Consider the following 141978-nt stretch of genomic DNA (forward strand, 5'->3'; position numbering starts at 1 on the left):
AACACTGGTTTCATTTTAAATTCTGTTCGGATCCATATGGTTAATAGTTAACTCAAAGCTATTTTACACCTCAATTGAATTGCCACACGTTGCGCTGGATTAATTTTAATCAAATGCTTCGTCATAGACTGGGATAATATAATGGTAATTCCCTACGTTTGTATATCTGACATCAAGAGCTTTTGTTGGGTTTCCATGTTCTCATTCATGACCGTCCCTAAACGTAATGATTGCCGTTGGTATAAATAGTCTGCATTAAAATTAAATTCTCTCGTCTTGTCTTTCAGCCATGGAGAGCCTAGTGCATTACAGCAATCCCTCCCATGCCCTCTCCGCATTAGGGCTTCTGAATGAGCAGCGCCTGCGGGGCCAGATGTGTGACGTGGTCCTGGTTGTGGCGGACCAGAGGTACCAGGCCCATAAGAGTGTGCTGGCCGCCACCAGTGAGTATTTCCAGACCATGTTCACTCAAACGGATGCTGAGTCGCTGAAAGTTGTGAACCTGGACTTCTGTGAGCCGGACGCCTTCGAGATAGTTCTGAATTACATTTACTCCTCCTCACTTTTTGTGGACAAGGGCAGTCTAGCAGCTATTCAAGAGCTGGGTTACAGCCTTGGAATCCCTTTTCTCACCAACATAGTGTCAACAAGGCCCCATGCCTCCTACTGTGTGTCTAGAAAAAGGCTTTCGTTCTCGGAGGGCGAGGACAACGACTTGCAGACAAGGAGTGTCATTGTGCGTCGGGTCCGGAATGACACAACCCATCCCTCCCTCTCAAATTATCAGAGAAAATCATCAGAGAGATCGTCTTCTTCGTACACGGCTCGAGAGCCCGCTGTGCCTCAATCGGGACCCAACTCGTATGAAGCTCTCAGAAACTCTGAATCCATCAGCCCGAAATTGCCGGAGCAGAGTGAAGCTGCTGAGAGGAAGCCCATCTATCCCTACACATCCATATTAAAAGGGAACTTGTCGCACATCGCATCCGTTCGGCCCCAGCTGACGTCATCGGTGTCTTTCAGTGATGCAGAAGTGCAGCACACCAGGCTGCAGTCTGGCACTGAACAGGACACTAAGGAGGAAGAGGAGGAGGAGCAGCAGCCCCACTATCACACCAAAGTGCCCTTCCGGGGTCATGCCACTGAACCGAGGCAAACCATTGACAGGAGCGGGCCGCTCATTAAAAGCCTACTCCGGAGATCGCTGTCCATGGACAGCCCGGTTCCGGTCTTCTCGCCCACGCTGGAGCTCAAGGGGCTGCACAACCGCGAACAATCGGTCGTCAAAATGGCGTCAAAAGCATCTGGGCCAGAAACACCAATTCACAATGGCGATTCAAAAAGAACATCTCCCCTGGTTCTCAGGTCAAAGTTCCCCAGCAGGTATGATGAAACTACTCAGGTAAAAAGAGAGTACAGTGTGAAAGCCGAGCCCAGCAGTCCACTCCCTGACCCCATGGACATTGTTCGTATTACAGTTGGAGATCCGTTGCCAGTCAATCTTAGAGACTTGCAAACAAATTACGAGCAAGACACTACGCGGGACTTCAATCCCTTTGGGAAAAGGAAGGATAGAGCGGACAACAGAAGATACCCATTCAAAAAGAACAAAATCTTTAAGGAGCAAACCCTCGCACTTGATGTGAACTTGTCAGAAACGGGATCGCAGAAGAGCGCAGGCAGCCATTCCAATGAAAACAGAGGGGAGATGCCCCAAAACAAGATTTTCAAATGCTGGAATTGTTTGAAGGTTTTCAGGTCCAGCGCTGGACTACACCGTCACGTAAATATGTATCACAATCCCGAAAAGCCGTATGCTTGCGACATCTGCCACAAGCGCTTCCATACCAACTTCAAAGTGTGGACTCACTGCCAAACTCAGCATGGCGTGGTGCAAAACCCAGCATCGTCCTCCAGCTCCTCTGTGCTGGATGAGAAATTTCAGAAGAAGCTGATAGATATCGTTCGAGAGCGGGAAATCAAGAAAGCATTGCTTTGGAAGCTGAAGAGGAATAAGCAGGGTCTGCAATCTCCTGCTCTCGCCAAGAAGAGATCAAGGCCCAGCTTCATATGTCCTTACTGTGGGAAGGTATTTGTGTTCCAGTCTCAGTACCGACAGCATTTAAGGACACACCTTGCTGATAAGCCTGACGAGGACGCGGAGAGCGAGAGCATCCTTTACCAGGAGCGGGAGAACGCGGATGCCGGCGTCTACTCCTGTAGACTCTGCAACATGAAGCTGTCCTCACTCTTCGAGCAGGGAGACCACGAGAGGGGCTGTCGACACGCAACTGTGTGCCCCTACTGCGGCCTGCGCTTCTCCAGTCCGACCGTCAAGACGGACCACGAGGCCCATTGTAAGTACAAGAAACTGACGTGCCTGGAGTGCATGCGGACCTTCAAGTCCTCCTTCAGCATATGGCGCCACCAGGTGGAGGTCCACAACCACAACATGATGACAGTCAAAGACCAGCTCCAGCTCAGGCAGCAGGAGAACAACGTAGAGGCGACCGAAATGCTCGATGAGGAGCATTACAGTGATGAGCTTCTGGTGCCCGGGAGCTCCAGGGAGGCCATCGCTTACAGCGACTCCTCGGGTCCCCCCATGTACGATTCGGAAGACTCGTCATCTTATGTGCCTGAGGATCTGAGCATGGTCCACCATGGAAAGCTGGTGGTGAAAGAGGAGCCGTTGGAGGAGGCCGTGAGTGAGATGGAGAACTCTCAGTCTGCCAGATCGGGGCCCGAGGAGCCCGGCGTGTGGCCGTGCGAGAAGTGTGGAAACCTCTTCAGCTCTCGTAAGGACCTGGAGCGGCACCAGGAGCTGCTGTGCCACATCAAGCCCTTCATCTGTCACATCTGCAACAAAGCCTTCAGGACCAACTTCCGCCTTTGGAGCCACTTCCAGTCACACATGTCGACCGCTAGCGAGCCTGGAGCCAAAGAGGCCGACAGGGACCCGTCGTCTCTGTCTCCGTCGCCGCCCCCGACCCCTCTGAGCGCAGAGCGGCCTTCCACTCAGGCCTCCACCACCAAGTCTGCCCCGGCAGGCCCAGTGGCTGCCGTAATGGCCGAGGAGTCCAGCAGCCCAGAGCCCTGCGGCGCGTCGGCCGGAACGTCAAAAATGCCCGAGCTGGAGCGCCAATACGGCGGCCACAGCCCTCTGTCCAGGTCAAACAGCGTGGAGAACCCAGGCGGCCCTCAGGAATCCGACACGCTCTTCTACCACGCTCCATCCCTCTCGGCCCTGGCGTTCAAGAGGCAGTACATGTGTAAACTCTGTCACAGGACCTTCAAGACCGCCTTCAGTCTTTGGAGCCACGAGCAGAGTCACGGCCACGTGTAAGCACGTTATGGCGGTGCACCTCCCTCCAGACAATACTTCATGTTATTAGAAAGAACACACCTCAGCCTACAAAAGGAAGACTCTGAATGTATAGCTTGTTTGCTTGCCTCCAATGTCATGGATATATAATATATATATATATATATATTGAAGTGGCCGTGTTCATTAGAGGTGTAAATGTGAATGTGCAATCAAGTGCTAGATTTCTCTATGGGACGAGATGATTCTGTTTTTAGTTGTTTCTTCACAATGCGCTACGAGCTTTTATCTATTTTAAATCTCCTTTTAGTTGTTTACTTGTATTTATCTATATAGGTGTTTTAGAGTAAACAGAGTTGCACCAGCTCTGTGCACTGTTTTCTCAGTGTGGAAAAAGTGCTTCAAATTTTATGGAGGTTCCTGGTGAATTAGGAAGTTGTGCTTTTTGATCCCTCTATCAGATCTATATCTTTGCGTGAGTGACATCCCTCAAGATAACATCGGTGGCCTCAACAATGACTTTCAAGTTGCACTTTGTTTGACAGCATTGTCCCAAATGTTCCCTCGGCTCCTTTTCACCGACTGATGGCTCTTAGGCTGAATGGCCTTAATGTTAAATAGGCTCAGTAGTTTTGTCTCTACAAGCTTAGCATTCCTCTGCATTAGCGCTCCTGCATTTGAGTTTCCCATTGCATTCGCGTAATTTTGTATAACGGCCGGCACTGAATAAGTAACATAACATCTGTATAATGAAAAGTCACTATGTGAAACACACCTCAGACACCTGTTGTTTTGGGCCGAGCATTTCAAGATGATGCCTTGATTAATTGCGCACAGTCTATGTGCTGTTATTTTTCGTTGGTATTCCTCATTCTAGACTAATATTTTTCTACGTACACAAATGAATGAGTTAAGTGCAATCACAAGTTTTAACTTGAGTAGTTTTTTTTCCAACAGGTTAATGACTATGAATCCTTTTAAAACTTGCGGGAAAAACTCATTTGTAAAAGGTGCTTTGACCATCTTAGTAATAAAAAGGGATATTTTCAGGGAAGATGCATTTTATTTGATAGTGTCCTAAATACCACACATCATTTGGACTCTTAACAGAATCTTTTTTGAAAGCATACTAAAGTATTGTTATACTCATGTAATAGAAAATTAATTATCATAATTTGGTAATATATTTGACAATTTCTGAATCAGTCCACCCCTCCCTTCCAGTGCAAGCCAGTGTGGTAATTAACCAAGCTTCACAACGTTTAATGGCCTTATGCAATTTTGGAATTATTATGTCAATATAATTTTACACGAAAGCACAACAGAGTTTGAAATTATTTATGACTTGGGCTTTTCAAGGAGAGGGAAGCACTCTTTTATTCTAGGAATGGTGAGAAAGTGGTCCTGCTCCCTAAAGATGTGTTGTGTTGATTGTATTCCAGTTGTTTCACAAATGTATTCTTGTACAAGTATATAGTTATGCTTTGGCTTGATGGATTAGACTTTTGTCATAAATTATTACAATTTCTTCAATTTGGGAGAGGTTGCATTCAAAGAGTGCTCCACACAGTGATGTAAAATTCTTTGGAGAACTTTATTGATAATAGTGCTCTTCATTTCTTGTGATAAAAGACTTTCTAAAAGTTTCACAAAAGTTATTAGAATTGTGTACATGGAAGTGTTTGTATCCTCAATTTTGTACCAATTTTGTTAGTAAACAAAAGTTTTATCTTTTTAGTATTCCTGTGCTCACTGCAATAATTAATATTTGTATTAGCATTGGTTGCATTATTGTTGCTTTTGGAAACTTGCAGCTGTTTTGTGTTAAATTTTTTCTACAGTTTTTGTGCTTCATTCCTGTAATAAAGAGTAAAAATGGTGTGTGTATATATATATATATATACACAACCATTTGTAGTATTCAAATAAACAAAGACATCTAACTATTGCAGGACATTCCATAGCCCTTATTGAGCTTGTTTGATGCCGCTGAAAGGGGACAAGTTGTTAAAAACTTGTGCACAAACACATGGGTTTCCAGAGTGCCGACTAATCATATTTAGAAATAAGAACCCAATTCATGTTTGACTTCAGTACATTTTGTAAAGGTGCACTGTATTTGCACAATATTGTGCAATATATCATTTTTTTCAGGAATGGGATGCTAAAGCGACACTCTTAAACGGTCCAATAAAACCATCATCAGACAGACAGTATGAGGGTTTTTTTAATTGATCCAGAAGAAACTCAAAATACATATCTGAACCTGAAATTTGAGAATGACAAGTTCCTTTTTACCGAAGCTTCTTTGTCACCTAAACTTGGATCTAATAATGTACAAAAAATAACATTGCCATGTATGGTATAAATATCAATAAGTACAGATATCAACAGCCCACTGATGGGACAGCGTGTGAAGGATGATACAGCTTGTCTACCTGTGTAACTAAAGTATGTGAAACCAGCACATGTTATCCAGCTGACAGACAAACCTCAGCAAGGGGGATGTTTTTCAAGCTTGGGGCCACGATGACGTGGATTTCTGGCTGGAAAACTCGAGAGTGAACTAAGGAGGTGTTCTCTTTAATTTGGAAAAATGGCAAGCTGGAAATCCTGTCCTACCCATGTGTATGGTCACACTCTGCATGCAACTGTGTGCAGAGAGGAAGTGTTCACATGGATGAGGAAATCTGTTCGCAAACTCAGCTATATCTCTCAGAAAAAGAAAAAAAAAATCTCTTTCCCAGGAGTTGTCATCTGAAAAGTTTGGGAGGTTTGAGAGAATGAATGGTTACTTTGAAAGAGCTGTGACTGTAAGTACCAGCAGTTACAACAGACATTTATTGTCAAGAATATCAATGATTTACAGATATGACTATCAGTACACAATTTATGAAAGTATTGAATATACTGATAAATGGTGTTATTTGCAACTGGGTTAAAGTTACATTCCCAGAAAATGCAGACAAAAAAGTGAATTTAAATAAAACAATTAAGATTTTTAAAAAAAGGTACAAGCAATACCGACACCAGAGCAGAGACATCAAACTGATTTACTGATTACTTAAGTACTAAATGCATCACTACAGATACGGTTTTTGATGAAATCGTCCAGATCTTTCGCTTTTGTCTTGGAGCAAATCCTCACAGTGCCAGGGTGTCTTTGATCAGCCTTCTCATTGTTGTGCTTACAGAAGTGCCCAAAGAGTCTGTGATCTGGTATGCGATTTTGTAAAGGTAGGGCTGGACATCTTTCAGACTTGTGTCGAAAACATTGTCCACTTCGGACTGGGTGGGCATCTTTGGCAGATACTCATGGCGGTTTATGACCTCAACCACATTGATCACCTTCTCGCCCAGCTTCTCACCCACTTTCTCCCTGCAGATCTGTCTCTCCTGCTCATTGGCCAGGTTGACAACGTTGACTTTGATGCTCCACACTTCCCAAGGAATGCACTCGTCAGAAAAGGGCCAGCGAGACTTCTTCTTCTGGTAAAACTCAAGGGAGATTTGCCCCATGCCATCGCTGCCAGAGTTGCTCAACGCATCCTGTAACCAAAACATTGAATGAAACCGTCAAATTATGGGCCTGCCGCAGAATTACACAACAATTACATGTCGAAACCACCAGTTACCTTGAATTCAGACACAGCCTTCCTGATCACTCTGTCCAGCTCCTCCGAGGACACCCTGACGAACGTGAAATCGATGAAGTCGCAGTCGATGTCAAGTGTACCCACAGTACCTATGGAGTAGGTGCCCTCTTTTTTGTAGTGAAATTTCCCGGAGCTGCGATGCAGTAAAATGGTGTGCAGCAAAGCCAGCATAGCTTCTTCAACCTGCCTCGCCTCCACCGTTACTTCAAGAACCTCTGAGCGACAATTCATGGCGAAATGACTTGTATTTCCATTTACAGGCGACAACTAAGAGTCTGGTGTTGATGGCGACTGTAAAATAGCTCGATCACGTTCGGTGACGGAGATATACTTTGTTTACCTCTTCGGATGGGCGGGGCCTATACCACACATCGTGCCACACAATATTAAAACAACACTACAGTATTTTTCATAAAACCTTACCAACCTATAAATGTAAAGTATGCGAACCGAGCCCACTAATGTTGCGCAAAAGCTAGCTAGCTAGCAAGCGCTAAGTGTTTGCCTCAAACGGGACAAGGAATATGTGGTAATGATCAGAGAGGGGGAAACTACGGAAAGCCGCGAGGTTCAGTAGATTCGGAGTCCTTTTCCTTTTTCTAATCTGCCATTTTTGTAATTGGCCAAATCGAATCAACCATCTAATAACATTGCTGCTTTAAAGCAGACAACATACTTTATATAAACCCAAACTTAGCGTCAGTTGGGTCGTACGTTCGGTTTCGCGAGACCACGACACTCAAACTCTCGAAAAGTGTCGCAGTGCATTCTGGGACTTACAGTTTGTGCCACATATCCGTTTAGAAACGGCAACTTTGTACAGTCAGCCTGAGCCGCCGAGCGATCCGCCGCGGAGACGAATGCACCCTTCTCTTCCAGGATGTTTCCCCGGGACACTTTGTCTGGTTATCGTTCGGCGGAACTAAACTACTAGACTAGACTTTGGAAATAGTTCATATTCGTAGAACTTTGGCGGCTTCATAGCTGGTGAAGAATAGCAAGTTGAGCGAACCGTGGCGAAGATTAGCTAACTAAGCTAACAACCATATTCAGTGAGATGCGGAGAGTGCGCGTATCTGCAGTCCATTTGAATCCAGAGACTACCTTTTGGCTCTTAACAATGCTCTAGGTCTATACGAGCAGCTCGCATAGTTTGTGACATCTACATTCGCTTGTTAAAGCTGCTTTAGAGTACTGCACCATGGATCACAATAAGCATTATTTGTTTTGGGCGTTGAGATCTGTGTTGCTTTCTGTGGGCGAACGGTTTCATTGATCTTTGATTCCAATACAGACTATGAGGTTGCCAGGACATTTGTCTTAGGAAGTGTCTTAATCTGCGATCAACGTTCTCACCGGCAAAGAATGTCCGACCCAGAAAGTTCCCGTTCATATTTCGCTTTCGAGGATCCGCAGTGGCTATGCATGGTCACACTTTTCTTCGCATCGCTCGTCACTCTAATAGTGTATTTCGTGCAGTACTTCCAACAACGAGGTGTCGGAAAGAAGCGCACCGCTGCCGAGGACGATGCGGCGAAGGAAGAAGCGGCGGCTCTGCTGGGATGGGCGCTGTCACTGAAGAGCTGGAGGAGTCAGTGGACAGGAGCTTGGTGCAGGGCTTTGAATGAGCGATCCAAGAGGAGTGGGGTAAGTGTCAGCACGAACCACGAGCCCTCCGTCAATGCCTATGTCATGTAATGCGAAAATCATTTCATTTCCATTCTCTGACATTAGACCAAACGCTGTCACTCTACTCGTTTTCATTTGCGCCATCTTGGTCGTTGTCTTTCTGGTGCTTGGTGGTATCAAGTCGCAACACATGAACTGAGGTTTGAGTTGCGGAATTTAATCTTGCCATTACCTTCCTCAACAGAGTCCGGTTCTGTTGACATTTGAAGAGAATGATCTTGAGGCGACGGACCTCCGGGTCAGCCACGTCTCCAGCTTTCAGAAGTCTGCCAAAAGCAAGGTACACTGATCATACAGTAATTGAAGAATGTAGAGCTGATTATCTGGATCAATTTATCCTATGTTTGGTTCAGATACAGTGTCCTCTTCCTCCCAAACACTAGCAAGATCAAATCTTTCTTTTTCATAGCAGCCTCAGCATTCATTTGGGTAAAGGCATCAGTAGGCACACAGATTTTGGGTTTTCTTTTTATGTACTTAATAAAAACTGTCTTGTAAATCATCCTCCCCCCAATCTTATTCAGTGAAGAGGGAGCGGCTCCTCGCCCAGTGCTGCATGTCAACCTGCAGTGAACAAGCACCAAGTCATCCATCACCTGGCCAACTTTTGTACAGACGTTTCGCCCATTCATTTAGATTTGGCAAATGAATCTGCTCCGCAATGCATAAAAAACAAAAAGTCACAGGAGTCGATAAATGGGTTCTTTTTATGAGACGTTGGTCCAATGAAGCTTCTTCTTATCGGTCAAACAGATGTATGTAGAGCAGAGTGTGTTTAGGACAAACTGCCACAGGGCGGCTTTTTTTGGGGGGGAGGGTCAAATAGGGACAAATTGCTCACTGTGCTGCTGGCCTGATTGTCTTTGCACGACTCCCGATGCAAACTCAGCCCTTTCTTTGTCACAATCATGATGTGGAGCAAAAATACCAGGTGGTCTGTTGTCAATGAAGGGAGTTTAATGAACAGAGGCTTATTTTTGCCCACTCACTGTGTATGTGAGCGGGCGCATGAGCTCTAAGAAGCTTACATAGCTGTCAGGCTCAGTCGCAAGGACGAGCAGGTGGACAGGAATGCACCCTGCTTAGGTTTCTCCCCACGGTGGTCTAATACCCAACAGGACTCAAACACACCCATCCAGTTTTGGATGAATACAATGAATAGATGTGTTTTAGAATAAAAGGACACTTGTGATGGTCCAGATGCATGCCTTTTAAAAGCGAGTGCAGATGTTCATCCGTTTTCACATTTGGCATTGACTTCATCTAATGCAGATGTCTTCACTCTACTCTTCCAAGCTATAGCACCTTACAGTATAGTACACATCCTAGTGCCCCTTCCTGTTTTGCGTTTCTTTTTTATGTGAGTCACATGGGAATGCTGTCATGGCTCAACTTTGGCGTTCTTAGTATATTTACACTACGCTAACGTCTCAATTTGTCTTCCCAACAGGCCACCCGCTGCAGTGTGGTCGGCGAGCAGCTTCGGTTCTCTCTCGGCGCATCATCGGCAGCCACGGCTGCTGCAGATCCTTGTAAATACACCGTGTGTATAGCTCCACTGGAGTTGCAGGTAAATACTCTTTAGTCTGTCTTAAGGCACCTATTAAAGTCGCAGGTGTCTTGAGGGTAAGCAGTACTCGTATTGTTTTTTATCTGCATAGCTCTACAATAACTGTTTGAAAACAGAGACATCTTTTAGCAGCATCCCCGCCCCCCCCCCCCCCCCCCCCGGTTTAGTTTAGTGGAAGATTTTATTGAACGTGATGTGCCGCCCAGCTCTGGGTCACTGCTGGCAGGATCTGAGATGATAGGATATCTTTCTGTGCTTGGCAAATGACCCCAAGACCTCATTAAGATCACTGTCGGCCCTGTTTCCAGTAGGGCTGGCCCACTTTGTCTGCATCAATATTTGTCGCAATTTCTTTTATTTATTTATCATGCCCACACGCGACTGACTAATTGTCTCTGTAAAATATCACAGTCATCAATTGGAGCGAGTCAAGTGTGATCTTTAGTGGGTGGTGCTCATTGAGCCGCGGTAAGCCTTCATCCTGCTCTGAGTGTCAGTGTTAAATCCAAACCAAAGTATGGATATAAGCGGCTGTACAAGCTAACCCAATTTTATCACGACTATTTTTAAACCAATAAGGTGCTTGTCTCCCCAGCTGAACTCATTGCGCCATGAATACGACTCAAGTAAGTGAGAGACTCGAAAGCCGAAGTCGGGATTTGAGTCGGACCGGTTTTGTTTTGGTTACGGATTGTTGTTGTAAGAGAAACATAGAGGGAGCCTCTTGTCTCCTTTTCACTAAAATTGTTTCAGCTTAGTCTGGAAAGGTCAGAGGGCCCTTTTCAAAAATCCATCCACTGGAACAGTTGTTAGCTTTTGACTGGGGTTCCCTGCTAGAATGGTCCTGGCGCGTGTGTCGTGGCCTGTCAAAATGTGTGGAGGGAAACACGGGTGACCTACGTCGGCCCGATGCGGTAATGCCTTATTTGCATAATATTTCGGTTATGTTATTTGAATGACTACATTATATCTTTGAATATCCAATCAAAGCGTTTGGAGTTTTATTGTTGGGCCAATGCGGCCTTGCACACAAAGCTGTTTGCAGGAGCTGATCGGCGTCTCATCTATTACACCCTGTGATAATATTCTGCTGGATCCATCAAAGCGTTTGTCATTGTTCTCTGATGAAGCCTTTGTTCGGCATCACAGAGGCGGTTGTTCAGTCTTTCCCTGGAATCCAGACATGCTGGGACAGGATGGCCCGGACTGTTTTCTGTGTTTCTCTTTTACGCTCTTCTCTTTTCACTTTGTCCGCTCAAGTGTTGCTGTACACCCTGCGGACCTCCTCGCCTTTTTCCTTTTGGTCAGGCAGCCTAGAGAGGCAGTGCATATTGTTCGCCGTAGAGACCAGTGCGCCGGCTGCGTCGCCAGTGTTAAATGGAAATAAGTTGATGTAAAAGTTTCCTAGTACTGAGAATAGGATGTGATTATAAGGGAAAGAACAGTTTTCGGGGTTTTTTGAAACAAAGAAAGTAAACCAAATGGTCATTTAGTCATTGGTATTCAAGATCTTCAAATCAAATCAAGAGATTGCAAGGAGTGAGGGTTACAGGACCGCGTTTACAACTGGTATTGTTGTTCCGGTAGTGGAGATGGCCAGATGCTTTTTGGTTATCCTCCTGCTTGGTGGGCTAGTGCTAGGCAACATGGCACAGGACATAACACCCCATCTGGTTTGCACAGTTACTCCAGAGAATCGACCATCCCCAAATGTGCTACCGGGGATATTTACTAAAAGAACTTCCACTGATAATCTCTTATAACGGCAGCTATGTACTGAACGTTAGCTGGGATAAAAGAGGCGCTATCCTCTTCCTGTTTTGGTGGTGCAATGGTTGATGCACTTCCTTCCTTTTCCCAGGAGCACAGTCCGAGAGACAAAATGGTAAAGTCAAAGTGAGGCTAAAGGGAACAAATCGAAACTTTATAAAGCTATTACATTGAGCAAATAGCACTTCCTTTACAAAGCAGTTCAAGCTAAAACCTTTCGATGTCAAAAAATATCCTGAAACTTTGCACTAATATTTTAATGACTGATTTATTTTTTAATGACAATATTATGTCCGATACTACAGCGAGGGACCTCTGATACAGAGTTTCCTCTCTTCTGTGTCCCTCAGCTTAACCTGCAGATGCAAGACGCTGCAGATGTGATCAATGTGAGCTGGGGATTGTCTCCGTTGGAGACGGGGCAGCTGCAGGTGACCCCCACCTTCAACCAGGTAATTTAACAGGACGATACCCCTGTAATTTGCATTGATGCTAATATACCAGAGAAAATGTGATCTTGAATTTGTGTTAATAAAATATTTTTCTTTTTTTTTTCTTTATAAAGTCTATGTTGTGTCTGTTTGAGGTTGTGTTTTTGATTTACATTACATGTCATTTAGCCGATACTTTTATCCAAAGTGACTTTCAATAAGTGCAGTGGTCGAATGGCGGCAGCAGGGAGACCTGCCAGGAGAGAGTTACAGTAGTCAAGGCAGGAGATGACAAGAGCCTGAATCAGTACCTGTGCCGCCTTCAAATGAGAAGGGGTCGTATTCTCCTGATGTTGTGGAGCGTGGACCTACAGGATCGTATTGTCAGTTTAATATTGTCGATAAGCTTTGAATATGTGAGACACGTCTAATATGATCATCTCTCTCTCTCTCTCTCTCTCTCTCACTGCAGGACCATGTTAACACCTCCAGTGTGGCATCCATTACGGAGCATCTGAGGCAGCTGTTGTGTGTGACGCGTCCCTCTGTGCTGCTGAGCTGCAGGCCCGCTCAGGCCTCAGAGATCAAGGTAAGCGGAGGAGTCACAGCCGATGCTTAACATGTCGGGAGCTGCCACACGAGAACGTCGGCGGACACATGCGTGCACGTTGGTCATACAGGGTTGCTGTTTGCAGCACTGCATTACTGCAACTTCAAGTACTGTCTTTGTTGACAACACTGTATAAAACAACAATGTGTAATGTTACATTTTAACACCCTAGTGGCACAAAGGAGATCTTGCACGTTAAGTTTCTACTTAATCTTATATCAAGGTCACTCAAGGCAACTAATCAGATTTACTGTGATGCAACACAGATACTACTCAAGGGTTTTTGCATCTGTGTTAAACCTACCAGCAACCCTGTCTCTAAAAAATGTTAAAGAACCCTAATGGAAGCAATCACAACCCTGCACAAAAATAGTGTGCCGGTTTAAAATAAACAAGTTCATTATGCTGACATGCATTTACTCATAGGTTTTTTGCTCTTTGCCCAGCCATTCCCGGGTATCATGTGTTCCTGGTGTGATCACCTGTCGTCAAGTCTCACAGGTGTTGACAAATGCCGCGCAAGTGAGCAGAGCCCAAAGTGTTGACTTGGAGTTTTCAATCAGTAACCAGGAAATGTTTGAAAAGTTATCAAGTTATTCTCTTTTTGTCTGCACGTGTTTAATATGATGACCCATCATCGGGGCCTGGCCTACGTACTGTCTTTGAGAAGCTCTAGCCAGGTCCAAATAAAAGGTGTCCCATGACCTTTCACCTCAGAATATGTGGATGAAAGTGGGTTCTGTTAGAATCCCCTTCCCTACAGAAATCCCCCTTTATGTTGTTTCTTTGAATCCAATGTAGGGATAAAACTATTATTTGAATTTCAATTATTAAAATTGATTAATCAGATATAAAAAAACAGCATTAAAAAAGCATTATTTTTCAACCCTTTATTAAAAAAAACTGATGAAATTCACCGTGCATAAGAAACACATCAAAAAGTATACAAATAGGTTGCTCCTTGAATCCGAGAACTTGACAGGATTTGTTTGAACATCAGAACTTAGAGAGACGCACACACACACACACACACACACACACACACACCGAAGGTCACATGAAGGTTATTTATTAAATTATTACCTTCATTGTAGTGCAAGTTAAGTAAATGAATACACCACATGTAAATGACCACATCTAAATGATGACCATGAGGAAGTGCTCTGAAATTACTTTAAATGGCATGCTTTCGTTTGAGGTGCTGAATCATGTTGTCACGTAGATTTTGCATATTTTGCAATTGACTCACTTTTTTAGTTTATTTAGTGTGAAATGCTCCCACACTTTGGACGACTCGAGTCGTACAGACGTCTCTGCCAGCGCCACGTGATTCACATTCCTGGGTTGTATAAAGGGGACCTTTGCTTCCATTGTTGCTTTTGATGTTATGGCCAGTACTTAGTCATTAACTGACTTTGGCTTCTCCAATAGGAGGCGTGCAACAACGTGCTTTCACCCCCAAAACCCCCCCGTGCCCACGACTGGAAGCTGTTGGTGAAGAACATCCGGGTGACCCTGAATCAGGAGGACGGTGCTGCAGGTTGGACCTCTCCTGTTTCTTAAAAAAAGTGTACACATGTTGAGATGAAGCAGCTGTAGCTAGTTTCCTTATTCTGTCCTGAGCCCACAAACCAACATCCGTCGCCTCACATCTTCGTCGCGTCGTGTCATTTTGCACGTTTATTGTAGTCTGTTTACACTCATGATGACATAGCGAAATGGAAACATTGACGCACTGTGGGCGCTTTAACTTGCTCAGTGGGGCTAGGTGAGCTAGCAGCATTGAGTACAGAATACAGATGCACGCAGATATTTTGAACTCCTGATTTATAAGTATAGCTATAGGTCGGAGGGAACATATATCATTTTGATTCTGGTTTGAACTGTCTTTTACCCATCTGGTTCCTTATATATTTCTTTTCAAAGGCACTGCGAAGTGACGTTGTGCGAAGTTTCCCAGTGTTTTAGTATTTCTTTTAAAAATGTTCTTTTATTAATTCCATATGTATATCCGGACGTGATTCAACCATTTTTAAACATCACAGAGTAACATACATTCTGTTACAGCTAATCAGCATTGAATTTATCATAGTTTCGGCCTTGCCTTTGTTTATTTTGCCAACATGTGGTACTGAGGCTCTCCAGATAACAAGGCAGTCAAAGCTGGTTACCTGCTTCTTAGAGCTGAACTATGCTTTCAGTTTATTAATAATACACTTACACTGCTGGTCTGGTCCTACAAAATAATTATGATTAGAATGAAAACAATGTGTTGTAGAAAAGGAGTCACAAAAAGCAGTTTAAATCATCTTGTACTCCAAAACCGTAACCACATCCACAACAAGAGTCACTCGCTAATTATGAATCATCGACTCCAGACATCCTCTTCAGTATTCTGGCCTGCCCTTGATAATGCACAGCTGAGACATGATAGAGCGCTCCACACCTCATATCTGTTTCCTGTCCTCTGAGGGAAGCGTAGCACTTGGCTTCACGTGAGACTTTCTGCAGAATCCCTAGCTAGCCACAGAAGCCGAATGCGCTGTATTCATTGAGTCGCTGTGCCTTCACAGTATTGGAACCTGACTATTATTATTATTATGTATTAATATATGACTCTGACCGTGCGTGTGTGTGTGTAATGTTGACTTGTGCTGTGTTTTGCAGGCGGCATGAGTCCTTTGTGTGTAATGCAGCTAGATGATCCTCCACAGAGGCTTAATACCTCCGTTTTGAAGAACACAACCAGTCCTGCCTGGGACCAGCCGTTTATCTTGTAAGATTTACTGCAAACACTTTTTTTTGTGCAATCCACCAACGTCTGTAATGTAATTTCTGTCTTTCCCTTTCTTTTGCTTTTGCTTTCTGGCCAGTGAACTGAATGGTCGATCAAAAGAGCTCAATATTGAGTTAATGAATGATGGAGAACCTCAAGAAAGTAAGAAAAGAATAATACTGAATAATATTTTTTTATTTATTATAATTTTTTGACATAATGTGAGTCATTGTTTTGTACTATCAGACTGAAGTAGGTGTGTTTTTCTTTTCAGATGCGTTACTTGGTCGGGTGTCGGTGCCTTTTGATCTAGTAAAGAAGCAGCCCAATGGGCAGCAGACATTTGCACTCATGACCAAAGACGTAGTGACTGGATCACTAACTACTGATGTAAGATCACATCTGAGTTACCACTGCGAGATTGACACATGTTTGCCTTCTTTTCAACATCAATTCTTGAGCTCTCTTTTATCATTCCTTTGTACAAAGTTGTAACAATAACTGTGTGTGGGGCGGGGGGTCGTTGTATCATTCAGTTTACCTATCTGGAGCCCAGTGAGGTGAGGTCCTGGCACCCTCCCACCCCAGCCTCCAATAAGCGGGTGGAGATGGACCGTACAGTCATGCCCTGTGGCACGGTGGTCACCACCATCACCGCAGTGAAGAGCAAGCCGGGCCGCCCCCCCGCCCTTGGATTCAACATAGGTACAGAACCATAGATTGTCGACCACCCAGCACTGAGATCCTAAAAGAGGATATGGACATATGGACAGATAGTACAGAAAGGCTCATTGAGGTACACACGATGAGGCTGGGATTATTTTGTGATTGTAACAAGATACCAATTTAATCCATAACATTATTTCTATATAAATCAATGAAAGCCTTCAGAGACTAATGAGATTGTTTCTATGTGTGGCCAAAATTGTTTTTCCCAAAAAAGGTATTTGCCATGCTGGCACATTTTTTCTATAGATGCCAATGTAAAAAGTATACCTGCTAATTATTGTCATCGTAACATTGTCACCTGGTTAGAATTTAGCCTCAGCGAGCACCCAGCGAGATACTTGTTATTCCACAAGTACCCTCAATTTGAGTTGGTCCAATCACCTTAAAAACCAAAATAATGCAATCAGAAACTATAGCGTATAGAAGGTCGAACAAATCTGTAACTGGTTATACTTGCAGCTCTATCACAAAATAAGTGCAGATTAAAGCACAGGAAATGTACAATATAAACAATGTCTGTCTGGACGAGTCCATTTAACTTACTTGGCGCTTACTCAGACCCGACCCACAGAGCGGTGGCCCCCAGGTCTAAGCTGTCGGAGCGGCGTGTGTCCGAGCAGGCGTCCATGATGGCGGCCACAGTCAGCAAGGCCCTGTCCTCGTCTGATACCGAGCTGCTGATGCTCAATGGCACCGACCCGGTGGCTGAAGCCGCCATCAGACAGCTCCACCAATCCGCCAAGCAGAAGCTCAAGTCTCCGGTGAAGAAGAGTACAATAATCATCTCGGGCATCGCCAAAGTAAGGATGCGTTCCAGCATCATTTTTTTTTCTCTGTGTGCCATACAAATGTGTGTGTGCATTATATTGCCACATCTGAGCACACTCAGTGTTCCCTTTTATCATGACATCAAACATTTTCAAGATGAACTCTTTTGGTTTTATAAATATGCCAGTTTTAGTGTGTAAATTCAATTTCGAGCAGAGGCCTAAAAACTGCAGACTGCTAGTAGTAATCCTATCCATGTGTTTTAGAAAGAAAGCAAACACTGCTCCTCAGAGCCGCCATGGCAAACAGTGGGCCATTCATGATGCCAGAGTAATCATTTACGTGATTGCATGCAAATGTTGAATCTCACTACACCAAAAACAGATTATTTTTCTTTTTTTAAAGTTTTAATTCACTCCTTTCCCCAGACGCCCCTGTCTCAGGATGACGAGCTCGCTCTGATGGCGGGCTACGCCGCAGCGATGGACGCCTCTATGTCGGAGAGCAGCTCCACTCAGGATGTGACCGCAGCGATTGCGACTGGGTCCAGTAGCCCTCCAGACATGTCTGAGCACCAGGAGGGGCCCAGTGGAATAGGCCGGCCTCCGGAGGACTGGGAGAGCCAGGCCGGAGTGGGGCTGGACAATTCCTCGCTGTCCATGTGCATCTCTGAGGCGAGCTGCAAGAAGAGAAGAGGTGAGAGGTCACAGAGGGGAGAGGGCTGCCGGAAGCCTCAGGGCCCCCTTGTCCAAGGATATTTAGAGGCATATTATTTAGAGGCATATTATTCGGTCAAATCTATTACTTTAAAGGCTGAATTTGATAAATGTTCATGTGTTGTTTTCAGGGCACTCTTGTTTTGTTTGTTTTTTGTTCTTTTTTCTCCTCTTACTGTGTCACTTTTTTTTTTTTTTCAAACTTTTCAATTTTCTCTTTTTTTGGAACTATCGTCACTGCCATCTTAGAGGAAAGCGGTGCTAAGCACACGTTAAATCCAGATCCAGAGTAAGTTGTTTGATGAGCTACTTGTAGTACCTATGTTTCTCTAGTGTGTCTAGTATCCACTCCTGTAGAGTACATAACCTAGTCTTCCTGTCATGTCAAATTCATGATCTGTTCATGCAAATCAATTGCATAAAAACCCGTCATATTGTCGCTTTTAGAGATTTAAAGCAAACCTAGGCCTAAAGGTAACATTGATTCATGCTAAGCTTGCAAAAATTAACTTAACCGGGGAAAACTAGATCCCTGCTTTTTAGTTCAACGAGGAATAAACCACTGTTTTACTCCAACTTGTCCCATCCATGCCAGATTTTATCATCTTCAATAATCCACAATGTCCATCAAACACAAATCTTGTGCTGCTTCAAATGTCTTCAAATCGCCGCCGCTTGAATATTGTCCATGCCCAAAGTTTAATTCTTTCACCAGGCTCGTTGCCTCATCGTAATCCTCGTCTCGCAGTTTCCTCGTTTTCATTCCCTGCGTTTATCCTGCACACCACAGGCAGCTTCCTCCAGAAGAGCGCCAAGCTCTTCTTCCGAAGGCGCCACCAGCGCAAGGACCCGGGGATGAGCCAATCCCACAACGACCTGGTGTACCTGGATTCTCCGGCCGTGATGGATCAGGCCAGCCGAACACCCACGCTCAGCCGCATGCTCAGCCGCAGGAGCAAGAACAAGAGCAAGGCCAACGGCTCTACCCCGGTGGAGGACCCTTGTGCGTGACCCCCACTCTCCCTCCCGCAAACGACTACCATTCACCATCTCCACCTCAATCCTGCACTGGCACACTTCCTGGCTGACTAACTCGCAGCCTGCAGCCTGCCCCCGCCTTGTGAACGGGGGAAAGCTGTGCAGGTGCAACAAAAACAATACTTTTTAACTGCCGTTTCGTGCTTCTCTCAAGAGGCAGAAATTCCACCAAAAGCAAGCACGTGCATGTGTAAATGAAGGTCTCCTGTCTTGGATTAATGGCATTTAAGGGGATATTGTTTTGCATGTTTGTTTTTTTATCTAATTTTATGCAACATGTTTGAAATGATTTGAGCGCTTTTGTGGCCTTTCTTCCGACAGAAGGGACCAATGTCGGCTGTCCCTCTTTACCTCCCTCACACTTGACGGCGAAGATAAAGCTCTCTCTCCTGTAATCCATACATTTCCTACGGTGGATCAACAGGACCAAAGAGTGGTGTTTGTATGATTTGCACAAAATTCTAGTACCTTTTTATTTAAAGTGCAATGACAGGAGCTGCTCTTGTGTCACATTTGGAAAGGGAGGTGTTTTTTCCACAGGTTTTTGACACTAATGCAATGAAATGTGGTATTGATATTGGTTCATTTAAGGAATCCTTTTCATTTATATTCCATGTGAAACAAGATCAGATCAACAGCTGGATGTAATGTGTACTTTGAAGTTTTTTAAAAGGGTCAACAGCCTGGTTTCTAACAGACATCAGAACCAGTTTTAGGTGATATTAATACGAAGCAGTGACACTGTGGTTTACATGGAACTTTAGCTACATGAGAGCATCTTCAAATGATATGCAACTTCCTTCTTTGTCTTCCTCAAAGACTTCCCTGTACACTACTGTCATCAGCAGGGTTGTTAATGTGTCGAAAGGGAACCCGGAGGGACTGTTATCCAAGGACTGTGACGTTACACTCGGCCATACTCGTGCTGATGAAAATCCATCCGAAATTAAGTTAATCGTTCTTTTATCGGATGTTTTATTGTAGTTTTGAACACATGAACAGGAGAATGTGTGGACAAACCTTTAGGTGAAAACAAAAGGTTTGGCTGTTTTCTTTTATCCAGCTAATGATTGTACTTTCCCTTTTTTTGCAAGCAGCTTGTTGAAGACATTTTCTGTACTTCATATTAACTACTGTTTTTTTCAATAATCTGCTCAGAGAATGGATGCGTCAGTGACTAAACTAACAGGTTGCCCTAGTTAATCCGAGGATTACGTCATAGGGAGGACTTGTCCTTTTGGGTCCTGAAGCGTCATCCGCCATCACAGCCGAGGGTTGAAGGACGTCGGCGAACAGTCGGAGAGACAAAGTCTTCGCCATGTTCCTTAGCCGTCTGCAATGTCCATCATCTAGAAGCCTATGCACATAATGTATTAACTGAGCAATTGCATTTCGACTATCTGAGAACTTTGAACAAACAACTCAACGCGTTGTTCGCGACACTGGCCTGCAGATACAGTGTGGGCTGTCGTCTGTATTTAAAGTACATGGCAGAGCTGTAATTCGGCTCTTCCAGCAACATGGGCTGAAGTCTGTTTGAAAACATGGGGAAGAACCCGGTATCGGGATGAAGAAAATTCTGTTAACTTTAAGAGAATCACATTTAAACTCTGTGGAAGGATGGGTGGGTGGGGGGTTAACTATACCCAGCTTCAGAGCTTATAGCGGCCTGCAAGCATTGCCTACTGTCATGCATTCTGCAGTAAGCAGTGGGGATGTGTGTGATTAATAAACTCTGATCTTTTTTTTCATTGGCATCTGTTTTGGGCACAAACGCTGACTAACGTCTGTTTTTGCAGAAAGTCAGTTATTTCCCTGCAGGGATTGTAACAAATATACATATCGAGTTATTTCATTTCCAGCAATAAATGATAATTTAATAACTGAGAATGTGTCCATCCTGTAGCAGATTCTTCGCGGCCCTCCTGTAGCTGTAGACGTTGATGCGCCATTCCACTCCTGGTACTCCATAGACAAGTTACATTTTTGCAGATTGTTCTCAATACAAAATATGTATATAAGTTCTAAAACATGTTGCATGTTTCAGTGAAAACAAGTCATTCAATCTAGAATTTAATTATTATAGGTATAGCTTTGTAAAGGGCGGTGTTGCAGGACCCAGACTCAAGAAGACCGATCGTGTAGACGGGTCATTTAGATGTAGATTTGTGGAATGAAATGTCTTACCCCAAAAAACGAAGCTGAAAGAAAGACCGGCAGGGCAGAGGTGAAGCTGAACTGTGACAAGTTTTACATTAAAATAGCCTACAGGTATACTTGAATACAAATTTTTCCAAAATGTTTTACTCCTATTTATATTCTTATTTTGTGATACAGACACGCATTTGATGTTTTTTCATGCAGAACAGGACTAAAAAAGACCTATTATAATATCCTCCTAAATCCCATTCAGATAATGACTTTTTTACTTTTGTTGCTTACAGTAGATTTCATATAGGATAAATTAAAAATTGTTCAACTCTTTTATGCAAGTCTTTGTGTACATTAAGGCAACATTTTGGCATTACATTGCGTTTCCATGTTTTTATTTTATTTACTTAAATACTTTACAACCTAATTTTTCGATTAATGCCATCTTGAATTGTTTTGTATCGATTCTAAACGGACTACATTTCCCACAATGCCCTCGGCGCGGCTCGTTTCCGGTCTTGCGCCGTTTCTGGAGCGGATTGGAACCCGGAGTCAGGATTCGCTAAATGAAGGGTCTTTTGGTGAAAAGGTAACGTGTTTCCTTCTAAATGTAAACCAAATTCCTTTAAAATGGCGACGCAGTTCTGTCGTAAAGGTGCAGCCGGTTAGTCCGGTTCGCTCCGTCCTTCGTTCCGCCGCCTGCTCGGCGTTGAAGAGCATCGACTCCGGTTTGGCGGCTCTCGTCTCCGGTCCATCCGCCATGCCGACTGTTCTTTGTTACATTTTACTGAAGAGCAGCCGCTCAGATCGGAGTTAAAACCCGGCTAGCGTTTGGGAGCGACTCAAATCCTGGATCGCGTTTCCTGCCCGGACTGCAAGCATCAACACACACGCTCCAACTGTACCTCTGATTCCTAAAATCTAACGTTAGCTAATGTTGTCATGGTCCACAGGAGGTCTGGTGCATTCAAGTGTCCCAGGTTATATTATCATGCAGGCTGAAGTTTAACACTCTTCACTCCCTCTTGAAACCACTTTCCTTCAATAAATGTGTTCTGTGGGACAAGTATCCCCTATGCATATATATTATTATGATCTATTCTCCTATATGTAGGTTGGCATAATGGCTGAGCAGGCGCCAGATGAGTTCATCTGTGAGTATGAATCCAGTTGTGTGTAACTCTTCTGCTCACAGTGTGACTGTGGCCAGCAGTGACAGGTGTGATGTGTGTCGCAGGGTGCGAGGACTGTGGCCAGTACCATGACTCTGAGTGTCCCGAGCTGGGACCGCTCGTGACCGTCCAGGACTCCTTTGTCCTCAGCCGGGCCCGGTGAGTGACCTGACAACTCCATCCAAAAAGGGATTTCATCCACCCATCCATATATCTTAAGTCCATTTTCAGAGACGAGGAGAAGGAAGAAGAGTAGACCGATCCTAACCTATGTCCTGCTCCTGGAGAGGAGAATGACACTACAAAGACTTTACAAGTGTCCTATTATTGGTATAAACCAAGTTAAAATCAGATCTTCAGGCAAATCCAAAGCTTTTTTTAAGCCCCTGAAACATCAATGCAGTTGTTCTAATCACTCAACACTGGATGGATTCTGAAAGAAACAATATAAATGACTTTGTCAGTACGACTTCATAACAAGCTGCTCTATTCTGCTTGTTTTAGGTCGTCTTTGCCAAACAGCCTGGAGATCAGACAGGTGGCTGACGGGCAAGAGGGGGTGTTTGTGATGCGCAGACTAGTCAAAAGGACCCGCTTCGGGCCCTTTGAGGCCAAGAGGGTCCCCCACCTGGAGAAGGAGGAAGCGTTCACTCTCAAGGTGCAGCCTATGGAATTTCAGGAGTTTACCCATATAGAGCAACCCACACACGCCTGAAGTTCTGCTCCATTATAAATGCATGCATGTTGTTGTTATTTATGCATTCCTCTTGTGTGGGCAGATCTTCCAGAACAACGGCGTGGTGGTGTGTTTCGATTCCAGCAGTGAAGAGGACTGCAACTGGATGATGCTGGTGCGGCCTGCCGCCGACCACACACACCAGAATCTGACTGCTTACCAGCAGGACGATGACGTGTACTTCAACACCTCCCAGGTACGTGAATCCATCCTGGACCTGAGCGTCAGGGGTCTTAAGATTTTAGAGGTTCATTCAGTCATTCATTTCTAACAGGGCATTGGTGTCTTTGTTCCCCAGGATGTGTTCCCAGGCACGGAGCTGAGGGTCTGGTACGGAGCTTTCTATGCCAAGAAGATGGAGAAGCCCATGCTTAAGCCCCCACTTCAACCAGCACACCCCCCGGGTAGATAACATTGTAGCACTACTGCTTTGTACTGTCACGGCAACATTGTGCTTTGTGTCTTACATTGTCTTAAATTTTTCTTTCACACAGAAATGCCAAAGATCTTAGAGACAACTGGAGCCCACATGTCCCCAGTGGAAGAAAACAACGCCGGTAAGATTGTTGAAACATCCATCCCCTCAAGATAGGTAGTTACATCTCTTTCATTGGGAGGGAAGCTACTTTTTGGGTCATCGACCAGCTGTTTCTCTTCACAGGGACTGTGGAGGTCTGACTGTTCAAAACACCCCCAGGCTGAGGCAAACGTTGCGTCATGGTTACATGCTCTGATCCCCCTACTTCCCTCTGTCTATAGCAGGTAACATGCTGAGTCACCTGGATGAGGCGACGACGCTTCCGGCCGACCCGCTCCTGCCACTAGAGGACGAGAGCCTCGTTGGGCCCAACGAGGAGGAGATGGGCGACCCCCCTGCAGCTCAACCACCACCCAGGAGAGGGCACGGCCGAGGGAGGAGGGCTAAGGGACGCAGGTCCGGAGCTACATCAAGCAAAAGCAAAGGTGAGAGGAAAAAAGAGAAAGCCAGCGTGAATCACACGAGACGTTAAACGTCAGTTCGTGACAGAGTACAAGCTTCTTTTGACTCCCCAGTGCTGGCTTTCAACTGCATATTTTTAGTATTTCATTTTTTCTCCACTTTGTTTAAAATCAGATGCATGTTTTCCCGTTCAAGGCTTTAGTGTTGGTGCACTGGTGTTAAACATAATAATTAACAAGAGGAAATTAAAAATAAAAATAAGTTGATCATGAATGCTAAAATTCTGGATGTGCAAAACACATAAATATACAATAGACGAAAAATTCTATAAACTATGAAAGGATACAATAGAGACGTTTACAATATATCTGAATTAAAATGGGAGATTTCTCTACAAATTATCAAATTGTACCTTGACTGTACGAAGGGTCGGAGTGTTGAATATAAAAGAAAATGCATTAGACGTCTATGGGGGAGGAGTCCGTGCCTTGTTAATGGAGCATGTTGCTATCACTTCACCACCTTCTTCTGTGCAAATATTGTACAGTCGTGATCCCCAGAGGATAAATGCTAACTTCAGTGATTCAATACATGCATAACAAATTAGATCAGAATCAGAAGCTATTTATTGCCACACATGTTACACATAGTGGAATTTGTCTTGATCATTGGTAACTACAGGGTGACAAACTTGCTGAACATGTTTCGTTAGCATGTTGGCGTACATAGCTGGCTGCTGTTAATAACCGACGTGCCGAGTCATTTCAGTGAAATGTACAGTCTTATATTTAAAGAAGCAGATTTAGGGTCCCTAACATATCTGCTGATATGATTGCTATTGTGATTTGAATTCTCACTGGATTCCTGATGTGTGCAGATGTGAAGCCCTCGGGGGCGAGCTCGAGGACGGCAGCAGAGAGCAGCGGCCTGAGCCCCTCAGACGGCGGGGCCGTCCCGAAGAGACACAAAGCCAGAGAGCACAAGAGGGTGTACCGCTGCTCCCTCTGCAACAAGGTCTTCCAGAACTCCAGCAACCTCAACCGACACATCCGGTCTCACGGTACGCACAGCTGGTTTCTGGCTCGTCAGAGCAGCGCCTAATTGATAGAGAGCTAACATTGGCAGGGAGTGGATGCGTAGCATTAAGCGATCTCTTCTTGCGCCTTGTTCCCAGGCGATAAGTTGTTCAAATGCGACGAATGCGACAAGTTGTTCAGCCGCAAGGAGAGTCTGAAGCAGCACATCTCTTACAAGCACAGCAAGAATCTGGTGAGTTATGCTGCGGAGGTGATGTTGATGATGGTTACCCTGCTTGTTAACAAGTCTTCTGCTTATGTGCTCCCAACAGCCTGACCAGGATTACAAATATAAATGCAAAACGTGCGAGAAATCCTTCCGCCTGGAAAATGCTTTAAAGTTCCACAACTGTCGAACGGGTAGGAGAGTCTCTCCCAGTGAATCATCTCCTCGGTTGTCTTCATTTTGAAAGATGTCTCCCATTATATCTCTGTCGACCTTTTTCTCTCTCTTTCCCTCTCCAGACGACAAGACGTTCCAGTGCGACATCTGTTCGCGCTTCTTCTCCACCAACAGTAACCTCTCCAAGCACAAGAAGAAGCACGGCGAGAAGCTCTACTCCTGCGAAATCTGCAACAAGATGTTCTACCGCAAAGACGTGATGCAGGAGCACCACAGGAGGCACGGCGTGGGTGAGTTCTGTTGTAGTGGGAGCCAAAGCGCCTCTCTGCGTTAAAAATTCACTTTGTGTTTAGGTGCGTCACTAACAAACAAAAGGGGAAATCTGCTTCTAAAGCCAAAACGTGCATCTTGACAGGACCAAAGCACATGAAGAGAGAGGAGCTGGAGGCCAATGGAGAGGAAGGGACCAGGTACAGGAAGGAGCCGTCACCCTGTCCCATCTGTGGCAAGGTGAGCACTCCATACAAAGGGGGAGAAGGTGTACAACGGTGTTTAGCAAGGACTTAATGATGTGTGTGTGTGTGTGTGCGCAGGTGTTCTCTTGCAGGAGCAACATGAACAAGCACCTGTTGACTCACGGTGATAAGAAGTACACCTGTGAGATCTGCGCTCGCAAGTTCTTCCGCGTGGACGTCCTTCGGGATCACATCCACGTTCACTTCAAGGTGAGAGGGGGCCGAGCGGAGGTTTACAGGAAAAATATGACTTCTAACTGTTTCTCCATATTAATTAAAAACACCATAACCAGGGTATTTATTACCATGTCATACTGCTACCTTCACTTAGTTACCTTAAAGAAACCGTCTATTAAAACTAAGTTGTTTGCTCAGGTATGTCATTGATTTTTAAACTTTTTAGAAAGTGCCCTCGGCTAATTCTCGTATGCACAACCGGGTGACGAGTCCAATCCTGCAAATGAACTGCCACGACACTCAGGCAGGCAATGAAAATGCAACGGGAGAGATGAATATGCGTTGACTTTGTACCTGCCTATTCCTCTATTCGTTGGATAAGGTTTTGACTCCCCCTCTCGATACTAGCTGTCACGTGGCTGAATCATTTCAAAGAGCTCTGTTTGCTCCAGGACATAGCCTTAATGGACGAGCAGGAGAGAGAGGGCTTCATCAAGAAGATCGGCATTTCGGCTGGCGACAGTGGCGAGACGGACGAGGACGAGGAGGAGGAGGATGAAGACGGTTCCGACCACAAGTACAACTGCAAGAAATGCCAAGTAAGCTCAAGATCAAGCTCAAGACATTTTTGCGAATTGAAGCGCACTTTCAATACGAATAACGTTCAATCTCTCCCCCTGATTGTCTCCAGCAGTCATTGCATATCTCTGTAGCCTCTGGGGTGTCTGGAGCAAATGGATTATTGGAAACTGACTTATGTGCACCCTGCGTCACACCTGTTTGTTTGTCTGTCTTCAGCTGTCGTTTGCAAAAGGCAAAGAGTATCTGAGGCACATCCTGGAGCAGCACAAGGAGAGAGGCTACGGATGTGGGATCTGCAACCGGCGTTTTGCGCTGAAGGCCACGTACAACGCTCATCTGGTCATCCACAGGGAGCAGCTGCCCGACCCTGCAGTGCAGAAGTAAGAACAGCAGATGCACTCCGGCTCGCGTTGCCGGCTTTAGCCCGGTCCAATGAAAGCTGAGTAAGGTCCTACTCAAAGTGGAATCATTACTGACGGATTTCCGGTCAGGATGTGTAACTCTGTAGCTGAAAAGTCAGCGGCGATACGGAACAGAAACGACTGTACCAAAACAAATCCCCTTGAGCTACCCAATAATTGTAATCCTTTCCTTGATCTGCTTGAAGGTACATCCATCCGTGTGAAATCTGTGGTCGGATATTCAATAGCATTGGTAACCTGGAGAGGCACAAGATCATTCACACTGGTGAGCAAACACATTTGTCCCCTTAGGGGTTTGATCCAGAATCATTTCATGTTGAAAGTTTTTTCTCGTGTTAGGTGTTTAGACAAGGACTCCCCCGTCTTTACATTTCTGTAAAGTAACACCAAACCATCATCCGTTAAAAGTACCGTATTGATAGTAGAGACCACTAATTTGTCTTCCTATTCCTAGTGGTTCTTGTTCTCTCTTCTCTCTGTGAGAATTATGTTTTACTTCCCATAATGTTCTGGGGTATGGATGTAAGAAATTGTTGCCATGGAGTTGATGAGTCAGCTGGGAGCTACACCTAGACTATGTTCTGTCCTCATTGTGGCAGATTTGCATCATTAAGAAGTCCTGCCTAATTAGCCATTAGCAGTTAGAGTTCAAAATGTGCTTTCCAAAGAAAACCTCAAAAGGATAATATGAATATCTAAAGTGCACCTTTACAATCATTGTAAAGCTTATTAATGGGTATGTTGTATTAAACTGACATTTTACACTTTTGTCTGTGTGTTCGTTCATCCAGGGGTGAAGAGCCACGGCTGCGATAGGTGTGGCAAATCATTTGCAAGGAAGGACATGCTGAAAGAGCACCTTCGGGTTCACGATGACATCCGGGACTTCCTTTGTGCAGAGTGCGGGAAAGGTCAGGCTTTGACACACTCAGGACATGTTTCAGGCTCAATATTCAAATAGTAAGATGTGTCTACACTGCGTATTACACACACAGTCAGTCAATAGACAGCAACAAATAAGTGCCCTCCTAAACCGTATGAAAGTCATCGGTATACGTTATTTCTAGGGCTCTACCAAATTTATTTTTTTTGCATTTTCATTTAGATTTTGCATATTGCATGTTCAAGCGACACTCATTGTTAGTATTTATAATTCCAGATGTTGTAGATTCCTTGTCAACCGGGTAAAGTAAAAAATTATAGATTAAATGTATATTTTGAGAGACGACAGAAAAAGCCTTGCTTTGTCCAATTTCTAGAGGCAAGGCGCAGGCTTTGAACAAGAAAAGGAGATTACACAGACTAAAGTACAGCTACGGTTAATAAACAGACTAAATACAACCCTGTTGTCCCTAGCACCTCACTATAGCTTACAAACCACCCTAAATGCATGAACTATGCACTTTGCAGCATGCGCTGCAGGTCATTTAAATAGTCGATTGTATCATGCCAATATTGAGCAGATGTTTCCCTGTGCAGGCATGAAGACCAAGCACGCTCTGAGGCACCACATGAAGCTTCACAAGGGCATCAAGGAGTACGAGTGTAAGGAGTGCAATCGCAAGTTTGCCCAAAAGGTCAACATGTTGAAACACTACAAAAGACACACAGGTGAGACAATGGTTTAAGGTTTAATACCAGAAAACCCGAAGCAGACATAGCCAATGTGAACACTGCTTTGTTCTGGCCTGTTAACAGTGTAACCTTGACAGAAATTAACGTTGTGTTACCTTCTGTCTGTGGCACTTTGTCTGCAGGTATAAAGGACTTCATGTGCGAGCTGTGTGGAAAAACATTCAGCGAGAGGACGACTCTGGAGACACACAAGCTCATCCACACAGGCAAGTGTCTCATGTCAGAACATCCAGACCAACAACACTAACTATTACCAGACTGTCCTTTCAAATCAACATTTTCTGTCAAAAACTGTAAATATACCAGGCTATCACCAGTAGCCTGTGATGTGTTTACGTGGATGCATTTCAGCTAAGCTAAACTGACCCCCTTTCCCCCACCTCCCTCTTTGCAGTGGGTAAGACATGGACGTGTGCCACGTGCGACAAGAAGTACCTGACCGAGTACATGCTGCAGAAGCACGTCCACCTCACACACGAGAAGGTGGAGGCTCAGTCGTGTCAACTCTGTGGCACCAAGGTGTCCACTCGGGCCTCCATGAACCGCCACCTGCGGCGCAAGCACCCGGAGGTGAGTCCTCACAGGGAGGTGTTCGCTGCTCCAGGTCGCTGTCCGGGGCTTTTTGTCATTGTCGTCCTCTGCGCCTCCAGGTGGGGTCTGCGAGATTGGATGAGTTTGATGATCTTCAGGAAGCATCGGAAATCAACGATTCGTCCATCAGCATTGTGCAGGTTGGATTAGAGACCTTTTACAATTGGACTTAAATCATATAGACTTGCATATTTAATAGGTTTCTCCACATTCCGAGCTTTGACTTGTGAGAACATGTCTCCGGATGAGATGTTTCCCCTCCCTCCTCAGCCCACTATGACACTGGAAAAGGAAGGCATGCCCCAGGAGCGGCTCGGACGACCTTTCCGGCACGCCAAGAAGAGGCACAGAGTTCCGTCTGAGCCGGAGCTCTCAGAGTCCGACGAATACGCGGATTTCGCCGAGACGAGGCACGAGCCGATTGAGTTCAGCGCCGTCATTGTGGGCGACGAGACTGAGACCAGCTCCGCAGTGCAGAGTATCCAACAGGTGGACAGAAAGATCTTAACAAAAGTTCTCATTTTATACTCAAAGCAAATCTGACTATCTTTTTACATTTATTTATTTTCAAAAGACCATAAGAAGTGGGCAGCAGTTTTCTTTCTGAATTGCCAAATGCCCGGAGACAGCAGGATGAATACAAATCCACAGAATATGATATCCCAAATCTTTATAAATATGTTATTTCAAATTTCCATCAAGTTTGTGTGTTCACAAGCCCCAAAAATGTTGATACATCTCACTTTAAGTCAAAAGGGGGATGTTATGCCTGTATGGGGTGTTTGTGTGATACAAACTGGCCCTTATGGCTAAATCTGGCACATTTCATAACGTTAGTGTGCTCTGTCCTTCTTTAAATAAAACAAACCCGACCACACAGTATAAATGTATCTCTGATGCTGCTCTTTCAGGTGGTGGTGCTTGCCGACTCCAGCGCTCCATCAGCCCCTTTACCCAACAGCTCGGTGGGTATGAGCAACATCATCGGCAGCCACGCCCCCGCCCAGTTCACCAGCCTGCAGCCCGTTGCCGTCGGCCACCTGGCGGCCACCGACCGGCCCCTCAGTCTGGACAACTCCATCCTCACCGTCACCTTTGACACCGTCAGCGGCTCTGCCATGCTGCACAACCGGCCCGCCGAACTCGTCCCAGAGACGGTGGGCCCCGGCGGGGGGGCGGCTCCGCAGTCGGTCGCCCACTTCATCAACGTCACCACTCTGGTCAACCCCATGGACCACCAGCTGGAGGCCCCGACTTTGGCCTGGAGGCCCGTGCCGGCGGCCGAAGGCGGCCAGGTCGCCCCCTTGGCGGAGGGAGGACAGGGCGGCGGTCAGGAGGCCCGGGGCCCGGAGCCAGGAAGGCCCGTCCAAAGCCAGCCGGGCCCTGCCCAGCAGCAGAGCGGCTCCGCACAGCAGATGTTCGGCTACTAGTGCCGAGACTGGAGGTGCCGGTCGCCTCATCTCACAGACGTTGTAATATAGTAGAATAGATTTGATCGATGTCACCCGGATGCCTCTCCAGCCCTAAGAAAGTGTAATGATTTGTATACTGACGTAACACAGTTGCTGTAAATAACTAACGTAATATTTAAACAAAAAAAGGAACGAAATGGCACATTTATTCTATTCACTAACCCTCCTCTGAAATATTCACAAACCAAAGCAGCATGTTGAATATTCAAATGCCTTACCAGCCTTTTTAAAACATGCATGTTTTAAAGATTAATCTGCTGCTGAAAGAATGAAAATGATCCAATCTAAATGACACATTCTGTGCTGTAAACTGTATTTCCTGATGAGCTGAAAGAGTTTTGTACTGTTATTTTTCAAACAAAATACCTCTTTGAAATTGATTTTTTTTTGCCTTCCTATTCATTTAGTTTGAATGAGAATCAGCTTTATTGGCTCCATACATGGAATTTCACTTCAGTGATATACGTATATGTGTGTATGTATATATCTCTATATAGATACTCATTGGCCCCTTTATGAGGTAAAGCTTGCTAGTAAAAGGTTGGACTGTCTTTTGCCCCAATTCTTCTTTGTGGTTACTTTCAACACAGTGTTGAAAACATTCCTCAGAGGTCTTGGTCCATATTGACATGATAGCATCAGGCAGTTGCTGCAGATTTGTCGGCTGCACATCTATGATGAGAATCTCGTTCCACCACATCCCCAAGGTGCTCGATTGGATTGAGATGTGGAGACTGGAGGCCATTGGAGTACAGCGAACTCATCCTCATCAATGAGGACTAAGATCTCCTGAAAATGTTTCCAACACCTTGTTGAAAATAACCACCAAGAATTAAGGCAGTGCTGGAAGCAAAAGGGGTCCAACCTTTGACCAGCCACGTGTGCTTCATAAAAATGGCTGTGAGTTTACATGACCATCTGTCCTATATCAGCTCTGTCCAGTTTTTCTTCCAGCCAGCAGCTGACTGCTTCCCAACACAGTGTGTGTGTGTGTGTGTGTGTGTGTGTGTGTGTGTGTGTGTGTGTGTGTGTGTGTGTGTGTGTGTGTGTGTGCGCACGCGCGCGCGCATATTCTCCAGAGATTGTGAAAGTGTTCCATCAAGAGTGAACCAACATAAACAATCAGTCAAATTTCCCAAAGTTCTCCATGTGACAAATATTTTAACGTAAGCCAATTTATCTGCAAATTAAAAAATTCTAATTGGTCACCTTTTTGTATTTTGCATAGAAATAAAATTCATTGTTGAACTAAAGCTCTTTCTTTGCTTTTAAACCTGTGGACAAACTGTAAATATCCTTCAAGATCTTGAAAGCAACTGAAATGTTTAAAACATGCTTTTTTTTAAAACTTGTTACTGACAGTCATGTTGCTTTTATACCACTCCACCTCTTCATCCAATACATTTTGAATTGAGAGACAGAGTCACAGAAATCCATTAAAATACTCTGCTTTATATTTGATCACATTATTCAACTTGTAAAGCTTTAAACATTCCCCTGCTCAGTCGTGGCCATCATTCTCTCTGGATCTTTGAGTGTTGTATAGTGTTCAAACTGTTTGAGAGATATTGTAACCCTGCAGTGATCCCCACAAAAAACAAGTCACATTAGCTTGATCGCTATGCATTCATTTTATAAATCTTTATGTCCCTGAGAACTAAAGTCTTATCATGGAGCTAAATGCTTTAACCCAAACCCTCCAGTAGATGGCGGTATTCATGACGATGATAGTTTAAAATATTCATTCTTTTAAACATAAAAAAATTAGTCTTGAACAATTCGTCCAGATATCTGAGACCCTCAACAAACAGCACATTTTTGTGTCCACGCTGGTGCTTCCTTTAAAGCCAGAGAGAAACGACTGAATTATGAAGGAGAGTACAATGGAAAGCAGTGTGTACAATAAATAATATGCCAACACATATCTGAGCTGCCTGCTGCCACAAGCTGAGATTTACTGGTTGACATTCTTAAAACACCAGATAATGATTGTGGTTTGTTGTCTTTTCTTTTTATATTTTGTGACAGATCCTTCAATTAGTTGGTGAGACTATTCCTGATTCCTTCAGCCAATTGTGCTTCCAGGCCAACACGGCTCAAAACAAGAACAGCACTTATTTTTTCTGTCTATGGGGTAAAGGTGGATGGTCCTGATTTCATCTGTTGTTCTCTTATAAGAGCAGTGAAGCAAGTAGAAAGGGATCTGATTTAATTATCACACCAATCAGAGCTACTCTTTTATGTTCATGATCAAGAAGTGGGATTCAATTCAATTCAATTCATTTTATTTTGTATAGCCCAAAATCGCAAATGACAAATTTGCCTCAGAGTGCTTTACCGTCTGTACACATGCAACATCCTCTGTCCCGAAACCCTCACATCGGCACAGGAAAAACTCCCCAAAATATGAAAAAACCCTTCAATGGAGTAAAAAGGGAAGAAACCTTAGGGAGAACGTCAGAGGAGGGATCCCTCTCCCGGGATGGACAGACTGCAATGGATGTCATGTGTACAGAATCAACAATGTAAAAGATGTACAATACAATCAATTCCTCTAACAGAGATGATACAAGTAATTGCAAGTAGCAGAACAAGTGTACGGCAGGACCACTGCAGGGACAACCTCCATCAGATAGAACCAGAGATGCTCACAAGTCCCAAAGCTCGAGTCCGAGTCGAGTCTGAAGTCGAGTCTGAAGTCACCGTGTGTGCGACTCGAGTCGCACTCGAGTCCGAGTCTCCAACTCGAGTCCCCATCTCTGGATAGAACCACCATCCACAGAGGCTTCTGTGGGGAGGGAGAGCAGAAAGATGTTGGTTTATGATGACAGTAATATGAATCATATTTAAAGTAATGATGATGGCAGCAGCAGGTGTCAGCAGAGCCATGAGCCAGGAGTCAGAACCGGGGTCCGCACGAAACTATGATCCACGGAGATCTGCTAGGCGAGATGAGAGTGCTTGATGAGAGTGCTTTATATGACGGGTGGGCCCTACTAAACAACCTTTTAACTGCCCCCCCCCCCCCCCATGTTAATGTGGCAGCTTTGGGTGGGGCAATAAGCATGGAAATTAAGCCTTGTTCCTCGCGGATCAATAAGATCGTCGTATTGTCTCAACAGCAATGCTAATGACATGTTTATACTCAGCCCTCATGTCTCGTCCTACCAGTTTCCTGCTTGAAACCTGGAGAGCAAGGTGGAGCAGGGTGGAGCAGGGTGACACGATGAGCTCATGTGTTATTCTATTGAAGCAGAGGTAAATAAAGAAGTGGAGAGTTTAAGTTGCTGTTCACAAGAAGAGCCAACAACAACCAGGAATCAATAGTTGTGTCCGGGCATTTAGTTGTGATTTGATCTTGGATTAAACTCATTGCAAGTTTCCTGTTTTCATGCAGGTAAAACATCATTGATGCCAAGAAACTGATACAAAACGTAAAAGGATAAACATATAAATTAAAGAGAACTTTAAAAGGGCCATACATTTAAAGGACTGTTCTTAGAGAGTAAGATGGAGTTAAAGGGACGGTAGTGCAGTTCAGTCATTTATCTTCAAAGCCGCTCATCCTTCACCCTGGATGGGTCGCAGTTAATCGCAGGGATGATGCAGAGACGAACAACCCTTCACACCCACAATCTTTAGAGTCACCAGGGCCAATGGGTGCAGTCGAACCCGGAACATTTATGCTGTGAAGCAACAGCGCTGACCACCACACCACCGTGTCAGGTCACAATGTATTATGAAACAGCATTTTCGTTTGATCTTTATCTCATTACAGATTCCTCCTGGTAGGATGTATTGTTAAAAAGAATAGTTTTTGGCAACACGTCTGCATTTCAAGGAATGTTATTGTACCACACTGTTGTATTCTATCTGTGCCGTGCACAGGCGTTTTCTCATTATTGTATGTTCTGCTTGTGCTCCACACTATCGTGATCCTGGTACTGAGCCACAAAAAGAAATGGAGTGATATCATTTGATGGATAGTCCAACCCCTGATTTCATATTAGGCTTGCACCATTGGATCAAGTCGTGTTTTATCAGGTCCAATAGTGGAATGGGTGATCTTGTTTCGCTCATTTTGTGGCTGGAATATTTGCCATTTTTTCATCTTTGCAGAAATATGTTATTAGTGGGTGTAGGAATGGGTTTTTTTGAAGGGATGGTCAAAAGATAATTTAAAAACTGGATCAGGTTGTTATTGCAATGAAGTATAAGTTTCAATATATATAATTTATTTCCAGTACCCTAAGACTAAGGTCTGTGAGAGCACTGATGAATAGATGGTTTGAGTAATAGTTTCTTACAGGTTATAGGGCCTAAATTTGTCCATTTATGTAGGCTAATGAAACAGTGTAGGCTGAGATATGGCCGGTTTACGCACCTTTTGCATAATAAGTAAAGAAAGGAATCATTTACATCTCCCACCAGCGGACGCAGCTACACGGCTGCTCTCCTTCTGACCTGGAGCTAACATTGCATGAACCCAAAGAAAAAAAGCCACATCATTACAATGCTTGGCTGTTAAAGAGAAAAGGGCACGCCCAGTCAGCTCAGTTGATACACACACATTATCCAAACCATCTGTTCCACAACACATAACCCGCCGATTGATACAACAAATTCCCTCCTTGTACCTCCAGGGGCTTTTAGGTGGATAATGGTCTTCAGTGGGACAAAGGTGTGTTCTATTAAATGACACACTTCTTGCTTCATGGGCTCCGGCTTAGTGTGGATCTTTTCTGTCACAGGACATTGTGGCAGCGAGGTGCCTTGTGGCTTGTCTTGTTTTCTTAAAGCATTCCATCTTTTCAGCTGTGTTTCAAAACCAGGAAGTGGTGTCACAGCATTAGGCCCAGCCCCTCTCAGCACCTGAACAGTGGGAGGGGCCTCCCTGAGCTTGACAAGGGGAAAAACAAGGAAGAGCTCACAGTTCAGTGTGTCTGTTCACAAGCCAAGATTGTGCCTTAGAGACGGATCTAAAGGAGGAGTTTACCGAGCCGGTGGGTTTCTCAACACAGACATGGACGTACCGGACTCCCCCCGTGGGAACATGGGGCTGTTGAGGACCTTTGACTCCCCTGAGTTTGGCAGCTGGGAGAAAATAGGCTCAGGTGGATTTGGACAAGTATACAAAGTCCGGCACATACAGTGGAAAACGTGGCTGGCCATAAAGTGCCCTCCCTGCCTTCATATGGATGACAAGTAAGTTCCAGCTGTTGAGCCTTGTGGATTATCCTTAAAACGATAAACAGATCTCAATGAAGTGGTATAAACAATGCTCATGTTGAAGATATTTCTTTTATTACTTGTGTGGTCCTTTTTGAGTACCAGATCATAAAATCAAAAGGTCTGTCTTTACCCTGCTCTTGTCTGGTGGTTTGTCTCTCGATGACAAGTTTATGACAAATAGCAGACAGACTGGGGTTTGGATAACAATTGGATTGGATTACAATGATGATTAAAAGCCATTCATTGCCTCAAAGTCCTTGAGAGGTGATCACCAGGCAATGTGTGACTCACCTACTGCTAGTCTGGGCACACACTGCTGCTATTGAATCGGCCGCGGCAGCAAACCGAAGGCAACGTTTTTAGATATCTGGGCACTGTTAGGTTGTGTTACAGGGACCACTGTGAGACCCACAGCTGTGTACTCCTCCAAACTATACCCCACTATGAAAGGTTCACAAGGTTCACCAACTTCCCCAATCAACAGTGACCTTCTTTTCTGTGAGCCCCTGGGAGAGGATGATTTAAATAAAATGTGCATTTCATTAAGTGAATCAATGTGTCAATTTCCCCCCTCAGGCTCAGCTAGAGATTGCATCTTTCTTCTGTAGCATTTAGCATTACCATCGTACACACTGTGTGTGTGTGTGTTCACCTGTGGTCTTCAGACAAATAACTAACATCACCGCACAATAACTCTCCGCCTCGCTCCCTCCTATAACCTGTAGTGCCACTTGAGACGTCAGCTGAACCCGAACCACGATGTTATCATCTCTGACATCTGCCAAGTACATAAACATTCATTTGACTGGACCAGGAAAGGGGACTAAAAGACACCTTTGTCTACCTGTTGTACCTGCGGCCGCTGTGTGGCACAGACAACAAAAGAAGCTGTAGAACCGGTCTTACCGGACCTCTTGCTTAAAGCGGGGACATTGTTTGGCTTTTAAAGGACCTGCTGAGGAGCACTTGGGATTAGGTGATGGATTCATCTAACAAATCGTTGCCCATTCTCAGGTGCTTTGTGCCTCCTTCATTTGCTCTTCAGAGCAATTATAATCAGGCTCTCACCTAATAGATACTTTTAGTAACCTGATACTCTTTTCACGTAATAGGGCAAAAACCGGCCGCCTCTGAGCTAATTAAGCCTATGAAGCACATTCCTGCCAAGCAGCCATTAGGGATTTATCTTTCTCCCATCTGTCCTCATTAAGTGTTTGTGGAAAAATGGAGATATGCGCGCTGAGGTCATGGATGACCTGCACACGTTGTGTTTGAGGCATGTCAGCGGGCCGGCTGGACTGATAAAGGGAGAACTGTGCAAAGGTTGAGCAACAGAGAACAAGAGCTGTGTTAAAACCTCCTGGTGCATTCCAGGCTGGGAAGGGCCTCCGGACAGGCACAAACCCGGTCTGAACTGTGGTCAAGGAGTTCTAGACTCCTGCAGTGGTCACTGCTGAAGTGTCATTTTGCATCGCTGTGAGCACAGTAATGGTTACATGTAACGTGGTGAATGAATTTGGTTTTGGACAAAAGTTATGTGAAAGCTTCCTGCTACATGAAGAAAGCGGGGCCTCTGAATCATCAGGTTAATGTTTAATCAGAAGGTGGATTTGATAAATACTATGCAATGGAAGTGGAAGATTTGGTTACGAACAAGCTTAAAAACAATGTTTCATCTCAGCTGTGGTTGAATTTGCTTGGTCACCAGCACAAGAGCATGCCTAAAATGTACCACAAATTTGCATTATCTTCTAAATCACAGGGAGCGCTCTGAGCTGCTGGAGGAGGCCAAAAAGATGGAGGCCGCCAAATTCAGGTACATCCTGCCTGTGTACGGGATCTGCGGGGACCCCCAGGGCCTCGTCATGGAGTACATGGAGACCGGCTCACTGGAGACCCTGCTGGCCACCGAGCAGCTGCCCTGGGAACTGCGCTTCCGCATCATACATGAGACTTCGGTGGGAATGAACTTCCTGCACTGCATGAGCCCGCCGCTGCTCCACCTGGACCTTAAGCCGGCCAACATCCTGCTGGACGCTCACTATCACGTCAAGGTAGAGAGTTTGTCACCTAGTGGCGTCATCGGTGCCCCTCAAAGGGCCTTTTCTTCCCTCCTGCATTGAGTGGAAGTGCGCACAAGCTTGCAGAATTGTTGGTCAAAAAACCCAAAACCGAACGAATAAATTCTCCTTGATATCATATATAAGCTGATGATAAGAACGATTTTTATTTAAAGCTGAATTTGACAAATGTCAGCCCGTCTCACTCAGGTGTGTTTCTCAACCTCCTGTCCCACCTCCAAACAGCCCAGTGTGCTGTGAGCGATGGGTGTGAACCGTCTTTTCTGGAGTTAAATACATGGATGTAAACACCTCGCCCGGGCCTGTCCCGACAGGTTCAAGTTAAAGCTCTCTTCCCCCTCCCGTGAACGTGTGTATGAAAAAGCGTGGGCTTCCACTCCTCAGCACGAACGCGAAGGGCCTCTCCTCTCTTGCAGGCTGGAACACGGCTGCGTTGCCCTCATGGTGCCACTGAGTGCACATAATGAGAGCTTAGCAGCCTGTCACACTCAACGTTAGTCATCAATGTCAGTGTGCTCTATGAGAAAAAATTCTGTTTGAGGTTCTTATCTGATCTCTTCCTCTCTCAGATATCTGATTTTGGCCTGGCCCGGTGGAACGGCCTGTCACGGGCCGACGACATCAGCAGAGACGGCTTCTGCGGCACCATAGCCTACCTGCCACCCGAGAGCATCATCGAGAAGGACAGAGTGTCGGATACCAAGCATGACGTATACAGGTTGGATTAGTCAGCCCTTTGTGTGAATGTAGTTTTTTTGTGGGGGATAGATTAAGTAGCAAAAGAGTTATTTAGTTGTTCTTTTTTTTTAATCTTAACTGAAATCTCTCAATTCCGTGTTCCTTTCCAGTTTCTCCATTGTCATTTGGGGGATTCTCACTCAGAAGAAGCCCTACCAAGGTGAGCCGTGCATTACTTTTCATTCACTATTCAAAAACCACTAACAACAAACAAAATAACAGCAAATGATTATACTTTATAATTCTGTTAAGTCTGGTATATGTAGTGTATACATGGTATACACAAGTATCATTTTGCAAATTTCAATGGTTTGCATAATTGTTTGGTGTTTTTAAAAATAGAAGATTTCAAGTAGCATTTAAATAACAAGACAAATAATCTAGAGTACTTCTAGCTGCTGTGGAGCTGTACTTTGGCACAGTGGTGCTCACTTTCAGGTTCGCATTTGTACTTTGTGTTTATACACAAACATGTTTACGCGCTTTAACGTCTGAATATAACTGAATTGACCATCTGTTCGAAACGCTTTTACACTATCGTGGCAATGCTAACATTGGGATACTTAGCAGGTATAATGATCGCCATGTTATTTTAGCGTGTTAGCATGCTAACATTTTCTGATGTCTCAGCACGATATCATGGCAACCCATTCAATGTACTGTACTGTCTCTCAAAAATCAATTTTCTTGAAATCTGATTATTCTATATTTGCTCATTTTATAAATATGAAAATGAAAAATATAAAAAACAAATGTCCTCAACCAAGACCTCTGTCCCACTCGACTCAAGTCAGAGTTAAGAGATTCCGTTTAATACTTCTTACCTACTAAGTCAACCATTAATCATGAAACAGGATTCTGACTCTTCTATTTTGTAATATTGGCAGAAATAGTAATACTTCCAATACTTCCAATTTCCAATGAAGACATAACCTAGACCTTTGGAGGTGTGTGTCCTGCACTGTACGTGTTTACTCAGTGCATTCCTGTGTATAATCTCCCAGGCGTATCCGGTAGCAGTTGATTCCAAAGAATTTAGCTCCTTTTATGAGAGAAGTGTGCGGATGAGGGTTTCCAGGTTGGCACCGGCCCCACCTATGTAAATCCAGACATGATGTTTCTATTGCTATTTACTGGCTCTGTAGCACTCTGCGATTTGTTTGAATGAAATGAAATGCATTGTTGTTATTATTATATTTAAAAAGTGAGAAATGGCCTGGTTACCATCACTGCCCTTCTGCTGTGACTGCTATCTTGGCCAGAATAGGAGGCGAAGCCCCCGTGGTTAAGGCCTCTATACCTGTTTGTACTGATCCACCGGCTGAGCTAATCCCACTCCAAGATAGAGGGCCATGACCGGGAAGTCTTTAGAGCTTTTCCCTTTTGCTCCCAGAAGCAACAATAACAACTCTTATCTCAGCACGTGGGAAGATGCCAATAAAGCTGTTTTATCTATAAAGGCACTTTCTCTCACCACAACTTACAGTAACCAGGTGTTCTTGTCAGAAAATGAAAAATAATTTGACTTGTTGTGTTCTATTGGATTTTATTGATGATGAAACTAAATTCACGACTGTTTATATCTCCCCTAGGTGAGAATAACATCCTTCAGATCATGGTGCGGGTGGTGAAGGGGGTGCGTCCAGACTTGGCTGCTGTGCCCCGCTGTCGGCCCTCAGCCTGTACAGGGTTCCTGAGCCTCATGCAGCGCTGCTGGACCACAAACCCTGATGCCAGACCCAGCTTCCAGGGTAAGTTGTGTCACTTTCATACTGAAAAGACCCCATGAAATACTAGCCATCATGTTCCTTTAACTAAACTGTTATGTCTCCTAAAAAGCCTCCTACCTTAAGTTTCCCTCCCCCTTTTTGTGTTTCCTAATCCATCCCTGCTTGTACTGAAACGTAACCTAGAGCTGTTGTCCTCACAGAGATCACATCTGAAGCCGAGGAGCTCTGCTCCAAACCTCAAGAGGAGCCCAAGACGTTGACCTTATTGACGTCAGAGCCAGGGCCCACGTCGCCTAACGCACTCACAAGTGACCAGGTACCACATGACAGCACTCTGTGAGCTGCTCCCAATGACGTCTTCTTCTCTAGAAGGCCGAGCGTTTCCCTTTGACAACTTTTTTTGGGGTTGATATTTAAACATGGCATGCAAACCTTCCTTTGACTCCATATTTTTGCTTGACTCTTTTTTTTTTTGTGGCTTTGAAATGTCATGCTTGCATTCAAACAATGATGTGTAAATACACACTCAGAAGCAGTGACTTTTGAATTGCTCCAGACATGATTATGACCTCTTCAACTCATATGTTCCACAAATATTTGATCTGGAACAAAAGTTGCATCACAAAGGAAGAATGTGGGCCGGTGGGATTGTTGAGTGTAAATTGCTTTGTAATTTTCGTGGCGCTTGCCTATGTGTACGTGACGAGGAACAAACATCCTAAATGTTGACGTGGAGACAGCTGTCACTGTCCGATTGGACACAAGCCATTTTGAACTTCCGCATTTGCTCAAGTGACTTTAAATAAACCAAACCCAAGTTCGTGAAATAATTATAATGTCAACAACATTCAATAGCTGTGGTAATAGAGCGGCTGCTGCATACCTCCTTGTAAATGTGCTGTGACTAAGACCAGTTTGTCTAAGTATGCTTATCTTGCTCTGTGCTCTACAGGTTAAAGAGAACAAGCGTCCAAAGTCAGCCATGTTGCCAGAAAAAGACTACAGCCTGTCGGAGTTGTTAAGCCAGGTGGATTCTGGGATTTCAAGGAGCTTTGATCGAGTGAAGGAGTATAGCTGCCACAGCAAAGAAAACACCTGCAAGAGGCTGTCTGGTATCTCCTCTGCTGATTCAGCCTTCTCCTCTCAAGACTCTATCACGCTTTCTTTTGAGAAAGAAAACACTTGTGGTAAGAGCTGATTAAAGACCTACCACAAGAACTATTCTGCATGTGAACTTAACAATAGTATACAATCAGGAGTTTTTTGCCCTCATCCCATACTTTTGCTCCTTGCCTTACAGATTCTGCAGAGGCCCAGAGGCGTAAGCTGTGCGAGGCCATCCGGACCAAAGACACTGCCAAGCTGATGAAGATCCTCCAGCCTCAGGATGTGGATCTGCTCCTGGACGGGGGAGGCAGTTTGCTCCACCACGCCATCGCATTGGCCAACGAGGAGGCTGTCAAGTTCCTCCTCCTGAACAATGCTAACCCCAACCTGGCAAACGGCCGTGGCTCCACCCCTCTGCACCTGGCCACAGAGATGCACCTAAAATCCCTGGCAGAACTTCTGCTCGGGCGGCGTTGCACCAACGTCAATGCCAAGGACGAGGACCAGTACACTGCTTTGCACTGGGCGGCTCAGAATGGGGACGAGGCAATCACACGCCTGCTGCTGGACCGCGGTGCGGCCATCAACGAGACCGATGGCCAAGGACGCACGCCGGCTCACGTCGCGTGCCAGCATGGCCAGGAGAACGTCATCCGGGTGCTGCTGAGCCGCGGTGTCGATGTTCACATCAAGGGTAAGGACGACTGGACGGCGCTCCATTTGGCCTCCTGGCAAGGGCACCTGGGCATCGTCAAGCTGCTGGTGAAGCAGGCCGGCGCCGACGTTGACGGGCAGACGACAGAAGGCCGCACGCCGCTGCATCTGGCTTCCCAGAGGGGGCAGTATCGAGTGGCGCGGATCCTGATCGAACTAGGGGCGGATGTTCACATGACGTCTGCCGGGCTGAACGCACCCCTACACGTGGCGGCAGAGACGGGTCACACCAGCACCTCTCGCCTCTTGATCAAACACCAAGCGGATATTCACGGGCAGAACGCCCATGGACTCACCCCGCTCCACCTGGCCTCCCAGCGAGGTCACCTGGCCACAGTCAAGATGCTAATAGAAGAAGGTGCGGATCCCTATAGGTGCGACCAGGCCCTGCGCCGCCCCTGCCATTTGGCAGCAGAGAACGGGCACTGTGAAGTCCTGAGAGAGCTACTCCTTCACTGTCCGGATGGTGGCACTCTGTTGGACGAGCAGGGGCTAAGCCCTCTGCACTTGGCACTGCAGGGTGGATACTCTAACATCATCACTATGCTGCTGCCGCACGACTGCCAGGCCTTGGTCACCAAGACCTCAACGCAACCGGCGGCGGAAAGACCCGCTGAGCCAGAAGATCCCCCGGGAGCTCCACCGGAAGCTGTGGCGCTCCAGAGGAAAGTGGTCATTCTGAAGCTGACGGAGCACAAAGACTGCCCACAATCCACCACTGAGCAATGCGCCTCAGCACCCTGCTAACGAGGGCAAAGACACTGCCAAACCTGTACAGAACTAGCCTCACTATCCGTCTTTATACTCCATTGGTACCTCAGTGTTGGGCTCGAGGGGTCATGTTGGGGTAAATGTTTTGGACTTAAAAGCCCTTTCAGCGCTGTAGCAATTTACTATCGGTCAGAAAAGCTTTAATGTAAATATGTACACTGTGAATAGAAAAGTTTTGTTCCTTTGTTGTTGTTTTTTTACACTTTTTTACTTCTTTTTTTTTTTTTACTTCAGAAGCACCAGCATCAAAGTTATGATAAGGTAACCGGTGACGCTATGGGGACGTTTTACAATAGCGCCTTGCACCCGATTAGCCTGTAATTCATATTTAAAAGAGCACAAATTTAGAGGAATGCAATAGATCATCAGAGCCAAGAAAAATAAATGAAAAAAATCTTTCAGTGTTCTGAACCTGTTGCTTATCAGTACTGCATCATTCATTAAAACCGTTTCAACCTTTTAATTTTGTTTGACCGAGTCGCTTTTCTTCCCATTAATAACCTGAAACCTGAGAGTGTTGCACAACATTATAACTACAATGAAAAGAATGAAATGTATTTTCTTGTGTCATTCATAGCCTAAATTAGTCCTTGATCCCTTAATCTGAAATGTATAAGGCAGCAAATAATCAGGATCAAAATATTTACTCAGTGATAATTTTATTGTTTTGGTTAGAAAGAATTCTGTAATTTTACAATTTGACTTAGTAATAATCCAAATGTGATGATAGTGGCTTTCAGATTCTGGAAGTTTCTGCTTGAGGTACCTTGAAAGTGCTTGAAAGGTTTGCGAATCGAATTCTTGAAAGGCTGCATGAACCCTGTGTTAAATGTGCATACATAACATGCAACAACCTGGGCAAAAGCTTAGTGCACTATTAGGACTTTTATTGAAGCAAATTGTACATTTTCTCAAAATAAACAAGGATACTGATTTTCAATTTTGGTTTTAATTCAATCCCAACTAGTCTTTGGAAACAAACAGGAAAGGACCTGTTTATAGACTCAAGGCGTTTGTAAAGGTAACACTGAGGATTCCATTAATCTTATAACGATGCAGAGTCACACTGGTTCTCCAAAACAAGTCAAAGTGAAAGTTGAATGGCTGCACATGTATCTGCAGGCTTCTTAAAGACAAGCGTCTTGCCACCCCCCTCCCTCTGAATATGTGTCGGATAGGGTTGGCATGTCTGCATCTGCAGCCCTACCTGTAGTATTATTATTATAATTTCCTTGCTCCAGACCCCACAGAGCATGTTCGGGTTGGCACAGACCATGGGAACTGCCCCCGAGGGGGATCCCAGGCTGTAAGATGATGGATAGCCGATGAGGGGTGATGATGTTCTCCCTGCATTTCCAGCCTGTTGGCTAATTCCTTAGACCACTTCACCTTTTCATCACTCTCTAAAAAACAACATGCCTTCCCTGACGCCTTTAGGGCTTGGCTTTTTTTGTAATCCGAGTTAGTGAGCACTTGCTTGAAATTGTCCTGCTTTTATGGCTGGTGTTCCATAGCCCATGAATACATATATATATATATCGATAGATGTATAGATATATTCTCTCTTTTTCTTATGTCGTTTAAGAAAACAAAAGGTGACAGTACAAACAGAAATAGTTATTCCATGATATAATGCAAGATTGTTGAAATTTGAATGTAATTATTTTGGCGTAAAAAAACAGTAAGAAAAGAAGAACAAATCCCAGCAAGAACATACTGTGTTACAATTTAGCAACAAGACCAAAAAGTTGTAGGGCTACTGTTGTTATCATTCATTATTTTAACACATTGCGTTTGCCAAATGTGTCGTCAGCGTTGAACTTTATACGTACATGAGTCATTTCCTTCCCTCCGTGTTCAGCTCTGTTCAGTTCAGAGTTCAGCCCGTTCATCTCACATGATGAATGTCAGTCCCTCATCACATTGGTCATTGGGCCCAAAAGGAATGACACCCCCCGGGGCCCAGTCTCTGTTATGCTAATGAGCAGCCCAACATGTGCTTTCATAACCTGTCGTCCAAAATGTCAGGTCAGCTGTATTCCCCAGGCCTTCCTGCAGTCTGCTGCCCTCAGTTAGTTTTGGTGGTAAAACGGTGACGCAAAAGGTGTAGAGAAGTCTTATATAAAGAGGCCATGTCATGAGAGTGTATACGTGTACTTTAGGAGTCCGAGATTATAGGTGTCCTTCTTGTCAGACCTGGTTTGACTGTGATAGGAACTTTTTAGCCTGAGTCACACCTCACTGCTCCGATGGACTAACAACAAGGCCCTTGTGAACTACAGAACACAACATAGCGATGAATAAAAAGGGGAGTCAGTGGCTGTAATCTATTTAAAGGGAACAAAGAAATAAAACTATATCTTTCTGAAAAAATCTCAGATTTCTTGCTTTGTTTTTACCACACTTCCTTTTGATTTCAGTTGCCGATAATTTAGAAAGAAAGGCAGCAGCCAACAGTGACAACATCTGTTCTACACTCTGTGATTGGTTGATAGGAGAACAGAGCTTGTACAGGTTGCTTTGGGCTTTTTTTCTCCCTCCCCTTATTTTAACCTCACAGAACTCGCCAAACTAGATCTGGGGCGAGCTGCAACATGTGGATGCAACATCAGGGTGAAAAGATGGAGGTGGACACGTTGGTGAATTATAAGACATTGTAAGCAAAGGCTGAATACACAATTGGAAATTGGTTCAATAATGACCATGGGAGGCTAAATAGGCTTCTTGCAGGTGAATAGGTCAACAAATTATGTATCACAATGAAGTGTCTCTACAGTTCCTTTCTGAGATTTACATTTTTTTCTGTTTAAGTACCCCAAGACCAATTATTACATTACACTTTTTTAACCTTTTAAATGATACAATTTACTTGGTGACACAAACTGTTTGTCTAATCATTGTAACATTACGAGGATAATTGGATTCCTGAAAGTGAAACAAAGCTTCTGTGTGTGATGAGGTTAAAGCCAGAGGCAAATCATCTGTGAAGCTGAAATATTACCAGACAGTAACCACGGCAGCCATTTTATCAACACGTGTCACCGGGGGACATGTCTCAATTGGTTTCCTGATGACTTCAGTCTCGGCAATCTTGATTTCAGCTTTGCTATAACTTGACGTGTTCATAAATGAAAATGAAGAGAGCTCTGTGGAAAGCTGTATGACGTCACACAATGTCTGCTTATTTAGAAGCTAGTGGGGCTTCGTGTATTAGCATGGCCTAAAGCCTGGTACTAGTAGGCGCTTCGCTCGACTGGTGAAACACTGCATTTGGGCAGCAAAACATCCGACCTCTGTACAACTGAGTGATCTGACTGTGCCTTAGCTGCCAGATAAACAAGTACAGTACAAGTGAACATGTCTCTCCCTGTCCGATACTTACGGAGAAGACGCATCTATTGAAGCAACTATTTATCTTCACATCAGATAGTTGTGTTTTTAGGGGCAAGGTTGGGACAGTGCAGAGCAAAGAGATGATTCATTATTTTTTTGGTGGATTTTTTGTTTTCACAACCAGGTTTATAGTAGGTTTGAGCTTCTTGTAATGGGTCCAACTTCATGCATCATTTTTGTAGTTGTAATGCTGCACTGTGGCCAGCAGATGACACAAATTCGGCATAAACTCAATATTTGGGATCCTGTATTATTATTAAGTCACATTGCGACACTTAAAAGAGCTTATCATGAGTGCTTGTAAATGATTATTTACTGAGGGAAAATTCACCCTCAGCACAAGCCCTCATTATCCATTTGTTACTCTTACTATTTTTGTTTTTGTCTCCAGCTGGTCCTCTCTGATCACCAGGGATGAACTGTTGAACATTGGGTATTCCACTAGTCTGTCGATGGTCAAACCCACCTAAATAAATCCTGTCCGCTCACTAAGTCTAAACTCAGATCCCAATTGTTTCGAGACCACATTATTTTTAATTTCCAGCCAAAAATTCTAGTTTCTTAAGCAAAACTTACAAATAGTTGATTCTCAGTTCATGTATTTTTACTTACAGATTTTGTATAATAATGCATTTTTTTGTTGTTGACATGTTTATCTATTAAAGACACAAATATACCTTCATAACCTCATGTTGGTACCAGTCTGCAGCTACTGATGCATCCAACTATAAGGTCTATCCGAAAGCTTCTTTGGACATTCGTCTCTAGCCACGTAGGGATACCTTTACCCTTGAAAATAATTGAATTTAATTGAATATTTTTTTTAAATAAAACTGTTATTGTTAAATAAAAAAGTTGTTGCGTTTCTCTGCATTCCAGAAGCTGCCGTAAAATCTGGCTTTGAGTTGGATCGAAAATGAACACAATCAGTAGGAACTTAAGGCCGACTATTTTCAAAATAGTAACAAATCAGACGGTAATCACGGAACACACATTTGACCAACATTAGATCTTCTCATCCTTTGATATCTTTGGTTCAACCATTCAATTCAGGATTAATTGTGACAAATAATAAATAGGTTCATGTACTATTATGTATTATGTCTGAATATATGTGTACTGCTATCAACTGGCATAGAGATGGTGAACACGAGAATATGCGTATTTACTACTACTACAATGGAAATATAAATATCTGAAGCAACAAGTATGCGCACACAAACAACTTTGATAAAACTGTAATATTAACTACATTGCAACAGTCCACCAATTAATTAGTGTTGCTGTGTACAAGGATGAATGAAAATGTATCTGCATGTAGTCAACCCTTGTCGCAAACATACTCCCATCGGTCCTGGATTATTTATTTCTATTCATTAACTAATCTTCTAATGTTACCCTTTAAAAATAAAAACAACATGGTATTTAAGATTCAAAGTGTTCATGGACCCAAAAGGTTCATGGACCCTACAGAAGTGGGGTACAACCAGGTCTTCCAAACCAAAATTCAGCTTTGGAGCTGAGGCTGAAGGCATCCCACTCAAGGATTCATTCATTATTATGTTTGCAAATGTTTGATTTTATGATTTTAAAAAAGGAATATCATTTGTTTATAACTTACATCGGCAATGTTTACGTTTTTACAGATTTACTCTCTAAAAAGGGTGTCATCTAACTGCATGCATTTTAGTTTCCATAAAGTTGACACTATCAGGTACATCGTTATTCAAATTCTTGATTCGTTGTACATATTTACATACATGTTGTCAGAATATATAGTATTCCAGTAAAATATCTTGCGCAGTTTTGTGGGAGTTTATGAAGTCTTCTTGAAGTCACAGATGGTTTTGTGGAAATGGTATTGGAGTGGATGATTTTAACTCGTAATGTTTATTTTTGTCATTTCAGACTCTCAGCAACCCGAGCATTACCACAACCAGCAAAGCTGTCATTCAGGGTCTACCTCGTGGAGTCAATGGATCAACTCATAAGCGTGTGGTGTAAGTTGAAGCACATGTTAACATATAAAGAAAGTGATCTCTCTCATCTCTGCTACCGTCACGTCACTTGTTATGGTCAAATCACAACAATTATGCCATTATTTTTACCAGTAAGTTGTGGCAGACGCTGCAGGGTTTTACATTTTCATTGATGATAATAATCATTGTCCCCTGGGTATGTGTGCACATTTTTGTATTATATGACGGATGCTTTTAATACTACTGCAGAAATGGAGACTGTTACTAAATGCTTGCCATCTCCATCTGATTACACCAACAACTGAATGAATTCAGAGCCATTGACAAAGCAGCCAGGAGTCCCTTTAACATAGTTGCATTGGATGAATTAGAGCTCCAGAAATGAACTTATACTATCATATATAAATTATTTGACATATGACCTGCCTGTTAGTGAATGTAAAATAAGATATTTGTGAACGTAGAAGTAATTTGTTAGATGTCCAATTAGGACCTAATCTTTTGGATGTATCGTGCAAAATATTCAATCTTCTGACTATTTCAGGATGCCGTTGAAGACGCTGTTTCACAGGACCTTGAAATACAAAAGATGAAAACCTACAGGAAGAAGATGAACATGTTGGAGAGTCCAGACTAATTTTATTAAGTAAATTCAATTCAATAAAAAATGTATAAACCCATTTCAAATAAATATTCAGTAAATGTAAACTAATGTCTCTTAAATATTGAGTAAATAAAAGTCAATTTCACCCAAATATTCAGTCATTAAAAATTACTTTTAAGTAAAAATGAATCAATTTTCCTTGTTAAAATGATTTGGATTTACTAAATATCTCTTGTAGATTTTAATTCATCTTTTCAATACATTGTACTCAATTATATAATTTGTTATACTACAATACAATTTATTTGAGTAACCATTAGTCACATTGTTTAGAGTGTAAAGCAAAATATCTGCATCCATCCTGTTATGCAAAGGAAATATTGTTCAATACTACGATCAGCTGTTAGTCTGTCCATGTTTAAAAAATGTAAACCATGTAATGTAATGCCATGCAAATGCGTCAGCTTTAATGTCCGGTTACGAATGTAACCTTAGTTCCCTGAAGGGAACGAGACGCTGCGTGGAAACGCCGTGGAAACGCTGTGGGAACGCCTCTGCGTGACCGCGTCATGAAGCACGTGTGAAATCTAACCAATGGCGAGCTGGTACGTCATAGGCGGGCGACGCCAGGACCAGGAAGCTATAAAGGGACCCGAAGGGCAGGACCATTCATCTCTGAACGGCCGAATCAAGTGCCACGGGCAAGCCGGGAGTATGGCAACGATACGCAGCGTCTCGTTCCCTTCAGGGAACTACGGTTACATTCATAACCGGAGACGTTCCCTCTCAGGGAACTCGAGCTGCGTGGAAACTCTGTGGGAACGCCAATACCCACTCCGACATATGAGCAAGTGACCGTAGTGTGAAGTCAGTGCGCACACTCAGACGAGAGCACCTGCGCTCCAGGCGTGGAGTTAAGGTAAAACCTCACGAACGTGTGGGGAGAGGACCAGCCTGCCGCTATACAAACTTTACCCGACAAGGGGCTTTAGAAGCCGCCATACCCCTGGTAGAAGGGGCCCGGACAGCCAAAGGTGTGGGCTGGCCGGCCGATTCATAAGCAAGTGTGATAGCCTCAATCACCCACTTGCTCATTCTCTGCTTCGACACCGGGCCCCCAGTATTGGGCGGTCCGAAGCACACGAACAACTGTTCGTAGAGTCTACACAGGGCGGTCCTGCGGACGTAGAAGTCTAAGGCTCTAACTGGGCAGAGGAGGTTGAGCTTCGCCTGGTCCGACGTCAGGAACGGAGGACAGAACGCCTGCAGCACAATAGGCCCGACCGTAGTGGACGGGCCTTAGGAATATAGCCGGGGGAAGGTAGTAAGAACGCCTTCACCATACCGGGTGCCAATTCCAAGCACGAGGGGGCCACCGAGAGGGCTTGCATATCTCCAACTCTTTTGAGGGAAGAAATAGCGAGCAGGAAGAGGGTCTTAAGAGCCACATACTTCACTGCGACCTCTGCGATGGGCTCGAAAGGAGCACCGGAGAGACCTTCTAGTACGACGGCCAGGTCCCAGGATGGTACTCTAGTGCTGGCTGCTGGCCTCAGCCTCAGGGTGCCACAAAGGAAGCGGGATACCAGTGGGTGTCTCCCCAGCGAACGCCCATCTAGCGGGGCATGAGTTGTCGACAGGGCCGCCACATATACCTTGATAGTAGACGGGGATAAACCTGTGGAGAAACGTTCCTGCAGGAACTCCAGTACTGAACCGACCGGTCAGTTAACTGGGTCCAGCTGTCGTTGCCCACACCAAGTGGCAAAGAGCTTCCATCTACCGGCATACGCCTCCCTTGTAGAGGGGGCTCTGGAGTGGAGGATGGTCTCCACGACCTCGGTCGAGAGACCGGATTCTAAGAGGCGGGTCCCCTCAAGGGCCATGCCCATAGTTTCCATAGCTCCGGGCGCGGGTGAACGATGGACCCCGACGCCTGAGACAGCAGGTCCACCCTGATGGGAATCTCCAAGGGAGGACCTGCGAGGAAGCGGGGCGGGATGCGTGAGGGAGATCCACAAAGGACAGTGAGACGTCTCTCTGGAGGCAAATAGGTCCACCTCGGCACGGCCGAAGTGTCTCCAAAAGAGCTCCACCACCTCATGGTGGAGTCTCCAGTCCCCGGGCCTCGGCCCCTGTCTCGACAGGGCGTCTGTCCCCTGGTTTAAGTACCCTGGGATATAAACCGCTCTCAATGAGTGGAGTTTCCCGAGGGACCACAGGAGGATCTGGCGGGCTAGCTTGTAAAACGTCCGTGAGCCCAGGCCCCCCTGATGGTTGATGTACGAGACCACTGATGTGTTGTCTGACCGGACAAGCACATGCTGGTTCGTCAAGGCTTGGCGGAAGTGTTTCAGCGCCTGAAACAATGCCAACATCTCCAGCTGGTTTATGTGCCAGGACTGGTTATGATGTTGCCACAGCCCCCAGGCTGAGTGACCACTCTTGATCGCACCCAAGCCCGTGAGGGAAGCGTCTGTCGTGAGAGTGACTCGGCGACAGATCGCTTCTAACACGGGCCCTTGGGATAAAGACCAAAGGTCCCTCCATAACGCCGAGTGACCTTGATCAGACGGCGCTGGTTTCCCCTCGGGGAGAACCCCTTGGCTCTGAGCCACCACTGCAACGATCTCAAGGGTAACAGGCCGCAAGGGATCACGATGGATGCCGCTGCCAGGAGACCTAACAGTCTCTGAAGCTGTTTCACAGTGAGTGGCTGGCCTGGCCTGGCCTGCTTGACTGCAGAGAGGATCGAAGCTACTCGAGCGGGAGACAGACATGCCCGTCTGGTCGAATCCCAAATCACGCCCAGGAAGGTTAATACAAGTTTTCTTTATTTGTGTCATTGTTTGCACTTAATATTTATTCTTTGACTTAACTTAATAAAATCATGGAAAGGATTTCCTTTTGATTGAATGGCTTTCTGTGAGCACTAAGAAGTTAAGGCCAACTTAATTGCATTGCGTTAAGTTAATGCGAATTAATAGGTTAAATGTGTTTAATTTAAAACTCAATTAAATTAAGTTCAACTAAATTAACTAAATCTAGTTGAAACTGATTAAACCATTCATATCGATTAAACTCTACAAAACTAGATTAACCCAACTCAATAACATAGTTTTATAGTAACGTTATTGTTTAGCATAGAGAGAAACCAATAAAATATTGTGGAAATCCTTTCCATGATTTTTTAAAGTAATGCCAACATTTTTTTGAGTGTAGGCAAATGTTTTGATGATGTGAGGAAGATGAACTTTGATTATTCTGTAGGGGTGTGTTCATGTGCACCGCTGACGGGGATGTTTTTATAATCAATATAAAACATTTAATAAATACTATTATACGGATTTCTGAAACAAATAATTCATACGTGTTGCTCTTGTGTTATTAAGGGGTCAGTTTTTGAGAATTAAACCAATGAAGAATGATTTCACCCCTCACGTAAACGAGTGGGTCATTCCACTGAGAGGGGAGCGAGGTTCCTCTGGATTCGCAGTGACGCGCTAGTGTTTGTGTGCTGCTCACCGGGGCGAAACAGAGAATCGAGGGGTCCACCACATAATAGGGACAGTCGACCAGCGGACACTATTGAAAATAAAGGTGAGTTTCACAAAAGTGGTCTTTCGAAATAATTGTAGCACCTTTATTTTGTTGGGGACCTCCCTGTTTAACACCGCCAAATAACGGTCACGAAGCAGCCGGGGCAGAGTAGCGTTACTCGGAGGATGTCTGTGTGCTGCTAGCTTAAGTTTTTGTTAGCCTGTATTTGTTTGACCTTATGTGAACAGACATTCGGGTAACTTCAGAATTCCTTTAGTCGAACAACCATTCCACCGACAACTAGGCAACGTTAGATGAATTGCTGTCAAGCAGGTAAAATACCTGTTACGAAGGTTACATGTGTACGTTAACCCAACGAAGTGAAAAGTTCCGACGAAATCCGATTCCCCCACAGACCCCCCTCCTTTAATTCCTATCGGTTTCTAATTTTCTACAAACAATCGTCGAGGTTCCACCATTGTCTCATGATGTCTCCCTAAAAGCTTCTTCACTTGAATGTCTCGGACTTGTTGCACTAGATGATAGGACACAAGTATGCACAACCCTCCGAGGAGTTCACGGGAAAGAGCTTTGTGGAACTTGGTTTCGCTTTATTGACGGATTTCTTCTTTAACATCAGTCCACTAAGCTCTCAAAATGACTGCGATCACAAGCGCTCATGATCTGCATCTCCCGCAACATTATTAATTATCTGTGGCATGTCACAAGACATGGTGTTTTTGTTTTGCAAACCGTGTTACACATACACAGGTCTTTGTTCGATCATTATGTTGTTTTTTTCGTTCCTTATTTTTGGCAACGCTTTGTCCTCATAGCGCTCACTGTGAATTTCGTTTCCACCAAATAATCTCAGTAAAAACTTGTATGTGTTTGGAAAAGAAGGACACTTCACACCAACTAGAATACCTTGTTTCTTAAACAATTAAAATCTTGCTTACTTGTTAACACAGGTCATTCTCGGGCTGTAGCTCACATACTGTAAACCAGACACTGCACCCTGCAGACTTTTCTCTTTTTACTACTCAGTTTAATGTGCATATTTCCTTCCCATTTTTTGTATCCGAATGACATGTTGTGTTATTGCCACCATGCGCCCGATTATTAGCAATAGCCCATGTTATGAATGTAACATAACCCAAAGGGACCCACAATTCATGATATGTACCAATAACGTAACTGCTGACACTGCCAGCAGAAATGTATCCGCTCCAACGTCACAAACCCTAAAAAAAGAATTTTGTATGAGTTTAGTAAGTAGGGCTTGGTTGGTTGTGCAAGTTCCTGGTGCTTAGCCATGTGCTCTCTTTTGTTTCCCCCAGATGGACGAAGAGGAGCAGTTTGTTAGCATCGATCTGAACGATGACAATATCTGCAGTGTCTGCAAGCTAGAGACGGAGACAGGGACCATGTCTTTCTGCCACGTCTGCTTTGAACTCAGCATTGAAGGTAAGACCACCGCTCGTTTACTCACTAAAATGAAGTGCAAACAAAGCGATGTGTTGGCCCCTTTCACAATCTACTGCTTCTAGCAACCTCCTGAATGCAGTGCAGCGCATACATTTTTTTGTTGCCACTGTGTGAAAGCCCCTAATCTTAAAAAGCCCACACACCCTCACTGAATTTTTGTCTGATGTGATTCAAGTTTTCTATTCATCCTCATTCCCAGTTTAACTGGCCAAATTCCTATAGCCAGTCTTGTGTGGATAGATCATGCCAAATCCTTTTTGTAAAAAAATATTCACATTCTTTTTTATCTCAGTTCCCATCACAGCAAATCTGCTCTTCTGCCAACAGCTGTACTTTAGCCTTGTAAACCTTCAGATTTTGTGATGTCTCGCATGATGGTCCTCCAAAAATGCTTCTTTCATTCTCTGCAGAAACAACATATAAGATATGTGTGGGGAAATGGGCCTGCAGGACCTAAGCCCTCTCTAAAAAAGACCGCTGCGATTCCCCCGTTTGATGTGCCACTCAAACTCAAGAGCATGCATTTGAGGCTTTTTCATCCCTTAATTAATGAGTGGCCTATTTGAAGAAGAATGACAATCGGGAAGGGATAAGATATGCTTCTGGATGTTCGTGTTATACATCCGCAAACCCTTTTTTCTACAAGCAGTGTGTGCGTGTTTATGTCTGCATAGTTTGATGATAGTGTACAACTTCTATCGTGGTGCAATATAGCTGACTAAGACCTAACTGAATGGTACACTATTCTGTTGATGGTGGGAGAAAATTCATATGCACAAAAGATTTATAGTTCTCATCTGCTGTTGTATAAGGGAATAGAGCATGGGGGTGTTGATTAGTAGCTGTGCTCTGAGAGAGTCTTTAGTCACAGTCTCATCCAAGCGCTGTTAAAACCATTCTTAACTTTAGTTGTGTTTGTACATTTCTTGAAAACTCATTAATCCTAATTCAGAAGAAATATAATCTAAATGGTAGAAGAAGAGATCCCGGGTTATCTGACATGTGCAGTAGTTTAGGGCAGTATCAGATTTTTTTATGTGGGAAAGCTAAGAAGGGGGGGGGGGGGGAACCCCCAGATGGCGGTTGGGGCTATGGTGCCAAATCAAGGAGAAGATTATTGATTTCTCTCTTGCATACAAGTGGCAGGTGGTATGTGCCAATCTCAGGAGTGGCATTTCCTGCATATCTGATTTCCTTTGGTGATGGTATCCTCCAGATCTTGATATTTAATTAGAAAAAAAACTAATTCATCTCACATTTTGAAATTCATTAATCTAGATCTTGATATTAACCGTCGACCGGACTGGATCAGATTATTTGACTGGTCCGCCCCGTGTGACATCAAAGTGGACAGTATGTGGCCCCCTACCTAGAATGAGTTTGAAACCCATGATATACAGTAGACATTAATGCAAAAGCCTGAATGTGATTCATTCTACATGAAAACAATCAGCCATAGTAGATATTTGATCTGTGGAATAAGAAGCAAATATAGCAATTTCATAACTGCCTTGCATATTTTTCATTTTCAGCCCACTATCATCCACTCCGGATGTTTGGGTCACTTTAAAGGGATCTAACGAATATGTTTTTTTATCTGTTGACATTCAATGGGGTACCGGTTGCTTGGTGGGTTTGCTCCACATACTGTTTCAGCCAGGAGGCTCCTTTTGGGTAAGAACAAGTCAGCTTTTGGAGCATATATCTAGGCGGCTCTTCTCTTTAGTAATTGTGTGGACAAAACTGGGGTACCGCGGATGCTGCTTGTGGCAAACACGACTTCTGGGGGTTCTGATTTAGCCTGTGTGCATCTATCAAGTGGCTGTTATATAACTCACTACTGGGCTGGGGGTGTTTCTGGTGAAGTCGAGCGTTTCTTTGGTGGAAGGGGAGCTTGCCAACCTGCATGCGGCTGCTTTAGGCACGGCTGATTGGAAACTAAAGCCCGGCCGTGTGCTCATGCAGAGTTAATCGCCACACTTGTCATTCATCCTGTGCCGTCCTTGGTTAAAGGAGAAGAGAAACAAAGGTCCACACACGCAGACGCCGTGTACAAAAACATGTGAAAGGTAGTGAGTGTTTTTCACCCCCTCCGTTCTAAACCATATCGTGCCATCTCAAGGGTGAATTGAATATTTAGTAAAAGCAATAGAGGCAGAATTTTGTTGTAGTTGAATCTCGAACACCCCAAACTCATTGATTTGGTACAGAAAGCAGTGTGTTTTCTAGAGAACCTGTGTCTTTTAAACCCCACAGATTCTGAATATTTCTCTGGAAGGTAATCCCTTGATTTACTATGGTTACATGAGTAAGTTCAATAAAAGTGTTTTTAAATCCTTAGTACGGAATGACATGATTAAAGTTCTTTTTACTGAAGACCGTAACTTTTCATGGGTCGTCTAGTACTCAATTGTACCTTTCTCACAGAGCAGGCCCGTTCGGAGTTAACTGCTCGCACTCAAGTATTCATTTCCACCCTGAGATCTGCTCGAAGGCTCGCACGACACAGGGGTTGTTCAGACTTGTCTGGTGCCCACAGACGTCACAGTTGAAGTTCGACAGCTCTGCTTATGAACTTGAACCTAAAAAAGGATGACTGTCCAGGAAGTGTAGCCTTTGTTGTAGCTCAGAGTGGTCGTTTCCTGGGGGAAACTGCTTTGGCCTGTGTGTGTGCGCGCCAATTCCATCAAATAAAGAGTAGAAACTGTGTCTATTTATGTTTTGCTCAACCTCTGCGTAACTGGGCTTTATTTTGTTTCTGCTTGCTGCACCATCTGAGCTCTGCCACATATAGCTAGAACAGCCCAGAGCATCAACACTGTGCAGCAGACAACACCAAGAGCAGGTTCAACCCATCTGCTGTCATTGGGAATCAGGGAAATTCTGCTGCTTTTCAACCTGAGGGCATTTGTGTGTTTCGATGACACCAGCCTCCATAATGCATGTGATAGCAAAGATGAGTTGATAGTGGGTCTGTTGGGTACCCAGGAATGCCAGACCTCCCTCCAAAAGCCAAAACGGTTATAGCTTAGACATTAGCTACATAAATATTGTGCAATGTATTCTGTTTCTTTTTAATTATTGATTGCCAGGTAGGTCTTCAAATGGGAGAAGTTTTCAGTCAAAACGCCGTTAATGAAGCCAAACATTAGCTGGTACACTTTGGTTTTAGCTTTCCTCCTTTTAAAACTACCCAAAATGGCCAAATTTGGTATCATTAACTATCATATTCGTCAGGCTCTGTTGTTTGGATGGGACTTATTTGATCCGTCCTCAGTGGGTGTGATGAGGTCCTCTAACAGTCGTCTACTCTTCTCAGGCTTCTCATCAGATAAGATGTCTGTCGACCTGCTAGGTTCAGCCAAAGACCAGCACAGTTATTCCCTCATAACGCAGACATATTTTTTTGCCGACGCCTGGCAGCATGACTTCCCGCTGTGCTCAGAGTGAGGAAAGAAACGTCAAATTCCAACAGGGAGAGGTTGGAATAATGCAGTCGGTGCTGGTTGTGGTTGCTGCCTGCTCCACAGGGGCTATTGTTGCTCTTTAAACGGCTCATTCACTGTGTGCGAACTCTTCACCTTGGGACATAGAAAGGTCTAATTATGTTGCTGCCTGTGGTAGCTGTATGTCTAAACGCAGTTGGGGTCCAGAGATGTGCTGAACCCACTCTATGCCACGGTGGTCCAAACCCTCCTAGTGTTGTGAGGCTGTTTTAACTGGCTGCTATTTGTTTAAATAAATTGCCACTTTTTTCCAAAGTTGCTTTCCTTTTACCAGCCCAGCAACTGTGAGATGATGGCCTCCTTTACAACAAGCTGTGAATCGAAACTAACTTGCATAGAATGTGACCACAATGTCTTCACAAATGTACAGTTTACATTGCTCTACCCAGTAAGGAATAATAGTGACTGTACACAGCATCAGAATGTAGCTTTACTGTTTTTCAGGGTTAGACATATCATTTTGTCTGAATAGAAAGACTGTTTGCACAGGTAATTGTTATTTTAAGTGGTTAAATAGGAGTATTACCCGGCTTTAGCCTGATTTATTATGTCAGATGCCATTTCACTATGCTTAATTTTTTTTTGCAATTTTTCCTAAAATTGAAATATTCTTTTCTAGTAAAAGAGTCACTGTGAATAAGCACATTGAGATAACAATGTAAGTAAAGGATTTGTAGGACATATTTAATCCACACACAATAATTCCCAGACTCTCCATCCAACTGGTCATTTTAATTATTACATTTAAAAAAATATGTTTGATATTTTGAAGACTATCAATGTCTCTGTTTATAGTCTGTTGCCTCTACAAAAATTAGATTCTGTTTCTTAACCTTTTCTTTGCAAATTGCGTCAGTAAAATATGACGATTTGGTGTTTGACGTTTATTCCTAGTTTGGTTACTGTCTCGTAAGACTTAACCCTCATTCTTATTAACCATGCAATGCAGCTGTGTTTGACGCCTTATCAGGATGACCTCTGTCCCACACAGCAACTATCCGCTAGTTCGTTTTTTCTCCTGAGTGTGTCGAGGCTCTTGCCCAATGATCAAATGATCAGACTTGATGTCTGCAGAAGGTTGTGTACTTCTGTTCAATGAGCTAGTATTCAACACAAAAGCAGATTCAGACTCCAGGCAGAGATCTCTTTCTGTGACGGCAACTACAACAGTCTTTTATTATCTTTGTAAACCCAATTTTTGTTATTTTCTCATGTTGAATGATTTTCTGTGTGATTCAATAATAAAAAAATAATTATTATTATGTTCCGGTGAAACTCAGTTTTAATAATTAAATTGACTAATCAAGAGGTTTAAAAAACCACAAAGTTACGAGTTTTTGAGTACAGCTATCTGGAATATAACCCTTCTTCTAAATTTTCTTAATGGAAAATAGTCAAAGGCAATCCCTGTTAATTCTGACTTATGTAAGCATAGTTTTAACAAGGTTTCCTCTCCAGATAATTACTTCTCGCTTTAAAGAACCTGGATCACTAGTGGTTTTCCTCTTCATAAGAAGCAGCACATATTCGATTTGTCACTATTTGACAATTGCCTATTAACTCCTTCCTTACAAAAAGGCAGGAAATAAAACGTCCCAATGGTCGTCAGTGTTGTAGCGCTTAATGTCTCAAACTGCCACAGCGGAACAATAATGCTTCACCTCGTGTGTGTGTGTGTGTCCATGAAAGACAGTAGTGCTAAGCTGCTAAGCTGGGCTGAGGTCTTTGGCTGGTGGTGCCCTGGCCTGGTTGTGAGCCAATGCTTTTCCTGCTTGGAAACTGGTGGTCAGTGTGTTTTTGTTGTAGTCCTGAAACTGATTGGATTACAACATGGCTGTTTCATATGCAGAAAGCCCAAGCAGCAATTAGCAAAGCATCTGGAGATGGGTCTCATCATCACATAACCTAGTGCTGTATGTATGCACACACAATATACCTAAGGTCTGTCATTTCTGGCACTCGGGTCACACTGTTATCCAGACGCTAAGAATAGACAGTTGTGTAATGGTCTCAGACCTTCCTTTTTCCTGAGGCATATACCGTATGCTATCCCCCATTAGATGTGCACTGCTTGTTTTGATCCAGCAGGCACTCACAGATCTTTCAACCAACATGGAAGTCGAGACAGAGATATTTCAAGGCAAAAAAGTGTCAATTTCTTTCAACAATCAACATTGATTAACATTTCAGTCAACATAGTATTTTTCCTGGTCTTCATGCAACTTCAGATTTTTCAGCTTCAGTCTTTTTAAGTAATGCTTTCTTACCAACCTACAACCAATAAATGGTAGTGTTACCATTTATGTGAACTGTGAATAAAGTTTTTCAGTTTGAGCACGAATCACTAATCTGCCAGTCAAGGAATCTGTGACTGCAACAAAGAAATTTAAGTATAGACGGTGTCCGTAACTGACATGTTTTACCCAATATAGGAAATATTGTGTAAACCGTTTGAATTGCAAGTTGTCAGTTAAGACCCTGTCGCAAATGTCCGTTATAACCCTGTGTTGAAGGAAACCTAAACCCCTTTCTAGTGTGTTTTTAAACAAGGCCCTTTCACTGTGGCCGTATGGTATTAGCGGTGTCCTGTGGTTTCAAGTGTTAGGAAAGCCTGCCCAAGTGAGCTGTTAAATCTATATGCACTAACAGGGACTAATCTCCTCACCTCGAGCTTCGGTGCGTTCTGTCCATCTGCTGAGAAATGCCGGCTGTGAGAAGAAGGCCTTCACACAAACACCGGAGGAAAGCACAATGGCTTTAGCTCCGTTACCTCTAGCACACACCTTTTGTCTCTTTCACCATCAACTTCACTTTGTTTCTTAAGCCTTGTCCCATTTTAGTAGTTACTACGGGCATCAAAGTCAGCATGGTCACTGGTTCAACCACAACACCGCAGAGACAATAACAGGTTAAAATGCTGCTTCATGTTGACAGACACCACCTTGTGTTGTTACACATTTTCCTAATAACGCTCTCCAGGCTCATCCACTGCACATGGAGCGATGGTGAAAGGTCAATCGGCCAGTTATGTCACGCTCATATAATACAATTATATATCGATAATATAATTTACTTGTTGGGGCGAGTAATGCATTTCTCAAGAAGTCTTGAGATCACTGCTTTATTTCCCGTTAACATACTTGATTTTTTGTGTGGGTTAGAAACCCTGCAGTTGGGTCTACTGGATTGTTGCACTCATAACTCTGAATTTTTTTATGTTTGGGGCTGTACCAATGAATGCCTTTTGCCTATTGACCCCTCGCTTTATGTCCTTGTGAACGCAGGTGTTTCCTCTGCTACCTTGTTGCACTCCAAGTCCCTGCGCGGCCACAGAGACTGCTTTGAGAAATGCCACCTCATAGCCAACCAGAAGCTGTCCCGCTCCAAGGTCTCCCGGAGTGCCTACGAGGGTATGAAGCTGGCCTTCAGCCAGAAGCTGAACCGCATCATCCAGTACGCCCAGAACAAAGACTCCGTCTCCTCCAACGGACCCGGCAGACGAGGGGCCAAGCTCCTCTGTTACAACCAACAGAGCGACCGCAAGCTGCTGCCCCAGTCGGACCCACAGGTGCCCCGCTACACGCCGTGCTGGGACGCGGGCAAAGCCGCGGGGCTCCCCGACTACACCATGAGGATGCTGGAGTGCCGCACCGTGGAGGAGCTGGGACTGCTGCAGGAGTCGCATGGCGGCGTTTGGAACGGCCCGCACAGTCGGAACAAATCATCAGGAGGGGGACAAGCAGCGCACCGACACCAGCCCGGCCGCAGAGATGAGTGTGAGTGTGATTTTTTTTATCAGCGTGTCCTTGATCAGTGGAATGTTTGACTGCTAACGAGGCGTCAACGGTAATGCGGCGCTGCATTCTCTGCCCATCTTCACTTTCTGTGCGACCTCGCGATTTCTTGGCGAGCAGACAAAGCGGTAACATGTTGTGATCCCTCCACAGAAGATGTGAATTCTCTCTTAAGTATGTCCTTGTCTATCTGCGTGCCTAAAGCCGCAAATGACTACAGGCCGCAGGAATGTGAGCGAGCCTTCTTAAGTGATAGGTCCCTTGTTAACATTCTGTACTTTGAAATGACAGGCATTTCACGGGCACACTGTCTGTGTTCATCTGCGTGTCTCTCTCTCTCTACATTAGCTCATCAACGCGCTCTAATCTAAATATCTTGAAGTTGGACAGGAAACTAATCACTAAACATTTTCTGCATTCTTTTGAATGTGGACGCATTAGCTTAGTGGGAAATTCCATTATTTATGTCACACAAAACCATTGCTGTCACATAATACAGTAAAACTACCATTTTAATTTTCTTTTCTCTTTAAATGTGGCACCCGATCACTTGACTGATTTGTTTTGGAAAGATTTCTGCAAATGCACTGAACGTCCTGCACATCCAAAACATACGTGTTCCCTGTGGTTTGAGACTAAATGGCATCCGGTGCTTACAGGTGTTAACTTCCCCATCTCCGATAAAGTCATCACAGTCAAACTATGCCATAAATGGGTCTGCTCCTCTCCTCAAAGGTTTCCTCTCCCACTCTCTCATCAAAAATGTCTGTTTCTTTTCTTATAGTGACTAAAATGAGTGTGGACGAACTCCATCAGCTGAATACTCAGCTGTTGATGCAGATTCAAAGTAGGTGTTGTTTTTTCTGTTATGGGCATTCTGTGTGGTGGTGGAAAGCTGCCAAATTAACACAACCTCTTGAAACAAAATGCCCACATAAGATTGTCGGGGCCCTACGGAGAAAAAAAGTGTTTAATCTCGCAGCCTTCACTGACTCAATAGAGTGTGGGGCTTATAAAACTGGATGGCTTCTCTACAAAAAACATCATCTCCTGCTATATGACCACTATTGGTCACTGTGCTCACACACACCCCGCCTCTCCTTTCACCCCATCCTTCATCCCTTATGGTGCGTTTACACCAAAACTGGCCCAACTGGTTGTAGTTATTTTGTGTCATTTGTGCCCCCTTCATGAGCTTCATTCGCGCCGGAAAGGCGGTGTTGCTTATCTCTGTGGCTTGTCTCTGTGAAGACAGTTATCAATTCTGCTATGCACCATGGAAATATCCTCTATATCTGCTCTGTACTTGTTGTGGAAATTACACACGTTGGAACCACAAACGCTTTGCGTTTGGTGTGAACGTAACATTAGACTGAGTGTGCTTATGTTCCCATTACACGATAATGCAACTCTTATTCAAGTAAACAATTCTTTATATGTTCATCTTCAGGCTTCTGTCTCTCAGTCCAATGTGATAAGGGAACTTACAAAAGCAGCTAATAAGAAGATGTGCTCTGGTGAAGGGAGTTGAAGTTGAGTGTGTCTCCAGACACTCCCACATATTGAGGATCAATGAAAAGACTGTTATGATCTACTGTGCTACTAGTTACACTGGCATCTTGACAAGTTTGTGGAGCTGTGTTTTCTGTCTTATTGTCTTTGCTCTCTCCCCCTTCCGTTATCCCTAATATGGGATTTCTTTATCTCACTCGTTAGCCCTGTGTGTGTGTGTGTGTGTGTGTGTGTGTGTGTGTGTGTGTGTGTGTGTGTGTGTGTGTGTGTGTGTGTGTGTGTGTGTGTGTGTGTGTGTGTGTGTGTGTGTGTGTGTGTGTGTGTGTGTGTGTGTGTGTGTGTGTGTGTGAATGAAGCCATTGACTCTCGCTCTCTCTCTCCACAGAGGTCTTTGAGGAGCTCACTTTGGCCGTGCAGGAAAAGGACTCGTTGGCGTCAGAGCTCCACGTGCGTCATGTCGCCATCGAGCAGCTCTTTAAGAATTGTGCCAAGCTGCCCTGGCTCCACATCAGCAGGGCCGGGGTCAAGGCCAGCAGCAGCAGTGCCACCGGCCCCATGGACTGAGGTGCATGTGTGTCCTCTGCTGGGAGGAAACTGATTAACGCTTCAAAATCCGGGCTGCAGTGGGGCGGAGAACCGGGCCTTTGTGTACAGTGAGTGACTCCTAGGGCCACATGGTGACGACGTGTCAGACCTGCTTTCGCTCTCTCCCTCGTTGTACTGAGGATGCAAGGATTAGTGGTGGCCTGGTCTGGCATGTGACCTGAATTCACCCCAGCTCATGAAGCCAGGATGCATGTTAATACCAGGTAGAACGGAGAAATGGGGGTCCCGCGGCAAGGACCCACCAGTGGAAAACACAAACGCATCATTTTACAAAAATGATTGCTATAGGTTTTATTTTATTTTATTTTTTGTTTGCTGTCAAACATTTCAGTTTTCCATTGTTTGGGTGTGGATATTAAAATACTGCTTAATACTCTTTCTGTAGATGATGATCAGGCGAAAGATGCCCATCATCTTCATACCAGCAGGCACTGCCATGAGAGTTTGAACGGAACAAGGTTTTATTTTTTTCTTGCATGCTGGCAATACAATGGCTTGAAACAAGCGTTTTCAAGTGGCCTTCAAACTGCCCTTTCTTGACTTGGTAGTTTATGGAAAATGGTGATCAGATGGATTTAACAGTAGTAAGAAATTCTAACGTATTCAAGAAAAGTATCAAGTCTAATCCAAATAAACAGTACGGCAGAGCGCAGGACACCACCCAAGAGTCCTCTAAAGCAAAATTAAAATAAAATAATAAAATAAATCCCAAGTGTGAAAGTCAACAGGGCTGTATTATCTTTGCAGGTTTTACTTATTTTGAGTTTATGAAATACCACTTTGTAACTGCTTGTTGGTAAGCAGTAGTTACTATGGATTAAGTTTCTAATTCAGCCTTTGGTTTTAAAGTAACTTATATTGCTGGTGAGATTTACTTGATTTTGAGCACAGAGCTGTCTCGCTATTAAGCACAAGGCGTACGTATGGCTATACCCTGAACGAGGGGTCTCAGAAGAGTGGTTTACTTATTCGAAAAGAAACCAAAGTATGTTTTTGTTCTGAACTGCACCCACGCGATGCCCATTAGCAGAGAGAGATGCAATACCAAACTGATTTCAAATGTGTGGGGCTTAGCGATTTACCGCACTATGTATTAGTGACCCACAGATATATATTTATTTTTTCTACCGCTCTCGGCGTAGAAAGGATTTGTTCTTGTGTGTCGCACATGGGGTATGTGTCCTGATTACTTGTATTGATCTAATCTCATTTGAAGCTTTAACTGTTGTTACGCTTTCACCTGTGTGGGAGCCAAGTAGATGTCACAGCAATACACAGAGGTCCTTAATGTTTGAACAAAAGGGGACGAAGTACGCCATTGTATTAACGGTCACTGTGTTAAACCCCACAGTTTTGGTTAATTTAGTATTCAGGAACCCTATGCAAGATGGATTCCACTAGATCAGATTCCTTATTAAATAGCAAATATCTACAAGAATATGGCTGATCTGATTCTTCCTCTGAAAAGGTCTCGTAACCACTAGAGTGTAATAAACTGGGGAAAGAGAAGGGTTTATTCAGATGGATGTTTAGAATAACTCAACCTCGTCACCATCTCTTTCGCTCTCTCTTTGTAAGAGAATTAATGTATTTGACCCATTTTCAGGGTTTCAAGTTTTTGCTCCATTTTAAAAATGTTCTTTGTACAACTGTACTGAGTGTGCTTGAGTGTTTTCAATCTTCATTCATTCAACCTTCAGTTGTATGTTGTTTTTTATTTTATCTTTTGATTATGAATGCAGTGTCTTTTGGTACGCTGCAGAAACATGCCCGGGCCTGTTCCTCAGCAGAACATTCAAAATGGATCCGCTTGTGTCATCATCTTGGGCTGGAGACTATCGACTCGCAACTCCTTCCTTTGGACCTGACCCTTTTGTTAACTTGTTTTCTAATGTTGAGCAAGGCTGCATTTGTGTTGTGTGATGATTCTATTTATTGTGTGTGCGTTCATGGACCTCACACATGCTGTGTGATTTGTGCTTAAGTGGCTGTTTGTATTTTTTTTGCAAAACATTTCAATAAAACTATTTTTTCTAGACAATGTAAAATGAGTTAATTTGTACAGATTGTGGCCATATCTGTTGGGACAAAAAAGGCTGTTTGATATTCAAAAACAATCCATAGAACATAAGCCAGTTGTCAGGCTTTGATAACTGTACAAAGACGTGTTGACCTTCGATGTCTCCCCACATGCACACATTCTTTTCACTTGTACTTTACTGCACATTTTCACTGTTAATTTTTTAATAATTAATAATGTACAGAGCTGTACAGTGCATTCACTTTAAAAAGGGGCTTTCATACTTTCTATGTACATCTCGACTTTTTTTCTAGGTTTGTCCCCAGGAAAAATTCCTTCAATGTGCCAACCCTGTTGGTTATAAAACCAGGTTTCTGAGCAAACGCAGACAAACAGCATGTCAGAGTCCCCCATCATTTCCCCTGATTTGTTCATGGCCTAGTTGTTGACATCCTGGGTTTGCAAAGGGAATGCTGAAGACTGTCGAGTACCTTGTGTGGTAAATGGAGTTTTGAGGACCCCTTGTGGACAATGTGTTATACATTTACCTATAAATGAGCTTGGTAATTGCAATGAGAGTAATTTTTGGGGAAATGTGCTTACTATGCTGTATGGCTTATCTTCTCAAAGATCAAATAGCCTTGAGCATATTTCTTGGAGGAGCATGGTTTCAATTCACTTTTGTTATTTTTTCACTCCTGTGTAAAAGTTAACAAGAACACAGCTAATACAGATAGTGTCGTTAACAGACTTCCCAACGGAGCTCTTTCCATGTCAGGATTGCAGTCTTGGATGTACAGCGTGAACAGGAGGGGGTCTAGCACAAAGCCCTGTTGGACTATCAGAACTAACAGCTCTGTTTGTGAAGAAGTTCAATATCCGGTTTGAGAGTGTCGTGGTCGAGCCCAGGGGGCTAAATAGTTACATAGATGTAGATTGTAGATTTTTTAACGTTGCTTTAGCTTTGCAAGCATAATTGACCTCTACCTCATTCTCTTTCAAGCCCCCCCCTGACTGAGATTTGTTTATGTAAACACAGCCTAACTCTCTACAACCACCACTTTTTTTTTTTACAGTGGATTGAATATTGCCCCCCTGTTAATGTATATGTTTGTAATCTAAGCTCTCCCAAAAAATAAAAATTACCCAACAAAGAAAATGTTTATTATCACATGAGTTAGTTCTCGTTCACAACCACATCAGACCCAGCTGCTTCACTAATTTTCACTCTCAATAAGGTTTTTAACAGGCTGCTTACTACAGGTGCGGCAGAATTAACAACTGACTATATATTGAAGTAAATTGGAGTACACATTAAAAAGGTTCTTCCTAATGTCTCTACTTTGCATCCTTAATGCCAGCTTTCAGTCTCCCTCTGGTGATGTATGTTTCCTTGTCATGTGATCATAAAGCTCTCCATTCTTCCAGGCTAGTTTCCAGAGTGTTAATCTAAGATTTCCCTGTAAATGTCATTCAATTATTTCAGTTCATTTATTTTTTCAATTTTAACCCAATAAAAACCCTGCTCAATTCTCATAATAAGTTCTTCAACATATTGTTATGAGCTACAGCTGGTGTAGAAAGTATAAACTGGAAAAACTAAACAAATGTCTTGAGTCATGATAGTGATGTTTTGCCTGGACCAATAAAATGGACTCTAGAACAAGAGAATGATGCTGTTTAGTTGAACAATTTTCAGTCAAATATTGGTATTCATATTTCAGTTGTTTACCATGATACATGTTTAGCTTACCTAATTGTCACAGTTTATTTATATACTGTATGTATATATATATATATATATATATATATATATATATATATATATATATATATATATATATATATATATGTCTCTAAAGACTTGCAATAAACTGAGAACGTTAATTTGTCAAATTGGTTCACAGCAAAATAACACATTCCAAATTTTCCGGTGATCCCGGTTTGTGTAAACTTTACTTTCCTTCTCACTTTATATGATGTAAAAGACATCCCTGGATGCTGCGATTGGATTACAACAAACAAAACACATGCTTGAAGCTGTGAGCGATGACCGTGCCGAGTACGATTCAGTCCATAACCAGCTCGACCAATAAATGCACCATGTCGTTTGGTCATTAACCAATGATAACAATCGGGAGGCGGGTCTTTTTTGAAAAGGGCGGCGTTAATAACCGAACCTCAAGCGTTCTCGTGGCCGGACAGATTCCCATTCATTTTCTTTAACCACATGCTGGAGGCGAGCTGTCAGAAAGGTGAGCCAGGATGCAAATAGCCTCGTGTCTCACCATATTAGATAGGTGTCGCTCAGTGTTATTAGTATGTAAATGTATCACAAGTTAATATGACTATTTCGAACTTTTGCCTCTGAAGTCACTTAATGCAGTCTTTTTTTTAGCAACATGAGGCTGTTAACTTAACGATATTGCACTAACGTTAGATAAAGAAGTATATGGCATTAGTGTATTAACAGATTATTCACTGTTTTCACAATAAGCTCTGTTTTAAATGCTTCTAAGTGTGGTTTAGATAACTTCGCGCCGTGTTTTGAGTGTTAGCCTAACTAGCTAGTAGGCTGACTACGTCACTGTTGGAGCGTGTGACGCGTGGATAACCGGAACTGGTGCCTCACAGCCCGCCTTTCTGGGCGCGCATATGAGACAGACCGTTAACTGGTAACCGAGCATATCGAAAACAAAGCGAAAGTGCCTTTTTAGATTGGGGTATTTTTCGTTTTCCTTCCCTGAATTTAAATAAAAATAATCTCAAACAGCCGTTGCTTCGTGCACATAGACACTTAAGAGTTACCGGGCAAACATCCTTTAGTTTTTGTCTAGTTATTTAGAACGTTTCTTCAGCGAGTTGGATATCTTTGAAACAAGATTCTGAGCTGTCGAGACTAGTTTATTAGTTGTGTAGTTGTTCCACTCAACTACTATTTTTCATTGAAATCCTCGTCACTGCTGACTATAGTTGATCTTTTTACAGGGGCTGTAGGAGCGTAATGAAAGATGAGGAGCGAAATCGCAGCTGTGGTATTCTTCCTGAAGAGGCTCGTGAAGAAGGGAGGGAAGCTCGAGTCTCACAAGATCGATCTGTTTGTTGAGAGGCTGGCTGTTGCACTTCAGGAGAAGCTCAAGGGCCACTGGTACCCTGAAGAACCCAGCAAAGGACAGGCATACAGGTGCTGCTGACCATTGTTCCCATCTTACGCAACTCTTTTTTTCAGAATGTCTTTCCTTTGATCGATTGTCTGCGTTTTTTCATTCAAACTGAAATCCATTTTGTGTGCTCTGCAGGTGCATCCGAATGAACAGTTTCCACAAGCAGGATCCAGAGGTCCTTCGGGCTTGCAGAGAGAGTGGGGTTCAGTTCAATGACTTAAGACTGTCCCCGGAACTTACATTGTGGGTGGACCCTGGTGAGGTCAGTTGCAGGTGAGACTTGGTGTGATTTGTTTTTCTTTTTTCTTTGTGGTTCTTGGTTCAGCAAAACCCTGTAATGGTTTAAGCATTCAGACCTTTTTGGTAGCGCATTTTTTTTAAATAAAGTGTGATGTGGCAGTAAAAAAACAATATGTGCATTGTTAAAAATAATTCCATTTAAAAAAAAAAAAGCTTAGCTTACAACATGAACACTGCGCCATTTCCTTTATGCAGTTATTAAAATGTATATTATATATTTAAATATCACTCAACTTTTTATCCTCTAAAACTTTCTATGTCTTTCCTATTTTACTATTAATAATCAGGTACGGAGAGAACAATCCCTGCTTCTCAGTTGCCAGGTTCTCAAAATATGCTGAGGGCGACACAGATATTGTAAAGGTGACCAGTGCTTTGGAGAGGGCGACGTCAGACTACCACTCGGGTTCTTCCTCGGATGAGGAAAGCACACGCACGTCCCCTCTCACTGTCTTCAACGGCCGCAACGCTTACCAGGTATTGCCTAATAAGTTTTAGAATTACTTCCATGATAAAATATCTCATGCAGGTCTAGAAAATGATGGAAAGCTTCTCTATAATAATGTCTTTGGGGTGCACTGCAGAGTTCTAGGCATGGTTTCTGAAAGATTGTATGACTGACTCATTTATGTTTCCTTTTTTTAAGACTATGAATCCCGCTGCTCCTACGTGGCATCCTAAGAAGCCTGTACCGGGAAAAGCTCCTATCCTTCCACTGCCGCACTACGGCTTCAGGTTGCGTGGCAGAGCCCCCCCGACTTTCAGGCCCAGTGCGTGGGTCCCTCCTGGCTATGGAGGGAGGTCTTCTCGGTACTGGGACTCAACCCAAAATTTGACCCTTAGCTACAGATAGGAACAGTGGGGCTTGTTCTTCACACTAGATATTAAAACAAAACAAAACGTTTTAATGGTAAAACTATGTTCATTTTTTTAAAGATGATTTTTTTAAAAATTACGTACATTTTTGAGTTATTTTGCACTTTAGACCATTTGTTATATTTAAAATGAAACACTGGTATTTAATTAGATATTGGAATACACATTGAAGTTGAAGTTCTGTAAACAATAGGAAATGTTCATGTATGCCACGTACTTTGTCCTTTTTGTGGTAAAATGTTTTATTTATGTGTAGTGCAGAATTGTATGGTGTATAGGCTTAAATTAACAGTTTTATTAAACACACTTTTCAAGGCTCATGGTGCCTGTATTTAATTTTTTACAAAAGGATCCTCAAAGTTTTTTGTATGAAATATAAAACCACTTTTTAAAGTTTTTTTTTTTACTGCTGATCTTTTAGCATGTTTCTTTATTTGCTAGCTGGGGACGTAGCTGTTATAATGGAAATCTCAAAGGCAGTAGCGCCAAAATTGAAAAGTGGGGATACTTTGGCCCCAAACCAGTCGGTGCTTTACAAAACAGCAGGATTTCTAAGTAAATTCTTTGTTTGACAGGAAGCTAGTGTAAACACTTGATGAGATTGATGTGATTTTCCTGGTCTAAATCCTGTTGAGACAAATGCTTAAATTTTTATTATTATTAGAATTTAGGTGATAATCAACTTAAGGTTGAGGTCCAAATCTATAATTACACCTATATTTCTCTATTGGTTTTGTAGTTTTCAATAATTGAAGCTCAACCATGACTTTCAAATGTTCCTCCTTGTTACCAAAAACAAACCAAAAGGCAGGTCTGTTTTGTTTGTATGGTAAAAATTGGCAAGGTTTGAAAAACTGCTCCTAAATTACCAACCACATAGTGTTTGTCATCACTGCAGGCTTCCAAGTTGTTATTATTGCTCTTTCCTGTACAGCAACGGTTCAGCACTAGGATTCATGTAAATGTCTCAATCTGCCACACACGAGAGAGCTGGCTACTTATGTGGAGTTTTGGATGTATACGTTTAAAATCAAAGACAGATTTATTGTTTAAATGAAAAGTACATCCTTACAGGATTACAAATATGAATTTAATTGAATTAAACACATTTTGAAAATTAGAATTTAAAAGAATTTAAAATTGAACCATTATTGAACACAGTTTCATGTCTCAGTATTTGCCGCTGCAATGACTAGAATATCTAGGGCCCTTTCTGTAAATCAAATCGAATAATCGGTTGAGAAATATCTGCCCCCCTGAGGTTACACTAACCGGACAAGATGCAGGGGAACACCGGGACAGTTCCTCGCTCTCACCGACAGAGGGCGCCGCCGCGTCAAGTTTGGGACTGCCGCGTGTCACGTGACAGCCGGCGGCGCGCTCGCTCCGCTGTGCACCTGCAGAGGAGCGAGCAGGAGGAGGAGTGAAGTGTGGATGCTTCGGTCGAGCCGGACTGCCTCATTCACTCGAACTCAGCACAAGTTCTCTGACCAAGTTTCGTCGAGTAAGTGTTGGAATGGCTGGAAGAGAAATGGAGTTTCCCACCGGAAGGTTCTGCTGTGTGCTGTTGAGCCTCTTCGCAGGTAAGTTTTATGGCGCGTGAGATACTTTGATTAGACGTTTGTCTTTTAGTCGGGGAGTACATTCTGCGGTCAGCCATGTAACGTTGACGCGTCTCTCCCGTCCACCGTCGGGGCTCACTACGATAAGTTGAAAAGGCTCAACATTTCCCTCGGTTTGCCATGGTTGACATTTAACCGGGGCCGTGGTTAATATAACCACACCTGAAAACACTTCTACATTTTAATAACTCCGACCCCAAGGTCAGTTTAGTGAGCTAGCAGAACAGGCTAAAACAGATCTAACATTAAAATGATTACCTAACGTAACATCTACTTTAAACACAGCGTTAATATAACGTTGCTAACGTTTAGATGCGTTTTATAATGTAGTCTCGGTAACCCCATCGAATATATATATAAAATTAACCAGGGAAGTCATTTGTTTTTGTTTTTATACAAAATGACTCGTTATATATATTCCCACATATATCGTTGTGTTTTAGCTTCCGAACATTGACTGAGGGCGTTTTTTTCACGGATGTTTTTCCGAAGCCAAAACTCTTGGTTACGTATCTATGATGCTTTTGGTTTGATGGTCTGGGGGTTAACGCAACGACTTGATCCGCTCTTAAAAACCTGGACTTCAAAGTACTGCCTTTAGGTCTACCATCTGCTACAAGTGCTGACCACCCCTAAGTGTCCCGCCCCTCCCCAAGCCCCTCCCCAAGCCCCTCCCCACCCCGATATCCCGATATCCCAGCCCATCACCCGTAACTTAAGCCCATGTCCACTTCTGTTGAAAGCTTTATATATATATATATATATATATATATAATATATATATATATATATATATATATATAATTAGTCTTTGAGGTTTTTACTGTATGTGTCACCAGGGCGTTATCATAAAGGCCAGTTACACTTCTTGTAATGTAGTCATTTAACAATGTATCAATTGCATCAATTGCTTTCTAAATTGTAGCATGACCACATTTTATTGGGTGTGGCCTCCCCAGGAATTTACACTGAAACTAGCCGATCGCTTCTTCCACTTCAAACATCACTCCAAACAAGTTTTGGTGCAGGATTGTGTGATTTCTTTCACGAAATGACATGCCATGGCAATTATTAAAATATTTAAGCGATTTGAACAGGGAGCCACGGTCAGAACAATGACATTCCAGTCTGGTGATTAGTGAGAAACATGCTTTGTTTAACATTATCTGGCAAATATCTACATTGCATTGAATGCAATATAGTGCGTGTGTGTGTGCGCGTGATAAAATGTATGTGTGTAGTTTTAGCCCTTTGTCTCATGATTCACATTGCTTTGTACACTGGTTTTGGCTCATTACCATTTTAATGGCATCACGGCCTTGTCATTTAGGCACTGTTCCACTTCAGCAGACAAGAACAGTACCTGTAATGCTTGTAGCATTCTTTTAGTAGGGGCTACCTAATACACATCAAAATGCTAACCTCTATTAAATGGCAAAATAACAAATGGGGTCTCTGCTCCATTGTCCTTGCTTTGTTTGTCAGCCATGCACCCCGTTGACTATGCAGTGCTGATAATAAATTCTAAAAGTTGCGGTCAATCTGCAGAAATTTCACATTCAGCCTTCACATTCTAGGTTGAGTTTACTAAACAGTGTGATGCGGGGGAAAGGAGAAGAATTTCTAGGAATGTTGGTACAGTTTAGTTGTGAACATGCTCCCTTTTTATTCTTGCTGTTTGTTTTGTTTTCATATCACAATGTTATCAGACCTACTGCTGTGGTGTCGGATCGCATCAGATCACATTATGCCGAGGTGGTAAAAACTGCCTCGTGCACATGACTATAGTTCTGCTTACCTCCTTTTCAAGTTTATCCCTTCATTTAAGGACACCTTGATGTAGTCTGTCCTCTGCACATGGCTGAATGGTTGCATTGGACCAGACCAGTAATTTCCCTTGCTTAATGGCTGCAGGACTAATCCTGTTGCCCCCTCCTCCCCTTGCTGTTTGGGTCGAGTGAAGCCGTGACCTAGGATAAAAAGAAACCAAGTGAACCTGCGAGCAGGCGCAGAAAGCTGTTACCTGATAAGCCTGCCACCAAAGGCCCTGGCCAGGAACCCGTTGCTTGGTTACCTTTCGGAAAACAGACACGCAGATCCAGGGAGTGCACTTGTGTGTTTGTGTATGCGCCATGTTGCTCCATAAAACTACCCTCCCCCTTGCCTGCTTATTATGACCTTATTTAAACAACAGAACAAAAATCCCTTTAATTTTTTAACAACAACTGCAATAGTCATTTGTTTGTAAGGTGTTTGGGCTTGTGGATAGTTACATGGTCCTTGTCTTTGGCCCCCACCCAGACGGTAATGACTAGAGGTCACATTCGCTTGTCATGAGCCAGCAGTCTGACACGACTGCTCGCCTCCTGTCGGCCGAAACCCGTTGCGGCTTCATCCCCGAGCAACAAAGCCGCCCGCTCTGCCCGAATGCCCCCTGTCCTTGGGAAAAGGAAGCAGGAACATCTAGAATTGGATTACACTCCGAGGACACTGCTTTGTCCTTCTCGATCTGATGATGGGGATGGCCGTGCATGAATATTCACAGCCTCGGACGTTAATATTTTAGCGTGCCGGTGCTGCACAAGCCCTGTGCCAACTCCTATTCACCTCTATGGCAGTGTGAAATGCTTCCTCTTCTGTTTCACCCTCCCCACCCCCATTTCATATATGGTTTAGCGAGCGAACAAATTGCTACCTGCTCAAGAATGAGTGCAAGTGATTAATAGTGGTGCTACTTTCTGTGTCCTCCTAATGGCTGTGCACCCTCTCTGTATTCAGAGCTCATTCCTTTTTCACAGGTAGAGCTCAAACTGCGTTCTGGGCGGCTGCCAGCGCATTCTTGTGAGAAAATATATTATCAAGATTACTCATGAACCCTGTGGTCAAAAAGTCAATGGTGAATCAACAGATATTTGAGGCTTGTATATCTTGTAACTTACTGAAAACATCCAGGTCACCGGAGACATGAACTCAATGTTCTGCTTTTTCCACCAGGCGCATCTCTGGAGGAGTGCTCTCCAACGGCTGATCAGTTCACAAAGGTCATTCCTTATTGTTTCTGTTCGACCATGGGACCTCAATACATTGGCTGGCTTGCAGGAATGCTTTGTTTGCTTTCCTTTTTTTCACATGAGGAAGGTTGCAAGAATATGAGCAGGTTGCATGGATGACATCATGTAACGGACTACATTGTGTTGGAGTAACATCCATTGAGTTGCGCATGCTAGCGCCGGCCCGTCCGGTCTTGGGAAACCACTTCCAGAGCTCGAGAGGTGCTAGTGAGTTGCTGTAGTGTCCAGTCTGACCCCGAGGGATTGGCATTCCTGCTGAAGGTGTGTGTATGTGTAGGGACAGTGTTGTAGCGCAGTTTCACATGTGTGGCCTTAAAATCCATGTGTAAGACCGTTTTTCATAGGCTTCTCACTTTAATACATTTCAGCCAAATGTTCTCAACCAACTCCTGTTGTTAACCTCAGCTTGATTAACCTGTAGCTCCTGGCTAGTCTGTTATTCTGTCTGTTTTCATCTTTTTGAGTAAATAGTGTAAATTCTTACAGTACGTGTTGGATAAAGATTTTACTGAGCAAGAGACATTTCCCCTGCTATCCATCTGAACTATTGGTTGAAACAAGGTCACTTCAGTGCTGATTTTCTCCCCCGCTCGCCCGAGTCCATCAGTCATCATCTCAGTTAGGGCGATGAACCCGGCCAGAGCCCATTTACTACGTAGCCACTTTGCGCCCTGCCATGTAGCGCCCACAACGCCCTCTGCTCTTAATGAGAATCAATGAGACCTGTGATCAGCTGTTCCCCACCACAATAATAAGGGTTTTTCATGTGCCTCACGTCTTAACTGAACAGCTCCAGAATACGTTTTCCTGTAGATACGACAGAGAAGATGCTACACACCAGCATTCTGTCTTGTTAATTGCAGTGTTTTCAAATGGTGGATGTCTCTGGCTCTAACGCTGAAGAGAAAGCACACTCTTTATCTAGCTCCCAAGATGGAGGGAGCATCTTCTTTCGACTAAATGTATTGCGTTATAAAAGATTTCACGGCCAATATCCAGCTCTACGAAGCATTGCTCTGGAGCCTGGTTCTACACATTATAACTATGTATTCTGCTTGTTTTTGCGTCATGTCCTCGCGGCATCTGAGCCAACCGTGTCAGTCTGAGGAAACGTGGTGTGGCAGGCGGGTCCCCAAGGCGCTGCAGCTGCAGGTGCTGGTGTGCGTTGCGCTCCGGTTTACCTGCTTGCTAGGTGTCAGCTCGGCTCTACACAAGCTTGAACCCTGTTAGAGTATCCTCTGGGCAATGTTGATGAACTAGGCTTAGCTGTTGGCCACACAGGGAGAAAGGAAACCTCACTATCATTATCACTATAAAACGGACATGGCATTTTAACTAATCTTTTGTTTCCACTTCTGACTTCCAATGGCTGCATTGTGTTGGAGTTCCGTGTTGTATATTGTGTTGTGCATGGTGTTGTACTATCAGCTAAGGTCCAGGCATTGTCTTACACAGAACTGGGTTGTTGGAAGATGATTATATTTTGTCCCCCTGCAGTAAGCCCCTTCTCTCGCCCTAAGGACATTAGAGTTAATTGTAATCTCAGAAAAATATAATGGCTCAGAAAATAAGGGACATAAGCATAGGGTGGGGTGGATAGGAGGGAGGGCTTAAGCAGCTGTTGATGGAGCCATTTTTAGTACCTCTATCTCATTGAAAAACGTTCCACATTGTCGACTGCAGGTATAGTGAAAAAGGCAAATAATTGTCTGCAGGAAGCCTCTTTCTGTCCCACTTGATTTCGCGCCCTGTCTTGTTATATTCAAATCAGTCTTTTTCAGTCTTAGTCTGATATTTAGTCACCATGTCAAATTATATAGTTATGCTAATAACAACCATAAGGGATTTGATATAATAAGGCCCATTTCTACTCCTAGAATGAACCATTTTACAGGAGTATGATTATAGATTTTGGTATCCGGTTACATTAAAGTGTCTGTGTAGTGGAATTTTCCAATTAATGCAAAGCGATTCAGAATAAAGCGATTCAGAATTGTTTCTCGACAAGCCAATACTAAACCGAAGCCAGAGACTGAAATTCATCTTGGATGTTGGAATCGGTAAGGATGTCCAGTATTATACTCAGGAATGGTTGAATGGTTTAACATACTTTCAATGTTAAACCATTCAGGCTGTGCAAATGTATCTGTAACGGCATCTCTGCAACTACATCTATATTCATTTCATGGGATCAGCCAGCAATTCTTCTGATGGGCAAACATTTTGTTGAAGCATTCTTCTGGAATATGTAACATCTTCTTTGGAATATTAAATGCAAGCAAACATTTGGTTTAGTGAAAGGGCATTGATTTGGATTAAAGGGTTCACCATAAGTGAAAGGGTTCAGTGAAGGAAAGAGAATAGAAGAATATACACCACCCATCTCGGCATAACTTGAAAATATAACAATTCATACATTGATTCAGATTGACTTTCATTTACTTACTGCGGTTTAATAACCAGGTTTCCAAGACGATTGTGGCTTTGTGCCTCCTCGTTCTCCCATTAACATTCATTAAACACCTGAGCCGCTTTGGGATCTATAGCCATGATGACCGGGGCATCTGCTACAGTTGAGTATGGAAAAGGCTTGGCGCCTGAACCGCAGCAAGGTCAGCGAGGTCAGCAAGGCACACCAGACATTTAATTACTGTAGTGCATCTCTCCGGCGGGCTAGCAAATCGGCAGCTGGCCCGGTCGGCCTCCACAGGGATGAAATTGAACTGAAAATAGCTCTGTGACTGACTGGTTTTATGATGGTCAGAACGCACATTACTGCATAACCGTAATTACGAGTGCTGCTGTTTGTAATAAGCAGGCGCACAGGGCGAAGCAGGCTGCATTTGCTGCCGGTAAGTTCCAGTGTTAAGTGTTGTTCATGGATAATTCATAGGCGCACACACAGAGCTACGTTGTTGACTGGCCGTCTTTCTCCAAGTGGCTGATAAACGCTTACCCCGTCTGCACACTACACACGTCTACGCACTCACAGCACCCAGGTCTTTTCACCCTTAGGGAAACCGCAGCTCTACAATTAATCCCTCCGAGAACATCTATCCGATGGGCGAAAGGAATGATTTTAGCTCCCAGAGCACCTAGAGCTCTGGATGAATGACGTGTGGATTTATAAATAACATTAGTGATGGGCTGAAGACTCACCCGGAATTTTGTCTCATACCTGCAACTCCTATCAATCTGCAGCTAATATGCGTTGGGTAATACTCTACCATCAAGTTTGAATTTTGTTGTGCAATGAAAAGTTTCTGATAATCACGACACTAGTGCGGGGAAGTATTAGCTGGATCCCCTTGACCAGGATTTAAGTGAAAATGTAAGACCCTGTGGGATGTGTCAAAAGCCTTGAACTGCTGTCAATAAAGTCACCCCAGGCTACTTGCAGTGCAATCAGTACTTCAGTACTTCATCGGGGAATAGGCTGTTTTTATAGTCCTAACGGTCATCGTTATGTTGGGCCTCCGTCACTTTCCCTGAGATTACGTACTCGTCAACCTAATCCCAGATGCACTCTAAGCAGTATATGGCTGTCCAGACTACTCGGGGGTCAAACCTTTTTGGATGTCATTAAAGCCATCAGGGAGTTGGTCTGTATGGCACGTTTGAGGGAAAAGCACTTTACTACATCCACTAAACACTCGACACAAGACCACCTTGCTGAATCTTTTAAAGGGGTCTGCTTATTTGGAAGGGCCTTCAAGAAAACATTTTCCGTATATATGTTGGATTGAACGAGCTATGGTTGGGATGGTATATAGCCAGTTTAAGATATACTGTAGAAATATTAATCATGGGTGTCCCCCCTAAATCTATAGTATGCAAGGTGGACAGACTAAATTTTTTAAATAACCAGCATCAGCAACCGGCTGTTAAGATATGGAACAACCATTGTAGTGCTGTAGAACTAAACCACATTTTCTGTTACCAAGGTGATGACAAATGTTACCAAGTCAACCAGGACTGGAATTTTAAGGATTGCAACTTGAATGACTTGATGGCTATTTAATACAACTCGATTGATTTTATCTCTGAGAGCACTGCAGCACCTTGCAAATGTTTGTGTACCATCACTAGACAAATGGCACATGTTCATATGTTTCTTGCTGCCATCTTCATTAGAAAGACATTATGTGTTCATAATGTGCGGTTGCATTTCATTTGTTTGGTTGGGCTTCTCGTTGCATCCCTAACATCAGTTTGTAATGAGGTTTATTACAAAATTTCACAGATGCTTCCCATTAGATTCTAAATCAATTTCATGCTCTGGAGTCCAATTTAGTGTTGGATTAATAGAGATGTTGATTGTGTCCAGTTTGCTGTGAATGGATTTCCGGGTTTATTTTAGATTTTTTCCCCTCAAATGCTTGGCTGTTGAGGTGGATCTAATTAGCCTAGGAGGACTATAATCTCAAATCCCCCTCGAATCTGAGCTCTGCGTCCTTTACTGCCTTAATGCTTTTATTTCTAGAGTCTCTGCTCTTCTGTACGAGCCTGGTGAGCCTCATCTCATGCACACTTAAACAAACATGAAGAATGAATGCCGCTGCGCCTTGTCAGGACTGAAATTGAAAGGATTTCCTCCATTTATGCGGGAACACTAAACCAGTGCAGAGTTATTTTTAGCATTTCCCAATTGCATCTTGTCATATTTCGCGGTACGGGAGACTAGAGTGGCTGTTTTGAGCGCTTTCCCCTCACGTCTAGCCACGGACTGCGAGCTGGAGGCATGAATAAAAGCCTGCAGTCCCGGTTTAGCTATAACGACAACAGACAGTCGTGGCCTGCAGCTTCCTGCAAGGCTCAACACTCAGGTGCATTTAGTACACCTGTCTTCAAGTACCTCGCAGCAAAGAAGCAACCCTAGCCTTGAAACAGGCCTGTTTGACTGCTGAAAGAAAAGAGAAAAATCTTGTTATCTTCTAACAGCAACCTTATCTTGATGTCCTGCTGTGGTGTCTCCCCCCCCGCAGAGGACAGGAAGGCTCTGTCTGTGCTGTTGCACTTTCACAAAGACCTCATTCTGCCTGGACGAGAGTGCTTTGGACAGGATGAGAGGGTTTAGAGACCATGGATGTTATGAATGCATTTGAAAAGGAATTGACGTTTAGCAGCTATTACAAAGTATTCTGTCAATACAGCATTTTGTCCTCGGGCTTTCAGCAGCAATAGGATACCTTTTCACTGACATCAGCTTTGTTGGTCCTTTTTAGGTTTTAACAGGACACTCTGGGCATTACACACACAAAGGACTGTTTATTTACTTTTACCAATGTCTAGAAGACCACCATCATGCAACGCCTTCAGGCAGGGGACTTAATTTTAGACCAAAGCCTCGAGGAAACGGCACTAGCCAGGCAGACTCATTGACTGCCTCTCAGCCAATCTAGCTGACAGCCAAACATATCTCTGCTCTACATGGAAAATAGTGCTTTGTAAAGCTACCATAGGGATCTCCATCTGCTAGTTTAAAGCCTTCTGCATCCTAATCAAAACATGACAACAGGTCAGCTGTGACAGAGGTAACAAACTCACTTCACCATCTTAAACCAGCAAACTACAGTCTAATAAGGTTGGTTCCGTTCAGTTATTTCAAGTCGTGGTCTGACTTTTTATAAACTATGCTGCACTCTAAAGGGAGAAACCAAGAAAGGGAGGAACTCAGGAATTTATTCAGGCATTTGTGTTTTGAATTCTTTCTCATTTCTTTATACTTTGTCGGCAGTCTGCCCTCACACCTCAATTCTTTTAGTGGTTTTGCAGTGAAGTGTTTATCCTTCTATAGGCGTTTAGTCACGTATAAACAAATTGTAGGTAAATTGGATCAACCAGTCCCAGCCTCAGTTGACTGAACCAGGACGCCAGAGTGTTGCGTGTCAGTGATTTGTTTCAGACGCTTCAAGGAAGTAGTTTCTTATCTCTTTGAAAAGCAAATCTGACTCAACGGGCCCTGCTCATTCTCACTACCTCCATTTCTGTGGGAAAAAATTGTGGCAGTGAAACATCCAGCCCACCTTGGACTGAGCACATAAAGTTGCCCTGGACATTCCAGAAATGTGAAATCGTCGAGCCTCCTGAGGAGTTTGAGTCTCCACTAATGACTTGAAAACCCGCCTGGTTAGAAGCTCCAGTCAGAGCTGCTAATCCCTCATTTTGCCCTGTGTTTCAAGGGGAATGCTCTAGTTCCAGATTCACGCTCCATTGCTTTAAGCTGACTTCTTGTTTTTTCACCGCTCAAACATAACGTAGCGCGGCTGTGAGAAACCTTTTTGTCCGCTAATGTACACCCGGGTGCTTTGTTTGTCTCTCAGAGTTTTGCGCGTCCTCTAATTGTCTCCACTCGCCAACACGTTCTATTCCGCGTCCATAGTGACTCCCTGAAAGTCCATCATCGGCCCAAACGGGAGTAGCCGCACTCTGCTGCGCTTGTGTCTCCGTGTGTGATCAGCGCTGCTGCCTCCTGATCACAGTTGGCATTACGCCTCGGGGGCCCAGACAAAGGCTGGGGTTGGGGCGCCGGCAGGGGCCTGGTCTGTATCAGACACTTTATTTGTTTTGGGGGATGTGAAGGGGGCTGGATGGGCCCCGTTATGGCTGCCTCCCCCTCAGTGAGGAGGAACTCCTGCGTCAGGAGAGACGCCCCAGGACTACGTCCCACTGAGACATTTGGCTTTCATTTTTCTTGATTCGTTGTAAACTGCTGGAAGCCTGGAACAGAACCGCATGCCTATGATGAACAGGATTACTTTCAACAGCCTTACCTCAGATCTCATTTTGTTTTGTTGCATTGAAAATGAAAAAAAAAAACATGTGTTTTTTTGTATTTTTTATCCAGAACATTACGTACATCCTTCTTGATCCCGATATAACTGGATGAAATAAAAAGAATTGCCTCTCCGTCGAATTTTGATTTCATTTCCGATTTTGGCTTTCAAATAATCAACATTGAAATGATTGCGCCGCACTCTGTTTTGTGACGTTTTTATGTCGTTCTGTGATAAAAATGTTAAATAGTCGTGTTCTCCGTATTAATCAGAATAATCTTTATTATGATCTTTGCTTTAATCAAGCAGCTTCAGGAGGGGGTCAGGAATGCATTTCATCACTACAGGAACACGTGATTGCAGCGTGCGTGTCTCTAATCTGTTGGTGTCCAACACAACATTCTGGCATGTGTATGTAAGTCAGGTTAACGTGTAATCGTTGGGCCGATCTGGAGGCAATGTTGCAATGTCAGCAGATGCAATGGAAAGATAATGTTTCAGGTGAGCCTAAAAAAACACTGCCAAACGAATGCTGTGTTACTTAGACCGCCTCTGTTTGCTAAGTATTCTGTTTTTGCTATGGCATACGCGTTCTCCATCTAACACTGTGGATTGATTTTCAAACCTATACCTGATCCTCTTTCCTTAATGAGGAGGAGGAGGATGATGGTGTGTGTGCGTATTGTGAGCATACTTCCAATTGCACCATTTCTCAAGTCTAGCAAAAGGCTTTCACATGTTCCCTAATTGCTCGCACGCTATTGTTTCTTTCTTGTTTATTCCCCCTGCAAAAGAGAGAACATGATTTTGTAATTACTGTTCTGACTGTCACTGAATAAAACACTCCAGCTTTGTTTGTTTATGTTCTTGTACCTACACTGTCACAATTACGTCTACAGAAGGTTATTTTTCTTATAAACGAGGCATCGTTTATAATGTACTGATGGCTATTTTCTGCTTTAATTTCCTCCTTGCGAGAGTGCAGTGGCTCATTTCTGTGAGGGCGGTATCAGCGGGCTATCTGTGCTGCTTCCCGGACTGGCGTCTTGCCTATCGGCTTTATGGCACAGCCAGCCCCCAGCATTGTCACCATCTCACTGTGTTTGTGGGGCGGGGGGGTCCCAACTGGTTCTGCAGACACTGAAGGGGGTCTTATCTGACTCTTCAGGGTTCTGTAGATAAACTTGCCTCGTCTCACGTGGATTGGGGGGGGGGGGGCTGCTTTTAGTGGTTTGCGTCGAGCTTTAGAACAATTGGTTGCGGCGGGGTGTTACACAAACAGCTTCTTCTTGAATACACTGTCTTCAATACCTTGTAAAATGCTAATGCTTTCTATAAATAAGGAGCGCAAATCCCAGGACCACCAGTTGAGAGTCCCTGTGAGCAAGCCTGCCTTTTTAGATTAAGGAGCATTTGACTTTTTCTTTCTTCTCTGCCTTCTTCCTTCCATTAGTTCCTCAATTGAAATGAATGTTTTTTGTTTTTTTTACCAACCTGATGATGGGGATAAGGAGCTATGATTAAAAATGATTGGCTGCTTTGGACATTCTGCAGCAGAGGTTTTGACCCTAAACCCCTGCAGGCCTGGCCAAAAGCTGTCAAATGTTCGGGTAGAGTAAAGTGCCTGTCATTTGTCACCCCCCCTCATCATTTAATGTTCAATTATGTCAAAACACCCTTTAGGTCATCTGCACTGGGAATTGATGGCGGCTCTGTGTGGCAAGCGGAGCTTTCAGATGAAATCACAGGGCAATCGGTGTGGTTTAACAGTCAGAGTCCTGTGCAACACTTAATAAACTGGTGCGCTCACGTTGCATCAAATTGAATAGTTCCACCAGGGGTCAGAGGGCCGAACGTCCCAAGCTTTTTTGCGGGGCAGCAACCAAGATATGGAGTTCTCTGCTGTGACTGAAATAATTGATGTCCTTGGCCACGGTCACATGGGATTGGCTCGGCTGTTTTTATGATAGTAGAGCGTCGGCCCTTTTTAATTTGCTCATTCCAGAATCCGGAGCCCTCCCAGACTGCGATTCTACTATGATGAATCACTTATGTTCTTCCCCCCCCACCACTGCTCATCCAGGATAATGTGCCAGGAGCTCTTTATTTGGTTTGTTTGTTCTCACAGTGGAGACGTTTTACTGGGTGGTAATTATTCTTCGTTTTCAAGATATGTGTGGGTTTGTTTATTTTATAAAATCCTTTTCTCATATTGTTTATAAGATTTTTTTTTTTAAATTCAGACTTGCATATCTTAATTCATCGATCCATCTTTGCCTGCCACATCACACACACATTTCTTTGTTCATAGATATTATCTGAAATACTAAGCCAATGCTTTCACAGCTGCTGAGGCTTTAAGTGTCACCGCATGAGGTAGAACTTAAAGAAGGTAAATCCCAGCGTGACGTCATCCACCTCTTTCAGCTGGCCAGACTTTTTTTTCCCATTGCTTTTATTGGACTTTGAGCCTGCAGTAGTCACTGGCTTTGTCTCCCTGTGGTAAGACTTGGCTTTTCAGACTTCACTCCCAAGGATGCCCTTTAGGGTCATCGGGTGGACAAAGAGGCGTATAACCTCTGTCGTTGCTGTCGAGGCTCTGAGGGTCAGCTGGGTTAGGCTTGAGGTCGCCTGAGGTTGGCTTATTAAACTGCTCCTGGTTTCAGGGTCTATTGCTGTCTGCTGAAGCTGCTCTTTACACTTACAACATGACCAAACATGATGTCTGCCTAGAAGACCTCAGACTACAGCTACAGTATGCTAAGGATTTGGCCCTGCACACGTTTGCGCATCAAATATACATCAGTGTACACGTTGGCTTATAGCTCGCAGCACAGAAGTGCCAACCTGTGTTTGATATCATTGATGAATGGAACTGTTTGCGTCACCATTGTTGTGCCCAAAGAGGGCTCTGTTCTTTGCACCAATCAGAAAAACCCTGATCAGTTCACAATGATGACCAAAAAAGCACTTTCCCACATTTAAAAGATTGTGATTTAGTTTGCTTTCATCTCATCAGCTCGATAGGCAAAATTTCTCCCAAAACCATGTCAATTTTTTCACTGTTACTTTGTTGAATGAAACCATGTGGATGCTTATAACGATGGCTCACCGTCTGAGTTTTGCTCTGTTCACCTCCACAAATGCTTCTTAATGGGGAAGTAATGTTAACTTTGCTTTTCATAATTCCCTCGTGTCTCCACCTACTTTACCTCTTTCTCTCTCTGTGGATACACCTCTCTCTCTCTTATTTGCCATCTCTTAAGCGTCACGGCAACCTTCTCAAAGGGATTGGTTGCCAGGAGACAGGATTCTCTCCCCATTGTATGCCGACAAAGGTGGTGGGGGTGTGTGCGGCGGGGGTTTACAATCTGCAGCACCGGAGAGAATTGGAGGCCTAGGGGACCGCCACTCAACAATCATGGGTGTGTTGGAGAGGAGGTGGTCAGTGAGGGGTGGGTGAATGGTGGAATGGTGGAGGGGGTTATTGGGTGGAGCAGGCTGACACCCTAAATTCCTGTGGTTCATTTCCAGTGTCCCAGTAACCACACTGGGATGTGCTGTGTCAGACACTGGTGGAGACTGGAGGGGCACACAGGCAACGGTGAATAGTTTTTAAGAACAACTTTTTAATTAGCCAGCATGTCCTCCCCCGCCGCTCCGCTCCTGCCACACGGACACGCACACACACACACACACACGCACACCCCCCCCGCCCCCCCCGTGGGACACATTCTTACTACAGTAGCAGATACTAAGCTAAGTTGTATGTGTGCATTTGTGGTGTAAATGCTCGACTGCATTTACCAGCAGTCCATTTGTCATTGTTTTCCTTGGTTTCAATGATGGACTCTCTTATCAGCCGATAATATGCGGTTGGTGGATGGAAGGCCAGTTTACTTAAGCTCTGTTGTAAATAAGGGCTGACAGTCACCCAGTGAATCTATGGAGCGCCGGCTCACCATGCCAGAGACTTTGTGATCAGTAAGATCAATTGTGCTCTTGAGTAACATGCTCCACAGGTCACACACTCTGATAGCTGAGAGTTACTCATTAACATTGTGAGTTTGTTATTCCACTACAAGACGCCACTGACAGGGACAGCATTTGTGTTTTAACGTTTTATCCCATAATTTCAACCTACTGTGCCTTTTTTATTATTTTTATTGATTTTGTCCTTCAAGACCACAAAAAGCTTAGCTCAGCTAAACGGCCCCATCAGGATGTTGTGCGAGATGCTCTAAATAGACACTACTGGAAACATATAAGAAAATATACACACACTTCTCATTTTTGATTTGAAAAGTTAAACTTATTATAAATTAGTGCACAGAAAACTTGTCTCCTTTTTTTCCTGTATAGTCCACCAACTTCAAACTAGTGAAAACAAGCAAGGACAACAGCACACATTGATATGTTACATACCCAATCACTCATAGTAAGAGTAGGTTTATATTTTCACAACATGAAAATGAATATTGGCCTGTTTGGCTGTTCTAGCCTTTTCCACCTAATTATGTAATTTGCATTTCCCACAGTTCTCACCAAGGACTTGTGTGTGCAGTTGATGGATTAAATGGGATTCCTGTCCTTCGATTGAATGTGGAATTAAGCCTAGATTACGCTGGTGGTGTTTATACTCCTTTGCCTTGACACTCCTGTCACCTGAGCCACCCCAACAGATCGGTTCATACGCTAACAAATCAGGGATGATGTCCTGAAATGGCACATTTTTGTTTCATTTATGCATTGCTCAAAGGAAGAGGCCTCTGGCTGAACTGTGATTTTAAACAAATGCCTTCTGCGGCCTCAAATGCCCGCCATTTGATTTAACAGATCCACCAGACAGTGTCCCTTATGGCCCATCAGAGAAACCTGTCAAACTGATAAACTTCTGGAGTTTAATACTTTCTCTCTGAATGCAATTTTCCCAACTTTGCAAGCAACTTTTGAAATAAAAAAAGCCCAGTTTCCTTCGTGCCTGATGAATTGACACCACTTTCTGTCATGCAGATGCCAAGCTGTGGCTCCGTTTTGACAGTGACTGACGCGTATATCAGTGCTCTCTATATCGCTCCCTGTTTGTCTTGCTGCTGCTGAAGGCGATGGATCGCTCCCATCAAGGGCGTCTGTCAGAATACGTGGGCTGCAGCGACCAGCGCCGACAGACAGGGAGAAAAACTGTGCTTGTGCCGTGCAAGCATATCAAAGGCTCACAGGCAGCGGCCTCCGACAATAGTGGGTGTGACTGAGACTGTCACTATTTCGGCGCTTTTTTTTTCATTCAGTTGTCTCTGCGCAGCCCAGAGCGGAGTGCGGTTTGAGCCTGAAACGGAGCTGATGCACATGGCACACGGGCAGGGACCTCGTACCCGTCTTACACAAAAGGGTTTACAAACAGCCTTCACACAATTAACTGTCAAAGTCCTTTTTGTATCCGTACCACAATCAAAAGAAGTGTATTCATTTTCCTCATTTAAGTTGCATATTTAATGTCCTGACAGCTTTACTTTGCTCAAACAGTTTGTAGACTCGATTGAGTGTTCTCGAGGTTGGGTATTTTCAGTTTAATGCACTTTAAGATCTTTTTGTGTGTAGCTGTTTCAATCTCATCGCCTCTTTTACGGATGCCTTGTAGTATTCAATGAAATCTCTTCTTTTTTAGAAAGTGAAAAGAGACAAAGCGGTACAGTTGCAAGGTTTTGGTTCCGTCTCGCCTATCTTTGCAGAGTCAGATCTATCAGTCAATTGGACTAAAATCAGCAAAATGAGATGCACATGTAGTTAAGGCAAAATATGTGGAAATTCTGTCATTATCAGCGAATCATTTCAGTTACACATGCTTGGTGCCATTTGTAGGACGTGATAAGTAGATTTTACACGCTGCGTTTTAGCAGCAACATATTGTGGCTTATTTTTATTTAATTATTTATAAAGCTGTTCTCCCCCTACTCGCTGACTGGAAGGTGGCAGGCTGTCAGAAGGATTTTAATGCATCGAAGCAGCATGTGACAACTCCATTCTCTATGGACCGTGTTCCGTGCTGCAGCTTAAATCTCTTATTGAATGGAGAATCTTAACCCAGTTGATGTCACCAGCAAATTATGTTTATTCGTTCTAAGAATAAATGCTTAGGAGGCAGCTCCACTGTGGCATCGGGCTTGAGTTTGTTTGTTTATTTATTTATTATCACCCCTCCTTCGGGTAAGGCGTGTTCCCATCTATCCCCGTTTTTGTCTTTTTTCTTACTTTTTTTTACGGCCATTTACATTATACATATCTAAGAGTTACTTCTCAAATGGGATATAGCCCTATTTCTTTCATGAGTGATACATACCACAAACCAAAACTTGCAGAAATTCACCAATTTTGCTCAATTAGACAGAAGCTGCAACATTTTAACACTAAAACATGAATATACTATCTTTGGTCTTGTACAATATTAAAAGAAAATGTTCATTAATTCTTTCCCCAACAAACACTTTAGGCTGGCTGTGATCGTGCAATTTACTGGTGTCTTTTCACCTCTTTTCTGAAGCTCGTTTATTACAAGGCTTTTTCTTTTTTTCGTCTCAGGAGGGACAAACCCCTATTATCTGTTCCAAAACCACGTATTAACATCATCCAGCCCAATATATTGCACAGTTGCATTAAATCTCTGTTCAGATCACTATAATTAAAAATATTTGATTGGAATTGTAAATACCTGGATTCTACTGGCCAAGAAGAGACATGAAGAATCCTTAAAGAATTGTATCAATTTCCATCATTCTTTAAGCTGTCAATGTTTTTATTGTTATCAATGCAGTGCATTTATTCCCTGTCTTTGTGTGCGTCTGTCCAGGTTTGGCCTCGGGTCTAGAGATCACATCCACCGGGCCGACATCAATAGAGAAGGCCAGTGGTCAGAGTGTGAAGCTGGACTGCCAGTTTACTCTGGCCCCCGAAGATTCTGGACCGCTGGATATTGAGTGGAGCTTGCTTGCGTCTGACAACCAGAAAGAGGACAAAGTGGTACGTGTAGATGTTCCCCACTCACATTGCAAATGAGCTTACTGTGAAGACTGCATCAGTAGTACAGTGTGCAGTTATCTGATCTTCTCTCATTTGAACGTTCACAGAAGTTGAGTTATTTTCAATTCATTATTTTATGGCACAGTGTAACAAATCACATATTTTCCTCTTCGTTCTTGCCTGTGTGGTTGCACAGTTTGGTATGTTGTGCAGGTGGTACGCTGGGTGTGTACTCCCGAGTTATTTCAATATAACTACAGTACACAAGGCTAATGTAATCTGAGCTATGTGTACTTCTATTGAGCTTTCCTTTGTGTGCAGTGTTCTCACCAGCACATAGTGGGAGCCTTTTTAATCAAGGCAGCGTCGGCCCTCTCTGGCATGGCCCTCGGCGTGGACAGGGAGGACTACAGAGCTCTACAGGATCTATGCGTTCCCCTGAGGCTTTCACAGCCACAGACTCCTGGTCCCCAGCGTGTCACCCTCTCCGTGGCTTGCTACTCCCCCACCTGTCACAAAGCCTTCTCATCCCTCTCCTCTTTTCATTCCCCTTATCCTGTGGATTTAGGTTTTGTTTTTTTTGTTGCTCTGAATGTTGTAAATGGGTCACACTGAGACATTCTGTCATCCACCCACTGTCCTCTCTGTCCTCAGCCAACCAATCCCATCATCCAGGTAGACCTCTGTACTCTTACTTCTGGTCTTGAGCCACACCAGTTATGCTCTTCTAATTGTTTCTGACCTACTTTGTTTGCACTCATCATTAACTGGAGTAGAGGAGAATGAAAGTGGAGTTTCACGTTCTATCGTTATTTTCAGTATAGCAATGAAAGAATATTAAAAGTAAATGTTCCTATTATTCATTGTCTCAGCACAGTATTCAGTGTGGGTGTATCCCCTGTTGGGCGTCTTCAAGTCTAAACGCAGCTGTAGAAATATATAAAATGCTCCCAAATTGTTTATTTTCTTTATCACGTGCCAATTTTTGCTAAAGTCTATCTGCACACCCGTTAATGTTGCCAGAACCTTTGTAGGAATTTAAACAGGTCGGACAGCTCTCTGAACGTATTTGTTCTCCTTGACCTATCAGATTTTGCTCGCTAAATACGCTCACATCCATAGAGCTTTTTACAAATAAGAGTTCATGCTCGAGGGAAATTCTTTCATAATTAGCACATATTAATTCCAGGGGGCTGCTTTGATAGATGTGACAGTGTTAAATGGGATTAGGTTGATCTGCAAGGACTAAAGCTACTAGATCAGACAAGGAGATGAGAATGAAGGCTAAACTTTTATAGCCACAGGCTCCCACAGGAGATCGTGGTGAACCTTTGCTCACACAGTTCAAGATGCGCAAATCCAGGCTCTTCTTAAAAGAACAGTCACTATCAAATAATACTCAAAAAACTAGACAACATGACAATCAGTCCACAGAATCGTAACGGGGACCTACACGCCTTGCTTGTGGAGCAAGTGTTGCATGTGTTGAATGTGCAAACAAGCCTCACTTAAACAAATTATGAACCACGTACTTCAGTATTTTCGCATTAATGCAATCAAAAGCAATCAATTCAATGTAGAAACGGGTGGGGAATGAGGCCCAATTCATCAGACATAGCCTACATATCGGGGTCCGGGTGGTGAAGCATAGCTTATGCACATTCAATCAGAGATCCCAGGCATGCCTACAGTAGCAGTCATTAGCCTTTTGGCTCTCACTGCCTGGCCACAATTACCTAATGGAGGATGTGCCCTGAGTGCTTGATCAGGAAAACAACATCTGACTGGTGTGAATAGGAGAAGAATTTGAATGTGTAGCTTTATCTTGTATCATACAAAGTGCCTATTTTTGTCCTTCAGCTCTACAGCTGAGCCTTTTGTTTACTGAACTTATTATGGCAGGAGTTTGCATGTTGACAACTTATCGAAGGATTTGGAAATAAAGCCCCTACGCTGTCTGCTAAAAATTGCCTTATTTGTTTTCACAGCAGTGATGATTGTGAATGACAATGTCCGGATTTGGTTTCATCCTCGACAGCCTCAATGTTGAAGGACGTCTGAAGTGCTCTCGGACTAGTGATTGGGCTTTAACCTTGCGACAGCAGTGTTTCGAACGCTTTAAGTTAAAAGCCTCTGTGGGAGCGTATGAACACGGTGCAGCACTTTCTGCTCTGCAGGTTGTTTAGAGTACGCAGGTATCGCAGCGCTCTGCTTTGCCTCTCAAATCAATCCGCACCTCTTCCTCCTCCCTGCCTGAGCAACAGTGTCACATGATGATGACCTCACCTGTGTGCATGTGTGATGAAAGGAAGCCGGGCCAATAGAGGTCGTCTAAGAGTGGCCCGGTCAGGTGGCGATTGTATCAGCCAGCAGTCCTACCTGTAATGAGACAGTTGTGCTCTCCGGTGCTTTCCAACCCTGCCAGCTTGTCTAGTCATTCGCCCTTTTCATTTCCCCCAGGCTCTTTATGGGATTTTTTCATTGGATCATGATTCTCAAGGTTACTGTGCAGTTCAGGTTTATTTCCTCTGCTGTAGGTGTGCATGTGTGTAAGTGCTCCCATCTGTGTGCCCGTGAAGTGGTCAACGCTCACGTGAGAGTCTTGTCTGGCTGAGCTTGGGGCAATTTCATTTCCTCTCATCCCTGGTCTCATCTCAGCATATTGTTATTACAGCTTATGTTTTGATCCCCTGTGAAGTTAGAGGGGTTGATTTCACTCCCTAGAGGGCCAGGTGGAATTTTAACTACAATACCTGTTTACATGGCTAATGTGAACAAGATGAGCATGGCGCCCAACTCCAGAAAGTAGTGTTGCAGATAGAATGAGAGCAGCAAGACGGCTTCTTCTAGACCCACCAGAACATCCCTGACGTGCTTCCCTTTGTTCTGCTTCTCTCGTGGTTCCTTTTTAAGTGATCTGCCTCCTCTGATGGATTCATTATTCTTCCTCACCCCCTGCAATGTTTAGGTTTTCCTCCTTCCCCTCTCTACCTGCATCTGCCTGGCATTAATCGTGGCACAGAAAAGCCTGTTGATGGCGGTCTCCAAGGAAATGTGGAAGAATATCTGCCTCTCATAGAAAGAGAATGGGAACTCTTTTCATTGTTGTTTGCTATTCTTTCCCCCTCTTTTCTGTGTGTTTTGGTGTTTCCCTCCTTCACCCAGCTACAAACTATGAAATGACTTTGCTGCACCTAGATTGTTATTTCTAGACTTTTCCCTGCTGCTTTTGTGTGTCTGTTACATTGGATTTTTGAGAGGGTGGTGGTATCTTCACGTCCCCATAATGGGATGAGGACTTTGGGGGAAGGGGAAGCATACGGTTTGAGTAAGTTGCCAAGAAATTACTCTTTGTTGACACAGCAGCTGTGGATTCTGCTCCACACTGGTTGCTTTGTCTGGTCAACCTTCTCTCTTGTTATGGACTGAAATGGCTGAAGGCCATCGCAGAGATAACGGAGAGGAGGCTTTCTCTCTTTACATACATTTTGGATGCTTCAGTGATACTTATTTTTTAGAAAGGACAGATAAGTCAGATTTAGCAGTGCATCACATTATGTAAAGCACTTAACTCAAATTCTCTCAAATCCAGGTAATCCTGTATTCGGGCGACAGGTCCTACGAGGACTACTATGAGCCAATGAGGGGCCGAGTCCACTTCAACTCAGCCGACCCAAAGAACGGTGATGCCTCCATCAACCTGACGGGCCTGAAGTCGTCTGACTCGGGGACTTACCAGTGTAAAGTGAAGAAGGCTCCCGGGATCCGCAGCAGGAAGATGTTGCTGATCGTCATGGGTGAGTGAAACGAACCAGTGAACAAGCTTTAGCGGCCCTTTTTTTCTCTATACAAAGGAAAGGCACTTTAAGGCACTTGGACTTTACCCTCCCTGGCATTTTTGGTGTAATCCCTTCAAAGATGTATGCAATTGCATGAACTTCAGCTGCAGATACGCAACGTTATTAGTTTGTTCTCATCCATCACAGCTCCTTTTTCAAATGAATTTGATGTTTGCAGATATTTTACAATAGTAGCTCTAATTCTCAAATGTGAACTGTAACATGAATACACATTACTCCCTTTGAAACTCAATGCTATGCAATATTACAAATTGTTGTCATTTTGTGAAAAGTAAACCTGCCCGTTTCAAAAATGTGGACAAACTACAAAAACGGAGTCTATGCACTCAGCTGGCTTTTGCACAGGGTGAGATGGGTGACGCAGCAGAGTTGTATAAGTTGGATGATTTCCTCCTTAGGCAAACACACACACTCATGCACCGTGCCCTCTGACTAAATGATATCGAAAGTGAATTGCCTCCCGAAACCCGCCTGGCATTTGCATAAGGGAAACACAAGCCGAGTGCACTGCACCAGTCTGTGTTGTTGGATAGGCTGCATATTGTACTCTTATCGTCACACTTCAGAAAAAGGTCACTGGCATTGTTGACAGGATATCATGTGCACCAAAGTTCTTCCCAGGAGTTCTTGTCCGTCTGGTTGAGCCGGTTGGCGCAGCGCAATCAGGCTTCTCAGTAGTTCTTCTGTGGAGCAACAAAGCAGCTCTCTATTACAAGAGATGAATGGCTGCAGATGATCTGACCATTTACTGCGAGTACAACTGACACAAAAGCCACCGACGAAGCCCTCTGGGAGGCTAGTTTACATCGAAATTGATCTGACCCGAAGCAGCTTGAAAAACGAATCACTGTTGAAGTCATTGCTGATTTACACACATTCTTGTCCTCCCACCAACAGCTGCACATTCCTCACTAGTGAAGGGGGTTAACAACCATGCTGATTGGGCACTCGCTTCTCATGATTAATTCAAATGATTAATTTCATCATTAAATTTTATCGAAAGATAACATCCAAAATGTAAACAAACTCACAGCAAAGGCAAAGCTTGTATATTAGCTATTGGTACAAGTCTATACATACGGCAATATCCTTTGTGAAATATTTGTATTAAATTCCACCCAATTATGCTTTTAGGAATATATTTCTAAAATGTTCAGTAGAACTAGTATCTACTGTCAAAATTTCAGTTCTAGTTTTTCTCGTCATTCTATGGTACATATTATATGAATTCCCTTAATTTGTCCATTGTATCCTGTTGTGGATAATTGCATCAATAAAGTAAGATTTAAATATAGCTCATCATGGTTAATCGGATGTATCTATAGCTTGCATGAGAGAGGGATGGAGAGACAGCCATAGGCTACAAGAGCTGACAGGCTGCTAGCTATTGACCCCAAGGGGCAGGGGTGTTCCCAGCAAGGAAACCTTGACAAGGAGAGGGAAGGACATCTTGCTTGCTCTGCATTTTACCTTCAGGTCGATCTTGTCACAAAGTGGATGGTCCCTGCAACAGGGGAGACGTGCATGCATATGTTCGCACAAACATGCGCGCACCAAACTTATTTCACCGAGTGATGCTGCACCTTGTCACGTCTGCCGTGATGCACACATGCCGACACCCCTGCAGTGTGCATGGTGTCCAGGTGATGTACAGTCGATAGCCCCCCTGATTGTGTATTCTCCGCTGATTTAAGTTAACAGGAGCAGAGGACCCACTTGTAGCCCAGCACTGTATGTCAGCAACTCTCACAGCTTTTTTTGGACTAGACCCCCCCTTTACTCTCAACATACAATAATTTGAGCTCTGTCTGCCTGCAGACATCCTATCCATGACTTTGTTGCCAGCGAGTGGCTTGTTTCATTTTATCATTCAAGTATCAGCGGTCACCCCTTCTGGTTGTGCGCCTCCTGAGTGCAGCGACGCCGCAATCTAACAATCCCATTTTACTTCCACAAGATAGCCTTGTGCAGCGCATAAATCCCAATTCATTGTTCATTTTAAAGAGCCAGGGTAGCCGTATGGCTCGCTGCTCCTCAAGCAAGTCAAGTCACCTTCCTCTTTGACCCCATCTTTCCAACAAATAAATCTCTTCATCACAGACAGCGGCCCTAATGACGGGAGCTGCGTGTTACAGCCCATGGACGCATCAAGCTGACTTTCACCTTTTTAAAAGGTGTCAAAATGTCATAGCGCTCTGACATTAACGGAGTGCTGTGTGAGTTGTGCAACACCGTTGCGGCAAAAATCAGTGAGTTAGGAGCTGCCCAACCTTGGCTCCCATCACTACCATCTGTCCATCAGCGCCCGCTTCATTTTTGCTCGCCTCCAGCTCGCTGATATGCCCCCTCCATCCTGAGCCGCTGTGTGTTTATTAGGTTAGTGGTAGCACTCGGTACGGTCGATCTACTCTTAATCCTTTCGCCTGCTAAGCTTCCTTTTTGCGCCTGACACCTGGTTCATATCTGGTGAGGCCCACTCCAGGATTTTGTTGTTACGGAACGCATTTTTACCTCAACAGTATGTCAGCTTTTCGTCAGTGAACACACAGAACAGACTTGGATTGTGGCCTCAGAAACGTTTCTTTCCCCTCTCCTTGCCACACTCACCCGGCTGTCAGCGTGTTGGTGTTTCATTGGAGTCGGTCTGCTTTTAATTTGAATTTGTTGAGTCCTCTCTCCTCCTGCCAGCACACTAACTGACAGAGTGATCGCACATGTTTGGCTTTCAGACAGAAACACTTGGCCTTCATCCTTAACCCTAGACAACACATGCATGCATGTGTGTGCGTGCGTGGCTATCCAGAGTGACAGCTCACATGATCACAGCAGCTGTATCAATTACTTTGATTACTGTTCTCATTACACTGATGACTGCCTCTTGAAGCGAGGGAGGGGAGGAATTTTAGGAAGACACAATAAAAAAAAAAACACAACTTCGCCACAATACAAAAGATGGTAGAATTACGAAGTAGTAGGTGGGGGTGCTGTGTTGTTCCCAGCTGATTCCATTTGGCTACCTGGTTTTGACTGGTTTTCCACCTTTCTCAAACACACTCCTCCATTCTCTCTCTCCACAGTGAAGCCATCCAAGCCCAGGTGCTACACCGAAGGTCCCACGGAGGAAGGCAAAAACATTGTGCTGAGGTGCATGTCCAACGAGGGCACCAACCCCCTGCAATACAGCTGGGAGAAGACCACCGACAGCAAGCTGCTGCCCAGCTCCGCTGTGATGGGTAATGGCGCCTCTGACTAGCACTTATCAAATAATTAGAAATCAGGGTCCTCTCTCTGTAAACGCTTCATTATTGTCTTCTTTGCCCTCACTGCAGATCCAGTGGGAGGCACCATTAATGTGAAGAACGCATCTGCCAGCGCATCTGGCACCTACCGCTGCACTGCCACTAACCGGGTTGGCACTGAGGAATGTGTGCTGTATCTCAACGTGACGCCTCGTGAGTGCCTAACTAACTTCCCCTTGGTGCAGCGACCCGCATTCAGCCTGTTTCACTGTTAAACCCGTAGCGCTGCAGTGGGATAATGTTATCTGTACAGGTTTTTCTTGAGACAGATTGGGGAACTAATGACAGTTTGCAGTCAAAATGCAGTTACATTCACGGACACAGAAATGATGATTCAAGACTGATGGTTGCGAATGAGTATATAAACCCCTATGTATGAAGTCTCTTTAATGAGCTAAAGATTAAACACCTTTTGTCTGCAGCTGACAGTGCAGAGACTACCCACATGATAATGTAATTTAAGGGTTTTCATTTTTTATTTTTTTTTAAATGTAATTGTTTCCTCTTTAAAACTACAGTTGTTTATGCTACTTAAATCCTGCACACTTTCTAATGCATTTGCTGCATGCAATAACATTTTTAGTTCTCACAGAAGTCTAATCGGTAAAGTAAATCGTTAGAGAAAACACTTGTAAATCAATACAATAAATAATTAAAAAGGAAGCATAGCCTACCGGAACTAGTGGGGGGGGGGGAATAAAACGTCCGTGCAGGTGTGGGTCTATTAAGCTAAGGAAGTATTTGAGATGTCTGGCTGGTGTGTGAATTATTTATCCCTACACACAGATGGATTTGATCCGTGTATCACTCAGGTATTGTTGCTCGGGACCAAAGTATTGTAACAAGTGTCTTAATAACTCCAACCAACACTCAATAACCTGAAAATGTTTTTTGTATTATTAGGGTCCTCGCTACGACTCGTCTTAAAGGAGCCTATTGTATTTCTAGGAATTATTATTATTATTCTCACAAACCGCAGGCCTTTTTGGGGCCTTTATCATATTCAAAAAGTTGTTAAATTTGGCATGGATGTCTGGACTGTTAAATTTTTTTAGAATTTTTGGGTCTCACATTTGGGTAAGAAATGTCTCTAAAGCCCTCTAGAAATAAAAAAAACCCCACAATAGGCCTGTTTCCGCCCCTGATGTCCGATCAACTTGAAAGTTGGCTCGCTGTTTGACATGCTCTACAAAAAAGTCAATCATGGTATGCAAATGAACCTAACTAGATTTTCCGCCATTTTGAATTTTGCGAAAAACACATTTTTGGCAATTTCTCCTAAACGCTGAGTTTATTGTTACGAAACCTTCGGTGGATCATTATTGGTTCAATATGCCCTTGATATATCGGAATGGTGCTGATAGCTCGTTGTTTTGATGAGATATGGGCTAATTATTCTTGGTCCCAGTCCAAAATAAAAGCCTTTCAAAATACCATACATGAGGCAATTTACTTCAAAATCTATCACCAGACTACATTTGGTCATTTTCAGATTAGGTTTAGAAGGAAACGATCAATACTTTCATGACCATTCCACTTCCGAAAGATAGTACACACCCCCAAGTTGTCACTTAGGGATAACCAAGACATTCTGATGTACCATCCCAAAATAAAAGCCTCTCAAAATACCATACATGACCCAACTTCCTTCAAAATCATTTAAAAGGTGGGTTTTTTTTTATTGCGCTCCACGCACATAGTTTAATATTTCTTCCGGCAAAATGCAACTTGACTGTAATAATCATTGTAGCTCTAAATTTAATATTTCAACCCATCGGATAGTTAATGCCATTTATTGAGACAAATGATTAAACATTTTTACTTTTTACTTTCAAGATGTGTGCTTATGGGAGTGTTGTAGCACCATGTTGGAGCACTGCCAATTATTTTGCTGCAGACCTATTGAAGATCCCATTGCATTTGGGAAGATGGTAAACATCTGATTGAAGTGTGCAAGGAAAAGGGTTAGGGTTCAGGCATTGTAAGCTTCTTGAGTGGAATCCATTAGTCCCACACGCTGGGGCGGTGCTGTCAAACAAACAAGAGCAGCAGCATGGTGCAGCTGGAGTTTCATACACAGGCATGGATACTCAACCCTAATTTGTATTCTAGTGGCAGGATTATCTCTTAGGTGACATTGGTAATTCCCCCTTTTTAAAAAGGTACTAGATGCAATAAATCTGCATTTAAATTCTTGAGTCATAATCACGGTATTCCAGGGTCATGGGCAATCACCACTAATATTTCAGATTTACATTTCTTGTTGGATTTACTCACAAAATGAGATTTTCCACTTAACTCTTTTTTTCCCCTCGTCTCTAGCCCCTAACACCGCAGGCATCATCGCAGCAGCCATCATTACCGTGCTCCTGATTCTCCTCCTCATTGCCTTCATTCTCTTCTGCTGTTGCCGTGCCCGAAACAGGAAGAAGTACGAAAAGGAAATCTGCAACGAGATAAGGTAGGTTCACTAAATGAGGGATCGGCTAATGGATCCAAAAAGCTCGTATCTGACGGAAGAATATTGTGTCATTTTTTAATTTTGCTATAAAACAAGAAATGTGTCTTGGGTTATATAATACTGGATTTAATGTAGGCTTCAAAATGCCATTGGTTGCATGTGATTATTACTTGCGGCTCGCCATGTAGGAAGAAACACACACACACGCAGGCTCACACACACAGGCTCACACAACAACACATCTCCAAAAGCCCCAACAACCATGAAAATGCTTTTTCTCCATCAGCGTTTTTACCCCTCCTCAAATAAACAGCTGTGGTAATCAGTTTGAAAGCTTTGTTTGCCCTGTGGATCCAGTGTCATGTCTGCTGCTGGCTGCCCCCCCTCATCCCCTGCCTTCCCGTTACCATCATACTCCCCGTCCAGCCCACAAGCTCTGTACAACCTCTGGGCTTACTATCACTCTGCTACGGTCTGAATCTGTCTAAGACCACAATGTGACACTCGCGCTGTAGGACAAAGAGGATTAGACCACTGGTCCTGTCTCGTATACACAGGCACACACACAGTGGCTGGAAGGACCACAGCATGAGGCTGCGGATTAAACAAGCTCCAGCCCCTCGGGCCCTCTTTGATTGAGCATTTAACTGGATTATTGCCGCTTATTAGTTGTTAAAGTGGTGGCAGAGGGAGTAGAGGGCATAGCTGTACTTGGTTGCTCATCTCAACCTCTACAGGCTATTACTCAGTGTGGCTGTGCAGTGCAGACATTGCCCCAACCAATCAAAGGGCAAACTCCAATTATTTGTCCCTCTTTATTGACTCAAGTCATGTTTTGCTCTTGAAATGACTCATACAGACTCTTTAAGTATTCATTGTGCCAGACATTGTAGACTTTGATACATTTTGTGTCAGCCAACTTCATTCTGATTTGTAGCACCTCTGATAATCCACTTCTGTATGCATAATCTCTGGACACACAGATAAGCTTGTGAAAGTAACTGTACAGTCTTATCTTATTCTCAATGTGCTGCTGTCTTGTTTCCTCTCAGAGAGGATGTTCCTCCTCCAAAGAGTCGCGTCTCAACGGCGCGCAGCTTCACCGTGGGCAGCCAGCGCTCCTCCCTGGGCTCCATGTCTCCCTCCAACCTGCACGAGTATGCCCTGAAGCCCCAGTATGACAAGATCCCCTCGTCAGAGGAGTTTGAGAGGCCTCCGAGCCACACCCCTCTGCCCCCGCCCAATGTCGCAAGGATGGCCGGCCCCAACCTCAGCCGCATGGGGGCCATCCCTGTCATGATGTCTGCCCAGAACAGGGAGGGCTCCATCGTCTAGCCTGTCATTTTCTGCAGAAGGGGGTGTGCTGCACGGGGAGGGAACAGCAGAAGGGTGATTGATACGAGCCAATGAAGACGGAGCCAGGTTAGGCCAACTCCCCTGACTTTTAGCTCCTCGTCATTTACATATGGGAGTATAACTACTCCTATGAAGACCTGGTTCGGTTGCGGTACTAAGAGAAATGGAATTGTACTGGAATCAATACAGAGCACATTAACTTTTTATCAAATACAGAAAAACTTCTATGAATTTATCTTCCGGGACTTTCTCACTCAAAAATTAATAGGTGTGGGTATAAAACAGAATGGTCAATATACAAATGATATTGTAAATAAGCAAATGCATGTTTTTTGTTATTGCTGTAGAGACATTGTATGTACAAAACCGTACCCAGGCCCTGTGTGTTTGTGTGTGTGTGAGAGAGAGAGAGAGTGTATGTTTTTATGAAGGAGAGTATGGATATGTATTGTTCTTTAACGTCTACACAACAGTATGATCATAAGTCAGGTAATCCAGTCTCTGCTCATTTCTAACATTTTTTTTTAATTCCATGAATTTACTTTTTAATGTTTTTTTTCCAACCTTTTGGACAAAATGGCCTTATTAGGACATTAGCAGATTTTTAAATAGTCCTTCGACTCAGTTGAAAAATGTCTCTTTAGGTCAGCCGGTTTTCCGTTGAAACATTTGCGGTTTGAATTGTCCAGTCTGGGTTTGCGAGGACCGGGGGCTGAAGTGAACAGGATTGGCTGAGGTTCAGACCACAGCATCTTATGATTGGTTGGATTATTGCCTCTTGACCGAGCTTCATAAAAACAAAAAAAGACCGCCATCCCTCCTTTCAGAGGAGGTAGTAGAGGGAAATAAAGGGGGCAGCTGGACAGCAGGGTCCACTGAGCAATCCGCTTTGTGCTTGACTATCAACAGGCCCCTAACCCCCGTGGCCTCCCGACACACATTAGCAGGACAAGAGCACCAAGTCTTCATTTATCACTGGTAGCATCAGTCAGTACCCCTCCCCCTTAGCCCACAGATCTCCAGTATATGTAATCCTCCTCATTTGCAGTTGCATTACAAGGAGCCAATATCTTGATTAACCTTCTCCCTGTGGTTAATATGAAACCTTTTATGTCCTCTGCAGCGTTAATTGGACTTTTCAATGAATGATGGGAAGCCCTCCGACATGAAGAAAGTGGCTTCAAAGGGGCACGAATGAGAAAAGCCACTGAATGCTGCATTATGCCGCTCTGATTCCACTTTACAACCACTTTGTTTGAGTTCATTGTGCAGTCTGTGCTAGATAGTATAATTATTTGTTCAGTTAGTGTGTGTGCATTACTCTTAAACCAAGCACATTCTTCCAATATTTGCAAAAAACAGCGCATTGTGTCTGCCACAAAAAACATCATACAAATTTGGATACTTTGAGAAAAATGTTTTCCCCGCAGCCTTATTCTCCGCTTTAATGCAGCCTTACACACTTCCCTCAGCTCACCTCTGCAAAGTCCTCACAGCCGGATACTGTGCCTTGAGTTGTGTCATAGCACCCATGCCATTGTGCGCAACGTACTATGCAGTAGCATCATCCCAGATGGCCGTCACAGCCCACAGCCACTAGAACAATATGATAATCGGTACACAGTGACCCTATCGATTTGCTTTCCATTGCCTTGGTCACTTCGAGTCCTGGATTTCCCGCACCGCATACAAATTCCCCCATAGCATGACAAACCTCTATCATTGTCTCAAGAAGTGGATTTTGTATTTCCAAAACATGACACCATGATTTTTATATGGTGTTACTTGATTCAAGATGACGTAAATGTATGTGCTTTTACCGGTTGTGTCTGTGTAAAAATATCCCGTCAAAGTAACCCTGTGTACTCACAACACGGTTGAAATGATATAGAGATGATGGATGTGCACGTGACGCTCTGCCGTGCTGCGGGCGCTTGGCAAGTCTTTCCCTTAATCAGTAGAGGAGGGGCGCTGTGGCTCTAGTTGATGCACTACAAATGCCCCCTTGTGTGATTTGGAAATGCCTGTCATTGTGTTGGTTCACACACCTATTTTCTAACGGCGAGGAAAGTGAGACCCGGACCTGCCGAGACAAAAAATGACATCCGTCAGTTCCCTTTAGACACTGTTTTGTGTTTGTTTGTGTGTGTCTGTGGGGGGGGTGGGGACGAGCAAGTGTATTGGACATAAAGTTTTCTGTCAGGATGGGGCCCCTGTAGAATTCTACTGGCTAACAAACAGTACAGAGCTCTTAGGGGTCTGTACTGTTACTGTTATTTTATTCACAACATGAAGTACTAACCATATTAACTGTAGCTTTGAAATCAGCGTACTAATATTGTATGAACAACTTCATTTGAGGTTTTTGCACACTGTGATAACCTCTTTTTATTTTTTCTGTGTATTTTTTGTGTGCTGTATTTTTTTAATAATAAAAGTCTGAAATCCAAATGCAACAGCAAGCCTGTTTGTTTGTTTTCTTGGCGTAAATAGAACTTCTCTTCACCTCTCCCCCGGTCGCGCATGCTTTCCCTGGACTTGGCTTTCTGCAGCTTTTTGACTAATCAATTTTAATCAGCCTGCAAATGCCCCCCTAAATGCCAGGTGAGGTGACTTTCTAACCATTTAATGACTGCAATTAATCAATGAAGACAACCGCCGCCTGGCTTCTCCAAATGTTCTCCATTGAGCTTTTGGTATGCACATGAAACGGTTCGAGCTGCCACTCATACTAAGGCTTCATTTGTATTGTTTACCCATTCCCCTGCTGCAGCGTTATGACCATAGCCCCATGGCCATTTGTGACCGTTTTCGCCCAGTTTATTTTTATTTTAATGGCTGCCAAATCCCCCCCTGCAGTTAATGTGGTGAGTAACTACTTTCAATCCATGCCAGCTCTAATCAAAGTTGTACCAATTTAGCTCTGTAATTAAGTATGCTGAATGGAGCGAAGTGCCCTCTCGCTGACTCAGGGCCGTGCTTGTGTTGGTGTCGCCCTCCCCGCGCTCTTTACACGCTAACTACGTGCTGGTTTTCCTGACGTGTGGACGGATCGATGGTTGGCCAATAGCTCCGCTGTGTGCAGGCAGTTGACAGCCAGTCATTAAAAGACTATAGCACTTAGTCGCAGTGGTAAGCGGACGTCCATTGCTATAATTGGGTGTCCGTAATGGATAGGGCCCCGGAGCACTGATCTGCGGCTAGTCGGAGTCCGTTGTGGGTCCTAATGGCTCCCCAGCAGCTCTGCACATCGTCCGGCTTCGCTGCAACCTGCACACTCATAATTGTCCCCACAAATGGACGGGACATAACGGGACATAACGACACTTTCATGGCCGTGCATTCACAACATTCATTAAAAGGACATTAGATTAGATTAGATGTATGGACTAGAGGTTGCTCTCATTGAATTAATGCACAATGAGTCATGCATCATCCCCTGGTGTTTTCCAGGCCAATATCTATTTGTGACTTCTTTATTATTATTATACCACGTGTCCGGATTCACACAGCTGAAGGGAGAGACTGGCGTTGCGCTAAGCACCTGGGGATTTGTGCCTGGCTCCCTCCCTTCTGCCTGGGTAAGGTATTAATTGTTTGCACAGATCAAGGAGGTTGGTATTGCAAAATAAATGTAAAAAAAAATAATCAGAAAAAGCCCATTGGTTCTCCAGGAGGGTTTCCTTGGCAACGTTATCTGGTAGTACACAGTCTAAGCCGGCTGCTAGTGGAATGATTTATCTTGTAGAGCGCAATTCGCTACCTGCTAACAAAAGAGGCCTCTAAAAGCACGGGTCTCATCAAAGTCGCTCTCCTTCTGCCTGACGTCTGCTGTCATCGGCGTTAAGCTTTCTGCCATTTTTAGAAACCTCAGTCAAGTTGGGAGAGGCTTGCAGGGGGAATTCTGGGTAGGATAGAGCAGTATGCATATGCATGGAGAGTGAGCTCCATTAGTGCAGCATAGCATTAACATTGAGGCTTGGCGCTCTTTTAGCACTTTGGATGTAAAATGACTCAGATTATGATGTCAATGCAAGCAGCTGCATGAGATATTTGACTTGCTACAGCTGTAGTTGTCCCTATGGTTTCCATGGATACAGTGGAACGGGTATAAAACCTTAAATCCTATATATGGGTGTAGAATTCTTGTGTGGTTTCAAATCCTTGTGATCCATCCAATTCTAGTGATCATAATATTAATATCCTCCATGTGGTAGTTAGTAAGTATAGATGGCTGCTCTAATTATAACAACATAAACGTTTTAGACTCTTAAATTAAAGCCGACAGTCTGAACTTTAAATGCACAGGCAGTGTGCCATGTCAAATGAAAAGCAACGTTGATGTGTCACCATGCAAACATTCTTATCACTCAACCGTGTGTCGCCTTGAACAACCTGCGTGCTGCGGGGCGTAGTCTGCAGAGAGTGGAAGCCCAGACCGGAGAAGATGCCCGCCCTCTGTCTGCAGACTGCCCAGGCTCCTTGGGAGAATAACCCAGCTGCCCAGCACTCATTTGTCTTGATTTTCTCCCCGTCTGGAAAGAGCAGAGCTTCTGGCGGCACCACCTCGCCCTTCTTCCCATTGGTGGATACAAAGTCATCTGTTAAGGTCAGAACTTTACCTCTGCATCTCAGCACCATTTTGGGGTCACTATTCTTACCCCGACGCCGCTCACATTTCGATGACTAAAATGTGACTTTTTGATTGGATGACCTTCCCCTCTGTGCTCTCAGGGTGAAGCGGTGAAGCAACGGTAAATACACGCTGAGATTAGACTCCAGTCGAAGAACATCATGTCATATATGAAGATCTCCCTGTCCCTGCTGGGACTCTGTGCGGTGAGCTTCATGGATCAGTTAGGTGACGCTCGTCTGCAGATGTGACATTTTACTCACAAGCGAAAAGGAGAGAGAGAGAGAGAGAGAGAGAGCAGCACTTATCTCGTTACCACAGGGCACACCCTCCCCTTTGGTTTGGGAAATTAACGTTATCAGAGTTGCTCATCAACCTGCTTCCATATGAAAAGAGAATGAAGGAAAGGAAACAAGATGGTTCAGTCGTCCTGGTTTAGTATCCTCTCTGGTGTACTGTAGCGACACACACACACACACACACAGTTCTTTTGATCTTTTGTTATCTATCTTCCTTGGATGATACCTCTCAGACCAGGATGGAGGTTACACAGTGCAGCCCCACTCAGTCGTTTACACTGTGATTTGTACTTTTAATCTGCACCTCTGCTGGACCTTATTATGGCTGATCATCCTCCAATGCCATGTCATCAGGAGGGCACAAAGGAGGCCGGCAATAAAAACGTAGCCTTGGCAGAGGAATGGGGCTCAGTTTACCCTTTTTCTTCTCCCTCTGATGATTGAGGTCATCTCTATCATTGCCTCAGTGATGTATAGTGTGTGTGTCTCTGGGCGTCTCCCCATGTATGTGTTCATTCGGATTAGTGCTGGTCGTGTGTATCTGTGCAGTAACGTCACCCTTAGTGGCCACATTGAGAAGGCAAAGGTGACAGTGGTGATTTAACAAGATGGGGCAACCCCGACCCCCTCACCCTCTCACCATCTCACGCTATTTCCGGCCTGGCAATTAAACAATGTGTTTTCTTCATGCTGGACACGTAGCTCAGGCCACCTTCACAGGCTGAAACTCTCCTCCCTGCAGCTTCCATCTGTCAGGGCTGAGAAATGAGAGGCAGGCTCTGGATGTGGCTGAACTGGTGGGATTGCCTGGCAAAATGTTCAACATGGAAACTTTATTCAAACTTCAAAAGATCCTGCTCGTTTGAGGGCATCACACATTCATTTCGGTGTCAGAATCTTTCATTCTTTCTGAAATGTTGACGTTGTCCAGGACTAAAAGGAAAGTTAGTTACACATGCAAAGTCGGTTAAGCTGCTCAACTTTTTAGCAACCCTTTCACTTACTTATTCATTGCTTTGCAAATTCCCATTCGAATCTTCCATCTCGATTTGAATGTGCAGGAAATTCCAGCAAGTTGGAATTCTAATGAATATAATTTGATTTTAATAGACGGAATAGAATGGATTTGATCATGACATGTTGTTGTCTCAGTCATAGTGTTTGCATATTTTATAAAGCACAAGGTGATTGATACATCCGGTGTGATGTAATGATCTTAACAATATCTCGAACAAGGTTACCTGTTATATTACTGTGTTTGGTCCATCTTGTCAGGCAGACGCATAGGAGGAAATAAGAGGAAAATAGGAAGAAATCCACTTTTTTCAGCAGAACAAAATCTGATTAAAATGACCCAAAAAGGAATTAAAAGCAACATTAAACAGTGTAAGCGTAAACACAAGGACAGGGTTGAGGGACCGACCGAAAAAAAACACAAAAGGCCTCCAGAACACAACGAAATCCATCCCTGTCTATGGGACCAGCGATCCCAGTTTCACCGGCAATTGATGTAAATAAAGTAACCAGTTCATTTTGGTGATGAATTTGAGTACTGTAGCCTTAAGATTGTTTTTTTTTACTCTTATAGTTCTTTTAATACAATTCAACCACATCGTTTAGCTAAAAAAACGTATGCATTTTAAACTGCACAATATGATTATTGCCTGTTTCTTAAAATATCTTTTGGCCACGGTTTGTCCAGCTTGAGAAAGAATTTTCAAAGACAGTTCACAGCAAAAACAGGAGCACCACAGAGGACGGTTTTATCTGGATTTTATTATACCTTCATACTGCTGAATATAAACAGAACCAGATGTCCTCTCCGATCCAAAGGTTCTCAGATGACATTGCCGTACTTGTTCTGCTTACCCAAGGAAATGACCGTGGCCTACACTGTAAATTATTTCCCCGTTAAATAACAGGAATTTACTGGCAGCAGGGTTACCATTATTTTCATGTTATTTTAACAGTTTATTCCTGTTAATGTTTTTTTACAGTGCACACCCGTAATGTTTTTTAACAGGAATTTACTGGCAGCAGGGTTACCATTATTTTCATGTTATTTTAACGGTTTATTCCTGTTAATGTTTTTTTACAGTGCACACCCGTAATGTTTTTTAACAGGACTTTACTGGCAGCAGGGTTACCATTATTTTCATGTTAAATCACCATTTATTTAGTTTCCTTTAAATATTGCTTTTAAAATGTATTGATTATTATTTTAGCATAGTAATGTGTACCATTGATTGTAATATACATATTTCTAGCTTGAGTTATTATAAGAATAGGCATAATACATCACATAACACTTAAGTGAAAGAAAACGAATAGTTCCATGTTCAAATTAACTTTTTTATTGTAATAGAAACACTGAAAGTTAAATACTTACAAATGTAGGCACATATAGATCGGATCAATCACAGAAAAATACACTACATTGCCCAGAACGCACCTGAACACACCTCCACTGAAAGAGAGAGAGAGAGAGAGAGAGACATAAATAATAGAAAGTCTGAAAATTTATTGGCAAATGGCAAAGAGCATGAATGTATGTATCTATCTCACCTTTTTGAAATGAAATCCCACTGGAAGTCCATCAGTCTGCGCAAGAGGCTGGCGATGTGTGAATTTACCGTTCTTTTTTTCCCCTTTGCAGCCTTTGTCCCCTTTTCTGGGTTTATACCCACAAAGCGTCTGAAAAATTATACACGGGTTGGAAATCTAGTAATTCACACAGACTAACACTACAACAAGACAACAAATGTCCATGAACTATCCTCAACATACTATCCTATGCATCTATGAATATTGTAAGTTGCACTAAAACTTTCTAAAGCAAAGTTAATTGCTAAATCCCATCACCAGACCTGCTGAAACCATGCTAGCCACAGCTAGGCCAGAACAAATGCAGGTGTTAACAGACAATGTCTTACCTCTGGATGAATTCAAGTGTGCACGCTGCCTCCTCTTGGTACTGTAGGTTGAAGATATAAAAACCGGAGAAAAAAGACGCCAGCCCTGTCACAAAGGTCGACTGGATCCCTTCGCCCACAATCTGGCCCTCAATGCTGAGCATCCAGCGTTGGAAGTGGTTTCCTGTTTCTCCTGAAACAGAAATGTTTTAACTGTCAAATTTCTGTTTTAGTTTTCATTTTGAATACAGAGTTTAGTTTGATACCATTTAATTCACTACATACAACACTAAAACCAACTTACCAAGAAGTATCAGACGAGGCGTTGCAGGTAAAGCTAGTGAACTCTCAAGGTCAGCTGCACTGGCATATCAAGTCCTGAGACATCTTCGGAAAAGTGAGACAGAAGAAGATGGATGACTTGATAGGACAGCTCGACATCATCATCAAGCTGACTTCCTTCATCCTTTCATTTGTCGGTTTAGTCTTGAACAACACAAGACTTATTGATAGATTATAAGACACCATTCAAATGTCCACCTGGTTCTGAGGGATACATGCAGTGAGATCTTCTTGATCAGCAGTGTGATCAGGGATAGTGCCCTGCATCTGCATCTGTAATTAAAAACAAAAACAAATGTAATGTAAAATAGACACACCCAGGGTGGGAAATTAGCACCTGCCACAAGCCAATGGCCGGTGACTTTGCCTCGCATACAAGCCACAGTGGCGGGTGGAGTGGTTTTCAGCGCTCTAGTCTGTGACACATATAGCTAATCTGAAGTACAGACTAGAGGGCTACATTGGGATTGTGTGCCGCCGGGTCCCGCGAGACCCAACGCAAATCTCGCAGGAGCGCCAGCGGGCGGTTTAAAAAAAAACACAGCGGAATCAGAACCATCCCACACCAACCGTCCCGTATTACCCGGAACATCCCGAATTATGGGCAATTTAGATTTGCTCCAGTCCCGATTTCCAATCACAGCCTGCTAAGTCAATGACGCGCGAATAACTCCCGGTTGTTGTGAAGTTGTGGCGCATCAGACCAGTGCGCGCGGGTGCCGGGTGGCCAGAGCGGAGCATGTGAAGTTGTGCAAGCCCGGCCGCCGACGCTAGCCCCCCCCCCGCCCCCGTTGAGACCGCCCGCTAGCCCCCCGTTGAGACCGCTAGCACTAGCATTATTTATAGATTTAGATCGTATACATGAACGGACATTAAAATAAGCGCATTGTTTTGTAAGATTAATGGACAAACTATCAAAACTTTGCTAGCTTGAATCACCTCGGCTCATTAGCAGCTAGCTAAATTAAACTTCATAGTGCAAGTCCGTGGCGTTTAGTATACCTCAACATCACTGATAAATGTTAACTATGCATGACTTTAAAGAAATTCTAGTTAATCTCACCGGATTGTTGTGGTTTTCCTCGATGTAACCAGAGCGATTCTCCGACATGGAATGGCCGTGTGTCCGTTGCGTTGCAGGTTCAAATGCCTTCTTACTCGCTCTTTGCCAGAATGCAAAAAATACTGTATGAACCTGTTATTTCAGAAAGTGGCGCGAACGTGATCAGAAAGACACACACACACACACATCTACACACACAGATTTGGAGCGCAGTTAGTCAATTAAATGTTAGGTGTCTCGTTTAAAATCGGGAGGTATGATTATGGTAATAAAAGCAAGATGATTCTTTATAACATTTGCAGTACAGAAATCACGTGGTGTTCTGTCTAACCTTCATTCAGTGAATGCATACAATATTTAATTTCTTAGTATGCAACATCGACAATATTGAATTAGTCATTGTTTTGCAACTTACAAAACCATACCAGACCATCTAACTCTGGCCGCCATCTTTGAATGTTCGGTTGTGCTGTTAAATAACAAAAATGAATGTTATTTAGCAATGAGGTGTTAAATAACATACATGAGGCGTTATTTAACATGTATTCCCTAAAAATTTACAGTAAGCTGCAGTTATTACAAATAACAGGTAAATCATGTTGAAATTTGGGTGTAAATTAACGGAAACATTTAACAGTGTATAAATGGGAGGTTGAATCTTGTGTCTGCTGGTGTGATAAAACTTCATTTAACTACATGTACAAAGACCAAAGAGCTGTTCATTGATCTCCCAAGTGACAGGTAAGGCTCAGTAGACACCATTCCTTACATTATGAAGGTCTACCTGGACAGTAAACTAAACCCTGATGTTGTCTGTAGGCTCTGCCCAGACGTTTCTAATTGAAAAAACTCAGGTCCTTTGACATAATAGAGACCTTGGGATCAGTGCTGGGGGGGGGGCTGCATTACCGAAGGTGACAAAAATAGGATCAATAAGTGGATATGAAAGGCTGGCTCAGTGATTGGCCTTACCCCAGACTCCCTTGAGGTTCATATGGAAGAGGGAACCATGGCCAAGTTAAAAACTATTGTTTGTTTTGAAGGTCGTCCATCACACTGTTCTGTGTCGTCCGTCACACTGTGGACTCAGAAGGTCCTTCAGTGTGTCCCACTGAACCACTCAAAGGGTCTTTTATCCCGCCAGCAGTCAGAACACCTTTAAATATGGTTCTTATATTGTAATATGAATTTTCTAATTCCAGAATCTTATAGGTGACTAGAAAATGCATTTCCTGCTGAAAATGCTTTGGAATGCAGAAAGCTGAAATTAATTTCAAAACGTTGCTTAACGTACAGAAATGAAACAAGGTGAAATTATTCTATTTATTATTCTAAAAATGAGAATTCCAAAAGGTATACAAAGTGTTTCCACTACATTCAATTAGGGCCCCAAGAAATGATGTTTTTGATGTTTACAATGATCCACTCTGGATGAGTATAGTACAGGCGTTTTCCTGATACCAGTGCTAAAACTTTTAAAACATACCGCTGGCTTAAAGAGTGCCTGAACCAAAACTTGACGCTCCTTGTGTGTCTAGATGTATCGACGCCATGATTGCAGCAGGGGGGTATTGCACAAAAGTAGAATAAAGAAATCGAGGCTAAGTGATTAAGCGCCGCTTGACTTAGTCGATTCAGGTGCACATAGCTGGGATAAGTGCACGTCCACTGCTTTTTTTTAAGGAGATCACGCTATCGATCACAGATTTGCTGATGCTGAAATGGAGAAGACGCCGCACGCAGCATATTTCTCACCCGCTGATCAGCAACTGATCAAATATATGAGGAGGTGAAGCATAGAATACGCAATAAATGAATAGGGCAGCTGTAAATAAACATAGAAAAAGCCTGGCAGACAATCGCGCACCAACTGAATGTGGAAAGATTTAAAAATATCTACTTACTAGGAAGTTGTACACTCTGTTTTAATTGCTTTTAATATGATGAGTAACATTCCCAGGTATGTTACTGTGACGGGGGCGAAGAAACACACGGCACAAGGGTCACGGTGAGTGCCACGAAGGGCGGATTTTATTAGATTGCGTGAGGGATTTTTCCCTGGTGATCGCTCCTCTCTCGGTCTCCTTCCCGGGGCGCGGTGCTGCGTGTGTCCGTGGCGTCCGTGGAGTCCAAGGGGACGGAGGGATGGCGGTCACCCACTGCTCTCTGGGGGGAAATAACACAAGCCTTGTTACTCGGGTCCTGCGGGACATCTTCCTCCCCCCCGGTGTGTGCCACTGAGGCTTATCAAGCCCGCGCCTGATGGCACGCAGGTGTGGCCGCTCAGCCCGTGATGAGCAGGTGCAGGTGTGTCTGCTCTGTTTCCAGGGCGACGCTGACAACGGCTCAGGACCTTGTGTCACAGTTACACAGTACCATACTTTACAGTATGCTTTAAGCATGCAGTAACTTGTTTTGGCCAGCTTGTTATCTGTATATCTGTACAATCTGTATTTAGGCCGCATTGCTTTAAAAACGTGTATTTTCAATATGAAATAGGAAAGGCAATGATAGTATATGGGTACAGCAACAATCAATCAAACCAAACGCATTAGCAACACCAAACAAACAAAGTATTCTGCGGTGTTAACTTTTGGTTCAGTTCATGTTGAACACATGTGCGTTACAGATGTGAGCAGAGTTACGTGTTTGAAACAGCCCGCATTATTATGTCCTTAAAGCAAATTGTTAACGACAGAGTGTAGTTCCATGATTATCAAGTTTTAAGAAAATTATGAAATGCGTTCAAATCGAGTCTTTGCGTCGAACAAATTTCGCCGACCAGTTCATTCATTATTATGAAAATCGTAATGATATTATCGTCTCTCTTTCAACCTTATGTTACTACGTGACACATTATCAAGGAATTTACATTTTTCCAGCACGTTGACGTTTCACGCATATTTTGGCCGTTGAAAAAGATGTTGAAATTAGGTCTTAGACATTCAGACCTCATTTTAACCCGATTTCAACCAAATTTCAATGTTGAAATGACGTCTTGTGCTCACTGCGTAGGCTAAGCTAGCTGAAAGAGTTGCTAGTTCAACATGTTCCACCCTGTGGAATTCTGCCTTCAAGATGATCAAATGTGTGTAGTTTTGTGTTTAAAATAACATTTAGAAATAAACAACAATGTCTTAAATACACTTTCTAAAGCTTAGTTTAGATTTAGTCTTTAGAAGAAAAACAAACTTTCATTAAAGACAACATTCATTAATTGACATAAATCGAGATTAATGAATTTCAAAATGTGTGATTAATCAGTTCATTTTTTAAATCTATTGACAACCCTACTGGTATATTAATGTTTATACGAGGCAGGATGCACATGTTCCTCTTATTGTTTGCCTCTGCTGTGTCCAATCACCTGAACCTCCTCGGTGTGTTTAAACCATTGTCTCTCTAGTCATGTCCTCAGTTTGTTTGTCATTTTTTGGTTGGGTGGTGATGTTGCCGTTAACTTGTTGCGGCTTCCTCTTGTCCCCGCTCGCTGTTATTGCATTTTGGTATCCTTAGTAAATTACCAAGGACAGAAAAGGCCTTCACTAGCAAACGGGAACAAGATCACGAGAAAAGCAGGAACAAGATGACGGGAACAACAGCACTCAAACAAACCAACGGCAGACAAGGAGCACACATGGATAAATACAGGAGACTTAGGTGATTGGACAGGGAACAATTATGGACACGGCCGACAACCACAAGGTAACGAGAGCTTTGCCTACGGGCTGTGTGTGGAGGTAAGCCCCACCACGCCCAACGGCAGCGCTCCACCTCCTGCACGACCTCAGAGAGACGCGACCTTCTACGTCCCCAGAGGCAGCGTCTGCCGCCCATGGGGAGGGCAGAGTAAGGGGGGGGGCGCGTCACTACTTCGGCCTATGCCCGGCATCCAGACCCCTGCCGCCGAGCCTTCCACTTCCGCTCTCCTCTATTTTGTTTGAATTTTTGAGTCTTTTTGAACCATTCTTAGTCTGGTCCCTCGCCTGAGATCTCTTTGCCAGGGGAAACCCTAGAGGAGCACCAGGCTCCAGACAACACAGCCCTCAGGTTCATTGGGACACGCAAACCTCTCCACCCCGATAAGGTGATGGTCCCCGGAGAGGACATACATATGTGTTTATACATATTTATTTAATTATATATGGGGGGGGGGGATGCTAGCGAGGGGGGTGCTAGCGGTCGATGCTAGCGAGGGGGGGGGGGGTGCTAGCAGTCGATGGGGGGAGAGGGGGGGGGATGCTAGCGAGGGGGGGGGGGGTGCTAGCGGTTGATGGGGGGAGAGGGGGGGGGGGATGCTAGCGAGGGGGGGGGGGGTGCTAGCGGTTGATGGGGGGAGAGGGGGGGGGCGCTAGCGGTCGATGGGGGGGGGGTGCTAGCGGTTGACGTTGGTGTCTTTGCTGTTAGAAGAGCTTATACCACTTTTTCTTTGGCTTCTTGGTGATCTTTTGTTGAAGCTCTTCCAGCTGAGACAATAAGCAGGTCTTGTCATTCAGATACTCCTTCTCCCTTTCCAGCGATTGTTCTGCTGTTTGACTGAGGCAAGAATTAATGTGGTGCCATTTGTGACTCTCATCTTCAAACTTCTTCTGCAGAGCAGCTAGGAGGTTGTTGTGGTCCTCCTCCTGCGCCTCCATCTTGGTGACGCAGGATGTTTCAAGTTGTAATGTCAGTTGCTGAAAGCTGAGGCCTTGCTTTTCTAACAGATCTTCAGTTTCTTTCAGAGCTCTTGTGATCTTGATAGTCTCTGCTCTCTGTTCCTCCAGCTGGTCTTGGAAGGCCTGGTTTTTTTCTGACATCTCCACAGCCTCCTTTTCCATTGAATGAACAGCAGTGATGTTCCTCAGTTGGGCTTGTTCAAGGTCCTGGCATGTTTTTTCTAGCCTGGCTTTGAAGGAAGTCCTCTCCTGCTCCCACTCAATGGTACGGCTCTCCAGCTGCTGCTCAGTCTTTTTCACAGCAGCCAAGAGGTCGTCGTTCTTTCTTTTTTCAACCTCTAAAGAGTTGATGTTTTCCAACATGGATGCTTTCTCCTGCTTCCATTTCAAACGTTCACTCTCCAGCTGGTCTTGGAAGGCCTGGTTTTTTTCTGACATCTCCACAGCCTCCTTTTCCATTGAATGAACAGCAGTGATGTTGCTCAGTTGGGCTTGTTCAAGGTCCTGGCATGTTTTTTCTAGCCTGGCTTTGAAGGAAGTCCTCTCCTGCTCCCACTCAATGGTACGGCTCTCCAGCTGCTGCTCAGTCTTTTTCACAGCAGCCAAGAGGTCGTCGTTCTTTCTCTTTTCAACCTCTAAGGAGTTGATGTTTTCCAACATGGATGCTTTCTCCTGCTTCCATTTCAAATGTTCACTCTCCAGCTGGTCTTGGAAGGCCTGGTTTCTTTCTGACATCTCCACAGCCTCCTTTTCCATTGAATGAACAGCAGTGAAGTTCCTCAGTTGGGCTTGTTCAAGGTCCTGGCATGTTTTTTCTAGCCTGGCTTTGAACGAAGTCCTCTCCTGCTCCCACTCAATGGTACGGCTCTCCAGCTGCTGCTCAGTCTTTTTCACAGCAGCCAAGAGGTCGTCGTTCTTTCTTTTTTCAACCTCCAAGGAGTCGCTGTTTTCCAACATGGATGCTTTCTCCTGCTTCCATTTCAAATGTTGACTCTCCAGCTGGTCCTCAAATGTTTTCTTCAGAGTAGCTGTGCGTTTTCGGTTGACCTTGTCTTGCGTCTGCAGCTTGTGAAGAGTATCTGCCCGTGAGGAACTCACCCGTCTCCTGAGGGAGGACACGTGCTGACGGGAGGTATCCAACATGTTCTGTAATAACTTCAGGGCAGCTGCCATCTTGTCTATTTCCTCACTATGTTTGTTAATGTGCTCCTTTGTTTGAGCTCTTTCAAATTCCAGTTCACTTTCCAATTCCAACTCAAGGTTAGTTTTAGCTGCTGCGATCCAGTTCATTTCAGCAAGGGTCTTCGACTGTATAGCTTTCACGTCATATTGAAGGGCCTCTTTGTCTACCTCCATCCAGTCAGCTTGGAGTTGGTCTTGTGCTGCCATACTGTTTTTTTCTTTTTTCCAATTGGTCATTAGAATGTTATGAAGGTCCTGGAATGTGGTGGCTGCCTCTGTCAATCTGGTCAATTCCATTTGTAGATTCCTTGTTTGAGCCCTTTCAATTTCCAGTTCTCTTTCCAATTGAATGGACCGTTCTTCTCCCTTTATCTGCAACTGTACAGGCTGCATCTTGATAATGGATGTCGGATTCTCAACATTATCCTGGGAATTTGGAAGCTTGGAGCTGGTCTTCTTTAGCTGTGCTTTCAGGCTACACATCTCTTTGTGTAAATCTCCATTCTTGTGTTGTTGGAGAAGATCAAGGAACTGTTGCAATCTGTCCACATCGATCTGTAGGAGAACTCTCCCCACAGATTTGGTTTCGATGATCATTGCATTGCTGTCCTCCATCTGATCTTTTACTTGTTCCTCCAGTGCATTTAGGTAAAAGCTCATTGGAAGATCCATCACCCCGCAATTGAATTCCATTTTCTCTGACAATGTCTCCTTTTTCTGGACGTTGGTCATTCTGTTTTTTTGTTCGTTAAACCAAACAAATTCTTCTCTAAAACAAACTGATGTCTGATCTAGTCTTCTCTAAAACAAACTGATGTCTGATTTGAAGTTCGAGTGAGAGTGGAATGAGTTGTTTACGTATTCTGTGATGTCATCTATGCATTTGAAGTTTGCTGACGTAGACGTCTATTGTTGCTATGGGATACGGATCGGCTTCTTTGCTATAGTTTACAGATACAATCCGATACAAGCGTTCTAATTGGTTGAGAGCGAGTCACGGGGGATGCATTATTCAGCGGTAACGTACGGTTGCTGTTCACATTGACCCGAGCGTCCATATCACTGCGCACTCAAAGTTACAAGTTAGCTTTTGCGGGACCGTTAGTTGACATTTTAGCTTTTAGCCCGATGGCGATCGCCGGAAACCCCCGTAAATCCCACCAATGATCGTTTTGAGGCACAGCGAGATTTTCGCAACCGGAAGATTAAGGTGGACGTCACGAGCGATGTGAATGAATGAGATGGTGCGGGACCCAATGCTGTTTACATGCACCTACGGGGACTATTTTTCCTCTAGACTGATGAAATGTGATGCACAACGTTTAGTGGCTACAACCATTTTGTGCTGAAATGCAGCTATTTACTTACCATTTATATTTTCGCTGGTAATCATGTTATAAAAAGCAAAAAGGTACTTGAAGCCAGGGCCGGGGCTCGCCATTTGGGTGCCCTAAGCACAAATCCTTGGTGGTGCCCCCCCCAACCAACGAACCAACCAACCACCACCACCACCAAAGGAATAACAACCATTCAGAATCTTATTAAGGTCTTAGTTAGGTTCTCTTTATTCCCCAAATAACTTCTAAACATAAATAATTTACATAAACAAACATGAAAAGAAATAAATTATATAAAAGATAAAATTATAAATTATAATTACCAAATACCACCACAATTACTAAAAACACAGATTTGGAACTGAACATTGTAAATGCAGAAAGTATTCAAGTATATAACCGTGTAAGTAATAATGTGCACATTTCTTCAGTAAGTACAAATAATAATAATAAAGTGCAAACTGCACAGTAGAATTTACTTTACCATCTCTATAAAAGAGACCATTCTGCTATCCGATAGAACAATATTACAAACATTTTCACTACCATCAGTTGTCAAAGGCCCTACAGAGGCACACGCCTGCATTTCCTAGCTGCAAAATTAGCTCTCAGGTCATATGACAGTTTCTGAGCCACGTCCCCATTGATGCTGATGACAGCCAGACCACTTAAACGTTCCTGCCCCATTGATGAGCGCAGGTACGTTTTGATTAGTTTGAGCTTTGAAAAGCTTCGCTCAGCAGAGGCAACTGTGACAGGGAGAGTCAGTGCAATACGAAGCAATCCATAGATTGGGATATGCCGCTTGAAGCCGATTGTTATGCAAAAACGTAAATGATAACATAAAAAACAAATGATAACAGAAACGGTAACGGTAACAGAAACGTCGGGCGGCCCGCGGACGAGTACCGAATACGACCCACCGGCGGTCCGTGCGGACATTATGAGCGCGAGTACATGTGGGCAGCCGGCCGCCCGGTGACCGCTAGCAACGGTCCTCACGAGACAAAGTTCGGGGACCCCTGATTTAAAACATTGTCTTAGCTGAGAGCGACGCGCGAGCATCATCCCGCTGTCTCTTTTCTCCGCCCCCGACTCTTGATGCCTTTTCGAAGCCGTTTCAAAGCTGTCTGCCACATTTGAGATTTGAGGCATAATAGAACAAACCACTGGGAGGTGGGGGGGGGGGGGAGGGGGGGCCGCACAGGAGGTTCCCCTTTTTCTCCACTAATTTGGTCTAGGCCTATTACTTTTTGACTTTGTATTGATTTTGCATATTGGCATGCTTTAGACATATTTTATTTGTTATTTATACTAGTAGCCTACTGTGATGATTTTTCACGTCCCAGATTTTTTGGTGCCCCCCCAGGCACTTGGTGCCCTACGCGCAGCGCGTGATGTGCGTGTGCGGAGCGCCGGCACTGCTTGAAGCAGTCTCCCTCGTTGGTGGAAGTCAGCTACTGCGCTGACCACTCCCCGTCGTTGGGAAATCCAAATGCAAAACAACGAGCCCTTTGACACCGTAATCAATGAACATACACCACGTGCTATTTTGACAAAGTATAGGACACACTAGTGGTTTAATCTAAAATAGCAGAATCTACATCGAGAACTGGCACTAAAAACAGCAACTAGCAGTCAAGTTTCACTTAAAAACAGCAGAATCAACAACAAATTTATCCGATTAGCTTGGTTAAAGATACTTCCGATTTCAAGTCTGCTGGATGTCTGAAATCTGGTTGTAGAGATGTACACAGTTTGACTTTTTTATTCTGAGAAAACATCATTTTGAAAAATTCTTTATACGGCCATTTGGGGAAATGTCTTTAATGCACTCATTACACATTTTTGGGACACTCGTTCCATTCAGCACAGCCCTCAATAGCAATATTTTTTATCTCAAATATACTCAAGCATACTCACTTAGTTGTTTCAAATTGTTCAGTGGTCACCATTCTTGGCAAGGGCAGGAAAAAAAAAAGGTATCGCAGGTTCTTGTGGCTTGTGCCATTAATGATGCTAAACACACACTTGCATACATGCTTAGTAACGCTGAAAAAGTGCAAACTGACCTTAAACCGTGGAGGTGGAAAAGGAAAACTCACTCAAACCAGGGAGGAAGAAGAGAATTAGGAGGAAATGGAAGAAGGAGGAATAGCAGGCAATCTGGCGATGGGTCACTACTCACCGTGGAGCCTGATGCCCTCCTCCGGCTCCTCCCCCTCCCAGAACAAGGCCTCCTCCTGAAGCCCTTGGGGGCCTGTGCTGCGTCTGATTGGCCAGGCTCTTGTCGCTGGTGTCCGTGGTCTCCTCCGTTTCGGAGGGTGGACAGCGGGTTGTTGGCCGCCAGCGCCGAGCGCAGGCTGGACGAGCAGGAGCCGGCAGTGGACAGAACCAGAGATGATGGGTAGGGGGTGTAGGAGCGACCGGCCAGGGAGTAGCCCGACACGCCGCCGGGTATCGCCCCGCAGTCCCGCACGGGCCTCCGGGGCCCTAGCCTCGGTCGCCTCCCCCTCTGCTCCGTCATCACACTACTGGACACATTGGAAACATTGACTGGCTTGATCAAGCACTGACACTGCAAGACTGTGTACCAACACATGAATGGATTTACAAATGCATACATGAACTACACATTCCAGTCAATGCAGTCTCAAGGGAAAGGATAGATCCACTCAAACACACAGACAACCAAAGGGACACAAACAGATGACACTAGCTGAGACTTACTGATCGACCGATGGCCACTGAATGATCATTTCAAAATAAAAAAATAAAAAAACAGGGGCATGGTATTAACCACAAAAGAAATTAGAAGCACAAGGCCGTACCAGATCATCAGTTACAGAAAATCAAATATTGCTTGTATGATTTAGAAATGATTAAATAAGCTTGCTCTGTGAGTCTACGAGGTTGTGTTTAATCGAATGAACATATTTAGACAAGAAAATGCATTTCCTGCTGAAAATGCAAAAAGCTGAAATTAATTCTAAACATTGCTGGAAAAAATAAAATATGCTGAAAATACAGAAATGAGAAAGCTGAAATGAACTTGAAAGAATTGCAAAAAAAACAAATGGGAGAAGCTTCTATGAATTTGAAAAAATACAGAACTAATAAAAGCTGACATTGCTGAAAGAATAGAAAGGAAAAGCTGAGAATTAAAAAATACATTTTTTGTAGTAATATAAGGTTTAGTACTAGTTATAGTTGTAATTGTGGTACTATGGGTACTAGCAGTAGTAGAAGTAAGTACTAGTTTCAGTAGTATTTGAAAGCAATTGTGGTGTACCTATGATTGAGGTACTGACAATCATTGAGGCTTTTATTTTGAAATAATGGAATTGGGTGTGGGGGGGGAAATACTTTGTCTATTTGAACAATTTATTTTGTGGGGATAAAGTATAACTATAATGTGTGACAATCAGTTTATATGTTACTGTTGGAAAAAATAATTTCCTCCACCGGCTTTTAGTTTGAAAAACAGGTAGAGAGTCACATGCCGCTCGAGATTTCTAATTGGCTGAAAAAACATCAGCCATCTTGGCTCTCTCAAGGGAATAATGCATGCCTGCAAGTGGAATACGAGACCTCATTGCATAAACCACGGATTAAAATCCATAATTTCTGTGAATAGCACAAAGGTAAGACAGATTTACGATTTTTGTGTTTCACTGGCTTAATGGGTTTTGTACTGGAAGTTCGGCATGGTTTGTCTGAGCAAAGTGGTACTTTTATTACCTTGATCAGCACGTTCTGCTGATATTGTTTGTGAATTGCAATGTTGTTGTTGCAAAGAGCATCTTGTGAAAAATATGACACTTGTTCTGTCAAGTCCAAAGTTTCTGAACAAATCAGCATGTAATATGTTCTTACACTTAATCCACTCTCTAAAGTTGTGTTTGGAGTGGTTTATGGCTTATTGTAGTGTTGTGTTAAAAAATGATGAAACTGCAGACGGAGAGAAGACATCTTGAATTGAAAAATTAAAATCAAAAGAATCAGCTGAGGATTCGCTGGTTTCTGCAATCAACAGGCCCCAGAGTAGCTCATTGACTACCCCAAAGTGACTGACTGTCTCTTGCTTCCACCAACCAATCTAGAACAAAGTGTGTTTACAGATATTTATGCTGGTCATTAAAGGTGTGAAAGGCAGTGTCCACGCCCCTGGACATGTTACTTCTCCTGGTGCCTTTAATGTAACTCGGATTTCGAATGTCGGTCAATATCAATTGTGGTATCAAGTCTTGCATGCGTGCATTTGGGTTGGTTACATTACATTGACTACAGTCGAAGCTGTGCATTGAAGGTGTTATTCTATTGATTACAGTTTCAAAATTAAAGAGGTATTACTCTATTCTCATTTCTTTATTGATTATATCGTTTCAGAATCATAGTTGTTTACTGGTGCACACCAACTGCATTTTATTTATAAACCGGGTTGTTAGTTTTTTTTATAATGATCCACAGTAGCCAGGGCTTTGATGTTGAAAACAAGGCCTACCAAGCCTAGCTATGGTCATGATTAAACAGGCTGTATTGGGTTTGTGTCTGATTGGAGATATTTATGATTTATTTGCAGCGATGGTTTTAACAATGGTTTTTTCCCAATAACTTCTTGAGGCTTTGTCTGAGAGAAATCATTGGACACCGTATTTTTATTTTACTAATATTACCAATACGTTGAGTATTTTATTTGGAGTGTGGATTATAGTAGCCAGGACTCTAATGCTTTGAAAGAGCTAAAGCATTTATATCTGTGTTCCTGATGAGTACCAGAAATGTCAGTTCTGACCCGGTTCTGGCATGTTTTTGCCCAATTGGGGGAGCCTCGCTGCTATAGTATTAAATGACATTCTATTAGCAAAGTAAAAAGTAAACTGTGTCTCTTGGGTCGATTTCCTCATTCACTAAACAGGCATTTTTTGTATTAGTTTTTTTCCTGGAAAAGCACAGGTATGATTAATAGTAGTTCGGTTGCAAACAAGTATGAAAATCTATATTTTTACTTGTAATTTCACTTTCACTAGAGTACTATTAGTATTGCAAAACATTTTAATGTCATTTCCGGCATATGGTGTACAGTGTATAAAATGTGCTGATGAAAGGTGTAAGATATCAACAAAATCAGAGAAAAGCGGTTGCTTTTGGCAGGAGTGCCACAACCAGATGTGTTGCCCGGTTCCTGGTCTACAGCTGCCATGAAGTGCCAATACACATAACTTTATGTCTGTGGTATTTTAGCTAAGGTATGTCTTTGTGTAACCTCTCTTTTGTTTCTTGAAACCAAATAATTGCAATTCTTGTTGAACATGCGTTTTCCTTTCCATGATTAAAGCAATATAATAGTTTTAGATAATGTGTTTGGTGCGTCTTACAACCTTGTCTCTATTTGGAATCTAGACTCATAATGAATAATAATCATATTAACGAGATGGATTATAGAACTGATTTATCTTGCATTGACTCTATTGTAGGTTATAGCCAACCCACTACTATTTTTCCAATTTAGACTTTATATTTTTTTCACTCAGTGAATTTAAATATTTATGTATGAATCTGTAGTTCTTTCCGAAGTTCAGTATCTTTTCTCTGTAACCCATTTAGTTATAGCATTGTGATTAAAACAACACCGTGCCCTGATTAAGTCAAATAATAAGGGAATAACCCACGCTGTGACAGCGGTGCGTGAATTACACAGAGGTCTGAGTGTGTTATACCAAAGACTACAAATCAAAGAAACACAATCAAAACAAAGTCCCATTCACTCCATTTCAGTAAGTGTGATTTGTACAACGTATTTTGTGACTGATTATTTTTGGATTAATGGACTGATTTATCGAATCAATCAAGCTCTACGTATATCTGGCAGTAATATAATAATAAGCATGTTTATGTGCACACAAGAGATTTATTTAACAACAACTTAACAAATTAATATTATAATGTCAACGTATAGTTTGCTTTAACAATGTTGTGAAAAATGGTTGTCATGAAATATACCTAGGAAATAGTGTATGTACATTTATAATACAGGTAGATGAAATCCAGCATACTGATTGGTTGAGAGTGAGTCAGAGGGTGTACATTATTGAGCCATAATGTACAGTACCTTTTTACATTGACCTGGGCATTCCAAATCACTGCGCACTCAAAATAACAGTTAGATATTCAGGGCGGTTGGTTGTCTTTGCAGTTTTTAGCTCGGTGGTGATTGCCAAATTAAGACACCGCGAATGATTGGTTTCGGGCTTTCGCAACCGGACAATTAAGGTGGACGTCATGAGCGATGTGAATTAATAAGATGGTGCGAGATCTTGCAAGGAAACCCAATGCTGTTTACATACACATATGGAGACTATTTTTCTCTACACTACTGAAATGAGATACACAACGTTTGGTGGCTACAATTATTTTGTGCTGAAAGGCAGCTATTTACAGCGGGTGAAATAAGTATTGAACACGTCACCATGTTTCTCAGTAAATATCATAAATAAATAACAGTACCTGCCAGAGGTGTGGACTCGAGTCATGTGACTTGGACTCGAGTCAGACTCGAGTCATGAATTTGATGACTTCAGACTCGACTCGACAAAACGTACAAAGACTTGCAACTCGACTTGGACTTTAACATTGACGACTTGTGACTTCACTTGGACTCGAGCCTTTTGACTCGAGAAGACTTGCTACTTCCCATGAAAACTGGGGGAAAACATTTTCACACGGCCGCGCCGCTCGCATCTGTCAAAAAAATGTGCGCCACCTGTATGCAGAGAGCGCGCGCTGCATGCACGACATCCAATCACTGCAGTCCCACCTGGTTCTGATTCGACAGCATCTAAACAGGCACATTGCAAGACAACCAATGAAGCGCAACAACGCGCCAGTTGGAAAAATGATACCGAAGATGGTTTCGTTTGGCTATAAAAATTACGAGGTAGTCGACAAAAAACAAGTTGCTATTTGCAAAACATGCGGGTCGAAGATCACAGACGGAGCTGCCACAACGTCCAACTTTGTTCGACATTTGAAGTTGCACAAAGAAAGGTAAGTTTTGAACGAATGCTGAGCACCTTATCGAATGTACCGTAACTCACGAGCATTGTACCGTATCAACGAGACAGCTCGTTCATGCTTACAGAAATCGGGATTTTTGAACCCGGATTCAGACTCCGATGGAAATCCTCGCCAACATTATGTCAACGTCCGTTTTAAAGTACTATAACACAGTCACGGTCGATCCACCATTGCCCTTCCCTTCGTAGTCTAGGTCTGTGAGGCAGCGCACCATCACCCAGGGTTCCCCGTCCCCACTATAATAAGAGGACTTGAAATGACTCGAAACTAAAATGGTAAGACTTTGGACTTGAGACTTGTTGGCTTTGACTTTTGACTCGACTTGGGACTTGCCTCATCTTTGACTCGACTTGACTCGGGACTTGAGGGCAACGACTTGAGACTTACTTGTGACTTGCATAACAATGACTTTGTCCCACCTCTGGTACCTGCTAATTGCAGGTCTTTTTGAAGCTCTATTAAAAAAGTCACAAAGTCACCAATTCTTACAAAGTCCCAGTATGTTTTGTTGAAAAATGTCAACGCAGTCATTATATAAAAAAATAGGACATATGCGGTTGAAATTGTACTTAAACGCATTGTATTGTTTGACAAAAATAGTCACACCTGTTTTCTTACTATTTATTAAACTGCCCAACGTCACACTAGCCAGAGCTTATCAATGTCTAGACAACCCTTTGTCACCATAATAAACAGGATTAGTAAACTAATTGCACAACATTCACACTTTAACTAGAAAGCAGAGGACATTGATGATAGCGATCGATTAACAGCAGCACTCAGATGAAGGGAAATCAGTGCCACTGCAATTCATTACCAAGCCGAGAGTTTTGACTGGTGAGCCTCCCTGAATTTCTCAAGCTATATCTGGAGGATGGACACACAAAAAAAAATATTAGACACAATTATTCAAACATAAAAATATTTTGGTTTGACTGGGTACTGTATGAACTATCAAAATGCTTCACTAATTCTTCAAAACCAAATATATACGATTACTATACCTGCAACTTGAAATAAGATCATTCTGCTAATAAAAATACTGTCACAGTATTTCTACAGCTGGTCATGTGAGGCAACAACAAGAAAATTCAAACTGCAAAATAAAGTAAGCTGATGGTTAACATGTAAAACCATAGATACCTTAGCAATGCACATTCAACCAAGAAAAAAAGGGTCAAGAAATCATGTTTAAAGTCAGTATATTTTACTTACTATATTATATTACGTCATGAAGGTAACTGAAACTAGCCATTACTTTCAGCAACACAACAGCTGTTCAGCTTGTACTGCAAGCCGCTTCCTTAATAAAATTGTGCGATTCCAATCTCTACCTTGACACACTGTGTGAGGGTTTAGTTCTGTTAGCACCGCCGAGTGCTTCAGGGCTCCCTAGCAGACATTTTGAGCCCTTTTATGAACCCTTTCCAGAATTAGATGCTGACTTTGCCCAAGAGAATTACCCTCAAGTCATTGCAATGTGAAGTCAAAAATGGGATAACCAGTGAAAGCATGGAGACTAAAAGAAGATAAACAAGGTGGACGGCACATGTGTGTTTTAGACTGTCATATTAAAATGTATAAAAGAACCCACAATAAATCAGACAATATTTAGAAATAAATACGATAGAGAAGGAAAACCTGCTTGGACAATCTGCTCTTTTTGTTGTGTAAAGAAACAAACCAGGGGTGCATCAGTGGCTCTTTGACATAATTGTTTATAGATCCTAAGAACAAATGGCCCCTACACCCTCAAGTGTAAATCATATTTTGACATTTTCATGGTGATTTGATATATGGCAGCTAAAGTGCTGTCTCATTTATATTTACACCATTCCAAGCCCGTACAACTCTCACACTCAACCACTTCCCAGGTGACCCCGGTCGTTCTTACTACACTTACTATGAATTAAATGTAAATGTACCAGAACCTCATCTGTTTCTCTGCATCATTAGTAATCAACCCTCTTGGTATATCATGTCTATGATACAGGGATCAATGTGGCTACAGTAAGATAGGTGAAATCATTAGTGATTAACCTCATAGTATTGTGACTTTGGATAGGCAACATCTTTAGTTATGTACCTCATAATGTTGTGACTTCAGTACTGATTAACCGCATATTCATTCAGAAGGAAAACTCCAATGCTCAGTAAGAGGGGTGGGGCATTCAGACTATTCTCTGCAAGATTAAGACTTTTGAATTAGAACAGTTCTTGGGGTGCGACTGACATTTCAAAGTCCACGAGAACACGAGTCCAGACAAGAAGGCATATTGAGAAGCATATACGGTTACCAGCAAAATTATGAATAGTAAGTAAATAGCTGCCTTTCAGCACAAAATAGTTGTAGCCACCAAACGTTGTGTATCTCATTTCATCAGTCTAGAGAAAAAATAGTCCCGCACCATCTCATTCATTCACTTCGCTCATGACGTTTGTCTGTATTGTCTTTTTCACACTAAATAGAACATAATCTACTAAATGAACATCATGCTGTATTGAAGAAGACTTGAAAGTAGAGATTGTGACATTAAACTTGGGAGGCACGGTATGACCAAAAATCCATATCACGGTATTTCGACAGTATCTGATGGTATATGGTGGCGCATGGAGTAATGCAGTGCGCTGGGGGCCACAAGGTTGGTTGTTCAAATCCTGGCTGCCCCATGTGCCATGTCGAAGTGTCCCTGAGCAAGACACCTAACCCCTAATTGCTCCCCAGGCAAAAATGTAATGCATGGGTTATAATGCAATGTAATTCGCTTTGGATAAAAGCGTCAGCTAAATAACATGTCAAGTAATAATGCACGGTATGACTAAATATCGGTATCACAGTATTTAGAAAGATTCTGACGGTATTGCTTTTTCAAGTAAACACAACTTGCTCACAACTGGCCGGCGAGTTAGCTCGTTAGTGTTGTATTGTATTTATTCATTATCCAAATAATTATTATGCAATCTATACAGAGGATGTATCTGCAGTATAGCAAAGATAATTTAATTTCTTTTTTTTAAATGTATTCGTTTTTTAGTGTAGTATAGCAGGAGGCACAGCTGCACCGGTCGTCATAAGCGTCCCATCAGTGAAAATGAAACCTACAGGATTAACGTACATCGCTTTCATGCTAATATCTGCGTCAGCATGAGGAACCTTGAGTATGTTGTTGGAGAGGCAAGACTACTCGTAACAAGCAGGAGTAGTAAAATGCAACATGTTTTAAAGGAGCTCAGTGCTGTTGAATAGAAACGATACTGCCTGTCACATTGTAGCTGTGTGTTTGTATTTTGAAGGTCATTGGTGTGTGAGAACGTTCCTGTTTTAATTCCTGGCTGCAGAAAGTCAGGCCCCAAGTGTTTTCCCCATCTGCTGCGTGTGTTCATGTTACTTTTGACACACACCTTTTGTAATGTATTTCCAGCCTTATACTATAGTGTGTGTCCTGACATCTTAAGACACTACGGTGTTCCATCAGTCCAGCAATCTGTCATTCAGAGGGCCTAACATCAAACAACACATGTACTGTGTGAACAGTGATGTGGTGGGATCAAAAGAATCCATTAAAGTAAATAAAACAAAGCTGTATTTTGAAAAGGGAGCGTTCAGTTGCAGTGGACTTGAACCTAGAGTCAGAAAACATTTATATAGAGGTTCAAGCAAATATACTCCTAAATCTCCTCCTCAGAATGGAGCTGGTCTCATTCTAACCACTGAGCAGTCAGTGAAAGCTTATCAGATACATACGTCTGAAGCATTGTGCTAATTCCCCTGGGTTCAGTATCCACTCTGTGCACTGATAGGGGTTTTCATATTTGAAGCCAGCTCTTGGTCCTTTGATCTCATTCCTTCCAGGCTTAACATTTGGTGATTCAACTAATGATGAATAAATGAACGAGTTTGAGAGGCCCGAGCATCAACTTCATCCTTCGTAGGTTTGTATTTATGTGCTTTTACACATAAATAAAGAAAAACAGGGGAATTTTACCACTTACAATTGGACGTCCACCCATTTATCAGCAAATCATTTTTAGGAGCGTTTCCGTGTGTTTGTTTGGATGTGATTAACTGTTGTCAGCAGAAAGAAAAGACAGAGCATTTTCACATAATTGTTTTTTTTCTTTGGTGGTGTATAAGTCATGCCCGAAGCATTTTACTGCACATAATTAAGGTAATATTGAGCAGTACATTGAATAACAAAAAGGAAGTTGAATCTCTGTTGCTGTGTCCCAGATAGTTTGATTCCTCTTATTGTGTACAGCCGTGTTTTGCCAAACCCTGGGACTAGTCGGCTCCCAGAGACAGGTTTTGTTTACAATAGCGTTGAGGCGTCAGATGTTCTTGTTTGCAGGTATCACGTGAGCACAGAAAGGTGCCAGTCAGATGACTCTCAGTATTGGAATAAATTCCTGGCTTCAGGGTTCAGACAGCTGACAAGTGAGTGGCTTTATTTGCTCCCCACCTGAGCTCAAACACACACAAATGAGACGCCCAAAGGGGTGTCGTGTTTGGCGCGCCGCACTGCTCTTCCTGTTTGACAGCATGTGTTCCTATGCAGGTAAATTCCAAGCATATGATGGCTGTCAGAGGAAGTCAACCGGTCAAACTGGTTGTCCTCTCTCAGGTCAAATGTGTACTACATGCTGTACAGCGCACATCCAATGAAACACTCAATTGGCTCCTCTTACAATGAGGAGAGAGCTCCGATGCCACCTTGTGTTCAAAGACCTATTCACGTGACCAGAAGGCGCAGAGCGCACATGTGCCTAAATGAGCAAATAAGGACATAAATTAAGTTTGTCACTATATAACAGCATGATGATAGAGTGATTAAGATAACATGACAACTGATTGTTGTTTTCAGCACAACTTATTTAACACAAAACACAGGGAATGCACAAAGACTTTAGGAAAGGGTAATGTTGGTTTATGATGACAGTAATAGCAATATGATTAATATTTAAAATAGTAATAATGATGATGCATTGGCAGGTGTCAGCAGCGCCACGGCAGGAGGCAGGAACATGGTCCAGACTGAACCATGGAGACCTGTGAGGGGAGAAAGCACAACTAAGGGCTAAGCTTAACTAAGGGCTGGTCCAGGCTAACCTGATCTAGATCTAACTATAAGGTATCCAAGAGGACGGTTTTAAGCTTTATCTTGTATGAGTGGACCGAATCTGCCCCCCCCGGACTGAAAGTGGAAGCTGGTTCAACAAAAGAGAAAGAACAGAAAATACGCTAAGCAAAATAAGCTAAATTTTATATGTTATATTCAGGATGTTTAATTATCCTAAAAACCCGATGTCTCCCCCATATCAGAATGGTTTGACCCAACCTGGCACACGCTGCTGAAAACATGGACGGACGAGCCAGCAAAAATAATGACACTCCGCTGCATTAAAATAGTCCCTTCAAAAAAATATCAGGATAAATTATTTATTTCTTTTTTTTTTTTAATTCTAATTTTTATTTTCCCATGCAAAGGCCCGGGACCCATTAAAAACAGGTCCGCGACCCACCAGTTGAGAATCACTGCTATAGAAAAACATCATTGGCATCTCTAAACAACCCAAGATCGGTCACATACCATAAAAAACACCAATTAAAAACAATAATGTTTAAAGATTAAATACTCAACTTTAAACACTCAAAAACAAGGCATCGCAGAGACAACAACCAGTTTTCTGGAGCAATGGTTTGAATTCACATCTTCAGATCTCAGTCAGTTCCTCTGAGGGAATAATACATAAAAGCATTTGCAGTGTAAAAGTCTGCTAATAACTTATCATCAGTTGATTAATTGATCGGTTAACAAGTGAATTGAGGGGTTTTAGTTGGAACTAAGCCATCCTCTGTGCTCCATGGAGCAACCACATCCATCACTTACTGATCTGTAGAACTCCAGGGTAGCTTTGTTGTGTTTCGTCTCTGTTGTTGTTTTTATGTCTATTGTCAGCGTTGTGTCTGATGAAAAAGTTGCATTCACAGATCCCATTTGTGCTTAAACCCCACCACCCGGCTGTCAGAGCTCATTACTCTGAAGCCTCTGTCAGCACAGTGGATAGTTTCTCTTTTCACAGACTAATGCCTCTATTGCTTCCAGACAGTTACTTCATCAGATTCTTGATAGCAACTACATCTGGCTGCAGTTTAGGGTAATTATAACCACTCTAGATGAATGAATGAATAACTGGATGCTCAATTTGAGCACATTTACCTCTAAATAATGAGCATTGCAGTATTTTCCAATACTTTTCAATCTGTCAGTAGATTCTCAAAGTGAAATGATTAATGATTTTTCTTGCATGACCGTTTCCTCCTGTTGGTCCATCTGAGCATCGTCCTTTGCTGCCCTCTGTCCCGGCAGGATGTGGCAGATAAAGGGAAGAAGCTTAGATGCACTTAACCTGCAGCGAAGGCTAAAAAGGAACATTCAAAAGTGAATCACTCACAATTTAGGATTTCTTTTGCCTTAGTTTAGGCTGTTGCAGAAATAGCCGATGGAATTACAGCAGCTCTGGCTGGAAGGAAAGCCCAAAGCCTGTGATGCTACTGTTGGTCTCACCCAGGTAGACAACATATCTGCAGGTAGATGGTGTCTGAGCTGCTGACCAGGCTAGAACAGATGAGAGCTGATACTGTTGGTCTCACCCAGGTAGACAACATATCTGCAGGTAGATGGTGTCTGAGCTGCTGACCAGGCTGGAACAGATGAGAGCTGATATTGTTGGTCTCACCCAGGTAGACAACATATCTGCAGGTAGATGGTGTCTGAGCTGCTGACCAGGCTGGAACAGATGAGCTGAAATCCTGATTGACGAAAATGAGTCAGTTGTTGTTTGGTCTAGCGGGGAGTTTCCAGTTCCAGCTTCTCAAATGTGAAGATTTGTTTCAGTCTAGAAAGTATATTTTGATTTCAAACTGACGGACTTGACAAGCAAAATGTCATTGTCGTCTTCAGCCTTTTCACTACTTTGCTTATTTCAACAAAATGTATATTCTATAGAATAATATGTATTGAAACCAATAATAATGATAATTTCATATCTACCGATACTTTTGGGGTATTTGGTCAGTAAAACATCAGAAAATAATCAAGCCCACGGAGCCTTTGGTGACATTTAAGATTTTTGATTTACAGTAATATCAGAAAAGGAAACACAGCCAAACCTTCAAAAACCTTAGACAAGACTAATTGCAATAATGAAATTACATTTTTATTATGGAAGAGTAAAAATTCCACTTTAGCTTATATATATTGTGGCAAATGTGCAGCATTCTGGCGCCCCCTGTAGGTGCAAAGCCTGAACTACTGCATGCAGCAGGAGGCATTTTCTTGGCAGGAGGAAAAATATAGGCAATTCCCATTTCCCACCACTGGCTGATGGAGCCAACATTTGATGGATGCACGACCCAGGTGCTTCGACACTTAACATCAATCAGAAGGGGGCATGAATGCTGCGGTTATTCAGTGTAATGGGAATGTCAATAACTAGTATCCTCTGATGAATACACAAGTACTGTCCCATGACTCACCAGTGAAGGCTGCTGATGTTTAAAGCACTGTTATTGAACCGAACACAAGCACTCCCTTGTCCAAGTAGCTGATGTGGCGCAATGCATGATGCTTCTACAGCTTTAAATGTTACCAAGCTATTTCTAGTAGGTCGGCCCCTCACTGGTGCAGCAGAGATGTTAGAAACGAGTCCTGCTTCAGATGAAACCCAACATTATTGGAGGTGACTAACAAAAGCATTTCTTTTGAAGTACATTATTAGGAGCATTTTTTATTTTATATAAACATACAAAGTGGTGCAAAAGGTAGTTTATCCTCATCGGGGGTCAAATGCAGAAAGTCATCATGTTTATTGACCTCAGACCTCAGTAGGAATAAAAGCCCCATAGACAGGATTAGTACACATTTTTTAATAACATGGCACAATTTACATAACACAAGTTTAAATGAAGAGCATGCTGAAGATTCAGTCGCTTCATTTTTTTCATTTTTGTACATGATCTAGAAAGACTTCACCTTTTTCCCTGTACATGGTTAACGGCAAAAGAAAAAAAAATCTCCTTTAACAATCTTTTTGCAATACGCATTGACTAACCACTATGGCTCTGGTGGACATTTTAATGTGGGATTAAAAAACACTGCACGACATGATATCAAGTTTGAAGCGCACAACTAAACCTTCAGTGAACTACTAAAATAGATCTCTGCTCATTAGAAACAAACTGTTCGTAGTTTAAACTTTAAACTTTTTTGTCTTTTGATTTTGTAGGGACAACAACTCAGGAAATCACTTTAATTACTAGGTGACCAACAGAACATATTTCCAAAACGTGTACTTTACACTCCTTAAGTGGGGATAATGTGCTGTCATGGTGTTAAATGTGCTGCATTCTCCCCAGAACTAGGCAGGTCGGAACTGAGAGAAGGAAGAGTGGACATTTGTGCTGCTTGTCTTAGACATTGCAAATCTTTCAAATACAATTCCTTCTTCAAGTGTGTTTTTGGATTGTCAGTACAATTGATCATATTTAAGAGAAAATACCTCCTGTTTTTCGTTTAATCTAAATTGCGACCTACAACATCTGCATGGTTCGGTTAAAGCTTGTGTCTGAGTAGTGGAGAGAATACAGCTTCTGTCCGTCTCTTGTTACGCGGTCAGTGGTGAGAAGGCCAGCTTTCAGAAAGGGAGCCGAGACATTTGTTGCATAGTTGAACATGGGGTCCTCTGGTACAATGCTAATCAGCAGCGTCCACTTAAAGAAACAGAAAGGAAATAGCAAAAAGCACATTCTGAATCACTGCTGGAATACTCCTCTATTTACATGTGTTCAAAGTAAAGCTTTCAAAACATCCGTTTGCATATTTGTACCGTGATTTTTAGTCCACACAGAGTTAGCAGAGCCGCTGTACACATTATCTACACACTGCTGTCTGTCAGTGATAAAGTTCCTGTACATTCCAAAACCGCTCATTCTCATCGTGCGTCACTTTGCCAAACAGGAGAAAGAATGCACACAAAAAGCTGCAGCAAACCGCAAGGAAAATCCTTGAATTCTTTTTTTTCCACGGTAATCGTCTCTTTGTCGTTTTTTACAAAAACAATTCATTGTGAGGGCATTTCTCTGCCCACATAAGTTATTCACAGCTATGTTACAGTCTTGCTTGGTGCGAGGCACAGAGTCACTGAGTCCGCCGCGGCTCACCGTGCCTCGATGTCTTTGTGAGCCGGTCTGTCTCTGATATCTGAGGCCAGGGGAGTAGTCCGTCTGGGGGAGCCTGGCCGGGCACCCAGCGTGGGGATGAGAGGGGGCGGGGCACTCAGGGATGCGGTGGGTGGTGTTTTGTTCAGCATGCCGTTCTGGTGGGCGGCGGCGGCGGCAGCAGCAGCCGCGGCGGCCGAGGGGCTCACCCTGGAGTAGTGCATGCCTGGGAGTCCAGGGGCCATGAGGCCCGGGGGCGGGTGTGGTAGGTGTCCGTCAAGGGCAGGATGGTGCATTGCCGGGTGGAGGCGCCCGTGCTCGTAGTCCTCTCTGAGCATGTTGAGTCGCTCGCGCTCCTCCATATGGGCACGCTCCTGCTCCCTCCTCTGCTCCAGGGCCAGCGGGTGGATGTGGTCGCGATTAAAGTCGTGAGGCTCACGGTCCCTGTAGGAGCGCTCCGCCTCGTAGAGGCGAGGCGCCGCCAGCCGGTGCAGAGGGTCATTCCTTAGCAACAGGTCCCTGGTCAAAGGGTCCCGTCTGTGAATGTCCAGGCCCCTGTAGGGGTCCCTCATTGGGTCCCAGTGGAAGGCGGGGTAAGGGAACCTGTCCGCCCCGGGGATGGGGCTGATGCCCATGAAGGGCGCCACCATTCGAGTTCTCTCCAGACCACTGATGCTGTTCATGGGGTGAACGCCAGCCATGCTCATAGGCATCGGCATGGAGGAGGGAGGGTGGAGGTTCGGCGTGGAGGGTGCCTGTGTGGGGTGCTCACTAGCCCGCTCTATGGCTCCATCCTGCTCTTCCTTCCGCTCTTCCTTCACCTTCACCTCGCTGTTCTTCTTCTGGTGCTCGTATTGAAGCTCTCCCTTTTTCTCTGGGACCTCCCTGCTCAGCCCGCCGTTGGGACGTTCAAGGCTGGTCTGACGGATGTAGGGCGATGGCGTCCCCCTATTAGACACTTTGTCCTCTGACACTCGGCCATCGTGGATGACGGGTGCATCCTTGTCGCTGTGCTGGTTGTCTTTGAGCTTATGGTCATCCGTGCCGTTGTCTTTCCAGGAGTCTGAGTGCTCCCTCTCCCTGTCCTTGGCCTTCTCCTTGTCCCTCTGAGGCTCTCCAGAAGCCGGGGCCAGGTGGTTCCTGTGGTGCTCAGGAGGCCGGGTGTGGCCCAGGAGGCTGATGGGGTTGACAGGGACTGGGGACGGATGGCTTGAATGGCGCTTTTCTACAGAGTCCCTATAAGCACAAGAAAGTCCCTCCATCATTTACAGTAAATTAGCCCTCTTATATTCATAATTCATATAAAAAGCAAAACAACTAAAATAATGAATAATAATGCCTTTTTATGGTTCTCGGGCTAGAGAAGTCACATTTGGCATCACCCACCTGTCTTTGTTGTCTTTACTGACCAGCGGGTCCCGTTTGTCAGAGTCTCGGTCCCGCTCGTGCGAGCTGGCTGAGGCGCTCCTCTCAGAGTCTCCGGGCTTCAGCCAGGGTGGCGGCGTGGGGAAGGAGGGCGGCGTGCGGTGCAGGCGGTTCCACGGCTCCTGGTGGCCGCTGTTGCTGCCGAAGTGCTGCTGTGCGTTGGGGCCATCTTTGTGGCCAAACATTGCATTGGCCGCTGTTAGGGATTCAACACGTGGAAAAACACGGCAGGACGCAAGTTAAATGCGTATCTCAACAATTTGCTGGGGGGGGGGATATCAACGTTCAAATTATACTGCTGGTAAATGGAGCATTAGCAGCAATAACTCTACTTGAATTGCTATAGCAAAAACATTACAACAATAGAAAGCTTGAAAGGAGAAATTGTTTGGCAGTCCTGACGGTGATTGTATGGTAACCATGGTAACCAAGAACATCCTTTGTGAGTTTAAAACTCACTTAGTGCTGGATTGCCCAGTCCCCCGAAGGCTGATGAACTGAGGGTTCCCAGTCCGCCAAACGATGCAGGCCTACCAAAAGGTTCTGGGGGGGAGACACCACATGTTACCAGTAATCCAATCACATCTATTTCACATCGAGACTGACAAGAACTGGATTTGAGGGTACCTAAGTGAGATGCTTGGGCGAGGAAGTTTCCGGGATGGTGGGGTGGATGACCGAAAGGACCTGCTGATGGGTGTGTGGGACCTGAGGAGGGAGACAGGCATCACAGAAACGTCACTCGGGTTGGGATTGATGGTGTGACACGGACATCAAATTATTATTTACTTTACTATCTAAAACAACTAGAGCCTGATAGACAAATTACAAAACTAATTCAGAAACAAGACAGTTTAAATATGTTGTCCACTAGATGGCGCTAACAAGGTGGTTCTTTAACTGTAAAATGTCCAGTTCAATAGATTTCTGTCATTATGTTAAGATCCATAATCACAGTTTTTATCCAAACCAGCAGCAAGATTTTGGCTGGTACCCGGCATTGCAGCCTGTTGCATCATTGAGTTTCACTGCTAAGCTTAGTCTTTGACAGGAAGTTCAGCAGCCAACAGCTGGAAGAAAACATGAATAATAGTTTCCTCTTGAATCTAATGTGAGAAATACTATTAAGGACGATGCACTGCAGTGATGAAACACAGTATGTGTCCTCACAACACAAGAGCTGGTTGTTATTTCCAGAAACACATGCTTAGTTGAAATCCCTAATGATCTTTATTATTTTGATTATGGGGACAAATGGTTTATCGCTGTCTCTGCTTAACTCCAGTGTTTCCCCTAAGTTTACAACTTCTGGGTTGGGGGGCTGCCCCCAGTTATAATGGTAGGGGGAAACACTTAACTCTGTAACAATAACATAAGCAATGGAGAGAAATGACCGGCTGTATCATTATTAATCATCGATCAAACTCACCGGCGGCGGAGAAGAGCGTGGCGGGCCGCGCCAAGTCGTTGGGGTGATGGATTCCACCGAAGAGGCTCGGGCCCGGAGGTCGACTCAGAAAGTCCGGTTTCAGGCCAAAGTCTAACTTGTGAGGGTCGACCTGCATCTGCTGCTAGAAGGCGGCAGATCGATGGAGAGGAACACATGTAAAACCCCTTTACACGACAAAGACTGATGATGGTTTCATTAACTTAACACATTGTGAAATCACTTAGCCTTACATTTAATTCAGACACAAATGTTGGCTCTATTTTATTTTTTTAGTGAATGACCAAAACAATCATAAATAAGCACGTATTATCTTCCCACTGTTAGCAGAGGGAGGAATCAGATGAGTCCTCACCTTCACTTTCTGTTGGTGGTGGTATATCTGCCAAGCGATATGGACATGCATGGCGCACCACTTCCCTGGTTTCTATGGATACAAGACAAAAACTATCAGGAAAAAGAGGACATTACTGCTACTAACTTACATATTAAATAGGTAATTGTGTGGTAGGTGCCCAATTTTTTAATATATTCCGTTGTTATCTTTCTTTACATCAATCATGTCTCTTGTTCAAGGTTATCAGACCCATATTTAATGGATATAGTGCTACAGTGGCAATTATCCTCATGTAACACGACAATGATATGAACAATGCATACCTATCTGATACCATTACGTCACCAGAAGATGACTGTGATAGCTTTTCAATGCATGTCTACATTTAAGCAAAGTCTATCAATAGCATTTTCACATTCGCTTCGTTGTAGCATAGACTAAAAGTGCTCTTTTAATTAAATTGTTCTATTAGCAAAACCCTTTAAGGCAGCATTGCTGTACTTGTGTGTGTGCGTCAGGGTGCAGGAGACTGAAACACTGCAGGCGATTAGCACTCACCCTGAGAACGGGCCGGAATGGATCCGTTAGCTACAGGGGGGAATGAAAGGGAGTTGAGTTATTTTGCTGTCAATCAAATTGCTTCTAACTAGTCTCAGTGTGTGGCATCCATTATAAACCAAATTAAAATGTAAAAATGTCCCTTTTAAATTAAGCATTTCACAAGTAATTAAAACATTGGTATTCCTGTGGGACCAAATACATGGGATACAAATAAATCAATACCGACCAACAGGGCAGACCGAGCTATCCATAAACCAAAGCATATGAAGTCCTTAAAATTAATTACTAGGTGTTAAAAGCCTTTTTTTGATGACTCAAATACTTATGCAACACATCCAGAAGACCAAAAGGTTATCCCTACATTGCAAGTATTGTGTAATGTGTGCTCTTACCCTGGGGTCCTTCTGTAAGAATGTGTGTGGGATGCCTCCTTGTCTTGTTGTTCCATCAAGTGGATTAGAGGTCTAGAGAGCACAGATGGAAAACAAGAATCTCTGTAAATATCTCCTAGATTGAGTTTATGTGTGTGTGTGTGAGAGAGCAAGAACATGTGTGTCTTACCTTGGGCTGGAAGGCGCCCTGCAGCGAGCCGAAAGGCCCGGTCGGGGGGATGACGGGCGGGAGGCCAGACATGGCCGGTGGGTAGGAGTGAAACAGCTGAGGGGGGAGAAGAGGGAGGTTGGTCCGTTAGGTGAATGCAGGACAGCAGTGATGTGACAGTAGCTGATGAATATTTTTTCCAAAACTGCTTGGATGTGGAAAGTTGCAAATGATTGCATTCATGTTTCATATTTCCTGCTTATTCTTGGTGGATTTAAATAAGGAGAAAATCCTACTTTAATGTGAAAAATAGAATGTTGTAATACAAGCAAAAATCCTTGTATACCAAACGTGCTCAAGGCTTCCGTGAAACTATCCTGTGGAGAAACCACTGGTAATTAACCACTCACTCAAGCTACGTTTTCTTGTCAATAAATTAACATTTAGAGAATGTTTTTCATGTCTCTGAACTTGCATTTCTTTAATTATGGATGGAACAGAATTATTTAAACTCGGGATGCTGGGATGAGTTATTATTAGAAGCGCTCGGGGAGATGCTGTGAGGTTTTTAATGCAATCTGTTTATCTTTGTGCATTACGTTTTAAGATGTCAGTATGTTATACAGCGAGGAAATGGCTTCAGGGTATTTGCTGCTATCATGATAACGGCGAGGAAATATTAAAAATCTGAAATGAAGCACTTGAAGCAAACAAAGTAACAACATTCCACTACATCTATTTGGCCCGGGGTTGGTCGGAATAAAAAGGGGGGATTTTTCAGATATTAAAATCTTCCTCAAGGCTCGGGTTGAAGAGAAAGCAAACGTTTGAAGGCACACACAGCATGTGTATGGAGGCTTGAGCAAACATGGTAGAAGAGCGGGGACCATTGTTTCCAATAAGTCAACTCTGGCGAGTGATAAGTTAGCAGGCAAACACAAATGCAACCAGGCCAAACAAAGACATCATATTTGCCTGGCAATAATGCAGTCGACTGTGTATGCAGCCACTGTCTCTCTCTACTAATGTCTATGCCACATCATTTTAGCCTTGTGCTCAGATATCGAGGAATCCAGAACGCTTTCATTAAGCACAACATATGTCGGGGATAAAGGGTGAGATGGTACGGCTCGGATGCTTACAGTGTTCTTTAAGAGGTCTTGATTACACACCTACGCACAGAGCTCTAACTCCTACTTGCATGGGATGAAATGGCATAGTGGGAAAGCAGCACATTAAGCGGTAGGTAAACTCACACTGTGTCTGTAGAAGGGGTCCACTTTAGTTGGGTATTTTTCAAACTGTAGGAGAGATAAAACAGTTCAATCACAAGGCTGCAGAGAAAACACAGAACACAAAACATAACAAGAACCCGTAACAGTGTGCAAAATGCATCACATTGTATTTTAGGACTAAAAACCCAATTAGAGATTGATATTATGATTCAAGATCTAAAATGTGAACTGAGATACAAAGTATTACAGCTTTTCCAAACAAATCTGTCTTCCTGCCCTTTTCCTGATCACGTGACAACCTTTTTTTTCATTTGGTCTCCCTTTAGTGGTGCAGCAAAGTCTCAGGACGAACATTTCCCCAGTCAAGACTAAACACTGCAGCCATAAAGAGCCTTTTTATGGCCTCATTAGCTGTCAGAGGCCTCACTGTGCTGCCTTTGAGGTATCATCAGAGCCAAGGGAACCCTCTATGGGCCAGACCATTATGAATGTGTGAGTGTGTTTGTGTGCGTTTTAGGTCTAGCCGCCCATTGCCTGTGGTCTTTCCCAACAAGCACTGGGGCTCCTTAATGCAAAACATTTGCCAGTAATGAAAACCCCCAAACAGGACTAAAATGATGTCATTAAATTCAGAATGAATTAAGTGTATTATGCTCTGAACGCTGGCTCAGAAGTTAACATGCTTCGGGCAAGTTATTGCCAATTTAGAAAATAACGGTGACTCAAGTCTGGAGTTGCAGAGTACGCCAGAGAAAACACTAGAAAGGCTTTCTGGGAAACCAAAGGCATGATTATACATGACTGACACATATGGTCATCATCCAAAGGCAGCCACAGAAACCCTGAGGCTAAAGCGTGCTGCTTACACACATGTCGTGTAAAATCTTAACTCTCAAAACCACAAGGTACAGCTCTCCACACGTACACATGTAGAACACTGAGACAACATTTGACCCTCTCCAGCCCCACCATCCCAAAAGGTGTGTTTTACTTATCCTCACATTTCTGGCAGGGGTACGCACCATGGGCGGTGCCGGGGTGGGCATGATGGCGTGGGGGAAGGGCGTGAAGGTGTGCTGATGGGTGTGCTGGTGGGTGTGTTGGTGCTGATGCTGGTGCTGGTGCTGATGCTGATGCTGGTGCTGGTGGAACTCTGTGCGCAGGTAGGGCGGGGGGCCCAGCGAGGCGCCACGGTCGGCGTTCTGGGAGGCCAGGAAACGGGTGTTGAGCTCCTGGCGCAGAAGGTCTTGCTCTGCAGAAGGGGGGGAGGATTAGGACTGTGTTTGGGAGGCTCTATGAAACAAAAACATTTAATATCTTATTAAGTGTCTATAATATCTATTAATTAATCGCTGGTTCCCCTCAGAGACACATAGGAGGGTCCCGGACTCCAATGTAAGGGGCTAAATCTGTCACCTCCACGTCAAAGCTATCAAATAAAGGGAACCTTGAATTGGCTGTGATTATCAGCATGTCATTGTAAACGTAAGTGTTGCACTGCTGAAAATGGTTTCTGGGTGTGATTTGATAGACTACAGGTCCTCTGAGACCACAACAGCTGTTGTTCTAATAACCTCTGCACTGCCTGCAGAGAGAGAAAATATTTCATGTGATTGCTGGCTTTTCTTCTAAATTCAACAAAACGCGCCTTGAGAGATTAATTCTGCTCCAGGGTAACCTTATCCGTCCTATTCCACAGTGACTTACTACAATATTTTCTCTGCATTTATTTGAAGATTTATTGGGCTGGGGGTTCGGGTGGAATTTTCTCTATATAAAAATGTCATTAGTATCTTTTGAACTAAATCTAGCGCGCTCTGTTCCGTATTGACCAAATTGATTTTTTTAAGGTGAGCCCCCCACTCCCTCTAGTCCTTCACTGAACCTGACATTTAGCTCGACGGCATTGCGTGCAAATGCGCAAAGGGTCACGTAACGTCAGTGTGGCCTGACCTGCTGGTGGGTATCAGCGGGGTGTAGAGAATCCCAGCGTGACTGAAAGAGTGTGAGCTGTCGTCACGACTACAAACCGCTGGCATGGAGAACATTTGGACAGGCAAATGGATACAACACGTGGCTAAATAAGAGTCTACTGTGTGTTGTTTATTGCCAGCTGAATGTGCTATCCTCCGCCACATCACTTGGGGGCAATGTGGGGATGTTTGGAAGCAGCTCGTGTTGCTTACCTGAGTAGGCACTTCCAGCAGCAGGATGTCCGGGTACTGGCAGCGTGTTAGACGTAAGTGGTGGTGGTGGAGGCAAGGCCGCTGGAGGAGCGAACATATTGGGGTGATGTGGATGCGGCGAGGACTGCAAGGCAGAGGGGAAGCTGTGGGGGGTGCTCTGGTTAGCCGCCAAGGGCAGCGGGAAGGCGGGGGCTGCTGCCGCTGGAGGAGGTGGGTGGTGGGGGAGGTGCAAAGAGGGAGCAGGGAGCCCGTGGGGCTTGGAGCCCGGGGTGCTGCTCCTGCTGCTGTTGGAAAGAGAAAGACGGAGAAAGGAGCCAGGTCAAGTCAGGCGTGATCAGTCAAAATTAACACTTGTTCCTCTGCATCCCCTCGTCTCCATCTGCTACGACGCTCAATTCCCCGCACAGTGTTTTCACACATCGACTGTCACCCATTTACAAACGCCTCCCTGCCTCTCCCTTGCGCTTCACAGAATCCAGGGCAAACATGATCCGCGAAAACGCCACATTCACAACCCCCTTCGGATGCAAATAAACCACCGCTGGCAGGCATAACAGAATGTGCGTGTCTTTGAACGGTCTGTTAAGGCATTTCCTCCTGAGCCAGGTAGGGAACATGTGCATCGGAAATGGGATGAGAGCGAGGGAGGACGTGTATGCGTGTGTGAGCAAACAGTCTTTTGTGCTGTGTGTTTTCCCTGGGGGCCAGTCACAGAGCTTGCGTTTCCACGGCTCTCCGCGCCAAGCCCGAAAAGCTCCTCCGCAGTGGCCGCTCTCTGCTGTGGGCCCCCGGATTATTCACAGTGGGTGCCAGGCCCTGTTGGCGCACTGGCAGACTGGCAGCGCAGGGAAGGCCGGAGCCAAGTCCTCAGAGTCTGCAAGGCAGAGCTGCTGTTGGGACAGAGTGGTTTCTGAAGGAGCAATCCTGGAGTCTTAACTCAATGGGGAGAGCTTCATAGGGCTCGGTGCCTCTCAACAGGCCGACAACAGCTCTACTATTGTTATTTCCAATAAAACAGGATTGTTTGAGCAATCAGCAATATGAAGTGTTTCATATTTCACCGCGACGAATACCTGCGCTTGTACTTCTCTCCTGCGGATGTTGTACTATGTTGCACTCAGGGTGGAGTACAGCCCTTTTATTCCGTCGTTTACAATCAGTGCTACTGACCCGGCATCATGCAGACTTCCAGCTCACGAGGTACTTTAGTATTTGGGAATACTGTATGGGAATATGGAGGCGCTGCATCAAAGCACACGCGAGACGTGAAGTGTGTTATCAGCCTTACCTGTGACCGTTGAGACTGAGGCCGTTGTAGGCGGAAAGGGGCCGGGGGTGGCAGCGTGATGGGGGCCGGTGGGGCCCGGCCTGGCTGGGGTGCTGCTGGTGAGGGTGATGGTTGGGGAGGGCAGGCGATGGCGGGTTTGGGTGGAGGGTGGGCGTCGGTGCAGGCCGGGGGTGCGCCAGCAGTTCGGGCTGGTGCTGTGGCCGGGGAGGGGGGGGCGGTGAGGGCTCTTGGCCCTGGGCGAGAGGCAGGGCTGCGGGTGTCCGAGGCCTAGGGAGAGCCTCTGAGTGTGGCGGCAGGTTTGCAGAGGTCAGAACCTGGGTAGGGCCGTTTGTCTGAGTCCGTTTCGGCAACAGGGGCCGGGGGACGGACGGATGGTGGTGAGCTTGGGGCAGGGGGAGGGCTTGGGGGGGGCGAAGCTGCCTGTGGGGGCTGGAGGCAGAGGATTGGGGGTCCCTGCAGGTCTCCTGGCTCCTTTCCTGACTGCGCTCTAGGCCAGACACCTGGAAGAGGCCTGGCCCGTGAGGCTCCTGGCTGCCATTGGTGGAGAGCACACTGATGCCAAACTCTGGAACTGGGTACAACAGAAAGAGAAAAACGTCACTTTCAAAGCTGCTGCTCCATTCACACATGCAATTTTACTGACACCCAACTGCATTGTGGATTTCAGTTAGCATACACCAAGCAGAGATGCTTAGCTATGTGTGCATTCCCAGCTCTCACAGAGGAGTTGTGTGT

The 141978-nt window shown here is 43.8% G+C and overlaps 9 protein-coding genes and 1 long non-coding RNA gene across 18 annotated transcripts in view; 7 read left to right on the forward strand and 3 right to left on the reverse strand.

Moving 5' to 3' along the window:
- zbtb21 (zinc finger and BTB domain containing 21) overlaps window positions 1-5195 on the forward strand; it is a 7252-nt gene extending 2057 nt beyond the window's left edge. Inside the window, exon 2 of the mRNA XM_037466779.2 lies at window positions 288-5195. Within this exon, the coding sequence (XP_037322676.2) occupies window positions 290-3346 (3057 nt within the window). The 5' untranslated portion in view covers window positions 288-289 and the 3' untranslated portion in view covers window positions 3347-5195. The remainder of the gene's footprint in view (window positions 1-287) is intronic.
- A 341-nt stretch (window positions 5196-5536) lies between these two features.
- atg101 (autophagy related 101) lies at window positions 5537-7573 on the reverse strand. Its single transcript, XM_037466788.2, has 2 exons — window positions 6961-7573; window positions 5537-6874 (listed from the first exon to the last, which is right to left on the reverse strand). Exons 1-2 carry the CDS (start codon window positions 7210-7212, stop codon window positions 6470-6472), a joined length of 657 nt encoding a protein of 218 aa, XP_037322685.2. The 5' UTR covers window positions 7213-7573; the 3' UTR covers window positions 5537-6469.
- Window positions 7574-7771: 198 nt separating this feature from the next.
- Window positions 7772-21447, forward strand: LOC119215032 (C2 domain-containing protein 2). 2 transcript variants are annotated; one of them, XM_037466780.2, is made up of 14 exons: window positions 7772-8628; window positions 8855-8950; window positions 10121-10240; window positions 12361-12462; window positions 12914-13030; window positions 14483-14591; window positions 15719-15827; window positions 15925-15989; window positions 16102-16217; window positions 16364-16532; window positions 17115-17356; window positions 17753-18020; window positions 18290-18329; window positions 18831-21447. In XM_037466780.2, exons 1-14 carry the CDS (start codon window positions 8347-8349, stop codon window positions 19126-19128), a joined length of 2133 nt encoding a protein of 710 aa, XP_037322677.2. In that variant the 5' UTR covers window positions 7772-8346; the 3' UTR covers window positions 19129-21447. The 2 variants fall into 2 exon arrangements, with proteins under 2 accessions (XP_037322677.2, XP_037322678.1); XM_037466781.2 differs by lacking the exon at window positions 18290-18329 and having other exon boundaries at window positions 7773-8628; window positions 18831-21446.
- An 890-nt stretch (window positions 21448-22337) lies between these two features.
- On the forward strand, window positions 22338-32192 carry prdm15 (PR domain containing 15). Its single transcript, XM_037466778.2, is given in 23 exon segments — window positions 22338-22383; window positions 22467-22560; window positions 22906-23059; window positions 23181-23333; window positions 23436-23541; window positions 23632-23694; window positions 23897-24100; window positions 24955-25137; window positions 25252-25346; window positions 25426-25513; window positions 25619-25786; window positions 25912-26006; window positions 26090-26221; window positions 26641-26787; window positions 26987-27150; window positions 27378-27457; window positions 27984-28103; window positions 28672-28803; window positions 28950-29033; window positions 29222-29397; window positions 29478-29558; window positions 29689-29907; window positions 30330-32192. Coding segments are annotated over 23 exon segments (3303 nt in total). The 3' UTR covers window positions 30849-32192.
- A 3617-nt stretch (window positions 32193-35809) lies between these two features.
- ripk4 (receptor-interacting serine-threonine kinase 4) lies at window positions 35810-44182 on the forward strand. Its single transcript, XM_037466782.2, has 8 exons — window positions 35810-36095; window positions 37885-38176; window positions 38773-38921; window positions 39052-39101; window positions 40534-40692; window positions 40872-40987; window positions 41624-41858; window positions 41972-44182. Exons 1-8 carry the CDS (start codon window positions 35914-35916, stop codon window positions 43237-43239), a joined length of 2451 nt encoding a protein of 816 aa, XP_037322679.1. The 5' UTR covers window positions 35810-35913; the 3' UTR covers window positions 43240-44182.
- An 8554-nt stretch (window positions 44183-52736) lies between these two features.
- On the forward strand, window positions 52737-65985 carry c16h21orf91 (chromosome 16 C21orf91 homolog). The gene is made up of 5 exons (XM_037466785.2): window positions 52737-52839; window positions 54120-54246; window positions 61058-61549; window positions 62352-62414; window positions 63465-65985. Exons 2-5 carry the CDS (start codon window positions 54120-54122, stop codon window positions 63641-63643), a joined length of 861 nt encoding a protein of 286 aa, XP_037322682.1. The 5' UTR covers window positions 52737-52839; the 3' UTR covers window positions 63644-65985.
- A 1854-nt stretch (window positions 65986-67839) lies between these two features.
- On the forward strand, window positions 67840-70360 carry btg3 (B-cell translocation gene 3). 3 transcript variants are annotated; one of them, XM_037466786.2, is made up of 5 exons: window positions 67840-67960; window positions 68694-68889; window positions 69005-69142; window positions 69457-69646; window positions 69816-70360. In XM_037466786.2, exons 2-5 carry the CDS (start codon window positions 68717-68719, stop codon window positions 70020-70022), a joined length of 708 nt encoding a protein of 235 aa, XP_037322683.2. In that variant the 5' UTR covers window positions 67840-67960; window positions 68694-68716; the 3' UTR covers window positions 70023-70360. The 3 variants fall into 3 exon arrangements, with proteins under 3 accessions (XP_037322683.2, XP_037322684.2, XP_062414079.1); XM_037466787.2 differs by lacking the exon at window positions 67840-67960 and adding an exon at window positions 68235-68380; XM_062558095.1 differs by lacking the exon at window positions 67840-67960 and adding an exon at window positions 68406-68428.
- Window positions 70361-71449: 1089 nt separating this feature from the next.
- Window positions 71450-100272, forward strand: cxadr (CXADR Ig-like cell adhesion molecule). The gene is made up of 7 exons (XM_037466784.2): window positions 71450-71628; window positions 88359-88528; window positions 92121-92325; window positions 95466-95621; window positions 95718-95840; window positions 98010-98148; window positions 99201-100272. The coding sequence occupies exons 1-7, from the start codon at window positions 71562-71564 to the stop codon at window positions 99481-99483; spliced, it is 1143 nt and encodes a 380-aa protein (XP_037322681.1). The 5' UTR covers window positions 71450-71561; the 3' UTR covers window positions 99484-100272.
- Window positions 100273-106499: 6227 nt separating this feature from the next.
- Window positions 106500-109382, reverse strand: LOC134106122 (uncharacterized). Of its 2 annotated transcripts, XR_009942527.1 has the most exons (6): window positions 108754-109382; window positions 107889-107963; window positions 107653-107735; window positions 107370-107541; window positions 107002-107130; window positions 106500-106903 (listed from the first exon to the last, which is right to left on the reverse strand). It is a non-coding gene; the product is annotated as an uncharacterized LOC134106122 (long non-coding RNA). The 2 variants fall into 2 exon arrangements; XR_009942528.1 differs by lacking the exon at window positions 108754-109382 and having other exon boundaries at window positions 107889-108031.
- A 21530-nt stretch (window positions 109383-130912) lies between these two features.
- auts2a (activator of transcription and developmental regulator AUTS2 a) overlaps window positions 130913-141978 on the reverse strand; it is a 245975-nt gene continuing 234909 nt past the window's right edge. For 2 of the 5 annotated variants that reach the window (XM_037466772.2, XM_037466777.2), the window contains 13 exons: window positions 141244-141814; window positions 139956-140239; window positions 138771-139021; window positions 137791-137835; window positions 136556-136651; window positions 136387-136458; window positions 135992-136021; window positions 135452-135523; window positions 135079-135220; window positions 134277-134357; window positions 134109-134192; window positions 133611-133857; window positions 130913-133460 (listed from right to left, as the gene is read on the reverse strand). In XM_037466772.2, coding sequence (XP_037322669.2) covers window positions 132224-133460; window positions 133611-133857; window positions 134109-134192; window positions 134277-134357; window positions 135079-135220; window positions 135452-135523; window positions 135992-136021; window positions 136387-136458; window positions 136556-136651; window positions 137791-137835; window positions 138771-139021; window positions 139956-140239; window positions 141244-141814 — 3212 coding nt within the window. In that variant the 3' untranslated portion in view covers window positions 130913-132223. The remainder of the gene's footprint in view (window positions 133461-133610; window positions 133858-134108; window positions 134193-134276; window positions 134358-135078; window positions 135221-135451; window positions 135524-135991; window positions 136022-136386; window positions 136459-136555; window positions 136652-137790; window positions 137836-138770; window positions 139022-139955; window positions 140240-141243; window positions 141815-141978) is intronic. The other 3 variants (XM_062558016.1, XM_037466775.2, XM_062558015.1) reach the window with 3 other exon arrangements.

Source organism: Pungitius pungitius, chromosome 16 (assembly GCF_949316345.1).
Source record: "Pungitius pungitius chromosome 16, fPunPun2.1, whole genome shotgun sequence".
Lineage (NCBI taxonomy): Eukaryota > Metazoa > Chordata > Actinopteri > Perciformes > Gasterosteidae > Pungitius > Pungitius pungitius.

Coding starts and splice junctions, on each gene's coding strand:
- LOC119215032 (XM_037466780.2), top strand. CDS start 8,347: ATGTCCGACCCAGAAAGTTCCCGTTCATATTTCGCTTTCGAGGATCCG. Junction 15,828..15,924: donor TGGGACCAGCCGTTTATCTT/GTAAGATTTACT, acceptor CTTTCTGGCCAG/TGAACTGAATGGTCGATCAA. Junction 15,990..16,101: donor TGATGGAGAACCTCAAGAAA/GTAAGAAAAGAA, acceptor TTTTCTTTTCAG/ATGCGTTACTTGGTCGGGTG.
- c16h21orf91 (XM_037466785.2), top strand. CDS start 54,120: ATGGACGAAGAGGAGCAGTTTGTTAGCATCGATCTGAACGATGACAAT. Junction 54,247..61,057: donor CTTTGAACTCAGCATTGAAG/GTAAGACCACCG, acceptor TTGTGAACGCAG/GTGTTTCCTCTGCTACCTTG. Junction 62,415..63,464: donor GCTGTTGATGCAGATTCAAA/GTAGGTGTTGTT, acceptor CTCTCTCCACAG/AGGTCTTTGAGGAGCTCACT.
- btg3 (XM_037466786.2), top strand. CDS start 68,717: ATGAGGAGCGAAATCGCAGCTGTGGTATTCTTCCTGAAGAGGCTCGTG. Junction 68,890..69,004: donor AGCAAAGGACAGGCATACAG/GTGCTGCTGACC, acceptor TGTGCTCTGCAG/GTGCATCCGAATGAACAGTT. Junction 69,143..69,456: donor CCTGGTGAGGTCAGTTGCAG/GTGAGACTTGGT, acceptor ATTAATAATCAG/GTACGGAGAGAACAATCCCT.
- ripk4 (XM_037466782.2), top strand. CDS start 35,914: ATGGACGTACCGGACTCCCCCCGTGGGAACATGGGGCTGTTGAGGACC. Junction 38,177..38,772: donor ACGCTCACTATCACGTCAAG/GTAGAGAGTTTG, acceptor TTCCTCTCTCAG/ATATCTGATTTTGGCCTGGC. Junction 41,859..41,971: donor TGAGAAAGAAAACACTTGTG/GTAAGAGCTGAT, acceptor CTTGCCTTACAG/ATTCTGCAGAGGCCCAGAGG.
- atg101 (XM_037466788.2), bottom strand. CDS start 7,212: ATGAATTGTCGCTCAGAGGTTCTTGAAGTAACGGTGGAGGCGAGGCAG. Junction 6,875..6,960: donor AGGCTGTGTCTGAATTCAAG/GTAACTGGTGGT, acceptor TTTTGGTTACAG/GATGCGTTGAGCAACTCTGG.
- cxadr (XM_037466784.2), top strand. CDS start 71,562: ATGGCTGGAAGAGAAATGGAGTTTCCCACCGGAAGGTTCTGCTGTGTG. Junction 88,529..92,120: donor ACCAGAAAGAGGACAAAGTG/GTACGTGTAGAT, acceptor TCTCAAATCCAG/GTAATCCTGTATTCGGGCGA. Junction 92,326..95,465: donor GATGTTGCTGATCGTCATGG/GTGAGTGAAACG, acceptor CTCTCTCCACAG/TGAAGCCATCCAAGCCCAGG.